At 52.7% G+C, this 122563-nt stretch overlaps 8 protein-coding genes and 2 pseudogenes across 21 annotated transcripts; 5 read left to right on the top strand and 5 right to left on the bottom strand.

Annotated features, from left to right (window-relative positions):
• The first annotated feature begins 3626 nt into the window (after positions 1–3626).
• Positions 3627–7579, top strand: LOC308605761 (cytochrome P450 2F2-like; annotated as a pseudogene). Its single transcript, XR_014017932.1, has 8 exons — positions 3627–3698; positions 4299–4424; positions 4619–4781; positions 5196–5345; positions 5487–5647; positions 5863–6217; positions 6311–6498; positions 6699–7579. The product of XR_014017932.1 is annotated as a cytochrome P450 2F2-like (transcript).
• Positions 7580–7596: 17 nt separating this feature from the next.
• On the bottom strand, positions 7597–14044 carry EGLN2 (egl-9 family hypoxia inducible factor 2). Its single transcript, XM_081215276.1, has 5 exons — positions 13216–14044; positions 8956–9075; positions 8378–8514; positions 8127–8194; positions 7597–7861 (listed from the first exon to the last, which is right to left on the bottom strand). Exons 1-5 carry the CDS (start codon positions 14041–14043, stop codon positions 7806–7808), a joined length of 1209 nt encoding a protein of 402 aa, XP_081071402.1. The 5' UTR covers position 14044; the 3' UTR covers positions 7597–7805.
• Positions 14045–14146: 102 nt separating this feature from the next.
• RAB4B (RAB4B, member RAS oncogene family) lies at positions 14147–25815 on the bottom strand. 3 transcript variants are annotated; one of them, XM_081215278.1, is made up of 8 exons: positions 25641–25815; positions 24431–24511; positions 24037–24151; positions 22402–22464; positions 22165–22319; positions 20459–20554; positions 20240–20370; positions 14147–14279 (listed from the first exon to the last, which is right to left on the bottom strand). In XM_081215278.1, exons 1-7 carry the CDS (start codon positions 25654–25656, stop codon positions 20255–20257), a joined length of 642 nt encoding a protein of 213 aa, XP_081071404.1. In that variant the 5' UTR covers positions 25657–25815; the 3' UTR covers positions 14147–14279; positions 20240–20254. The 3 variants fall into 3 exon arrangements, with proteins under 3 accessions (XP_081071404.1, XP_081071403.1, XP_081071405.1); XM_081215277.1 differs by lacking the exon at positions 14147–14279 and adding an exon at positions 16863–17244 and having other exon boundaries at positions 25641–25811; XM_081215279.1 differs by lacking the exon at positions 14147–14279 and adding an exon at positions 17253–19129.
• A 267-nt stretch (positions 25816–26082) lies between these two features.
• Positions 26083–28129, bottom strand: MIA (MIA SH3 domain containing). Of its 2 annotated transcripts, XM_081215281.1 has the most exons (4): positions 27730–28129; positions 27510–27643; positions 26939–27049; positions 26083–26626 (listed from the first exon to the last, which is right to left on the bottom strand). In XM_081215281.1, exons 1-4 carry the CDS (start codon positions 27851–27853, stop codon positions 26603–26605), a joined length of 393 nt encoding a protein of 130 aa, XP_081071407.1. In that variant the 5' UTR covers positions 27854–28129; the 3' UTR covers positions 26083–26602. The 2 variants fall into 2 exon arrangements, with proteins under 2 accessions (XP_081071407.1, XP_081071406.1); XM_081215280.1 differs by having other exon boundaries at positions 26083–27049.
• A 2481-nt stretch (positions 28130–30610) lies between these two features.
• Positions 30611–42913, bottom strand: SNRPA (small nuclear ribonucleoprotein polypeptide A). The gene is made up of 7 exons (XM_081215274.1): positions 42803–42913; positions 42254–42348; positions 37839–38011; positions 35441–35620; positions 33089–33262; positions 32546–32634; positions 30611–30989 (listed from the first exon to the last, which is right to left on the bottom strand). Exons 2-7 carry the CDS (start codon positions 42324–42326, stop codon positions 30830–30832), a joined length of 849 nt encoding a protein of 282 aa, XP_081071400.1. The 5' UTR covers positions 42327–42348; positions 42803–42913; the 3' UTR covers positions 30611–30829.
• On the top strand, positions 38018–40619 carry LOC308605352 (AP-3 complex subunit sigma-1-like; annotated as a pseudogene). Its single transcript has one exon. The product of its transcript is annotated as an AP-3 complex subunit sigma-1-like (transcript).
• Positions 42913–50263, top strand: ACTMAP (actin maturation protease). 2 transcript variants are annotated; one of them, XM_081215273.1, is made up of 6 exons: positions 42913–44244; positions 46833–46901; positions 47475–47599; positions 47955–48084; positions 48179–48249; positions 49213–50263. In XM_081215273.1, the coding sequence occupies exons 1-6, from the start codon at positions 43925–43927 to the stop codon at positions 49419–49421; spliced, it is 924 nt and encodes a 307-aa protein (XP_081071399.1). In that variant the 5' UTR covers positions 42913–43924; the 3' UTR covers positions 49422–50263. The 2 variants fall into 2 exon arrangements, with proteins under 2 accessions (XP_081071399.1, XP_081071398.1); XM_081215272.1 differs by having other exon boundaries at positions 43053–44244; positions 49058–50263.
• A 630-nt stretch (positions 50264–50893) lies between these two features.
• ITPKC (inositol-trisphosphate 3-kinase C) lies at positions 50894–67878 on the bottom strand. Its single transcript, XM_081217572.1, has 7 exons — positions 66639–67878; positions 62306–62405; positions 59506–59719; positions 57592–57796; positions 55315–55416; positions 54263–54334; positions 50894–52356 (listed from the first exon to the last, which is right to left on the bottom strand). The coding sequence occupies exons 1-7, from the start codon at positions 67797–67799 to the stop codon at positions 52153–52155; spliced, it is 2058 nt and encodes a 685-aa protein (XP_081073698.1). The 5' UTR covers positions 67800–67878; the 3' UTR covers positions 50894–52152.
• Positions 67878–90712, top strand: COQ8B (coenzyme Q8B). 4 transcript variants are annotated; one of them, XM_081217579.1, is made up of 15 exons: positions 67878–68092; positions 71718–71819; positions 71956–72075; positions 72217–72283; positions 74357–74434; positions 77912–78031; positions 78175–78260; positions 79532–79672; positions 79761–79842; positions 80846–80939; positions 82881–83022; positions 83170–83277; positions 86233–86298; positions 89470–89556; positions 90039–90712. In XM_081217579.1, the coding sequence occupies exons 2-15, from the start codon at positions 71721–71723 to the stop codon at positions 90318–90320; spliced, it is 1572 nt and encodes a 523-aa protein (XP_081073705.1). In that variant the 5' UTR covers positions 67878–68092; positions 71718–71720; the 3' UTR covers positions 90321–90712. The 4 variants fall into 4 exon arrangements, with proteins under 4 accessions (XP_081073705.1, XP_081073704.1, XP_081073706.1 ...); XM_081217578.1 differs by having other exon boundaries at positions 77909–78031; XM_081217580.1 differs by lacking the exon at positions 74357–74434 and having other exon boundaries at positions 77909–78031.
• An 820-nt stretch (positions 90713–91532) lies between these two features.
• On the top strand, positions 91533–116055 carry NUMBL (NUMB like endocytic adaptor protein). 5 transcript variants are annotated; one of them, XM_081217576.1, is made up of 10 exons: positions 91644–91801; positions 95423–95507; positions 97616–97755; positions 99095–99169; positions 99259–99333; positions 100285–100425; positions 104953–105142; positions 109413–109715; positions 113253–113375; positions 114365–116055. In XM_081217576.1, the coding sequence occupies exons 1-10, from the start codon at positions 91778–91780 to the stop codon at positions 114976–114978; spliced, it is 1770 nt and encodes a 589-aa protein (XP_081073702.1). In that variant the 5' UTR covers positions 91644–91777; the 3' UTR covers positions 114979–116055. The 5 variants fall into 5 exon arrangements, with proteins under 5 accessions (XP_081073703.1, XP_081073702.1, XP_081073700.1 ...); XM_081217574.1 differs by having other exon boundaries at positions 109410–109715; XM_081217575.1 differs by having other exon boundaries at positions 97613–97755.
• The last annotated feature ends 6508 nt before the right edge of the window (positions 116056–122563 follow it).

Below are 122563 nucleotides of genomic sequence, written 5' to 3'. Positions count from 1 at the left end.
GGGAGACACCTGGCTGTGATGAGTTCAACCCTCACCCTTAGGGCGGTTAAAAACTGGGAGAAATTGTTTCCTGGAGACAGGCTGGAAGGTAAAGGCTGTGAGGGCTCGAATGAAGACAGAGGCAGAGAAGCCAAGGCCGAGAAAAAGACAGCAGCCTAGAGAGATATGGAAAAGGTCTGCAAGAGATGCAGGGCACTGTACAAAGATGGAGATGTAAGCAGGGAGAAAGTGAGAGACCCGGAGAAATAAACAGACCCAGAGATTGAGAAATCACAATTACTAACACTTATCTAGTGCTTCCTATTCACACACTGGTCCAAATGCCTCATTTAAATATCCCTATGAAGCAAAGCAATTTTATTATACATTTTTACAGATGAGCAAACTGAGGTTGCTCAGAGAGGTGAAGTGACTTGCCCAAGATTACACAGCCAGAAACGGGCAGAGCTGGGTTTGGAACGCAGATCATCTGGCTCCAACACTGCTCTTCAAATCTTATGAGTCAGAGATACAGAGGAAAGCAGAGAGATACGGAGACTGAGATCTAGGGAGGCAAAGGGAATAGAGGACAGAGACAAAGAAAGAAACAAAAATGACCAGAGAAAGAGCGGAAGGGCAGTGAATGGGGAAGTGAGGCACTGGAAGACTGAAACTTTCCCCCATTTCTCATCCCTCTCATTGGACTGTTTCTTTGTCTTGCAATTCCTCCCTTTGGGGTGGGGATAGCGGTCCCCAGGCATGGGGCCTCCCAGCTTGGGACTGGACTTGACAAGCTGACATCTGCTGACAGTAGCTTTTCTCAAGGAGCAGGCATCTCAAGTTTCACTGAGCTGGAGTCAGACCGAATGAGGCTGGCCCCGCCAGCCATGGGCAGAGGTGACCTGGAAGGCCCTAGCCTGAATGGAGTCTCCCCAAGGTCACCCAGAAGCTGGGACATGCTCTGTTGAGTATGGGCCTGGCTGGAGGGAGGCTTATAGGTGGCCCCCACATGGGGTGGTGGCTCCCTAATCCCCACACTGTTCCCACCACAGGCCAAGCACAGAGTCTGCCCCAGGGCCCAGGCAGGGACGCAGAGGTGGAGGGGGGAAAGGAGAGATTCAGAGGTCCTGAGAAAGAAAGATGGAGAGATGCAAAAGAGAAACACATGACGAAGAGAAAGAGACAGAGATAGAGAGATACATAGAGAGAGATCCTGAAAACCAAAGACTGGGAGTGAGAGAGACAGAGAGACAGAGGAGGAGAAAGAGAGGAACTGAGAAAAGGGGAGAGATAGAGATGCCCAAAGAGAAGGAAGACAAGGAGATGCTAAAGTCAAGATGGAAATTAAGAGAGGCACAGAGCTGAAGAGAGACAGAGATCTGAAAGGACAAAAAGAGAACCAGAGAGAAGCCTCAAGAGAAGAAACAGAGACAGGCAGGAAGGGAGACAGTCACAAGGATTCAGCCAAAGATAGAGATCGAGAGAAACAGAGTCTGAATTATAGAGCAACAGAGAGAAACAGAGACAAGAATTTATATTGTCTAAGAGTAAATGACAAACTTTAGATTAGATTTGTAATGTGGAACCAAATGAATTAAAAGGGAAGTATAGGGCTTCCCTGGTGGCGCAGTGGTTGAGAGTCCGCCTGCCGATGCAGGGGACACGGGTTCGTGCCCCGCTCCAGGAAGATCCCACGTGCCGCGGAGCGGCTGGGCCCGTGAGCCATGGCCGCTGAGCCTGCGCGTCCGGAGCCTGTGCTCCGCAACGGGAGAGGCCACGACAGTGAGAGGCCCGCGTACCGCAAAAAAAAAAAAGAGGGAAGTATAATATTTTAACCATAAGCACCCCAATGTTCACTGCAGCACTGTTTACAATAGCCAGGTCATGGAAGCAACCTAAATGTCCATCAACAGAAGAACGGATAAAGAAGATGTGGTACATATATACAATGGAACATTACTCAGCCACAAAATTGGGTCATTTGTAGAGACATGGATGGACCTAGAGACTGTCATACAGAATGAAGTCAGTCAGAAAGGGAAAAACATCTTATATTAACACATATATGTAGAATCCAGAAAAATGGTACTGATGAACCTGTTTGCAAGGCAGAAGTAGAGACACAGATGTAGAGAACACACGTATGGACACCAAGGAGGGAAAGGCGGGTGGGATGAATTGGGAGATTGGGATTGACATATATACACGAATATGTATAAAATAGATAACTAATGAGAGCCTGCTGTATAGCACAGGGAACTCTACTCAATGCACTGTGGTGACCCAAATGGGAAGGAAATCCAAAAAAGAGGGGATATATGTACACACATAGCTGATTCACCTCACTGTACAGCAGAAACTAACACACATTGTAAAGCAACTATACTCCAATTAAAAAAGAGAGCGAGAGAGAGAAACAGAGACAGAAATAGGGATGAAGAAAGCCATGCATTTATTCAGCAAAATTTACTGAGTGCCAACTGTATGCTGAGCACTATTTTACGTGCTGGGGATACAGAAGTGAACAAGACAAAAAGCCTGCTCTTGAAAAGAGCCTGAGAAAGAGGATCCATCGGAGAGGCTGGGGTGGGAGTTGGGGGAGGGGGTGGCGAGGGCATGCTTGCTGCAGCCCTGCGGTCTGCAGAGTCAGTGCCTCTGAGCACTGCCCTGTCCCTCAGCCCCTGCCAGTCACCAGGCTCCCAGACAGACAAAGGCTGACAGGTAGGGAGACGTGCTACACAAACAGGCAGGAAGACGGGAAAGCAGAGACAGAGGGAGATTAAGGTAAAGACAAACTGGAAGAGGCAGGGAGAGAAAAAGACAGACATTGAAAAGAGAGCGCACGAGAGAGAAGACAAACGTGAACAGAGGTAGACACTGAGAGCGAAACAGATAGAGAGAGAGAAATGGGAAGAGAGAGAAAGAGAGAGAGATAACAGAGAAACACAGAGACTGGGAGTGAGAGAGACACTCCCAGAGACAAGCCCTGTCCCAGACTCTGCACAGCCCCCTCACCATCTCCCCAGGTCTGGGCCCTGTGCCAGGCACCTGGTGGAAGGCTAGATCCAGCCCGGCAGGGTGGGTGGCAGGGTGGGCCGCATTCCTGAACAGTCTGTTCCAAGTACAGACTCAGCCACAACCCCCGCCCCGGCCCATCGTGGCCTGGCATGGGGGGGGGTGCCCACTGAGGAGTCTGAGGGACTGGAGACCAGGGGTGTAGCAGCATAGGCATAGGACATTTGGGGCATCTGGGAGCCAGAGCATTGGGAATAGAGATGGTAGGAGTTCAGGGCAGGGCCTAAGTGTGGAAATACAAGGGTGTCAACCGTGGGAAGGCAGCCAGGAGTCATAGGATAGGCATGGAAGTGCCAAGCTGATGGGCACCAGGACGCTAGGGGACTTGAGTGAGCATCTGGGAGACATGTATGGCATACAGAGCTCCAAGAGCAATGGGTGTGGACGTGACAAGGGCTCAGGTGTGAGTCCCCAGGAATCACAGGCACAGGGCACAGGAGTGCCAGGCGAATGGACACATCACCAGGAGTGTTCTAAGAAGTGTATTTAGCAGTCAGGATGTTTTGAGTTATCAGAAGTACAAGGTACAGCATTCAGTGGTCATGGGCCCAGAGGTGTCCAGGGGATTAGGAATGCACAGCTACAGGCCAAGTGAGATGGACCCACAGGTGCTGGGGGTTCAGGAGGGTGCACCTGTTGACCAGGTATGCTGACATGAAAATGCTAGTGCATTAAGGCTACCAAATAGGACAGGCTGAGGCAGGCACACACAAAAAAAAGGCCAGGAGGAGCCAAGGTCAGCAGTGATAGGGCTGGGGGCAGGGGGCAGACTTTGGGTTGGGGAATTACAGAATGAGCATCCCAAAGGCGGCCACCCCTCCCACTTTCAGTCTCCATCCCTGCTCCACCCAAGACCCCAAGGGAATCAAAGAGAGGCGAAGAGGTGCAGGCAGCCAGGCGGGGTTGGGGTGCACCCGGCGCTCAGACGCAGGCGGCCCTATCCCTGGGCCCGTACCGCTCCCGCTTCTGTGGAACTTGCTGCAGCTCGAGTCTGGACACCTGGACCGTGCACTCACGGAGGTAGCCCCGACAGTGGGCTGGGTAACAGGATTCTGGATTCCTGGAGGTGGGGCTGGGGGCTAGAACTCCTGTTTCTCTGAATGAAGACAGAGCTGAGGGCTCGGACCCCGTGAGTCCTGACAGAGGGTGAGGGGCCTGGAGTCCTGCCTTCCGGGAAAGGAGACTGTGGGTGGGAAGTTAGATCTGGAGGGAAAAGGGGCAGTGGCCCTGAGCTCCTGGTTCAGGGCGGAGTCGCGCTGCCACCCCCGCCCCCCCACTCCTGGGTCCCAAGGGAGGAGGAGCCTGGGGCGGGCAGTCTGGTCCCAGGGGACGGGGAGCAGAGAGGTCTGTTCTGGCTCAAGGCTGGGGAGGTACTGAGGGCCCAGATACCTAGTTCTGAGGGTGCAGGGGGCTGGGGACCTGGACTTCTAGATTTTGAGGGAAGGCGGTGGGGCTGGACTCCTGGGTCTGAAGGAGAAGGGAGATGGGGGCCGGGCTCTGGGGTCTCGATGGCGGAGGGGTCAGGAGCCCAGACCCGGGCCCGCTGACCACCGGCTCCGTGTAGCTCCCTGGCCGCTGGGGTCCGGTGTTCACGGTGTGGCTGGGCCCGCGCCCTGCAGTGGTGCTATGCAGCTACGCAGCGCAGCGGGACGCATTAGTGCTGCAAGCGGATGCCGTCTCCGGCCGCGGGGCCGGGGCAGTCTTCGAACGCTTCACACGCGGAAACGGTGAGGCCTGGACGGCGGAAGTGCGGGCCGGGAACGTCCAGTTTGCGATACAGAGCGAGACCGGGGGAAATGGAGCGGGGCCTAATAGAGTCAAGGCTTCTGAGGAGAGGTTGGGGAGGAGCCACAGTGTAGGGGTCGAATGGGGGTGGGGGAGGCTGGATCCTTGTGCAGCCAGTAGAAGAGAAGAGCCTAAGAGTCAAGGCCAAAGAGAGCAAGCACGGGGATCAGGAATCGGGACCAGCAGAGGTGCGGCCAATGTGTGGATAGGGCCGAGAAGGCCGGGGTAGCAACCAAAAGACCTGGAAATGAAGCAGAGCGAAGACTGGCGAGGAAGTCGACTCCACTACGGGATGCTTCCGGGATGGGGCGTGGCTAACTCCCCGGCCCGTCCCCTTCTTTGTTCCACTCCCCCAGGCATCGTGGTTTCTAACGGGCAGCGCTGGCGGACGCTGCGCAATTTTGCACTTGGAGCACTTAGGGAGTTCGGCTTGGCTACGCGGACCATCGAGGACCGTGTCCTGGAAGAGGCGCCATGTCTGCTTTGCGAATTTCAAGACAGCGTTGGTACGGCCTGGTCGGAAAAGGATAGGAACCTGTTGTGGGTGTGGCCTAGGGAAGGCGTTTGGGTGGAATGAAGCCAGTAAACCCAAGAGTTGAGTGGGGGCCGAGCCCCAGCGTATGACCTTGTCATGTCCCCACTCCCAGGAGCTCCGTTCGACCCCCGGCGGCTACTAGATAATGCTGTACCTAACGTTATGTGTTCCGTGGTCTTTGAGAACCGCTATGGCTACGAGGACCCGGAGTTCCCGAGGCTCCTGGACCTCTTCAATGACAACTTCTGCATCATGAGTTCCAGATGGGGTGAGGTGAGAGGGTCGGCTCCCATCCCTCCCTCGTGTGCCCAATCTATGCCAAATTTCGAGTACATGGACCTACCTACATTGGATCATTAGAATGGGGCAGTCTTAGAATCTTGGAATGGAAGAGTTTTAGAACCGACAACATCAAAGTCCTGGTCCAGTCTCCCCATAGGGAAACTAATGGTCTTGTTCAAGGTCCTATTGATTTCCTGTCCCCCCAGATGTACATTTTCCCCTCCCTCCTAAAATGGCTCCCAGGCCCACACCACGGAATCTTCCGAAACTTAGCAGAGCTTAGAGTTTTCACCTCTCAGCAAACCCAGCAGCAACCAGCAGCCCAGGGAACCCTGCAATTTCATCGATTGCTTCCTGGATCAAACGGGTAAGGTACAGGGCCCTGCTGCCCACCAGCAGACGCCTGGCTCCTCTACCCACAGGAATAGAAGGGCCCGGAGAGCCATTTCCAGGAGACACTGGTGATGACGACGCATAACCGCTTCCTTGGCAGTACTGAAACCACAAGCACCACTCTGCGCTGTGGACTCCTCATTCTGCTCAAATACCCAGAGGTGGCAGGCTTGTGAGCTGGACAGCTAGGGATTAAGCGGCTAGGGTTTTGGGTTGGCTGGAGGCTGGGGTACGCATAGTTCACATCTCTGCCGGCCCCAGCCAAAGCGCAGGCGGAGCTGGATCCCGTGGTAGGTCGAATGTGTGCCCCAAGCCTGGAAGACCAAGAACGCCTGCCCTACACCAACACCACGCTGCAGGAGATCCAGAGCGTCGTCAGCGTGCTACTGCTGGAGCTGCCGTGTGCCCTCACCTGTGATGCCCACCTGCGCAGCCACTCCCTGCCCAAGGTGCCCACCAAGACGGGATCCTGTGCAGGGGCTGGGGAGGGCCTATTAACAGATCAGCCGGCCTAAGCGTCCAGAGCGCTGACTCTGGGAGCAAGAAAGTAGGCGGCCTTCCTTGCCGCTGGCTTCGAAATGGGGTCTTGGATGGATGTTTGGAAGAGTCGCTTGCCAATTTTTCAAGTAACCCTTGCACATCTCCCCAGGGCACCTTCATGATTCCTCTCCTTGTGTCTGCACACCAGAATCTCACCTGATTTTAAGGACCCAGGCTGTTTCAGTCCCACCAACTTCCTGAATGACAAGGGTGAGTTCCAGAGCAACAACTCCCTCATGCCCTTTGCCCCAGGTCTGGGCTGGGCAGGGAGGGGACCAGCCTGGACGTGCCGTGGGGTGCATGGGTTTCTCATTCCACACCCCCAGGTCCCCAGGAAAGCAGTGGGCCTGGGTGCAGGCCTTGCCCGATCCGAGATCTCCCTCACCTCCATTCTACAGCAGTTCTGCCTGAGAACTGTGGGGAGCCCCGCCAACATCGACCTCACCCCACAGTGCACTGGCCTGGGCAACGTGCCCCCAGCCTTCCAACTCTGTCTGGTGGCCCGCTGAAGTCAGGTTCAGCCACCCTCCGCTCACTGGCTCTCAGACCTCCTTACCCTCTTTGGTCAATAAAGGCCCTGAATTGCAGATGGAGGAGTCTTCTTACCAACAAGGAGTGAGTCAGTCAGTCAGATGTGTGCAGCTCTGAGGTAAACTTTTATTTCTTGGCTGACAGGACCTGCAGACCCATGCTCCTCCCGGCACCTTTTATGCTGCCCAAGTGGCGGCAGCCTAGTCCAAAAGGTGCCATGGCCAAAGGGGTTGGGGAATCACTTCACATTCCAGGCTGGAGGAGTGGGGGGCTTCGGGATACTCCCCCACAAACCTTTGCCAGCAAGAGGCCATGACTCACCCCAACCCCAAATCCTGCATTCTGGTGGGAGGTGGCAACGCCTCCTTCCAGCTCTCCAAACCTGAGAGGGACATGCATGACCAGACAGGGCAGGACACAGGCCCCCAGCTCCAGTAATGGCAGCCCCAACACCGGCCTCTGCCCAGGTCACAACCCCAGCCCCCATCCCAGGGCAGCAGAGGTCTCTCCTCCTCCTTGGTCCTCAGCGATGGATGGAGCCCTCCACACCAGGCAGAAGAGAGGCAAAGTCAGAAGCAGCGGCAGTGGCGGGGAAGGAGCAGGCACCGTGACGGGCAGCACCGGGGCCCAGGGCTCTCCCGAAGTCAGGGCAAGCTGTCTGTCCGTGCAGCTCTGGGGCTAGCCCCTAGGTGGGCGTAGTCGGCTGTGATACAGGTACTTGGACACCTTTCTGTCCTGATGCTGGGGGTGAAGGGGGACAGGAGACTGAGTCATCAGGGACAGAACTAAGAGACCAAGGAAACCTGGGAAGATGGGGAGATGACCAGAAGGGATGGGGCTCATGCTGGGGATACCAGGAGAGTGAACTGTCTAGAGAAGGTAGGCAAAGATGGGGAAAAATGAGTGACAGGATTCAGTGAGAGACTGATGAGGTGGCTCGAGGCCTAGGGAGGTACATGGACTAGGAAGGACTTGAGGGAGGGGACACTGTTTGGGAAGCCGGTACCTAGCTGATACTTGTCTTTGGCTGCTGCTCGCTCCTTGGCATCAAAATACCAGACAGTGATGGCGTACCTGGAGACCAGAGCAGCCCCAGAGGGTGGTTAGAGATCACTTTTCTTCAATTCCGGCCACTATATCCACCCCGAGCCGCCCCCTCTTGGCACTCCATCACTTCCTAGTCACTTCAGGGGTCTGACAAGACTTTGCTGGCACAGGGGGAGCACCTGGGCACATTCCCGGAAGTATGGACCATACCTGGTGGCATAGGCTGGTTTCACCTCATGGGGGTTCCGCCGATCAGACCAGAAAATGAGCAGCCGGTCAAAGAGTGGCTCAATGTTGGCTACCACGGGACGGCCCTCAGGGAATATCTGCAGCAGGCCGCCATGCACCTGAAGGCAGGCCAGAGGATGAGGCAGGAGGCTGGGAGTCCTGCCTAGAGCCCCCGCCTTGCACTGCCGGCCCCCAGGAGCCCACCAGGGGGCATAATAACTGCACCCATCACTCCCTCCCGCCACTCAGGCTCTCAAAATGAATGACAACCCAGAGTCTGCATCACCATGGAGATGGGCAGGAAGCTACTTAAGAAGACAGGAAATGGGGCGGGGGAAGTGCTCGTTAGGCTGGGGGCTGGGCAGACAGCACCATTCCCCAAAGGGGGGGAACTGCCGCCACACAGTCAGCTGAAGAGGAGGTCCCATTTCCCAGAAAGAGCCATTGGGCACATTCCACCGCCCCCCAGTGGGTTGGGAAGAGGAAGGGGACAATGCTAGAAGCTGAGCTGGGAAAGGAAAATGCAATGGATGCACGCCACCCCACCCCCAACATCCTACCTTGACGTCCCAGTTCTGATTCAGGTAATAGATGCAGGTGATGCAGCGCCCATCGCCATGGGGATTGTCAACGTGTCTCACGTACCCCAGGCCGTTACCTGGGTAACATGCCACCATGGCCTGGCAGAGACAGACGGAGAGGGTTTACTGAGGCTAGCTGGCAGGGACCTTTGAGGAAGCAGCCATCACCTCCTCTTTCTCACCCCTCTCAGCCCTTCATCTTTCCTCAGGTGTCCTGGGCTCCAAGGGTTGCAGCACCCAGACTTTCTCCTTTTCTCCTTTTTCAACCAAGCCTCCATCCACAGGAAACCTCAGCTCCTGGGCCCCAATAGCCCAAAACACAAACACACACACACAGCTCAGGCCCCTACCCCCACCCCCACCCCCCGCGTCTGGCACCGACATGCAGCTCAATTACCAACTGAGGGCTTCGTTTTTTAAAGATAACCTGACCCCACGTCAGACATTTCACTAGGATAAAAGCAATTTAAACATTTCCTGGTGCGCAGGGATGTGGCCTCACAGCCCCACACCAGGAGTTCTCTCCTTGAGCAGTAGAGCTGGCATGACCTGGGACACTGATACCCAGGCCCACCTCAGAGGTTCTGATGTACTTGGTCTCAGGTGGAGCCTGGAATTTTCAAAGGTTCCCCAGGTAATTCTATGTGCAGCGATGTTGAGAACCACTGACCTTAACTATAAAGAATACCCGCTAAATAATCTGTCTCCTACACAACTGAACAGGTACCAAAACCTAGAATGTGACCAGAACCTGAGATCTAATCCCAACTCCAAGGATAACCTGCCAAGTAGCCTTGGACAGTCTCATCACCTGAATGGGCCTCAGAACACCTCATCTGTAAAATGGGGCTAATAAACACCTTCGGTTTACAGCAGCAGCATGAACCCCTCCAAGAACATGACTTTGGAGGCTCCTGAACCCCACAGATCTGAGTCAGACCTTGTCCCAGGTCTTGGCTTCTGTGTGTACAGGTCTAGCCACAGGGTTCTCACCTCCTCTCCTGGATAGCCGCCACTGCCCTAGGCAGCCCTGGCCATTCTGAGTCCTGGGCCTAGCCACTCCGGGCCTGTTTCTCATCAGGTACCCAGCAAAATGATGGATGTGATGTGAGGAAAAGGGCCCAGGTGTTCCTGCAGACCTATCTCCTGGGTTCAAGTCTCAGTGCTGCCACATAAGCTGTGATGCTGGGCAGATGACTGAGCTTCCCCGTCTCCAGTTCCTCATCCACGAAGTGGAGCTAACGACTACTCTTTTGGAGATTTTGCCGGTTTTGCTCGAGGAGGGGGTGGGGAAAGGGGTCCAGTGCTGCAACCTCTTCCTGCACAACCCACCCCCACAGCAGCCAGAGGCCCTTTACTCCAGCTCACCACTGCTCAAACCCCTTCAAGCTCCTCGCTGCATCCCAAGAGAACACAAATTCCTGACCACAGCCTCCAAGGCCACTAGCCTCATACACTATCTCCAGCCTCGAAATCCTCCTCAGTCTCCTCTGACCAGGCCAAGCTCATCCTCAAGGCCTCTAGACCTGCCTGAACACTCTTCCACTGGCCCCCCGTTATTCAGGTCTCAGGACCAGGAGCACCTCGAGTCCTCTAGCTGAAGGCACCTGGGCTCATTTCCCATTCCATCCCTCTCAGTGCAAAATCAGCACAGGTACCTGTTTACCTAGTACCGGCCCCTAGGGCCAGGCCTGTCCCCCTAGTGCCAAGGAGGGAGCTGCTAATTAAAAGCACTCCCCTGGGTCTCAGGGCCTCCAATCCGTCCTTCCCGTGCACCCTCACAGGGTCTCCCACCAGGCAGGCAGGGACACACTCTGTAGTCTGCCAGGGAATGGGACTCCTGTGGGTGTCAAGGTAGGCACAGGAACAGGCCCTTTAAGGCCCCCCTCCCCCCACATATACTCACCTGGGAGTGGGGCTGGGGGTGGCATCCTCCGGCCCCAGAGAAGCATCTACTTCCTGCCCCCACAAGGGAAGGGACAACAACCCGAGTAACACGGAAACTTGCTCCTCACACTTCCATCTCCAGGAAGGGGCAGCTAGGATCACTGTGCATGCACACCCCGCCCCCCCCAATCAGAATCCCAGGTCTCAGCCAACAGCAGCAGGCCCCACCTCCAAACTGCTCTTACAGGGGCCTCCCGGGGTCACCTATGGTAGTCCTTGATGCCAATGGAGTCAATTCCCTCCCACCTGCAGGTCAACTGAGCAGAGGAACTAGGGAGAGGAGGAAGGCAGAAGAGCACAGGAGCGGCACTCAGGGACCACCGAGAGGCAGGCTGTTACCAGCCGAAACCACACTGGTGATCTGAGCCCCCCCTCACCGTGACCACCCCACACTGTCTTACTCCAGAGCCTGGGGAGGGAGCCCAGATGTTGCCCTCTGAAGGCGAGGAAGCCTGCAGTTGCTGTCTCCCTGGGACAGGGAAGGGTCTGAGAGGAACTCCAGTGGCTGGGTTGGCTCTTCCCCTCCCTTCTTAGTCCAGCCAGGCTTGTCCTTACCTCCCAGGGTTAAGTCTCAACACCCACCCCACCACCCCTCCAGGGCCTGCTCCCAACCACATCCAAGGCACCAAAGGAAAAGAGATCTGCACCTTCTCCCCTCCCCTCCCCTCCTGAAATGGCCACAGCCTAGCTGGGGAGTTAACCTGGTTTTCCTATCCTGTGGATGAGCAAACGGAGGCTCAGAGAAGCATCCTGCCCTTGGCCACTCAACTCTTGTGGTCTCCCCACCAACTTTCCTCCTGTGAGGATGGGTAACCCTGGGGAGAAGGTGCTGAACACCTTGTGGCTACGGAGATTCCCACTGATCTCTCCCGCCCCTGGGAGGGGCCGCCTCTGGCCCTCCAGCTACCAAAGTAACAGGAGGGAGAGGGAAGCAGGACAAGTTCCAGCTGGGATGGGGAAGCCAGTATGGCTTCGGCCCGAGGGAGCCCTAGTCCCCGAGCCAGCTCCAGCCTGAGACGAAAGCTGCAGAGACAGAACCCAAGATGGGATCTGAGGGAGGAGGGAGAGGACATCAGGAGCACAGCCTCATGCCTGCAGGGCAAAACACAGTCTGTGCCATCAGCCAGGCATCACTGGTGCTGTGCAGTGGGCACTCCCTACGGGGCCTTGTCCTAACACCACCAAACCTTGGACTCAAGGCCAGGATCCTCACACCCCTCCATGAGGAGAATTACCATGTCAGCAGGCCAAAAGGCCCTACGGACTACTGTCTTGTGCAGGGCTCCTAACCCCAGGTTCTTGAATGGGCAGCTGCAGGCCCAGAAGGCCCTGATCACTGACCATAAACTCCAATCTATGAGCATTTTTCTTAAGACAGGGTCTGGGGTTTTTGGCAGATTCTTAAAAAGGCCCAGGTTCCAAAAGAAAAAGATTAATAACTGCTACTCTAAAACAAGAGAAAGGGACCAAGAAAAGATACAAGGGCAGAGGATCAAGGAAACAGACCAGGGCCAGACAAGGATAAAGTGATGGAGAGACAGAACAGACAGGATGGAGGACAGGGTCTAGGATGGGGAGGGATGGGAAAGATGGGGACATAACCTCCACCTGGGCCAGCACACAGCCACCCCCAGAGAGCCGTCCGTGATGCAAATGCCATAGTATGGCATACAATGCACAATATAGCCCAGCACCAAGCACAGTGGGCAGTGCCTCCTCCCTCAGCCCGGCATCGGCCTCACCACTGCCCCCCTCCCCCCTCCCCCTTCTGGTTCTCCTACCCGGGAGACAGAACAAACAGACCAAAGACAGACAATGGACAGGATGGACTAGACATACACGAGTAGATGAGAAAATAAGGGAACAGGGAAGAACAAAGGGGCAGACAGACAGGTACAGACGGCAGAGGCAGAAACCTGTGCCTGTCTACACTGAACATTCTCGGTCTAGGATCCATGAGCAGACATCAGGCGGCTGTGAACCCCACCATGGCCCATGCACAGATGTGGGACTATGACAGTCAGCACCTCTCCTCAGGTTCTTCAGGAAGATCCCTGGCAAGGTCAAGAACCATGGTGACTACGGGCCAAACCCATGGTTTACAGGTACACAAACTAAGGCCACAGGGAGTGAGAGCCCGAAGTGAGCTCCAACAGTCCCTGCGCCAGAGCTGCCTAAACTCTTCTGTGACCCCAGAAGCCTATCTCCAAACCCACTGGTGCTCAGAGCACTAGGCATCCAACAAGTGCCGGGCAGCCCCCCACCCCACCAACCCGGTCCCTGCAGCCTCACCTTGGTGCGCCCATTGATGACGTAGCTGCCCAGCCTCCCAGCACAGTGGCGGATTACAGCATCCACGTGGGCCATGAGGGCACCGATGCTTCGGCAGCCTGGCTCATGGCCTTCCACCCAGGCAATCTGGTCCCCACGGATGCTGCGTGGCGGGATAGCCCGCTGGCTCACTAGCTGCCCATCACGCAGGCGCCCGCCCCGCTTCAGGGCCTCCACCTCTGCCAGCACTCGGCCACCCAGTGCCGCCCCCAGGAAGCTGTCCTTGACGCAGATGCCATAGTACCGCATGCAGGGCACAATATAGTCCAGGGCCAGGCGCTCAGGTGCAGCGGGCAGCACCTCCTCCCTCAGCCCGGAGCTGGCCTCACCACTGCCACTGCTGCAGCCCTCCCCCTCTGCCTCCGCCTCCTGGTTCTCCTGCCTGGCCCAGGGCCGCTTGCTGGGGGCGGGGGCATCCCCACCATCCTCTGCCCATTTCCGTTTGGGGGCCTCGGGCCGGGCGCCCTGGGCTGCCAGTCGCTGGCACCCCTTGGTGACCAGTGCCGCAGCACCCTCACTCTGCAGCGGCCGCAGCTCGCCGCCATCCTGCCCACCGAAGCCCTCCCGCAGGGGGCTGGCTGTGGTGGAAGTAGCTGTAGCTCTGGGGGTCCCACTCCCCGCCGAGGCCTCACCAGGCCCTCCTGGACGGTGGTAGGAGGACAGCAGGGGACAGGGCAGGTAACTCTCCACCCCCATCCTGGCCCTGCTAGGCTCCAAGGGCTCTGACACCGAACCCGGCAACTGAGGGAGAGCCTGACTCAGGGGCTGCGGCTGGCACGGGCTGTCCATGGCAGCAGTGTCTTCATCCCCCGGGCATGGAGGGCACGGCCCAGGCCCATGGTGCCACCCTCCTCCACCTCCTCCTCCTCCACTTGATGCAGCCGGGGGCCGGGGCGGCTGGGCCTGGCGTGGGGCAGGATGAGGCAGGGCAGATGGCAGAGGCTTTTCTCGTGCCCTGGGGGTGCTTGCTGGTCCCCAAGTCCTCTGCTGTCCCTAGGGGCTTGGGAAGGGACCTGTCACGGTGGCTGGAGAGAGAAACAGAGAGAGAGAGAGAAAAAGGAATGTGAGAAGAGCTACAGGGAAGAGGGCTGGGCGGGGGTGGGGAGTGGCAGGGGCAGTAGATAGTTAGACAGACTTAGCTACAAAGACCCCAAAACCTGAGGCCACGTGGGGAAAAAGACTCTGGGACTTGGGTGGAATCACTAAGAGACAAGGGGCAATAAGGGGGCAGCTGGAGGGATGAGACTGGGTAGATGACCCACAGGCAGAGGACTGCAGTGGGAGCTGTGGGCGAGAGACATCCTCAGACACAGACCCACGGACAGAAAAGGAGGGGACTTGAAGTAGAAAAGGATGGCGGAGTGGGAAGTAGGAGAGTTAGAAACAAACAGACCGGGGCTGGGGCGCGTGGGGGCGGGAGGGGGAATCTGCCTGGAAGACACAGAGGGAATGTGGGGACCTACAGACCGTGGCAACGGGGGGGTCCAGAGACAGAAACACACACCGGAGAAGAGCAGGGAGGGTGGGCCTGAGACAGCCGGGCAGAACCCGGCCCAACAGGAGGAAGCCCGTTAGGGGCTGACACACACCCAGACGGAAGGGAGGTCCTGAGACAGACAGACGGAAGGGACCCGTGGGAGCGGGGTCCACAGCGACAGAGGGAAGGGTGGAGGAGGGCTCATGCACTCGCGGAAAGGACGACGGAAAAAGCGCCCCCCTCCCAAGTCCCTTCAGTGCGGGTCCTGGGGCCCCTCGGGGCACAGCAGGAGACGAAGACAAGGCCTAAGGACCGCTGGAACCCCGTGTCCCCACCCCTCCCCTCCCCCTCCGCCCGCTCCCTGCTCCCCCCCAACCCCCCCAACGGCCAGCGTTTAACATGCCCGGCGCGCGTTCCCTCCCCCACGCCCCACCCCCACCCTCCCCTCCCCAGGGTCGCCAGGCTTCGCCACAAGAGTGCTGGGCGCGCTCCCCCGCACCCGGCCCGGCTCGCGCCGGCGCCCGGCCTCAACCGCCTTCTCCGCCCCGCTCCATGCCCTCCCCGCGGTCTCCTCACCGAGGTTTTTCCTCCGGCCCCGGCGCCGCCGTTTGTGCCAGCCGCCCTGCGCCGCACAGCGCGCCATACCCCGCCCCCACCACCCGCGACGCTCCGCCCCCGCCTCGCCCGGTGGGCACGTGACCGCATCCGGGCGGAGGAGACCAGGACTTGCGCAGGCGCGAGCCGCGAAAGGCGGGGCGAGGAAATTCAGAACACCGTGTCCCTCGAGAAAGGGGAAGCGGACCAGTCGCCGACGCAAGGTTTTTATGCATTCTCCGCTCCGCCCCTTCTGCGCGAGAGGCGGAACGCAGTTAGGAAGGGCCGGATCCGGTGGGGGAGTTTCGGCACATATTATGCCAAGCGAGTGGGAGGGGTATGCAAATAAGTCTATTTACATAGACAGGCCCGCCCCCTTGGAGCCGAGAACGCGGCGGAACGATGAGTAGCCGGGTAGGGGAGCGGCATACAGATCATCGGTATTATTTACATGGACAGCTCCGCCTTCTCACAGCCCAAGAATAGGAATATTGAGAAACTTCTGGGCAATTAGTTGGGAAATGTATGTAAATTTGCACGACAGTAAGTAATTTACATGAGGACTTCTCATAACGGAGGAAAAAAAGAGCGGAACGTCCTTGAGAGAAGGGAAAAAGAACCAGAAGGGACGTGCAAACATTCTGACCCGCTCCACCCTGCCCCATCGGGACAACTGTGTGGCGCCCGAATAAAACAACCTAGGAAAGCTACTCAGAGAAGACATTTGCATGACAGCCTCGAGTCTCTGGACGACCTACCTGACCTGGGAGGACTATACAGATGAGGTCATTTAAATGCCCCACCCCCTCTGCCAGCACCCAGGCTGAGCAGGGACTCAGGCCTCCCTTGAGGGTGGTTTAAGGCCAAACTGGGGATGGGAGAGCAGTTGGGAGTGTCCTCAGTGGGCTGCACCTGTCCCTGGCAGGGCATGTGCGGGTGTCAGAGGTTCACCTGGACACAGGAGGCAACACACTGATCTCAAATATGCACAGGAGTCCCGGTGGCACAAAAGCCCACACAGTCTTCAGGGGCACACACATGGTTCATGGTCACACACAAGTGTATCAAAGGAGTCAAATTCACAGCAAAACACACACAGACCTCAGGGGCACACAAACACAGTCACACACCAAATAGACACTGCCTCAGACTTTCAGGCATCAGACATGCATAGCTATCACCCACGGGGCCCAGACCCAGGGCTCAACTACAGGCCTGAATTCTCATTCCCTAGCTTTGGTGTCCCAAACAACGCCAGCCTCACAATCACCAAGGACACAGAGTAGTCATAAGCAACAGTGTCACACACACAAACAGCACACATTCCTACAGATCCCATCACACCCTTCACAAACAGAGGGACATTAGGGTTATGTATTTGGGCAAACTCCCTCTACAACAGACACCTGAGTCATGGCGTCATGGTGGACCCCCGTACCATGTCCAACCCAAAAACATAGACCCCAAACACCGTCGGTGACCTCTTTTGCCCCCCCTCCCTCCCCACCACCCCAAAATGACGGAGGCTATGACACAGGTGTAAACAATGCTTTATGGGGGTGGGGTGGGGACGGGACAGGCCTCCAGGTAAGGTAATAAATAACACGTACTCGCAGTGGCAGGGCCAGGGGAGCTGAGGCCAAATGGCCCTGGTCTCGGGCTTTGGAAACTCTTTGAGTATGGTTAGGGGTTCAGGGGGAAGAGGGGTTAGCCAAGACAGAGGAAGCAGCAGCAGGTACGGATTCCCCCTTCCCCCGTGGCTCAGTCTTGCCCCTCAGCCAGGCCCCACCAGGCCAGGGAAGGGGGACAGGTGGCGGGGCAGCTTCTCTGGGGCCAGGGCAGGTAAGGGGCTCAGTCTCCCAGGGCCTGGGTCTGGGCCCCAGCCAGAAGGACAGGGCTGGTCCTGGAGAACGGGAGAGCTGAAAGAAAAGTGTGCCGTGAACTGGAGGGATCTTGGGTCTGTTGGCTGGTGTCTCTGTCTCATTTCTGGGTATCTTCCTGCCCGACTAACTGTGCCTGTCTGTCCATACTTTTCTCTTTCTCCCAAAGTTTCTACATTGTCTGACTTTCTGTTTCTTGTCTGCAGGGACTTTGGGGCTCTAGAGCTGAGGGCACGTGCACCTCCCTGTTTACTTGCCTCAGAGAGCTGTCTCCTTGAGTCTGTAGAGGGGCATCTCAGTGTCTACATTCTGTGTCCCCACCTTTGCACCTCTGTGTTCCTCTGTGTTCCTGGATCATCCAGGCTGTAGGTCTCATTCCCGTGTTTTCCAAACCGAGGAGACACATCAGTTCCTCTTTTGTAGTTATCTGCAGATAGCATTACCTGGGAGCTTCTAGAAATCCCCAGATCGCTTCAGAATCTCTGAGGTAAGGCCCGGGCATCAGTATCTTTTAAAGCTCTCCAGGTGATTCCAATGTGTACAACTGCATTAGTGGGTTGGGAAATCAGTTTGGTGAGCCTTGAGCAATTGTTGTGACAGAATAAAATAGAAAATACCATAAAAATTAAAATGTTAACATATTAAAAAAAAAAGAAATTTCAGAGTGCTTCATATGTTGGTCCATAGAGACAGAAAGCAGATGGGTGGGGGCCAGAGGCTGGGGAGAATGGAGAATGAATGCTTAAAGGGTGTAGGGTTTCCTTTTAAGGGTGATGAAAATGCTTTGAAACTAGACAGAGGTGGTGGTTGCATAATCTTGCGAATGTACTAAATGCCACTGAATTGTATGCTTTAAAATGGCTAAATTTGTTATGTGAATTTCACCTCAATTTTAAGAGAAAGAATATTAATACGAGAAGGCGTGTTTTAGTTTTATACGTGTGTGACTGTATTAGATCAACAGATAAAGTATAGTTCCTCCTGTAGAGTGCAATCAACAAAGTTTGAAAATGCAGTCTTACTACATTTGATTCACCGAGGGAACACCCTGAAACGGACTCAAAACTAAGCTCTGAGGCGAAGAGTACACACCCATCTGATTCTACATAGCCCAGAGTCTTTAAAATAGATAAGAAGAAGAAAAATAATAAACAGCCCTCGTTTATCAAGTCTTTTTAGTTTACTGACTGTCAGGCCCTGTTCTAAGCACTTTACGTGAATTACCTTAATTCTCTCCACACTTACATTGACGTGGGTACTATCATTAGCCCCATTTACAGATGAGGAAACCAAGGCCCAGAGAGGTTACAGAATCTGCCCAGAGCTATGAAGTGACAGAGTTGGAATATAAGCGCAGGCAGCCCAGCTCTGGAGTCTGTGATCTATCACCTTCTCAGATGGGTTAGACAAACACCATACAGATAACAATGATCAACTCTGTCAGTTGAACGCTTTGAAAAGGAGGGGCAGTTGTGAGACGGCCCATCTAGAGGGAGTGACCCCATTTGGGAAGCCTATCAAGGTTCCCTGCAGGAAGAGGCATTTTAGCAGAGACCTGATGATGAATGGGAGTTGGTGCCAGAAGGGAACACAGGCACAGCAGACGCAAAATCCTGGAAGGAAAAGAGCCCTGCCCAAAGAGCTCATCCTTGACTCCTCTCTCACATTCCACATCCATTCATCAGGAAGTTATGTTGGCTCGGCTCTCTAAGTACATATATCCAAAGACTAAACGCTTTGCTCCACAACCATCCTGGAGCTGCCAGTGGCTGTGGGGTGGAGGGTTGGGTGGGCATGAAGCACAGAGACAAGAATTGTCAAGACATACACACCCGCAGAGAGGTGGGGATAGGACCAAATCCTGTAGGAACTTTCAAGCCTGTCAAGGACTTTGGACCAAGCACAGGGGAACAAGCACGGCTTCCTGGAGGAGGGGGAGAGGTTACCAGAAAAGAGAGGGAAGGAATCAGATTTGTGCTTTAGGAAGACCCAGTGACTACATGAGGAGGGGACAAGCCTGGAGACACAGACCAGGGAGGGTACAAACCTATTCACTTCGCAACCCCTCCTCCGCCCCCACCTTGATCCTGTCCACCATCGCCTCTTACCTTCTCACCTTGACTTTGGAGTGGCCTACTCACTGGTCTCCAGGCAACCACCCCTGCCCCCTTCAGTGTCTCCTCTATATGCAGCCAGAGGGGCCCTGTGAACACCTGAATCAATCAGACCTTGTCCCTTCTCTGCTCGGAGCCCTCCTACAGCTCTCATCCCACCCAGCTTATAAGCCAGGGTCCTTCCCGTGGCCCACAAGGCCCTAACTCACCTGCTTCCTCCCACCCCAACCTCATCTCCAGCGCACCTACTCCCCAGCACGCACGCGCGCGCACGCACGCACACACACTCCACTCCAGCCACGCTGGCCTCCTTGGACTTCCTTACCCAGGGGAGGAGGCAGGACCCTACCTCAGGGCTTTGTACTGGCCGTTCTCTCTGCTTAGAACACTCTTCCCCCAGGTCCCCACATGACCCCTCCCTCAGCTCCTTCAGGCCTTTGCTCAAATGTCACCTTCTCAGTGAGGCCTCCCCTCATCATCCTATTTAACACTCCACTCCTCCACCTCCCCTCCCTCCTTGATTCTTCTCCATAGCTCTTATCGCCCTACCTACTATACAATTTGCTTGTGTATCTTGTTTATTAACCATCTCCTCCATGAAGGCAGGGATTTTTGTCTGTTTTCCCCACTGTTATAGCCCCAGTGCCGGGAACAGGGCCTGGCGCAGAGGAGGCACTCAACAAACATGTGATGAATTATGAATGGGAGGGTCAGAGATGCAGGGCAGGGAGCTGGCGGTGGGGTGGGAAGGACGGGTGGTTTCCCAGGGCCGGGAAGATGGCCCCTTTAACTCAAGTGTTCTCGTGTCTTTCTTCCTCACTCTGTTTCTCATCGTCTCTCCTTTTCTGTGTCTCTGTCTCGGCTCCGTACCCCCCTTTGTCAGGAGACCAGCCCTGCAGCCCGAGTCCCCAGTATCCCACCTGGCTCCGCAGGTCTCAGCAGCCGCAGGGCTGAGGGGCCACGGCCTGGGCGCTCCGAGGCTGCCGCAGCTGGCGAAGGGAGGCGTCGCCATATTGAATGCCGGAGCCCATCCTCTCGGGGTCAAGCTCACCTGGGGGAAGCAGAGAGGTGAGAACTGGTCCCTTGGAGGCCTCTGGACCTTGCCTTCCACTCCCACTCCGGGCAGTTGGGGGCCTCACCTGAGTCGATCTTGTTCAGAATGGTGCGGGCACACTTCAGGAAGGCCTCCTCCACGTTCTCACCCGTGAGAGCACTAGTTTCCAGGAACATCAGCTCTGGGGGCGCAGACACTCGGAAGGTCAGGCCCTCAGTCAGTCCCCATCCTCCACTCCGACTCTGACCTGCTGCCTCTTGTTCTGTTCCTCAAACGTCCCACCTTTGCCTTCACTGTGGGCCTCCGTACATGCTGTTCCCCTGCCATGAAGGCCCCCTTCCCCAGGTACCCACCGAGCTCTTCCTTTAGAGCTCAGCTCACATCTCCTCCTCCAGGAAGTCCTCCTGACCTCCCAGGATGAGTTAGGTGCCTCCTCTGGGCTCCCACAGACCCCTGTGCCTCCCCGCTCCCAGCCCTGACCTCTTTGGGCTGTCACTGTCTGGAAATGGTCCTCCCCCTGCCCCCCGGACTGTGAGGCCATGAGCGCTGGGTCCAGGGCTGTCTTCATCACTGTGTCCCCAGCACCATCTAGCACAGGCCCATCACAGTCCACCCACCGGCCATATGACAGCCATCTCACAGTAAGTAAGAGCCAGGATTCAAATCCACATCTTTCTAATGGCAAATCCTCTAAACCTGCAGGTTACAAACTAGAGGAACATGGACAGACCCTAGGCCAGCAGATTGTGGCCAACATGATGTTTTCAAATGAGTTGAGACCTGCTTACCTTTTGTTGGTGTTGTTATCTTCACTAGTTTATTTTTTAGATTCCACATATAAGTGATACCAAACAGTATTTGTCTTTCTCTGTCTGACTTATTTCACCTAGCATAATGCCCTCCAAGTCCATCTATGTTGCTGCAAATGGCATTATCTCATTCTTTTTTACAGCTGAGTAGTATTCCACTGTATATATATTTTATATATATATATATATATATATATATATATATTATATATATATACCACATCTTCTTTATCCATTCCTCTGTTGATAGACACTTAGGTTGCTTCCATATCTTGGCAATTGTAAATAATGCTGCTATGAACATTGGGGTACATGTATCTTTTCGAATTAGTGTTTTTGTTTTTTTCAGATCTATACCCAGGAGTGGGATTGCTGGGTCACATGGTAGTTCAATTTTAGTTTTTTGAGAAACCTCCATACTGTTCTCCATAGTGGCTGCACCAATTTACATTCCCACCAACAGTGTAGGAGGGTTCCCTTTTCTCCACATCCTTGCCAACATTTGTTATTTGTGGTCTTTTTGGTGATAGTATACTTGCATACCTTTTGATGTGGCTGTCAGTCTTATCTACTCCCCTAGTGCCAGTGCCTGCTAACCTGGCGTCTACCCTGTCCCCTCTCCCTTGCTCGTAAAATGTACCTGTCCCCTAGGGCCATCAGAGTTTGCAGTCTCCACCTTATACCAATACCCTGTGCTACCTCCCCACAGTGGTCGAAACCTTCTTAGCAGCCACCGTGAGTCAAGCACCCATCCATCCAGGCAGTGCTGAGAAGCCCCCATGGACCACATCCCTTAACCGTCATGCACTATGTGAAGCAGAAACGCTGTGATCCCAGCTTTCCAGATGAGGAAACTGAGGACCAGAGTGCTCACACAGCTCGCAATGCGGCAACACCCAGATTTGAACCCAGACCTCTAAATCTCCACATTCCCCTGCAGGCCCATGGGCCCCACTGTATAGCCCCCCCGCCCAGCCCTCACCGTTCTCCTGGGCAAAGCGGGAGGCCTCCAGGAAAGTGACCTCACGCTCCAGGTCCAGGTCCTTCTTGTTGCCACAGAGAATGACCACGATATTGGGGCTGGCCAGCGTGCGGGCGTCCGTCAGCCAGGCGGCCAGCGAGTTGTAGGTCTCCCGGCTGTGGAGAAGGGAGCCAGGAGGGAGGCGGACGCGGGTCGGGGGCAGCCCAGGCCCCACCCCGCCCCACTCCGTGCACCCACCTGGTGATGTCATACACCAGCAGGGCTCCAGCCGCCCCTCGGTAGTAACTCCGTGTCACCGACCTGTGGGGCCAGGGGGACCCAGTCACCCCCGAGGCTGGGGTGTGCCCCAGGACTGCCCCCCTCTGCGGAGAGAGACTGGTGGTTCGGAAGCCCCCCTTCACTGCTGGCCCATCCCCCTAAACCCGGCCGTGGTCTACAGTTTCTCCCACTTGCAGTCTCTCTGTTTCCCTCAATCTCTATCGCACTTAGCTGCCTGCCTCCGCCTCAGTCTCCCTACCTTTTTTTTCATTTTTTAAAAGTTTTTGGCCATGCCATTTGGCCTGTGGGATCTTAGTTCCCTGACCAGGGATTAAACCTGGGGCCGCGGCAGTGAAAGCACTGAGTCCTAACTACTGGACGGCCAGGGAATTCTCTCTTCTTACCTTTGACTCTCTCTGTGTCCCTGTCTTTCTGCATCTCTTCATTGGTCCGTGCCTTTCTGTCTCTTGTGTGCATGTGTATCTTTAATTCTCTATTTCTCTCCATCTCTGTTGCTCTGGCTCTGTCGTCCTCACCCTTTCCCATTCATTCATTCATTCATTCATTCAACATTTTCTGTCATCCCCCCTTTGCCCAGTCCTAGCCAAGCACTACACAACTACATCCGCTTGGCCTTCTCCTGCTCTGGTTGGGGGAGGCCCCCTTCCCAGAGTGGCCGACTGTCTGCTTCTCCCTGGAACAGGCTGGGTCCCTCTGGAACTCATGCAATCATGCCGCATTTATGGAGCACTTACAGCCAGCCCGGTGCACGTCGTACACCTATCTCCCCTCCACCCTCTCAGTCTCTATCTCTGTGCACCTCACGCAGAGAACTCACACACAAATATTAACTCAGAAGCTACTCAGTGCTGCCCAGGGACCACGCTTCCCCATGGACTGGATTCCCTTGCTTCTCTCTCCCTGCTGTCTGTTTCCCAGACTCAGGGTTTCCATGTGTCTGTCACCTTTTCTGCAGAGATGTCCTGAAGACATACTGTGTGCTGAGTCCTACACATTTCCCTCTCCCCACAAAACATCCATTTCTCCATCTCTCTGGCCACCCCTGTCCCACTCTCCCTGTCTCTCACCTCTGTTTCTCTTTGAGTCTCCTTATCTCCCTTCTCTTTCTCTTCTCTCTTAGTCTGTCTCTTTCTCTCTCTCTTCCTGAGTGTTTGTATCTCTCCTTCAAGTTTCCTTTTCTATTTTAGTCATTCTCTGTCATTCTCTACCCCTCGCCCCACCTCAAGCATCTCCTTGTCTCCAGGCCTCTTTTCTCCCTGGGGACAAGTCTCCGTCCCTCCAGCCACATGGGTCTATCCCACAGAGTCTCGCTAGGGTCTGCAGTCCCTCCCTGGCCCTCTCACTCTTCATTATGCTTCCTTCTCAATCTCTTTTTCTCATTGTCTCTGCCGTCCTCTCTCCAAGATGCCTTCTTTCTTTGACTACATGGACCTGCTCATCAGTCTCTTTCTCTCTCTCTTCCTCTACCTTGCCTGCCCTCTCAGCGTCTCCTTGCTCCTGTCATTATGTTTCCAGGTAACTCTGCACACCTCTATCCCTCCTCTCTCCTCCCCTCTCCCCTACCTTCTCTCCATGGGGGCCCAGCCCACCTACCGAAACCGCTCCTGGCCGGCTGTGTCCCAAATCTGTAGCTTCACGGTCTTCCCACCCACGTTGACCACCCGAGATCCAAACTCCACGCCGATTGTGTGGTTGGAGTCCTGTTTGACTGGGAGTGGGAGGGGGAGAAGAGGCAGTGCGGGGGCTCAGAGGATTCCCTGTCCTCCAAGGCCTCCTCAGCTGGTACAAACCCATTCTCATTTCTGGGGTGACTGAGGCTCAAGGAGGGCCTAGCAAAGAGCATATACCAAGGTAAGGACCAGGCAGCCAGCACTGGAGTTGTACCTCTGGCCAGCCCTGCCCCTGCCCACCCCGGCAGCTGCCTACTTGCCCACACCATGGCCATGCCCACAGTTTAGTGCTCCCAGGACCACTGTCAGAAACTCACACTTATTCTCAATGAACTGATGAAGGAGACATGATTTGCCCGTTCCTGCACTGCCAATCACCAGGAATTTGAAGAGGAAGTCTGAGCAGATGGAGCCAAATTCAAGGAAACCCATGCAGAGAGAAAGATAGACATGAAAAGACGGAATCCAAAGAACATCACAATTATGGGGAGAGAACAGACACAGACAGATACAGAACAGTGGGTAACAACTGTAACGGATAATTCTTACATAGTGCTTACCACATACCAGGCACAGTTCTAAAGGTCTTTACTTACATCAACAACTCAACCCTCAGGAAAACTCTGTGAGGGAGATATACTAATAATTATCCCCATTTTCCAGATGAGGAAACTGAGACCAGAAAGGTTAACTGACTTGTCCAAGATCCCACTCCTAGGTAGAGCTGGGATTCACCATTTTATCAAGGACTACAATCTTGCCCTTGCCTCCCACAACTCAGTTCCTACCACTTTCTGATTCATTCACTCCACTCCAGCCTCTGGCCTTTAGTCTACTCCCTAAAGATGACAAGCTGGTTCCTACCTCAGGGTCTTTGCATAGTTCCCTCTGCTTTTCTCTGTTTGTCGAATGAATGCAGCTCCCTCTGACCCCTAAACCAGTGCTCCTTTTACCGCACCCTGTTCTCCTACTTCCTATCTATCCATCCATCCATATTTTCCAATTCTCAGTCCCTCCATCCCTCCCTCAGCCCAAGGCCCTACCCCTATTCTCAAGCTTAAGCCCCACCCCTTGCCATTAGCCCCACCGCGTAAAGGACGACTCACCCCCAACCGCATTCCAGACCTCTCTGAGAGTAATCCTAGGGCCCAGAGCATCCCTTCAGCGTCCCCCCAGCCCATCAAGGTTGATCCCTGCCATTCACACAATCAGCCCCGCCCCATCCACTCAGGCTCCGCCCAGACACATTAAGGCTCACCCTTTCCCTCAAGACCTACCATGATCCATCAGGACTGTTGCCCTCAAATCCCGCCCCAGATCTATTTCGCCTAGACACCAGACCCTCAGGCTCCGCCCAAACTGATTAAGCCCAGCCTCAGACCCACTAAGCCCCTCCCAGCATCAACTAGGCCCTGCCCCATATTACCTGACCCCGCCCCCTGACATATAAAGCCCCGCCCCATACCCACAGGCCGCATCCTTTCTGGGCCCAGACCCCAGACCCCAGCTTCCGCCCACCACCCTCACCGTAGGTCTCAGCCATGACTCGGTCGCGGCCGCTTAGGGCCGCAATATGGCGACGCGGCCGCGCCTGCTCCTCGGCTGGCAGCCGCTCCACTCGGGCTGCAGCCCCGGCTCCTTCCTACTCCCCAGGCCGGCGCCGCCACTTCCGCCTCCACCCCCCTCCGGCGCGACCCGCTAATGCTGCGGGACACCAGGCCACGCTTTCCAAGACAAGGATTGGCGGACTTTGCAGGCAGGGGGCGGGACAAAAGCGCAGATTGGTGGGGAGAGAGGGGCAGGGCCTAAAGGGGCGGGACCAATACGAGCGATTGGCGGTGCCAGAGACGCTTCGCCGAGCAGAGAAACGGATTTGGCCGGGTGTCCGTGGGCAGAGTCGAGATTCCAGATTGGGTAGAAGAGGACTTGGGGGCGGGGATACGAATGCAAAGAAGGGAGCAGGGGTAGGAGCTGATCCAGAGCTGGGGCGTACTGATCTCTAAGAAAAGGAGGATGAAAGCTGGGATGGTACGCATGATACGCACAAATTAACCTCCTACCTCCCTTTGCGGATAATCTTCCAAGAAATCCTAGAAAACCTCTGCTCTGTGATTTATGTCTTCCTCATGGTCCAATTGGCTCATTCCCAATAGTTCAATAGTTCTCTTATTGGTCTAGAGAAGACACCATAACCCCCCAGTTTGGCTGTTTAGTTGTTCCATCTTCTCATCTGTTTGTAATATCTAAGTTTACGAGCCCACCTCTGGTACCCAGCTTGGAGCAAAGAGCTTTTAGTCCGTGAAATTCTGCCTAGCAACCACTGACGTTACCACAGTCAGTGGGTTGATTGGCTAGATTAAGAAGCCTGGGGAAACACTTCCTTTCTAGAGACCCACCACAAAGACCACCGAGGCCCATAGTTTGCACTTGGCTGATGTATTTGCATAAAGTCAGGGAGAAACAACAGCCGAGACAGCGGTAGACTGAGCTCACTGGCAGTAGAAATCCCATTTCTGAAAAAGAGAAAGGGGAAACAGTGGGGAGAAAACTAGCAGTCACACCACAAAGGATCTAGTGGTTTTACCAAATGCTGCAGCCATAGGCGCCAGGTTTGGCTGCACAAGTGCTATGCAAATTAGCCTAGAGCCCTCTACCCTTTGCACCTCTCAATCGGACTAGGATTTAGAAATCACTCATTTTTCAGATAAGAAAAGGCAGGGGATTTGTTCCAGCGCATACAGCTAGGATGCCAGGGAGCCAAGGGTAGGAGCATCTTTGCCCAAGGGCCCTCCCTCCAAGTCCCTGCCAGCCCCCAAGACACTCACATCTGTCTTCACATCAGTTTTGCCAGGCTTCAGGGTCTGGTCTTCGCGAACAATGCTACTGGGGAAATAGCCCAGGCGAGCAGCTACGTCTCCATAGTAATCTCCCTGAACCTGGGGAAGAGGAGTTAAAAGCCGGGGTCTGGGAAGATGGCAAGCTCACTCCTTCTGAAGATCTTTGCACTCTCTTCTCCCTGATCTCGACTTGGCTTGCTCCATCCTTGTCATTCCAATCCCAGCTTAAAGTCACACGCTCGGCTCGAAGGTCCTCCCTGACCACCCCATGTGAATTAGTCACCCAGTCACTTTATATTAATTCTCAAAGCAGCACATACTTGCTGATATTTTTGATGGCTTGTCTCCCTCCATTAGAATAAAAGGGGTCGTTCTTTATTGTACCCACCATAGTAGGTGCCCTAATAATTGCTAAACAAAGTAAAGTAGACCACAATAGCCTCCCCTCCAAAACTATATTTCAGTTCACTCCCTCAGATTTTCCCTTCAGGTGAAAAATCAGGGTGCACGCCCACCCCAGCCACCCTACCCTTTCCTCCTCTGTTCTCCCAAGACTCACGCTGCCTCCCCAGAAGAGCCGCCCTCGGCCCTTCAGCTTGGAGAAGACATACACGACTTGGCCCTGGCGTATGGTCAGGAAACGGCAGTCGGGGGCCACGTAGTCCTGAAGGGCCACGACCATGGAGATGGGGTCTGGGGAAGGAACAGAAGGGAGTAACAGCACCCTCCCCACAGGCTAGCAATCCAAGCCCCCAACGCCCCCAACCCCCAACTCTTACGGCTGCATTCCTCGTCAGCACACAGCTTCCAGTCAGCCAGCTTGGGCATCGGGTAGCCCCTGGCACTAGGACCTGGGAAGGCAGACAGCAAGACAACACCAAGAAACACCGAGGACCAAGCCATCGTGGACTGTGAGCAAGAGTGCCTAAGGGAGGAACGGGGTCTCCAGTTCCCTCCTGCCCTCCCTCTCCAGCAGCACAAGGAAGCCTATGTTCGGGTCTTGTCCCCGCCTTAAACCAGTCCCAAATTTCACCCACACCACCTAGAGTCTGCTACCCAGCCAGAACCATTTCAAGGACAGGGTGAGGGCTGCCAGCATAAGGAAATACCCAGTTAGGCTCAAGGCAGCCCAGGCCACTCCAAGTAAGAGCCACCCCCTCAACAGAGACGGGGTTAAGACAGGCAAGTTGATATTCAATTCCATCTTTTAGGAGTTGGCTTGGGGACCTGGGCCCCTCTGCTCTCCCCCGCAGGGACAGAACCAGAGAAGCCAGTATGGAAAAACCACCTTGGAATTTCCTGTGCTGAGGGGCAGCAGAACAAGGCAGCCCTTTGATTGCCAGGAATAGCCCCAGCTCCCAAGTATGGAGTGAATATTATATGTTGGACCTTAGGCTAGGCGATGCCCTACGATGATCACTATTTATCCTCATAAGCCACTTCCTGACTGGGTGACCTGGGCTAAGCTATTCCTCCTCCCAGAGCCTCACCTTTCTCATCTGAAATAGAAATAATAAAAACTAGTAGTTATTTATAGAGCATTCACCATGCATATTTTTATTAACTCAAATGTATACTCTGCACCCCCTTTAAGAGGAGCGATCATAACCCCATTTTACGTAGAAATGGAAGCACAGAGCCTTAAAGAACTTGTCCAAGGTTACAGAGTTGGGAAGTGGAGGGGCTAGATCTGGCTCCAGGCCCACACCCATCACTACTGATCTTGGAGCTCAGTCAGTTGCCCAGGGTCAGAATGAGAAAGTGGCAGAGGATTTGAACTCAAGACTCATTTCTAAAACTGTGCTTCAAACAGAGATCTACATGCCTGAAGACCCACCTCTTTCCTCAGGTATTCTCACCCCTGGTCAGCAAGTCCGAACTTTAGTTTTTGGAGAAGCGGATGGACACACACAGGCTTGGGGTGGGGAAGAATTCATCAGAGGCAAAGACTGGGCCTAAGCCATCTCCACATACCCAACACCCAGCACCAAGTACCATGAGAGCATCAAACAGCTCTACTCAAATATCACCTACTCAGAGGGGCTTCCCTTGATCACCTGTTACTGCTCCCCAGCTCCACCAACACATCACCCCATTATGTCAGTTCTGTTTCTATCAGAACCCAGCATTTGAAATTAGCTTGTCTATTTGCCACCGCACAACCTGTGCCAAGAACAGTACTTAGTGTGTAATAGGTACTCGACAAGTTATTTGCTGAATTTATTCAGTGCTTGCTACGTGCCTGGCGGGGCAGCAGTGGGTGGGGGGGAGAGGGGGGCAGGCGGTACACCACAGAAAGAGTCCTCTTTGCACAGGAAGAAAATGAAGCTCAGAGTGCAGACATCAACTGCCCATGGAGGAAACAGCCAGGGAGCCCCCCAGCAGGCGGACAGTAGAAACCAGGATCCACGGACCACAGACCCCGCGTTCCCACGAGCCATCTGCAATAACACTGTGCCATTTAGTGAAGACGGCAATCGCCTTTCCCTTTTCATCTTTCAGATCCTACAAGGTGAAAGTGTGCATCTGGTGCCACAAACCCTGATGTTCAAACGCTTCAGACACTGATGTTCCTCTTTAATGGAGGGAGTGCAGCAGGAGGAGGCTGGGGCTGAGCCTTGACAGGACAAAAATATCCAGGGAGAATTTAGCACTATTCTTATTGTATTTATATTGTGGTTAATTCTCTACTCTGGCAAGTGATTGCACTTTCCCATCTACATGGTGTGAGAAAAGGTTTTAAGCGATATATATATATATATATATATATATATATATATATATAGAAAGAATATACTTTAGTCGATTTAAAAATTGCCAGGTCAGGTGTATGACAGACTGTGAAGGAAGGTCCCCCATTCAATCTCCCCTTCTTATCCACAGCTTCAGCTGGGTGCGTGACTGTCCAGCCAGGAACCACATTTCCTAGCCTCCCCTGCAGTCGGGGCACTGGAGGGGAGATTGGTTTAGCCATCTGCCCGAAGCTCCTGGCTGGCATCTGGCCAGCGGGGGAAGCAGCTGTGTGTGAACTGGCCACGCTCCTGGTACCAGCATCTGATCAGGAGCTTCCCATGTGTGAAGTTTAGGCACTCCCAACAGCAGCATTGACATCTTCCTGAACTCTAGAGACTGCAGCTCAATCGAGGGCTGCAAATTTGAATTCAAATGTCTCCAACCCAGACTGCCATCACTAACATCCTCCCGACGATTTCATGAATACCCAATTCCCTTCCCTTTCTTCCTGAAGTACCTAGAATGGTTTCTGTGGGACTCTTGCTATGACAGAAGGCATTTTTGTCTAGAAAAAGATGAAGAAAAACCTCTTTCTTAACACTCCATCACATTAGAAAATTATTGGAATCAACACACAAGTCTACGAAGTGAATGGTGTGCCATTAAAAGTGGCATCCTTGCACAGTACAGAACCTGCCCAACTGTACCTGGCAGCATGGGTTTTAATTTCCTGCCCTGAATGCTGACTGAGACAAAATAAAAATCTACCAAAGTGGTAAAAGGGGCTTTAGCTTGGACAATGTTGCTACACTATTCTGGGTTTTCCCAAGGTTGCAATCCCCAACATGCTGAGGCCCAAACGCTCAGAATATTCTGATGTGCAGGGAAGGGAAACACACAGGACAAGAAAATAAAAACAACAAATGGTTGTGGAAAAAACAAACCTCAAAAAAACACTTTAATTCCAGCCTAACAGCGCCAGGTGCAATGTCTGGGGACAGACTCTGGGTACAATGCTGTGTGGCGACCATTCACTCACACACGGCTCCAAGAAGGCCCCCGAGGGGGACTTACCTTCAGGGGGGCTGAGCCAAGGGGGGGAGGGGGTGGCCCCAGAACAGGGGACAGAGACATGGGGAAAGGGTGCTACTTCTTGGCAAAGGAGATCTTCATGGCGTTGTTCTGGGTGATCTTGAAACCCTGCAGGGCGTCGCGTGCGGCCCCTGCCTGCACCTCATTGTCAAACTCCACGAAGGCGATGTCGTGCCGCCCTGGGACCAGCCGGACCTCCTTGAAGCCAGGGAACCTGAGAGATGGTCAGAGACCTTAGGAATCCAGACTCAGCACTTCCCCCTAACATGCTGGCATCCTGGGGTAGGGGCCAGGAATGTTGCTAAACATCCCACAATGCAGAGGACAGCCCCAATAACAAAGAATTATCCAGCCCCAAATGAGTATGACGCTAAGTTGATAAACCCTAATATAAAAAAGTGTGCACAAAGGAAACATACCATTTAAAGAAAACTGTTAACATGAACACCCGTGCAACCATAACCTCCGTCAAGACAAAGAACACTGCCTCCTCCCCACCCTCCACGTCCTCTCTCAATCTAAGGAATCGTAGAAATAACCACTCCAGAAATAACCACCATCCCGACTTTCATGGTCTGCTGTTTCTTTCATTTCCCTCTTCTCATTCCTTACTTCCTTCCCCATTAGGCAACCATCCTCAGGTTTACTGGTTATCCTTTTCTCCATAAGTATCCTTAGAAAATATGCATTTTTCTGTGGAGATGGTATATGAATGCATGGCATTCTTTTCCTGTTTTATTCAGCTTCTCAAAATTGCCCCTCGGCATTAGCATAAGGAACGAGGTACACTGCTCTTCCTGTTCCCTCTAGCTGCCACGTGGGGTGCAGTCGCGAGCACCTGCACTTGACCTCTCCCTTCTCCCAGGCTGCCTCCGGCTCCCTGCCACACTGTGAGGAATGCCCTACCCACAGCCCCTGAGGCCTCATGTTAGAATTTCTGTAGGATATTAGAAACAGGTACAGGGCTGGAAGAGAAACGCAGACGTAGAGAACAGACATGTGAACACGGGGGGGTCAGGGGAGGGTGGGATGAATTGGCGATTAGGTTTGACATGAATACACTACCATGTGTAAAATAGACAGCTAGTGGGAACCTGCTGTATAGCACCGGGAGCTCAGCTCGGTGCTCTGTGATGACCTAGATGGGTGGGATGGCGGGGGGGTAGGGAGGTCCAAGAGGGATGGGATATATATACACATACAGCTGATTCACTTCATTGTACAGCAGAAACTAACACAACATTGTAAAGTAATTATACTCCAATAAAAAAAAAATGCTGGGGGGGGGGAAAGCAGCAAAGCCACCAGGTGAGCATGACTAAACAGTGGCCAGTTACCCTACACAACGCCCGCAGTGGCCTGCATCCCATCTGCAGGGCACGCAAGGTCAAGCATCCCCGCCTCCCATACTTGCAGTCTAAACAGGCTGACTCCCACGAGTCTAGCCAGTGTTCAGCCACATCTCACTGTTGTTTAACTTGCCTATGTCCAATTTAGAGACTCCAAAGATGAGACCCAGGGCCTGGATCCCCACCGCAGCCCCATGAAGGCAGAGGACGGCCCACCCGCCCTGGCCACTGCTGCCCTCCACACCCCGCCGCTGCAGGCCCGACTTCAGCCTCCTCCTTTTAACCTCTAGTCGTTGTCCCGCCTGTACAGCCTAAGCAGGCTTGGGACTCCACCAGCAGAATTGTGAAGCTCGTCCATCCCCATGGTGCCACCTCCTGGCCATCACCCTCTGGCCCCCGGTCAGCCACAGGTCCCACTTACTGGTTGAAAAGCATGGAAAGCATGAGCTCGTTGGTCTCTTCAGGCAGGTTGGTGAGGAACAAGATGTGATTTGGTGGATTTTCTGAAAGCTGCAGGAGAGCGACGGGAGCCCACTGAGTCTGGTTGGGGGTCTACAGCCCTCCTGCTCTCCAGCCCCTGCCCCACCCCACCCCCACCCCTTCCTGAATTCTTTCTAGTCCTTCACCTGACATACCCTGTGTTGTTGCCTGCCTTGCCCCCACTAGACTGTAAGCCACAAGAGAGCACTGCTGTGCCCATAAGCAGGTGCTCAGAAGTTCACTGAATGAACCTAGGTGCAGCCTACCCCCACTCCAGCCTCACCGTGACCTTCCAAAGCTGCTCCAACGAACACACCAATTTCTCTGTCCCCAGGGCCTGACACCATTGCTACATCCTCATCCTCCAGTATCATCTTCTCAGGGAGGCCTGCCCAGACCACCCAACCTAAAACAGTGCTCCCACCGGCCCCTTGCCATTCCTGTCTTCTGCCTATAGCAGACCCCAGGAGGACCAGACACTTACAGGCTGTGCAGGCGGCATCTGTCCCGGCATAAGCTGCTGTGGAGGCATGGCCCCTGGTGGGATCTGGCCGGGTGCGAGGCCCGGAGGCGGGATCATGCCGGGGGGCGGCATGTAGGGAGGCTGGCCCGGCATGTGGTGCATGATGCGGGGCGCCTGAGTCATCGGCGGCATGCCCTGCAGGGAGAGAAGGGCAGGACTGAGAGGGGCGCCAGCAGGTGGGAGGAGACGTGCTTTCAGTGTCCGCAGGAAACAGAGAGAAGAAAAGGTTGTTACAGGAAACCCAGGGTGTGAGAGACACAGAGAGAAAGATCCAGTCTTGGAAAAGGCAAAAAAGGCACCCAAAGAGGGATGGATGGAGCAAAACAGACCCAAGGTCACAGCAGACATTAAATCAAAGAGTTTCAAAAAACCTTTTTTTTAACATATAAAAATTGGTCAGGGGGGGCTTCCCTGGTGGCGCAGTTGTTGAGAGTCCGCCTGCCGATACAGGGGACACGGGTTTGTGCCCCGGTCCAGGAAAATCCCACATGCCATGAAGTGGCTGGGCCCGTGACCATGGCCGCTGAGCCTGCGCGTCCGGAGCCTGTGCTCTGCAACGGGAGAGGCCACAACAGTGAGAGGTCCGCGTACCGAAGGAAAAAAAAAAAAATTGGTCAGGGGGACTTCCCTGGTGGTCTAGTGGTTAGGACTCTGAGCTTCCACTGCAGGGGGCACGGATTCAATCCCTGGTCAGGGAGCTAAGATCCCACGTGCCATGTGGCGTGGCCAAAAAAAAAAAAAAAAAAAAAAAAAAAAAATCGCCAGAAGGGCCTAACTTTGTTTAGAGACATATGAGTAGAAAAATAGCCTAGGAAAAAAAATAAAAACATTATCAACTAAAAGGGGTGGAAATAAACACTGTAAGCAGCATGCTGTACTCCTGCTTCTAAAAATAAACTTCATGGAGAAAGAAACAGACCCAGAGGACAGTGGAAGGCAGAGGTAGCTAGGAATGGTTAAGGCAGGTGCATGAAGAAGTGGGAGGGCTGGTGGCAAGGGGAAGGGAGACAGCCTGGAGGCCAAGAGCGTGTGCACCCAGGGGAGACAGGAGCTGGAATCACATCTAAGAGTCAAAGGTGGAGAGAAAGCTGGGCACAGAAGAGTGGAGAGGGTAAGAGTGGCGAAGCTTGATGGTAAGCCAGACACCATCACCGACACAAGACACAATAGAGTGCAACCCATCAGAAAAGCTGACGTGGACGTTCGGAGACCTGAGTGGGTCCAATTCGTCCATCTTTTCTTTAATACTCTGTGCTTTCTGCATCCTGTTTAGAAAACAGGATGTTTCCACTCTTCATGCCCTCACCAAGGTCGTAGACATTTTCCTGTTTTCTTCTAGAACATTTATTGTTGTAGCTGTCACGTTCAGGTCTATGATTCACCTCAAAGTAACTTATACATTGTTAAGGCAGGGCTAACTTTTCCCCTTACAGATATCCAATTGGCCCAGTATCATTTACTAGGGGAAAAAGTCCTTTTACCACTGGACTGCAAGTGGTACCTTGACATACATGGAGTGACTACATACACGTGTGGATGTTTCAGGACTCTACTCTGCCCCACTAGGCCATCTTTCTACCCTTATGCCAATACCATACCATCTTGATTACTATATAGCAGGCCCCCAGCTTTGTTCTCGTCTGCCTTGCTTTGCCTTTCCAGACATTTACAGACAGCCTGTCTGTCCCCACAAGTCCCTGCTGGGATTTTGATTGGAATTGTGTTGAATTTTAAATTAATTTGCAGAGAACTGAAGTCTTAATAGCAGTGAGTCTTCCTATCCATTTGATGAGGTCATCTCCAGTTTCGCTCAGCCATGTTCTATAGTTTCAGTGGGTGGCCTTGCACACTTTTTGTTGAATTTACTCCTTGGAGCTATTTTTCAATTTGAAGTCTACTTGTTTGTGGCCAACGTGTAGAAATAAAACTGACTTTTTCCATACTGACTTATATCTGGTGACCTTGTTAAATTAAATTCTTTTTAATCCTAACAGCTGATTAGTAGTTTTCTCTGGATTTTCTACACAGACAGCAAAATCAAGGTCAAGGAGAAAGAGAAAACAAAACAGTGAGGCACAGAGAAAGAAAGATCCTGAGAAACAGGCGGGCAGGCACAGACATTTCCAAGTGGAGATATCGTCACTCACATGCTCAACCCCTCCCTAGAGAGAGGCACACAATCTAAGAAAAATGGAAGGGGGGGTGTGTCTGAATCCACAAGGGGAGACCCCTCCCCACCCCACCCCCAAGCCAGCCCACGTGGCTGAGGAAGACCTGGTGGTGAGAAGGCCGCGTCTCTGGGCCCCAGCTTACCGGGACAGGCCCCTGGACAGCGCCCACCACAGGGGCGGCCGCCCCACCCTGCACGGCCTTCTTGGCCGCCGGGGTCTCCTGGCTCTTGGGCTTCCTCTTCTCCCGCTTGCGGTCCCGCTCCACAAAGGTGCCCTTCATCTTGGCAATGATATCCGAGTCAGTCTTGGCGTACTGGATGCGCTGCCAAACCGAGAGCAGAAGGGTTAAGGAGACTGGTCTGGGGCCAGACCACCCGGATGCCAAATCAGACCTTGCCAGGAGCTTGGTGAGTAATGTCACAGAAATCACTTGGCCTCAACGTCCTCATCTGTCAAATAGGGACTGCGGTATTTCCCAGTTCAAAGAACAATCGTGAGGACCATGAGTTAAAGTGCTCCCAAAGGTGCCTGGCACACAGCATGTGCTCAGTCAGTGGTTGCTGAGATTTTGAAGGGAAGACGGGACAGCCCCAGGCAACAGGCCCAAGGCAGAAAGAAGGAAACAAGGTCAGGACAGGAGCACTGTGCAGGGGGGTTTCCATCACACAGGAAGAGAACTGAGTCTCCAGGCTAAACCTCATTCATTCAGTGGTTTATGAAGCACCTATATTTGCTCTGGCGGTACAGCAATGAGCAAATCACACAAAAGCCCCCGCTCTCATGGAGTCTGTTCGCTGGGAAAGATATGACAGAGATTAAAAAGTGAACTGGAGAAGGGTATGTGAGGAGTTGAGAAGAACTGAAACTTTCAGAGTGTGGCCAGGAAAGACCTCAGTGAGAAAACACTGGTGTAAAGACAGAGGGAGGGAGGGAGCCACACAGACATCTAGGGAAAAGAGCATCCTGGCAAAGGAACAGCCATCAAAGAGCTAAGGAGTGCAGGGTGTGTTCAAGGAAAAGCAAGGAGGCCAACACAGATGAGGAGGGAGAAAGCCAGGAGCGATGGAGTGTTATAAGCAGGGGAGTGACGAGCTCTCACTTGTGACCCCCAAGGAGCGCTGTGGCCACGGGACGGAGAGTGGCCTGTGAGGACCAGGTGTCAGACCAGGGAGAAGGGTGGCAGTGGGGGGGAGTGAGAAGAACGGGTGGAGGGTTTTGTTTGTTTGGTTTGGGGGCTTTTTGGTTTTTTTCTTTTATTTTTTTGGTAGAGGTTTTGAAGGTAGAGTTGACGGGACTCACTGACAGAACTCACAGTGGCTCAGTGCTTCATATGGTCCAAGCAATGATTTCAGAGAAAAGCAGGAGAGGAGGGTCTACACAAAACGATTTACTGGTTTTAGTCCTCAAAAGTGAATTCCTGGCAGCTCCAGAGAAGCGACGGAAGATGTGGCAACTGTGGGCTCGCATAGCCAGAGGCAATGACAAGCGGCCCACTCCGGAAGGAGGTGAGGGCTCCAGGCGGCCCCGCTAAACCCGGGGCCAGTGTCTTCCACATGAAGTGGACTGCCTGGGACCTGCAGGCACTGACACTTCTCTCACCTCCCCAAGGGAACTGGTTCAGGGAAGCATATTACAATCAGGTGAAACTGGAAAACTGACTGAGGAACAAAGAGAAAAGCCCGAAGAACCAAAAACATCTCCCACTGATAACGGCAGGAATTCTAGTTCAGGGCAGGGACTTTTAGCCACTCCTCACCTCCTGGACAGCAGTCCCCATGGCCACCCACCTGGCCTCCTGAACATCTGTAACCCATTTCTTCCCATCCCACGGCCCCTGCCCTGGTCCCGGCCCAACCCCACCACCTGGGAGCCAACCCAGCCTCACCTTCACAACGGAACCCCATCTCCCTCCTAACCCCCCTACCCAACAGCCACAGGCAGCCCCCAAACCCTCCCTTGCTTCCCCAGCACACTCGGAATCAAGTCCACTTTCAGGACCAACTCCAGCTCCTTAGCCTGACTTCTGACTGGCTCTCCAGGCCAGGCCCTCCCACCACGTCCCACCCTTCACTCCAGCTAAGGGAACTTGACTCACTTCCTCAACTACACATGCTCTTGGTTATCTCCAGGCCTTAGTCCACTGTCTTTCTCCCTCTCCTCCCCCAGCTACTCTTCTCCAAGCCTTACTCATCCAGAAAGGCTTCCCAGCGCTCCCAGAATGGGTGAGAGGCCGCGCCTAAGCTCCCCCAGTTCTGTGCACTTGCCCGGTTGGTCCCAGCCCTGACCCCTCCGGGTCATCGCCATCTGGAGGCAGGCGTGTCTCTCCAACTACACTGTGGGGCCGAGAGGGCAGAGCTGGGCCTTCCCTTGATCACGGTGTTTCCACAGCCCCAGTGCAGTGAACAGTGGATGCTGAGGACTAGCAAGAGAAACTCCCGTCCTCAGTGGTCTGGACTACAGGCGACAGGAAGTCCAGACCCATCCAGCCTGCAAGAGCCTTGCACAGGCATACACCCATACCCTCCACACCCAGTGCTCACCATGGGCTTGTCGTAGAAGGGGAAACCCTGCATGGAGCGCAGGGCATTGGTGGCGCTGCTGACCTCCTTGAAGATGACAAAGGCCTGGCCCCTCATCTTCAGGCTTCGTGATACCAGGATATCCAGGATCTGGCCAAACTGGGAGAAGATAGCGTACAGGGACTTCTTCAGCTCTGCGGTGGGAGGAGGAAAGACCCATAGGTGACTGGAGGCCTTGGTATCATGTCCTGCGTCTTGAGCTCCCCTTCGCAGAGAAGACGCAGCCCAGGAGGGAAACCATCAGTCCACTGACAACGAGTACAGAGCAATACCAGCAGCAGCCTAGAACCCCTCAAGTGGTCGTGTGCACTCCTCTGTGAGAGATCGACAGTAACAGTATCTACCCCACAATGTCGCTGTACGAGGAACATGAGTCACACATACAAAGGACACACAGTAAATGCTTGATAAATGCGAGCACTTCTTCTCATTGTCTCCAGCACCTTGACACACGCCCCTCTGATGGGGCCCTGGCTGACTTCTACCACCTCATCTCTCCCCACACTCCACCTTCACTCCTATAGCTCCAGCCACACTGGCTTTCCTGCCCTTTCTCAGGCCCGTCACAGCTACTCTGCCTCAGGACCTTTGCGTTGGCTGCTCCCTCTACTAGGAGCATCCTTCTGATGTGTACATGGCTTCCTTCCATTCAACCAGGGCTCAGCAGATATGTTGCCACCTGAGGCATTCCCTGACCACCCTGTGTGAATAGGTGCCCTCTCATGTCACTCTCCCCCACTCCTGGGACCCTACCTGCTCTTCCTTCATGGCATTTCCCACCTCTTGACATCATGTTTGTTTACTTGTTGTTTAGCTCTCCTTCTGAAGAGCTACAAGCTTTCTTATTTATCACCTTATCCCCATGAGCAGTACGGTCACCAGCACACAAACCTCCAAAAGCATTTGCATGAATAAAGGTATCATTAAATGATTTATGGAAATAACCACTAAATTCTTACAACTACTCCATGAAGCAGCAGTTATAACTGTCTCAATTTTACTAACATGGATAGAAGCTCTCAGAGGATCTGTCACTGGCCCAGGAGGAGTGTCCCAAGGGTGTTGGGAAGACCCTGAAGAGCCAGGACCAGGACAAGGACTAGGGGCCAAGTCCATCCGAACCCAGTACCGCCATACCTCACTAGCAAACTGCCACAGCTGACAGCAAGAAAAGGGTACCAGTCTTATGCAAAGAAGGTATCTGAGCTTAAGATGTTTGGTCAAAGAGATACAGGAGAGGAAAGAAAAGGCGGGGCAGGGTAATGAGGGAAGCAAATAGCCAAAAATTCTGATGACATTTCTGGGCTTTGTCTCCACTCCCCACCCCCACGAATCCAGTTTGGGCTTTAGTCATTCTGCTGGACTCTGGGCCTCTTCCCAGTTTCCTTTCTTGCCCACTCAAGTTCACCCTCCACAGCTGGAAAGATCTTTCACAATTAATTGCATCCCTTGCCTGGCTCCCCAAAGCCCTCAGGACAAAGTCCAACACCTTACCCAGCCCACAAGGCCCCATGAGCCAGAGTGCACCGTTCTCCATGAGTCATAGGCCTCTAAGTCTCAGACACACAAAACTACAGTACATGTAGTTCCCAGAATGCCCTGGGCTCTCTTTTGCCCCTGGATATTTGCACGTGCTGGTCCAGGTTAAGAACTTTCTTCCCGGCATGTGCGGGAGGGGGCAGGTGGGGAAGGATCCCCAGCGAGATTCCGAAGCGAGGCTCGCGTGCTGGCGCCCGACCCGCCCTGGCCCCCAGCTCCCACCCGGTAGGCCCGGCTCAGCCATGATCAAGGCGATCCTCATCTTTAACAACCACGGGAAGCCGCGGCTCTCCAAGTCCTACCAGCCCTTCAGTGAAGATACACAACAGCAAATCATCAGGGAGACATTCCATTTGGTATCTAAGAGAGATGAAAATGTTTGTAATGTCCTAGAAGGAGGATTATTAACTGGAGGATCTGACAACGGACTGATTTATAGACATTATGCAAAACGTTATATCTTGTCGTCTGGGTGGATCCTTCAGAAAGTGAACTTGGCATTTTAGATCTAATTCAAGTATTTGTGGAAACATTAGACAAGTGTTTTGAAAACGTCTGTGAACTGGATTTAATTTTCCATGTAGACAAGGTTCACAATATTCTCGCAGAAATGGTGATGGGGGGATGGTATTGGAGACCAACATGAATGAGACTGTTACACAAACTGATGCACAAAATAAACTGGAGAAATCTGAGGCTGCCTTAGCGGGCGCTCCAGCCCGTGCTGTATCAGCTGTAAAGAATATGAATCTTCCCGAGATCCCAAGAAATATTAACATTGGTGACATCAGTATAAAAGTGCCAAACCTGCCCTCTTTTAAATAAAAAATTTAAAAGGTCACCCCCAGGTAAAATCCGGGGGAAATGTCATCTAAGTTTACCATACAGTTATTTACCAAAAATAGAGGAGAGTCTTAACTTTTGCTCTTGGATTTAAGTCAAGGTACTGTATAGAAGTTATGTAAAATCAGTATGGAAGTTCATTGTTGCTTTTCTTGCTCAGTGATTTTGAAGAAATTGAGTAGTTACAGTGTGATTTTTTTCTTTATTTTCTAAACTGCATTCCTATGGCCACCTAAGGCATGCCTCTATGTATTGGCTACTACAGTATTTTGAAAAGTGTTTGGGACATTTCTTTAAATTATGTATAACCCAAAATGTTGGTGTTTTGTATGGATCACAAATACAGCATTCCTTAATTCTTTCTGTTATTTGTCAGAATTGTTATTTAAAGAACGAAGTATGTATTGCATGAAAACATTATGACCTTTTTCTCTTAGTTTAAATAAACTCCAAGGTAACTGGAAAAAAAAATTAAAAAAGAACTCTCTTTCCCCACATCATAACATAAATAACATAAATACTGCTTCTTCTACCTGTTAGGCTTTTCCAAAATGTCTCCTTTTCTATGAAACTGAATGAATACGTCTTTCTAGGTGCCCCATCTCAACCCTGACAACTCTGCCTGTGCTTCCCCAATCATGGCCTTGGCTGCTCTGGGATATCACTGTCTGGTAGCAGGTCTGTCATCCCTATTGGACTGTGGCTCCATGAAGCTAGGACCAGGACTGTCTCAGTCACCAGTGTGTCCCCAGCTCCACAAAGCACTGGCTGGGCACAACGTTCTAAAAGTATATGAGGGATTTACGTGGCTCGTTTTATTATCTTCAACCGCAACTTTATTGGTAACGTCAAACTTAATCCCAGTGAGCTCCTTTGGTTCCCCTAATAATTTTCTTGAGGCAATAAATAATAAGAGCTAACACTTATCCAACACTTACTAACCGCTGAGCACCATAAAAAGAAGCTGAATGGCTGAATGGAAGTTTATCTAATATAATCCCCATAACACCCACACAGAGAAGATATGACTTTGCCCAGTCTTCCTATATAGAAAATGAGTGTCAACAAAAAGTGGTAACTTGCTCAAGAAAATGGAAAAATATGTCTGATGTCAAGGATTGAGTTCTTGGGGCTTCCCTGGTGGCGCAGTGGTTGAGAGTCTGCCTGCCGATGTGGGGGACACGGGTTCGTGCCCCGGTCCGGGAAGATCCCATGTGCCACGGAGCGGCTGGGCCCATGAGCCGTGGCCGCTGAGCCTGCGCGTCTGGAGCCTGTGCTCCGCAACGGGAGAGGCCACGGCAGTGAGAGGCCCACGTACCGCAAAAATAAAAAAAAAAAAAAGAATTGAGTTCTTAAGCAGAATTCCATACTGGTGGCGTCAACCACTTTTCAGTGCTGTGTGACCCTGGGCAAATCATATCACCCTGAGTCTTAGTTTCCTAATCCGAGAAATGGGAATAGGTCCTTCCTGCAGGGTTGCTGTGAAAGTTAAAAGTAACCATGATTTATATTTACGTCAGCACCTGGTACCGAGTGTTAGCCATCAGTGTTGTTCATTTCATTTTCATTTTGAAATGAAACATTTCATTGTGGGCTAATCACTGACCAAGACAGTTGCAGTTCTTACCCTCCTGGAACTCACAGGCCAGGAAAGAAACAGCCGCATGACAGCCCAGGGCTTGAAGGGGGATGTCCAGGGTTATGGGAAGTCAGAGGCAGGCACGTGGGTGGAAAAGGGAGGGGGAAGGCATCCTGGAGGAGGGGTCCTGTGAGCTGAAACCTTGAAGCATGAGTAAGTGACCAGGTTAATGGGCAGAGCGTAAGATGAACTGAGGAAATGTTAAAGGCAGAGGAAGCAGCATGTGCAAAGGCCGAGGGGTTAACTCTAACAATTTGAGTGGACAAGGCTAAGGAAGAGACATGGATGCTGGGGACAGAAGAGGGGGCCGGCTCTTGCGGGATAGCCTGGAGTCCGGACTATCCCGAGAACTCACCATCCTTCTTGATCTTCTCGTTGAGATTGTTGATATAAATAGTGTGGTTGGGGCGGGTCTCGGGAACTGCCATGGAGTGAGTTGCTGAGGTAGGGCTGAAAGAATGAAAAAGTCCCACTCAGCCTTGGGTATCTGCAAATCCTTCGTCCCAACGCGGGCTGTTTAGGGATCTTCCTTTCAAGAGGAAGTCAGGTAAAGCAGAGAGAAGGAAAGAGGGAAGAACAGCTCGGAAAACAAAGCAAACCCAGGACACCGCTTCTCCCCGCGTGGTGAGGGAAATCTCGTGAGGTTTACTACGAGTCCCAGGATGCTCTACGCGACTCAGTAGGCGAGTGTCCTAGGTGGCGATTCCCACTGGCCCACGACCTCAAAGGCGGTCCAGGAGAAAAAGCCCGGATGTAGAGGCACTTAAGGAGGGAGGACGACTTTGCAGAGCCCTGGTCTCGAGCAGCAGGAAAAGAATTCCCCAACACGAGGCGCGGGAAGACCCGGGCGCCAAGCCCTCCACCCGCCAGGCACCCATGGCCGCCTGCGCCCAAGGATACTCACCGAAAGGGTCGAATCTCCCGCAAGTGCCTTCTGCTATGAGCGCCGACCACAAAACTTCCTCTCCTGGTCCCGCCTTTGTCTTTCTACAAGCCAATCCCTGCGCGGAAACCTGGAGCTTGGCCAATCAGAATCCGGATCCAGATTTTTTGCCAATCAAAACGACACTTGGGTTCCCGCCTCGGCAGGAAAACTCCGCCCACCGCCTGCAAGCCCTCCTCCTTCTGCGGCACTCGGGGCTACGGACCAATCAGTGAAGGCCGCGCCCCCTCTCGCGCTTCTTGCCAATCGGAACGCGGTTCTCGCGGCCGTCTCTTCGGAGGCCTTTCTTTGGAAGCCCCACCTCTCCCCAGCGGCTACACGTTCTCTGTCACGTGATTGTTAAAGGGGCGGACACGAGTTGCGAGTTTTACCTCCGGGTTTGGGAGCGGTTGTGCGCTGCGGCCGCCATTTTGCTGGAAGGGGAGGCGCGTCTTACTTCCCGACTCCGTACCCTATCCCAGCGGTATCGCGGCTCCCCACGACCTCCAATCTATGAGTCTTCCCCTACCCACAAGACTCTTCCTGTTGCGCTCTGATTTCAGGACTTTCTCCACAACTAGGCTGTTTTCTCTGCCAGGTGTCCTTTTGACCTCTTGACCTCTGACTCAAAGGTCAGCTCTAAGGTTCCAAACTCGGGTCTGGGATGCGAAGGGGCGATCTATTCTAAATTCTCCAAGTCTTTAGCACTGGGGCCGTAAATCCCGCGCTTTAGGTGCCTCGTCCCAGGTCTGAGCTTTCATGTCCTGCAATTGAACACCAGGTTTCCAAATCTAGCCAGGGATAAGAAGTTAACTCCTACTAAGTGTCAGTCTTTGAGCCCTGCATCCCAACTTATACCACAAATCTGGTTCCACATTAAAGGACCCCGTTAACCCTCAGATTCCTTGTGGTTTAAGTCAGCCTCAATCCCAGCTCCCAAGGTTCCAGATTTTAGCCCTGGTGTTTTCAGTCCCACTGCTCCGGCCCCAAAATCTGGAACGCAGTTCTAAAACCTTCAAAATCTCCATCCCTGCAACCAGCACATTTTGGAAGATCCTTCCCTCTCTCATTCTCGATCTTACAACCCAAGTCACAGATCCTAAAATGATTTCTCCATGCTCTCCTTCTTTAGAGCCACCAATTCCTCCTCCCCAAACCCCTGCATCCCAGGCCCCCATAATTCCACCTCCTCCCCTACCCCCAAATCTCCCGGAATTAGCTTTTCCACCTTCTCCCTCAAGTCTCCAGACACCTATTCCCCCACCACCCCCACTGCCGCCTCCACCCCCTACCACCAGGTTTTCTCCCCCTCACGTCTTCGGCTTGGAGAAGAGCCAGCTCCTGAAGGAGGCCTTGGAGAGGGCTGGCCCAGTCCCCAGGAGCAGAGAGGACGTGAAGAGGCTCCTGAAGCTGCACAAGAGCCGGTAGGGTCCCCATGCCCCTTCCCACCCACCCACCCAGGGTCTCACCCAACCACTTGTCCCCAGGTCACTGCTGCCATCTCCTCTTGGGGTTTCCCATTTCCTCAAGGTCAAACAGTCTGACTGCTTCAGCCCCCTTCCTTAGACCCCTTCAGTGGCGGTGTGTCTTCAGCAATGAGGAAAGCTGCCCTCACAAGAGCACCTCGTCCAGTGGGAGAGACAGATCCCTCCCTCCACCGGTGACAGCCCAGAGTGGTCAGAGCCGTGAGGAGGGAGCCCAGAGGGAGTGCCCGACCGAGGCTGGGGGGTCAGTGGGGCCTGCCTGAGGAGGGGATCCCTGAGTGCTGTCGAGCAAGTTATGCCAGGGTACGTGACGAGGAGAGTAAACAGCTTGTGCCCAGGCCCAGCGTGACATGAAAAGATGTTCTTTTCAAGGACCTGCAAATATTTCTTTATTGGGACAGAGGTGGCACATGTGGGGTTTCCCAGGTGGGCAGGAGCAGACCACACAGGGCATGGGGGGGCAGGCGTGTGAAGGAAGGTGGACTGTCCTGAGGGCACTGGGGAGCTGTGGAATGGATCTGTGCCCTTCCAGGGAGGGAGAGAGACTGCCTTCGAGGAGTGGAGTGGTGAGATTGGAGTCTAGGGGCCCAGGAGGAAGCTGGAGCACCAGGAGATCAGGCAGGAGGGGAGGGGGCTAGACTTGGGCTGGGGCTGAAGGGAAGAGAGACAAGTGACCTGCCCAGACTCACCGAAGAAACTTCCAGCTCTCTAGACAAGTTTATAATCTGCACTAGACGCCCCAACCATAGTGAGGCACATTTTTTGTTTGTTTTTTGTTTTGGCTGTGCTGCACAGCTTGCAGGATCTTAATTCCCTGACCAGAGATCGAACCTGTGCCCCTTGCAATGGAAGTGCAGAGTCCTAACCACTGGACCGCTGGGGAATTCCCCCATAATGAGGCAAATTTAACGCAAGTAACAACTACCTGTTGTATGCCAGATGCTGTTCTAAATGTTTTTACTTATTAATTTAACCTCAGCAATTCCATGAGACAGGAACTGTTTTTTTTTAATTGAAGTATAATTGATTTACAAGGTCGTGTTAGTTTCACGTGTACAGCACAGTGATTCAGATATATATATATATATGTAAAAACATACATGTATACGTCTGTATATATTCTTTTTCAGGTTCTTTTCCCTCATAGGTTATTACAAAATATTGACTATATAGTTCCCTGTGCTATACAGTAGATCCTTGTTGTCCAGTAGGTCTTATTTTATAGATAGTAGTGTGCACCTGTTAATTCCAAACTCCTAATTTATCCCTCCCCCTGCAAGGTAGGAACTATTATTATCCCATTTTCCACATGAGGAAACTGAGGCTCATAGAGGTGAAGTCACTTAGCCACAGTGCTTAGGAGAGGAAGGGCATGGCACTAGGGCTCCCTGCTTTGAACCACTGTGCTGATAATCATCTCCTTTCATCAGTAAGGTGCCTCCCTCAGCCTTACTCTTGCACTGGCTTTGGGATAGAAGTATAAGCACATTGCCCGGCACCTCCTGAGACCTGGTGGGGGAGAGGGGGGAGGGGTTGGGATCACCAGAATATTCTGAGTGGCCTCCCCAAGAATGGGGCTGGTGAAGCCTGTGAGGAGTCTATCAAGGCGATCTCTTAGGCCTGGAGCAGTTGTTACCTGGTTTTGCTCAAGGCTGAGTGGAAGGGATTCCCACCTCATCTAACTGCCTGAAAAACAGGTTTGAGAGGGGAAAAACATTCAGAGTTTGGGTATTCATACTTTATGGCAAGACGAGAGAATTTTAAACATGAAATTTTTCTTTGCCCACTGGGGCCTCCTCCCTCCCATTTAGCGTGTATTGTGCATTTGCATTCACCAAACCTCCTTAGGGGATAACATTTCTTCTTGATCTCATCAAGGGTCACAACTCCTTAGGAGACAGCTTTCCTTCTTAATTTTGTTAAGGGATCGCAATGACCCATGACCCATAACTTGCTTTGTACTTGTAGATCTGGATTGAGTAAGCTGTCAGTAATATGTCATTTGGCATATAACCAACCCTTTGTCTCAAAAACGTATATATAACTGTGTTTTGATCTCTCACAGGCGGAACAGTCCTCAGGGCTTTCTGAGAGACTGTCTCCCAGGTTATAATCCTCAGGTTGGCTCGAATAAAATTTTCTCTTTCTTCCTTAGATTGACTATTGATTAATTTTTCCATCCATGGTGTAGAGACACCCCTTCTAATAATTTAATCCCTCTGGCTCCTAGTTGCAAAGCTTTTGCACATCTGCTCTTTGCCCCTTCAGTAACTGAGAGAAAGAGCAGGGAGCAGCAGGCAGAAGGATGATTCCCACTGAGCAGATGAGGAAACCGAGGCTGGGGAGGGGAGGAGTCTCAACAGGAATGAAGGAAGTCTGACCCAGCCAAGAGCGGCCCTCGGGCCTCAGGACAGCTGGGCCCATGCTCCTCCCCTTCACCATCCCTGACACCCCATTCCCAGCCAGCCCTCGATGGGGGGGTCCCTAGGAGCTGGTTCCCACATGACCTGAATGCGACTGTGATTCAGTTTCAGAAGTGACCTGCAGTGGATCCTCTTCTGTGCTGACCTGCCCTCCCTCATCCAAGAAGGCCCTCAGTACGTGCCCTAATCCGGGACCCCAACCCCTTGGCCGGCCGTGCGTTCTGAGCCTCTGCCCTCGCCAGGCTTTGTGAGGATTGACCCAGGAGTGTGGGAAGAGTGGGTTCATGCCAGGCAGCCTGGGGAGAAGGAGGAGGCCGAGGAGGGAGGGAGACGGGGAACCTACCAGGTGAGGGTCCTGGGTGCATGCGCAGTAAACAGTTGGAACGAATAAGCAAGTGAACAAACGAACCTGGTCCATTATCTCTGACTCCACCTTGGCACCTGCTCCTCCTAGAAGCCCAGGTGACATCTCTCCCTACCCTCCCACCCACACCCCCAGCCCTCCAGCCCTGGTTCAGGCCTTGGCCAGCCTCTGTCCCAGGAGGGGGAGGCAGGTCTCCTCTCCACTTGGCCTGGGAGAGGAGAAGGGAATTCCCCCAGGGCGGCAAACCTGTTCCCCACACTCCAGTTTCCAGGCGAGAGGGGGCCCAGGAAAGACACGAGTTAGGGGTTGGGGGGCTGGGCCTGTGTCTCCCCAGGTGCGGGCTGGTGGTTAGGGGTTGGGGGGCTGGGCCTGTGTCTCCCCAGGTGCGGGCTGGTGGCCTTGTGGATGGCAGGCACTCTCCTGGCGCCCCTCAGCAGCAGCCCCCTGGAGAGACTGGTGCAGGTGGCCATGGAGAGAGGTTACACGGCCCAGGGGGAGATGTTCTCAGGTAGGTTGGGTGTGGAAGGGATTCAAGCCAGGTGTTCTGCAGGAGGGGACTGGAGAGCTTGGCTAGGACACACCGGGCACATAAGGGGGCTTTGTTCCATTCTTTGGGCCCTTGTCCCCCCCCCAGTAGAGCAGAGTGTCACAGGGTGGACTCTGGAGCCAGGCCACCTGGGGTTTCCATCCCAGCTCTGCCATTTCCTACTGTGTGTCCATGGACAAGCAGCTAACCCTCTCTGCCCCTCATCTTCGGCATTTGCTCGAAGAGGTGATACTCAAGGCGAGAGTTATAGGCGTTGATTCCCGATGGTGCCAGGCACACAGCGATCGCTCTTTCTGTGTCTGCTCTGTCCTTGCAGTGACCGACATGGGCAGGCTGGCCCAAGAGGCACTGGGCTGCCAGGCAGAGGTGCTCTACGGCGGCCTGGGTGGTCCCAACAGAGACCACATCCTGCAGCACCTTGTCGCCGGACATCCCCTGCTTATCCCGTATCCCAGGGCCTGGAAGGGAGCAGCAGGGCAGGGGTGGAGACGGGTGGGTCCCAGAGCCACACCACAGCTTTGGCCTTAACCCCAGTGCCAGCTATGACGAGGACTTCAACCACGAGCCGTGTCAGAGGAAGGGCCACAAGGCCCACTGGGCAGTGAGTGCAGGTGGGTCCCCCCTCCCATGCCCTGTGCCCTCACCCTGGGTCTCCCCAGCCCCGTCTCCCCTCCTCACATTCTTACCCTCGCACTGGCACCTCCCCACTACCCAAGGCAGGAACCAGGGTTGGGCTGTCCCTGTCCCTACAGGGTACTTAGCAGGGACCTGGCCAGCAACAGGTACTTCAGTGTCCGCCAATCAGGGTTTTCCACACACAGAAACTCAGAGCGCAGACAAGGATCAGACAGTCTGGGCTGCAGACTTGGTCCAGCCACTTCCAGGCTCTGTGACTCTGGGCCTCCATTGCCCTATATCTAGAGATCAAGGCAACAGTAGCACCCACGTCATAGGCAGAGGACGTAAAACTCTTGGAATGGTGCCTGGTATGTTACATGTCTCAGTAAGTGTTAGCTACAGTCAGCATCCTCATCTTTCCACCTGCCTGAGAGAAGGCCAGAGCTGCACGTCAGGTGGCCTGGATGGAGGCCCCCTTGTGTGCATGCCTCTCTGAGCGTTGCTCTTCTGGACAGCTGGTGACAACGAGCTGACGATGTTTGCACTGTTCAGTGCCGCCTTGGCACCTCCCTGTGCTGACAGGCTGTTGCAGGCCGGACTTAAAATGCCTGCAGCTCTAGAGCCCAACACCATGGGTCTAGATCCCGGCCCAGCTGTCTGCCTGCTGGCCCGTGCTGGCCTCTCTGTGACAGTGTGGGGATGGAGGCAGCACCTACCCTGGAGGGCTGTGGTGGGACTCAGGGAGGCCCAGCCCCTCGTCAGGGCTCAGCTCCCACTCACAGCCTCCCTCTCTCCTCCCAGGGGTCCTGCTGGGTGTGCAGGGTATGCCCAGCCTCGGCTACGAGGAGGACCCTGAGCTGCCAGGCCTGTTCCACCCAGCACCCGGCACGCCCCGCCAGCCACCATCCCTGCCAGAGGAAGGCTCCCCAGGAGCCGTCTACCTTCTCGCCAAGCAGGGCAAGAGTTGGAACTACCAGCTGTGGGACTACGACCGAGTCCGGGACAGCAACCTGCAGCTGACGGACTTCTCGCCCGCCCGGGCCGCCGATGGCCGGGCGTACGTGGTACCTGTCGGCGGGGTGCGGGCCGGCCTCTGCGGCCAGGCCCTGCTCCTCCGACCACAGGACTCCGGCCACTAGCCTGCTGCAGCCCCGAGCCGGGGTGACGGGGCGCAGCCACAGCTCAGCTGTGTCACCATTCGCAGAGTGCCCCATCTTCTCCTCTGTACGACAGCCTGGGGGCTTGGGCTGGATCTCTGAGGACCTCCAACCAGAGATCCTTCATGCAGGGTCCCCCGCCCCGAATCTATCCCATCCCAATCCTGGGCCTCGGCTCCCCCAAGCCCGTCCCCCAGTATTAAGCACCTACTCTGGGCTGGGGTTATAGCCAGGAGCCCCACAGACAAGCTCCCTCTCTGCAAGAGAGAGACTGACAACCGCTCAGACCCCAGGGCTTGTCCACCCCACCTCAGGGTTGCAGCCACCCGTTTCTGGCTGCTGTCCGCCCTCTCTCTGGACCCCTTGCTGCTTCCCAGCGTCTGTCCATGTGGAGCCAGGGAAGCCTTTTGAAACGCAAACCAGGGACTTCCCTGGCGGTCCAGTGTTTAGGACTGTGCGCTTGCACTGCAGGGGGTACAGTTCGATCCCTGGTGGGGGGAACTTGAGACCCTGCATGCCACGCAGCGCAGCCAAAAAACAAAACGCAAACCAGGTCTCAGCACTCCCCTGCCAGCATCTCCTCCAGCCTTCCTCTTGCAGGGCAGAGACTAAACTCACCCCGCCCCAGGTCACCTCCCTTACCCCAGGCTGTTCTTCCTCACGCTTTCTGCCACCAGCCAGGCATAGTGGCCTCTCAGGTGCCTAGGGTGTCCTGTCTTCCCCACCCCCCAGCCCTGTGTTACAGACAATTCTGGAACTGCTCTACCCTGGCTCCTTGTCACTTCTGGGAAGACTCCCTCTGGCTGAGCACCTCCTCCACCTGTGTGTTCTCCTGATTTAAAAACAAAAGCAAAAGCCTCTAAGACTAGTTATTTGTGCCAACCCCTTTACCCCCATTAACTCATCAAATCCTCCAACCCTGTAAGGAAGGTACTAGATCCTCCCTGTTTGACAGATGGAGAGACTGAGGCCTGAAGAAGTGCAGTCACTGGCCTAAGGTCACATGGCTGGCAAGCGGCAGGGCCGGGATTCAAACCAGGCAGAGTGTGTACCTGTACAGGTGGGGGAGGGGGGACAGGGAAAGAGAGAGAGCATTTAACGAATACCTATTGCATCCGTTCCGAAAGGGGAGGAACAGCTCTGTCTTGGTCACTGCCGTGTCCCCCATGCCCAACAAAGGGTTTTATTAGAAACTACAGTGTAGTGTTTGTTACCTACCCCCGCCCTGACACCCTGGTTGGCACTGTATCTGGTGCACTGTCCTGGGAGCCCTGGAGGACAGGGCTTGGAGTTGTCTTGGTCACCCCTGTGTCCCCTGCACAGAGCCAGGCACAAGAGTAGCAACTCAGTGAAGCGGATGAATGAACCCGTCCACCCTGAGCCTGCCTCTACCCCAGACCATTATCCCATCACCCCACCCGACACTAATGCTCCAATTACGAGCCTTGAGCCCACAAACCCCAGATGCAAAAGACAAAGGTGACTGTAAATGTGCTGTTTATTGGGGTGTCGTCATGGGAAGGCAGTGAAGCAGTTTTGCCTCCTGTTCCCCAGCGCTGCCCCGTCTTAACAACTACCTCTCATATAAATAAGTATAAAGATGGTCAGTAGAAAAGGAACGCACGTCTGCTGGAAGACCACGTTAGAGCTTTGGCTAAGGGGGGCGGGGGGCGCCTGTCCTCCCCAAGCCCAGCCTTGTGGGCCAGGAACCCAAAGTTAGGTGCAGGAGGAGGACAGAGGGGCTCTACCCACACCTCAGAGTGCTGGGGTCTTTGGTTTGGACCAGGTTGCAGGCCTACCAACCCTGCACAGCAGGCCCAAGCGGGGCCTCTTCACAGCAGAGGCCAGGGATGGGGCCCCTCCCGAGGAAGGCAGCTGCTTCCCAAGCCTGCTTTTCCCTTTTCCTTCTGAACGCCCTTCCTGCCGCCACAGTCTGCTAGGAGGAAGGAGACAGAAGAGGGTAAAGGGCAGGAGGAGGAAGTCCCGAGGCTGAGGCTGATGCCTGAGGAACGAGCTTGTGCTGGTCACAGTGCTGGCACGGGACGTGGCTGTGGTTTCAGTCGGCAGGGGGGTCAGCAGAGTTCTCCCAGGCACAGGGCAGGAGCCCATGGGGCCGAGGGCAGGTAGGACAGGGTGAACTGGGCCCTGCCCAGCAGTGGCAGCTCTCAAGTCAGTCCCAGGGTGCCACACCCTCAGAGCCCCTGTCAGCACTTGGAGGGACCCCAGATGAAGAGACTGGGCTGTAACTCTCCCGGGTGGGCCGACCAAGGGCTGCTACATTTGCTCACAAATGAGGTCTGGTTCTCGGGCCTGCGAGGGGCCAGCTCGTAGAGGGCGGGGCTGACGAGGAGGCCGAGGTTACATTCATCCATGTGACAGGCCTGAGGTCACACCTGTGCCCTGCAGTACGTGCACTGTGTTCTCTCAGGGCGTGTGGTTTAGTTGTGGCCTCTGCAGCCCCTCAGAAGCCTTCCTGGCTGGTCAGGGGACCCAGTCTGGTTCTGACTCACCGTGGGACCCAGCCTTTGCACGCGCCTCTCAGGCTCTTAACGACCTCCCTACCCCAGAGAGGGTGCGGTGCCACCTGACCGCCAAGGCCCTCTGCATCGTCTGCACTGGTCCTGCGTGGTGTGCAGTGCAACCTTTCCCATCCCTGGACTTCAGGCCCCCGTGCATCTCAGGGCCCCTCCAGCCACACGAGCACCATCCAATAAATAAACGTGATGGTGGGCGAGCAGGTCAGCTATGGGCCAGGCCCTGGAGGAGGCGAATCACGTTGTCCAGGCCCCAGAGGTAACCGTCCTCGCGGTTGCCCTCAGCCCAGGGCAGCCGGTGGCTGAGTGTCTGATGGTCAGGCAGGGCCACTGTCTTGCCAAAGTCGATCATCCAGACCTTGGCCAGGCCGGTGTTGTCATGCACAAAGAGGAGGGAGCTGCCTACCACCTGCAGAGGGAGAGGCAGGAGGTTAGAGGGAGGGGCAGGCACTGGCCAAGGTCCCGGCCCCACAGACTGCTGGGCAGGGTGGCTGACGGCATGAACTTTGGAGCCAGGCTGCCTGGGTTCAAACCCTAGTTCTGCCACTTATGGCTGTGTGGCCTTGGGCAGGGGACTTAACTTCTCCTTATCTCTGTGTCCTCATATACAAAGTGGGAATAACGGAATAAGAGTACCATTTACCTCAAAGGTTGCTGTGCATATTATATGTGTGAATTAATCCACAGAAAGCTCTTAGAAGAGTTGCCCATATAAACAAATGCAAAACACTGTTAACTGTTATCCTTTTTCAAGCTGGGGTACAAACTCAAATGCCTGCAGGATCCTGAAGCCGTCAGGGGGCCTGGCGAGGACTGAGGGAGTGGATAATGCCTCCCCGCGGGAAGGGGCAGCAACCACTCAGCCCCAGCTGATTGCTGCTGGTGACGCCAGGCAAGTGGCTTCCTTTGTCCGGCTCAGTTTCCTCATCTGTAGAATGGGGGTGATGGTAACTGCCCCGCCTCCTAGGGTCACTGCGGTATTCCACGTTCCACAGCTCACAAGCTGCCTCGTGGAGCTGGCCACACAGCCCTCCGGAGATACTGTTTTTTTTCTTTTTTAGTTAGAAATATATTCCTTCCCTTCATCTAACGCCAGGTTTGCAAGCCTCTCCCTTTTTCTAGTCGGGTTTCAGACACCAGTGCTCCCAGAGAACCCGGATGACGGGGCAGGCGAGCAGGTGGCTGTCAGAAGAGGCAGACGCTGCCCAGCTCTGGATGGCTGTTGGCATGTGGCGAGCTGCCCAGGGTTACGACGTCTCTCTTGGTGTCAAGAGAAACTGGAAATCCCGATTTTAGTGTGAACTCTCATGTTTTCAATGTTGGCAACTAATTTTTTTTAAATGTTTAGTCACCGGGCAGGTGAAACCAAACCTGAGGACATAAGAGGTGGGGTCCCCAGGCCTTCTCTTTGTGACTTGTGTGTAAAGCTCAAAGGCAGTAACAAGGGTGATAAGGGTGATGTTTGGTGATAACAAACATGACCATAAAAGCTGGCACATACTGCAGGGTTCCTATGGGCTGGGCTTTAACTATATTAAGCCACTTAACCTTCGTTACACCCATGCGGCAGGTGCTACTGTTACCCTGTCCTACAGGTCAGGAGACAGGCCTGCAGAGCTGCTGCCCAGGCTCAGGTGGCTGGGATTCGAACACAGGCTGGCCTGACGCCCAGATCGGTGCTCTTTCAGAAGTCAGTGATACCAGGAAAGAGAGGACAGAGGGGCTTGAGGGGGGAGGCGGAAGAACTTGGAGACAGACACAGTGACGTCACCACGGACTTTCTGAGACAGCCCCAGAGAGATGAATGTTTCCAAAGAGACACAGGCTGCGGAAAGGAGAGAGAGGAAAGGGGAGTGGGGAGAGCCACCAAATGAGGAAGGCAGGTAACAATAATTGTAAATAATCATGGGTATAAAATAATCACAAGAGCTAGGAGTCAAGAGCACTTCTGCGCTCCTCATGGCGCTCTGCATTTGCTCATCTCCCGCCTCAGCAGCTCTGTAAGGAAGGTACTATTGTTCCTCCCCACATTAGGAGGAAACTGAGGCCTGAGAGGGTAGGTCATGTGCCCAGGGTCACCCAGCAGAGCCAGCCTTCATCCCAAGGCCACCTGGCTGGGGTCCATGCTCCTAACTGTCCCACCTCCCTGAAATCCCTCGTGCTGCCTACCCTAAAGAAGCAAACCCCCAAACTCGGGGCTTCCTTTTATAGCTTTGGCCTGTGACCCTGTTAGTGGTTTCTGCTGGGTACCACCTGGACCCCGATACTCCCCCTCACACAGGGCCCTCGGTTCCCATGGGGGCCGGGGCTCGCACCTCGTGGGTCTTGAAGAAGGGGGAGTTCTCCAGAGCTTCACGAAGTTCTTCTAGGCGTGCCACATACTGCTTCTGTGCATGAGAGGATTTCTTGGTTAGCTTATGGACTTTGTGGGTCCTTACCCACCCTGAGATCTGACCTCATCCCATACCCACAAAGGAGTAGGCATACCCCAGCCAGAATGGGATAAAGGGGGCCATGGGGAAATGGGAGGTGGAGGGGGGGCAGGGGTTGGATGCATCAGGGTGGCACAGACAAGAGTGTGGTTGGGGACTTCCCTGGTGGCACAGTGGTTAAGAATCCGCCGGCCAATGTAGGAGACACGGGTTCGAGCCCTGGTCCGGGAAGATCCCACATGCCACGGAGCAACTAAGCCCGTGCACCACAACTACTGAGCCTGTGCTCTAGAGCCCATGAGCCACAACTACTGAGCCCGTGTGCCGCCACAACTACTGAGCCCGTGTGCCACCACAAGAGAAGCCACCGCAGTGAGAAGCCCACACACCGCAACGAAGAGTAGCCCCTGCTCACTGCAACTAGAGAAAGCCCATGTGCAGCAACGAAGAGCCAATGCATCCAAAAATAAATAAATGAACACAATAAATAAAAATTAAAAAAAAAAGAGTGTGGTTGGTAGATTACATGAATACCCACAATTCCTAGCAGCTCCTCCCACCAAGAGGTGGAGTCTTTCCCTTGTAATCTAGTCTTGGTCAATGACTTGCTTTGGCCAATAGAACATGGCGAGAATCATGGTGGCCATTCTGAGCCTAGCCATCGAGAGGCTTTGCTTTTTCACTTGTTTTCTTGGCCCGCTGCTTCCACCGTGAGAACAAGCCCAGGCTGGTCTGCTGGATGGAGCCAGGAGCCGAGACAGTGAGGCAGCCACCAGACATGAGAGCAGGGCCCTCCCACCAGCTGGCCTGATGGTGAGCAATGCCAGCCAGTGTCAGCCAACCTCGGCCCAAGGCAAAAGACTGTTGACGTGGGAGGAACAATGATGGTGGTGGTCCTAAGCTGCTAAATTTGGGGGCATAGGTGTCCCGCTCACCAGGATTGCGCGGTTCCCATCCACAAAGTCCTCCAACATCTTTGTCACCTCCTCCAGCTTCCGCATCTTCTTGAAGTTAGTGTTGCAGGTCCCATCGGCTTTCTACAGGATGAGGGGTGTCATACCTTTTCCTTCCCACGCCCAACACCAAGCAGCCTCAGGCATTTCCAGGGGCCACCTACCCGCATCCAGGCTCACTCGCTGTTCAGGGGAAGCTAGCCCACCTGCCTAGCCCCAAGTCATATTCCTGAGCAACCAGTCCTTCAAGTCTAACCTTGAACCCCCTGGTTGAGCCAGTCTAGCCAAGTGGGCTTTGGAGCCGGATGGATCTGGCTTTGAATCATGGCTCTGCTAACTCCTAGCTAGGTGGTGTTAAGCAAGTCGCTTCACCTGCCTCAGCCTTGATTTCCTCCTCTGGAAAATGGGAATTGTGTTAGTATCTACCTCCTAAAGCTGGTATAAGAAGGAGGAGAGATTGGGTGTGTAGGATACACCGCACAGTGCCTGGCACATAGTAAGTAAGCACTCAGTAAAAGAGACTAATGTTATTTTTTGTCTGAGAGGGGCACAGAGAGCCCCCTGAGTCATTCTGCCATGCTGTGCCAGGTGCCCTGTAGGCAATGGTAACATGGAGGTAACAGCACAGGTAACAGCATAGATGAGGGATGCGAATACTGAATAAGATCATCACAAAGGGAGATAAGAATAATGGAGCATAGGGAGTTATAAGGAGGTAAAGAGAGGGCCCTGAACTAGTCGAATGGAACTCAAGGAGGGCTTCCCAGAGGAAGTGAAATTTGGAAGGAGTCAGGAAAATGACTGGGAGTCAGTCAACCAGGGGAACAGGGGGAAAGTACTCCTGGCACAGGAAACAGCATGTGCAGAGGGCCTGTGGCAGGAGAGAACAAGACCCTTTCAAAGAAATGAAAGTGCTTCACTGTGCCATCTATAGGGGACTGTGGCACATCCACAAAGAGCTATTATAGAAGGAATAGGAAGGAAGAGAAGGAAGGAGGGAAGGATGGAGGAAGAGGATCTCCTATCTCTCTACGAAATGATATGGGAAACTCTCCAGGACTATGCCACCTTTCGTAAAAACGAAAAAGGGAGGAGGGACTTCCCCGGTGGTCCAGCGGCTAAGACTCCATGCTCCCAATGCAGGGGGCCCAGATTCAATCCCGGGTCAGGGAACTAGATCCCACATGCCGCAACTAAGAGTTCACATGCCGCAACTAAAAAGATCCTGCATACTGCAACTAAGACCCAGCGCAGCCAAATAAATAAATTAAAAAATGGGAGGAAAAGGTAGTATATACAACTGTATTTGTCTGTATATACAGGAAGAAATATAAGAAACTGATAAAGTGGCTCCCCATGAGGAGGGGGTGGTGGAGGGACAGAATGGGAAGGACGGCAACAGGGTTGGGAGAGAGATTCCTCCTCTACACCCTTCTATAATATTGTTTTGACTTTCAAGCTGTGTGAATAGCTATTCAAACAGTTAGATTTAATTTACAAAAAAAAGGAAGAAAGGGGCTACCCTAGTGGCACAGTGGTTAAGAATCTGCCTGCCAATGCAGGGGACACAGGTTCGAACCCTGGTCCGGGAAGATCCCACATGCCACAGAGCAACTAAGGCCGTGCGCCACAACTACTGAGCCTGCGTTCTAGAGCCCGCGAGCTACAACTACTGAGCCTGCGTTCTAGAGCCCATGCTCCACAAGAGAAGCCACCGTAATGAGAATCCCGCACACCGCAATGAAGAGTAGCCCCTGCTCTCCGCAACTAGAGAAAGCCCGCGCACAGCAACGAAGACCCAACGCAGCCAAAAATAAATAAATAAAATAAACAACTTTTGAAAAAAGAAATAAAGAAGAAAAGAGAACATTTTTCTCCATAAGGAAGAAAAAGCCCCTCCAGCTGCTGTGCTGGATGATGGATCAGAGGAGGTGAGACCAGCATCTGGGAGGCCAGGGAGGCTGAGTCAGGAGAAGATGCGGCTGGACTAGGACAGGGTCTTGGTCTTGGGGAGGGGAAAGAAGATGGAATCAAGAGACCTTCAGGCAGATGGATAAACAAAACTTGGTCTGTGATAGACACAGGGGTAAGAGAAGCAGGAGCCCTCCTAGTGCATCTTTCCATCCTCTGCAGTCTCCCGCTCTCTCTCCAGATCTTGCTTCTTTCCTGCTTTCTCTGACACCCTGGTTCCTCGGGAAGCCCTGCCTCAGATCTAGCTCTTAGCTCTCTACAAACAGGCTAGTAGCTCCTGGCCCTCACCCTGATGCCCTCGATCCGGAAACCCAGGGTGGAGGTCGAGCTCACGGTCTCCCTCCACTGCATGTAGCGAGGCTTGGTGACTGCACCCTGGGCATGTTCCTCGGGGGTGGGGGCCCCAGGGTCCACAGCCACCATCTTCTCATACATGTCCTTCCGGGGCCGGGGCCGTTCTCGCGCCTTCACCAGCTCCTCCTCCAGGTAGGTCCTGGGACACAGAGGATATAACAAGGGAAATTATGAAGAACAAAGCTGGAGGACTTACACTCCCTGATATCAAGGCATGTTACAAAACTACAGCGTGGCACAAGAATAGACAAATAGATCAATGGACCAGAACAGAGTCCACAAACACACACACGTACGTTCACCCAACTTACGATAAAGAAGGCACCACAATTCAGTGGGGAAAGGGCAGTCTTTTCAATAAATGGTGCTAGGTCAATAGGATATCCATATGGCGGTGGGGAGAGGGGAATGAATCTCGATCCCTACCGCAGACCATATACAAAAATTAAATCTAGGTGGATTGCAGATCTAAATGTGATAATTAAAACAAAGCTTGTAGAAGAAAACATAGGAGAAGATCTTTGTGACCTTAGAGTAGGCAGATTTCTTAAACACAAAGCTACTAACCATAATGAAAAAAATTGACAACCTGTACTAAATTAAAAGTCCTTCTCGGGACTTCCCTGGTGGCACAGTGGTTAAGAATCCGCCTGCCAGTGCAGGGGACACGGGTTCAATCCCTGGTCCAGGAGGATCCCACATGCCATGGAGCAACTAATCCTGTGCACCACAACTACTGAGCCTGCGCTGTAGAGCCTGCGAGCCACAACTACTGAAGCCCGCATGCCTAGAGCCCATGCTCCGCAGCAAAAGAAGCCACCGCGATGAGAGGCCCGTGCACTGCAACTGCAACAAAGAGTAGCCCCAGCTCGCCGCAACTAGAGAAAGCCCACGCGCAGCAACAAAGACCCAACGCAGCCAAAACTAAATAAATAAATAATTAATTTTAAAAAAAACTGTTTATTAAAAGACGTTAAGAGAGTGAAATGAGAGAGTTGAAGTGTGTGTGTGTGTGTGTGTGTGTGTGTGTATCTCCAGCAAAGGACTTGTATCCAGAATATATAAAGAATTATAAATCTTTATAATAAAAAGAAAAAGAGAGGCCAGTAGAAAAATGGGCACTTTTCAAAAGAGGATATCCAGGGCTTCCCTGGTGGCGCAGTGGTTGAGAGTCCGCCTGCCGATGCAGGGGACACGGGTTCGTGCCCCGGTCTGGGAAGATCCCACATGCCGCGGAGCAGCTGGGCCCGTGAGCCATGGCCGCTGAGCCTGCGCATCCGGAGCCTGTGCTCTGCAACGGGAGAGGCCACAACAGTGAGAGGCTCGCGTACCGCAAAAAAAAAAAAAAAGAGGATATCCAAATGGCCAATCAATGCTCAAGTTGTTTGGTCATCAGATAAATCGAAATTAAAACCATAACTATTCACCAGAATAGTTAAAAGTAATAAAACAGGTAATACAAAGTGTTGACGAGAAGACAGAACAGAACTCTCATACACTGATGCTCATACACTGATGGCGGGAAAGGATGCTGGTATAACCGCTTTGAAGATTGGCTTGGCGCTATCTTCAAAAATGTCCCCCCCTAGGGCTTCCCTGGTGGCGCAGTGGTTGAGAGTCCGCCTGCCGATGCAGGGGACATGGGTTTGTGCCCCGGTCCGGGAAGATCCCACATGCCGCGGAGCGGCTGGGCCCGTGAGCCATGGCCGCTGAGCCTGCACGTCCGGAGCCTGTGCTCCGCAACGGGAGAGGCCACCGCAGTGAGAGGCCCACGTACCGCAAAAAAAAAAAAAAAAAAAAAGGCCCCCCGACCCTTCACCTCTGCCCCATGGCTGCCCCTGAACCTACCTGCTGCCCATCTTGCAGTCCATGATGGAGGGGTTCTCAAAGTCTGCCAGGAGATCTTCCATCTGGTTGAAGGCCTGGCCATCCTGCTGCACCATGCCATAGTAGGCTGGCACGAAAGGTCTCAGGGGGTCGCACATCAGCTGCTCCAGGCTGCGCTGCTCATACTGACAGAAACGCTTTAGAATCCAACCATCCTCTCCTGCCTGGAAGTTCCCTATGAGCAGCAGTCAATGAGAGGGTCAGAAACTGAATGAGCAAGAGAATCCCCCCACCTCCTGTAGGTATCAGGTCCTGGCCACCATCATCTTGCCTGACCCTTCCGCAAGACTTTCTCTCCCTACCAGCAATTCTCAAAATCTTGGCCAGAGGTGGTGAAGGAAGGACCTAGTTCTGCATTTTGTTTAAACAGAGTCCTGTTCACAGCACACTGTGTCCTCATTTGTTCTGTAATTTTGGATTATGAGCTCTCGATCAGCAATGGGAAGTTTTGTGAGATCTGAGTCAAGACCATGACTCTCCAAAGCAGATTTGCATTTGCTTCTGCCTGGAGTCCAGGAGTGCTAACAATCAGGGCCTTGTTCATTTACAAATCTGGCATTTTGTGGGCCATGCAGATAGTGTAGATTAGAATTACAAATTCTTATTGAGGCAGATAGTATTTTCAGATTATGTTTTCCAAAGATGGCTGCAACAGTAGCTCATGTCCCACATGCTCTTCTAGAATTTTGCCACTCCCATCAAGAAGTGGAATCTAGGGCTTCCCTGGTGGCGCAGTGGTTGAGGGTCCGCCTGCCGATGCAGGGGACGCGGGTTCGTGCCCCGGTCCGGGAAGATCCCACATTCCGCGGAGCGGCTGGGCCCGTGAGCCATGGCCGCTGAGCCTGTGCGTCCGGAGCCTGTGCTCCGCAACGGGAGAGGCCACAGCAGTGAGAGGCCCGCGTACCGCAAAAAAAAAAAAAAAGAAGTGGAATCTAGGGCTTCCCTGGTGGCGCAGTGGTTGAGAGTCCACCTGTCGATGCAGGGGACGTGGGTTCGCGCCCCGGTCCAGGAAGATCCCACATGCCGCGGAGCGGATGGGCCCGTGAGCCATGGCTGCTGAGCCTGCGCGTCCGGAGCCTGTGCTCCGCAACGGGAGAGGCCACAGCAGTGAGAGGCCCGCATACCACAAAAAAAAAGAAAAAAGAAGTGGAATCTAATTCTTTTCCTCTTGAATCTGAGAGGGCTTATGGCAGAAGCAATACTGTGACTTCAGATCTAAGTCATAAAAGGAGATGCAGCTTCCACTTTGTTGGCAGACACACTTGCCTTTCAGTCCTGAGCTACCATGTAAGAAATCTGATTATTCTGAGGCTACCATACTGTGAGGAAGCCAAGCAGCTACACATAGACATCACATATAGGCTTTCCAGCTGGCAGCCCCAACTGAGAACCAGCCAACAACCAGCATCAACTGCCAGGTGTGTGAATGAATGAACCTCCAAAGGCCTCCAGCTTGCAGCCTTCGAGTTATTCTAGCTGAATTCCCAGATATCACGGCGCAGCAACAAGCCAGCCCTGCCATGCTCTGTCTGAATTCCTGACCCAAAACTTATGAGTGTAATCAAATGGTTGTTTTATTCCACTAAGTTATTTGTTTGTTTTTTTAAACCACCACTAAGTTTTTTTTTTTTTTTTTTTTTTTTTTTTTTTTCTTTTTGTGGTATGCGGGCCTCTCACTGTTGTGGCCTCTCCCGTTGCGGAGCACAGGCTCCGAACGCGCAGGCCCAGCGGCCACGGCTCACGGGCCCAGCCGCTCCGCGGCATATGGGATCCTCCCAGACCGGGGCACGAACCCGTATCCCCTGCATCGGCAGGCGGACTCTCAACCACTGCGCCACCAGGGAGGCCCCACCACTAAGTTTTGAGTTTTTCATTTTTGGTATTTTTTAAACTCAGCAATAGTAACTAGCATACATACAGATGGCAGGCCTGTGTTTACAGTTTTAGGGGGGCCTTGCCTTTCTCTGACTCAGTTCTAAGGATGAACAGGCAGATAAGTTCCCTTCCTGCCTCCCTTTGCTGGTGGGTACAGTTGGTCTAGTCCAGCCCACAGCCTGTTTTTGTAAAAAAAGCTATTGGAACACAAACACACTCACAAATTTATATATTAACTATGGAGGCTTTTGTGCTGCAACAACAGAGTTGAGTAGTTTATAATTATTATCTAGCCCTTTACCAAAAACGCTAGATTCTAGGCCTTGTGCTATTATGTGCTAAAGAGATTGTGCTAGGTCCTGGGGAGAAAACATTATAGCTGTTGTTTATTGGGGGCCTACTCTGCTCTGGCCACAGGGTGAGGACAGGCACTGGTAATTGCCATTTATGAGGGGTCTGTCTCTCAATCTCAATATACATTTTGATTTTAACCCTTTAGTTTACCCTGCAAGGGAGGTACGATTATCTCACACTACAGATGAGGACACTGAGCCCAGTGAGGGAAAGTGACTTGCCCAGGGTCATCCACAAACAGAGAGCGGAACTCGGATTTGAGGCCAGGCCCATCTGTCCCCATGGTCGAAGATTTGCCCCCTGCCACCGGGGTAACAGGAAACAGCCCTCCATCCTGATGTATGAATGGCCCAGCCCAGGCCTAAGCACTTCCCATAAAAGGCCCACGAGCTGGAGACTGTCACCAAGCCCATTTTACAGATGGGGGAACTAAAGTACAAACGGCAGTTCCTTCCCCGCCCAGGGGTCTCTGCCCAGCCCTCTCTGCCCAGCCCTGCCTGTCGCCCACCCACCCTTCTCCCGCCGCGCTCACCAGAGTGTCCAGACAGCTGGACCCAAGGGTAGTGTTTTCGGAAGGAGACCATGAAGGGCGAATACTTCAGCACTGTCTTCAGCTTCTTCCATGGTTTGTTCTGTGTGGGGCAGAAAGGGTGGGGTCAGGGCTAAGGACGGGGATGGAGGGGGATGGCGCTGCTGCCATGAGAGGGAACCAAGGTGGACCTGGGGTCCTTAGAGGGGCTTCCTGGGATCCCTGGGCCCAAGCTTGTTGCGGTGAGCAAAGCTCACTGACTTAAGCAATCACAAACTCCCAAGAGGCCTCAGAAAGGCAGAGAAGAGTCTCTGGCCATTTGTCTCGGTGTCATCACTTTGTATCTGTGTCTCTCTGTCTTTCTCGAAGGAGTAGAGATAGGCTAGGTTGTGTTGCAGTCACCAGCAACTCCCAAATCGTCCCCCGACATATATACACCAAAAAGGTGGAAGCCTGCTGTCCCTGAATTAAGTCAGACCTTCCAGGGAAAATGATAAAGGCAGGAGTTGATGAATGGAGGCCAAACCACAGAGAGAGACAGAAACAGAGACAGATGACAAAGTGATGACAAAGACAGACAGGGACAAAGATGGAGACTGCAGCAGTCATGACAGCTGCTTACCAAATAGCTCCAGCCTGTCCCCCTACCAGGGATATCCTTGCCCTCTTGAACTTAGCTTTGGCCAATGAAATGTGAGCAGAAGTGTCACTTTTGGGTGGAAGCCTTAAAGCCAACGAGTGACTCTCCATGTTCTTTTCCCTAGTGTAGAAAGGGGTGGGGGACTGTAGGAAGAGAAACAGAGGCTGAGTGAAAACAGCATGGAGCAGGGCCGCCTCACCCACCACTGACCCATGGTCAATGTGAAGTAGGAACGAAAATAATCCTTTGTTGGGAATTCCCTGGTGGTCCAGTGGTTAGGACTCCGTGCTTTCACTGCCAAGTGCCTTGGTTCAATCCCTGGTTGGGGAACTAAGATGCAGCAAGCCTCGGGGCCAAAAAAAAAAAATCCTTTGTTGTTCCAAGTCACTGAGTTTGGGGGCTGTTTGTCACTATAGCAAATCCTGACCTCTTCCAACTGACACAGAGATAGGCACAGAGTTACTAGAAGAGAAAGAAATATAGAAAGACAGAATGGGAGACACAAAGTAATGACAGAGAAAGAAAAAGAAACATAGATGCAGAGAAAAACAGAGAGAGAGCAACAAAAAAACGGAGAAGCAAACAGAAAACAAGGATTTAGTTGTATCATGTGGACTCAAGCAAGAGCTTCTTGAGACCTGGTTACTGCCTGATTCATTGCATTTGCATATGCATGCACACGCACGTGTGCACACGCGCACACACACAAATATCTTCTCTGATCCAAACACACAGCAGGCCCTTAGCAAGGATCGGGAGAATGAGTCCTCTCCAGAGAAAAAAGCTATGTGGCTCATCTCCCCCCACCCCGGGGTCAAGGCCATGTTCTCTCCTACCCCCCAGAGCCCAGCTACCTAGCAGACATCTAATGGATGGTGGGAAGGTCAAACACAGGCAGGGGTTGGACTGAAGGATTCAGGAAGGGCTATTCCCTCCCCTCTCCAGCTGCCAGCCATGGAGAGGAGGTGATGAATAAAGGTTCCTGTTTACTAAGCACCTGGAACATTCCAGGCACAATGACAAAGGCTCAGTGTGCCATAACCTACTTAATCCTAAAAACACAACCCCAGGAGGACTGCTGACTGTGTTACAGAGGCGGAAACAGAGACTCAGACGGGTGAAGTCACCTGCTTAAATCACACAGCATAGTGCTGGGGTTCTACCTCTGGTCTGACTCCACTGCCCTGGGCTTATCCATTACAGCCCTGCTAGATTACAAGCCTTGAGGGCAGGGACTGGGGTTGTCATGGTTACAACTGTGTCCCCTGCCATGGTCTGACACACAATAGGTGCTCCAAAAATGTAGCTTGGGTTGAAAGAGGTTGATTAAATGTCTTTTTTTTTTTTTTTATCATAAGCAGGTTCATTATCTTCTCTCTCTTCTTTCTTAGATCTGATGGTTAATCTGGGCTTTCTCAGGTGGCTTCATCATGGCCTCAGCTCACATCTCCTCCTCCTCCAGGAAGCCCTCTCTGATACCCCAGGTCTGGCCAGTCACCTTCTTTAGACTCCCACAACCCTCTGGGCTTCCCCCATCCCAGCCCTGAGCACTCTGAGCTGTCACTGCCTGGCGATGGGTCTGTCTCCTCCACCGGCCTGGGAGCTCCATGCGGGCAGTGTCTGGGTCACTATGTTCCCAGCAAAGCCAACATGGGGCCGAAAACAAATTCGGGACCCTGGGACTGTCTGTTGTCTGATTAGGAGGACAGGATGGATGTGAGAAGGAAGGCAGGTGGGGGAGGGGGGAGAAAGTAGCTGGCCCTTTAAGGTCAGATGGGATTTCAAAATGAAGCAAAAAGGAAGCGAGGGGTATCCTGGGTGGTGGGAACAGCTTGAGCAATGAGCGGAGGCAGGACGGCTGCAACATGTTCAGGGAACAGTGTGTACTTCGGCTCCCTTGCAGCAGCAGAAGGGATCAGGAGGGGAGAAGGGAAGCTGAACGTAGAAAGGAGCCTGGAGACAGGAAGCTGTGACACAGGACTGAACTCCGATGGCTATCAGGCAGGCCCTGGGGAGCCATGGAAGACTCCGGAGCCGGGAACGTTCAAAAGTTAGTCAGAGCTGGGTCTTGGAGGCAGATTCTAGGGGATGAGGAAACACTGGAGACAGGGAGGCCTGGGAGGAAGGCAAGTTAGGGACGGATCCACAAACTGCAGGGGTGAAAATGACTGGGTTTTCAACTAAGCCAGCACTGAGTTCGAATCCAAGCTCTGACCAGACGTGGCCAACTCTAAGCAAGTGACCTCACTTCTCTAGGCCTATCTCTGTAAAATACAGATAATAATAATCCCAATCTTATAGTGCTTTTATAAGGATTCAAAGAGTTAACACACATATAGCACTTGGAAAAGTGTCTGGTATTCAGTAAGGGTTTGAATCTCAGCTCTGTGTCTTCCAAGGTCTGTGACCTTGGTGAGTCTCTGTACCTCAGTTTCCTCGTCTGTAAAATGGGGATCATAGTATCTACCACATAGGGCTGCTGTGAAGATTAAGATGAGTTAATATAAGCAAAGAGCTTAGCACAGGGAATTCCCCGGCGGTCCAGTGGTTAGGACTCTGTGCTCCCAATGCAGGGGGCGTGGGTTCGATCCCTGGTCGGGGAGCTAAGATCCTGCATGCCTCGGAGTGTGGCGGAAAAACATAAAATAAAAAAGAAAGCTTAGCACAGGGCTGGGCATGAGCGAGTGATAGCTGTTATTTTTGTTTCTTCATTCACTCCAGCTCAGCTGCTCTGAGATGCCAAGGAGATGAGGGAGCAGGCAGAGGGAACAGCAATGGCAGAGAGCCCCAGAGGGTCAGCGCCTCGGCTCCGGCACAGGCAGGCTGGGGCAGGTCTATCTCTTACATCTGTGGCCACATGTGTGAGCACGTTCCTAAAGGGAAGCATGTGGGCTGAGGGGGGCTCAGGGCAGATTCCAGCCAGGGGCCCCAGGACAATGGGAGGACCCAGCAGGCAGACCCACCAGAGGCTCTCACACCTGCCTATGCTCTGACCCTCCCTCCCTGAACCTGCCCTGACAGCCTTCCTGATCCACCGGAGAACCGCACCCAAGCTGCGGATGAGGGTGGAGGATGTAAACAAGAGTGTGCAGGAGCACCCTGGGGAGCTGGGGGGCAACGCAATGGGGAGATGGGAGAGTCCCTGGCCAGGCTGGGGGGGTCCCTTAGCATTTTGGGTTCACACAGCTCTTTGAGAATCTGATAAAAGCTGGGAGCTCACTCCCTACAAAAGTGAATGAGCTAAGGGGTGGTGAAGGCTGATGACCCTTTAAGGCAGCTACAGGCCCCAGACTTAGAAAAGTGGGGTAGAAAGTACACCCTTTCTGTCTGCCTAAACTAGTGTTCTTTAGAGTTTGGGGTCACAGACTGTGATCCAACAGAAGTCACAGACCCTTGCTGCAAAAACATGTGTATACACACACAGATTCACACAATTTCAGGGATTCCTGGGTACCATGAAGTTGGCCAGGGGCCATCCATTTTAGACCCCAGGACTGGAGGCAGTGGGTGAGGGGAAATGAAGAGAATTAGCAAGAGGCTGCCTGGAGAGGGTTAGTAACCCTGCTGTCGGATGGAAGAGGTGCCTGGAGATGAAATTGCTGGTGGAGTTCTAAAGAACTTCTCAAAGGAAAGGCGGGGGCGGGGGATACGGGATCTGTGGGGATGTGGCTCAAGGGCAGGATGGGTCCCACTCACCCCAGACCTGTCCTCGGGGTCGCTGGAACCTCCACCCCCGGCCACCACGTCATCCTCAGACTCGTCGAAAGAGGAGGCAGAGGAGAAGCCTCCACTACCCCCTTCAATCTGGGAGTGGGGTCCCACTGGCTGAGCCTCAGGCTCGGGGGTTTCAGGAGTGATGATGAGGCGGGGCACAGGGGTCAGGGGGCAACACTCCTGGTGAGAGTACAGGTGAGTCACCAACTCCCCGTGTTCTGGTTCCTCTAATGAGCCATCTTGGTTGGGCTCCCCCAAAAGGCAGTCTGTCCCAGGCTCTGTCTGGGGTCCATGAGTATCTTGTGTCTGGGGTCCATCAGTGCCAGGCTGTGGCCAGAAGCCATCAGTATCTTGTTGTGTTGGGAAACCATCGATGTCAAGCTGTTTCCAGGTTGTTTCCGTATCCTGTTGTATCTGGGAGCCGTCAATGTGCTGCTCTGTCCAGAGGTCTTTGGTATCCTGTTGTGTCCTGGAGCCATCAGTGTACAATTCTTTCCAAGAGCCATCAGCATTTTGCTCTGTTGAGAGAGAGGCCCCTTCTGGCTGAGTCCGGACGCTGGACCTGTTCTGGTGGGTCCAGAGGTTATCAGCCCTGGGCTTGGCCCTCTCTGGCTGGGTCTGTGACCCATGTATTTCTAGCTCTGCCCAGGGCCCATCAACCCCTTGCTGTGCCCAGAGGTTAGCCCTCTCTGGCTGACACTGGAGGTCAGACCTGTGTGGATCAGTCCAAAAGCCATCTGTCCTAGTCTCCGTCCAGTCATCGGCTGTCTCCAGTTCTGACCAGTGGCTGCTTCTTTCTGGATGTGTCCGGAGGATGGACCTGCCTGGCTCCGTCTTTTGGCTGGGCCGCTCCGTCCCCGCCCCGGAGCCAGCTGCTTCAGGCTCAGCCTGTCCGTCGGTCCCCGACTCAGGCCCAAGGCCGGCCCTCTCGGGCTCGGTGTGGAGGTTGGACTCCTCGGTCCGGGCCCGGGGACCGCCCCTCTCCGGCTGCCCCGCCGGGCCCCCTGCGCCGGGCCCAGGTCGTTGCTGCCCCGGCTGCCGCCGCCGCCCCCCTCGCGTCGCCGCCAGTCCCATGCGGGCTGTCCCCGGCAGCTCCCCAGCCTCCGCCTCGCTCAGGTTTCCCCGGCACGGGCAGCGCCTCATGCCCGCTCCCTAGGTTCGGGATTCGACCGGGCCCAGCCCCTCCTGCCCCTTTAAATCCCGCGAGGGGTGTGGCTGGGGAGCCCCGACTCGCGGGTTCCGGCCAGCGGAGCTCCAGCCCGCCCAGCCAAGCAGGGGTTAACCGATACTTTCCCCAGCCCCCCCCCCGCCCACAACTCCCGGGGAAGGCCCCGAAGCCCCGCCTCGCCGGACGTGACGTAAAGGGGTATGGGCCTTGTCTGGCCCCTCCCGTCTCCATTCGCGCGGTGAACCGCGAGCGCCTGGAGCTGGTCCAGGTATGGTGTGGGGCGCCGGGATCCTGGTCCCGGATCAGTGGGGCCCCTCGCAGCACCCTCGCAATTAACCCTACCTCCCCACGCCCTCGAGTGACTAGGTTAGTCTCCCTATAACCCCCGGCGACGAGTCCAGCAGCGCGCCCATTCTTCACGCAGCACCGGGAAGGACTGTCGAAGAGTTGGGAATTCCACTTGCGTGAGTTCGAGACCCGCCTCTGCTAGTTCCTAGCTGTGTTACCTTGAACGAGTGACTTCCTCTCCCAACCCCCTGCCCCAGCCCCAGACTCAGTTTCTCACCTGTAAAATGAGGATACATTATACTACTTTATTGTTTTGAAAAATGTGTGTTCAATGCCACAAGAGCCAGTCACTTTTACCAACTGGGAAACTGAGGCCCAGAGCAGTAAAAGAATTTGCCTAGGGTTAAATGACGGGCAAAACCAGGGGGTCTTAATCTCTGAAGCTAGAACGCCTGGTTTCAAATCTTGGCTCCAGCACTTACAGACTTGTCTCTTCAGAGACAACAGCATTTACATTTGTATACGTGCTTGTATAATGCCAGGAGCTGTACTTACCTCTTTACACCCAAAATCTTGTTAGGTAGGGATGATCATCATCCCCATTGCACCGTCAAGGAAACAGAGGCACAGAAAGGCAAAGCGGTGAGTGAAGATCACACATCTAGGGAATTCTGACAGTCCAATGGTTAGGACTCTGTGCTTCCACTGCAGGGGGCCTGGGTTCGATCCCTTGTCGGGGAACTAAGATCCTGCAAGCCGCCTGGAGAGGCCAAAAAAAGGGAAAAAAAAAATCTAAAAGTAGATTTTAACTTTGGCCCATCTAATCCAAAATTTGCGTCTTTGGTCACTATTTTTTAAAAATATTTATTTACTATTTTATTTATTTTGGCCAAGCCAGGTCTTAGTTGCAGCATGCATGCGGGATCTATTTCCCTGACCAGGGATCAAACCCCGGCCCTCTGCATTGGGAGTGCAGAGTCTTACCCACTGGACCACCAGGGAAGTCCCTTTGGTCACTATCGAGTGATACAACTTGATTTTGAGGCTGGGGGTGTTGGAAGAAGAGCCGGAAGTAAGAATATTTTCTGTAAATCAGTCCTGCCTCTGCTCAGAATCCTCAGTGGTTGCCATTCTACTCAGGAAAAAAAATCACAGTCTTCACCGTACCTGAGCTGGCTCTGCTTACCTCCCAGACCTCATCTAATCCTTGTCCCCTCACTCACTCTGCCCATTGGCATCTTTGCTATTTCTCTGAGATATCTTCCAGCACAGGGACTTTACACTGGTTGTTCCCTCTGCCTGGAACATTGTTTCCTCAGCTATTTCAATCGCTCCTTCCGGTATTTACTCAAACGATGTCTCCTCAATGAGGCCTTTCCTGACGACCCTATTTAAACGTACACTCTTCCCTCTTCTCCCTGCCCTTCCCTGGTTTGTTTTTCTCTTTAACAAGTGTCACCTTATTACATATACTTACGTATTTCATTGTGCCTCTCATCAGAAGCCAGCACCAAGAGGGCAAAGATTTTTGCCTGTATTGTTCCGTGCTGTGTCCCCAGTGCCTAGAAAAGCATATGGTAAGCGCTCAATAGAAATTTTGAAAAGAATAGTTTTTCTATAAGAAATTTCTCTCATGTATAGAACTCTTGTTCTGTACCAGCTCCGTGCCAACCTCTCTAGAGACACTATTTCACTGCATCCCTTTCTCACACTGAGCAAGAGGGGATGCCATGGCCCCACTTTATAAATGGGGACACTGAGGCTCAGAGCTCTGCCAACCTGTAGTCTTTGCTTGTAGCCACCAGGCTATTTGATATGATCTCATGTATCTGATACCAGGCTTGGTACCATGAGTCAGCCCTGTAGGATAAGTTATTGTCATAGGTGCTTTTTATATATTTTGCCCCCAAGAGTGAGCTGCCACCTAGCTCCTGAGTCAGACCCTTGTGTCTGGAAGAGTACAGGGGGTGGTTTCTGTTTTGAAACAGTCACCTGGAAAGGGGCGGTGGGCACAGACCCAGGGCTCTAAAATGAGTCATCTCTTTACAGACCAATGGGAAGTCATAGCAGGTCCCCCTAATGCATCATACATGCTGGGAAGCTGAGATCCAGAAAGTGTTGAGGCTCTTCTGAGGTCACGTAGCACAGGGACAGAGACAGGGAGGTCTGATTCCTGACAAAGGGGGTTAGACAGGGTTTGGGGGAGGAAGTTCTGTGTGGGGAGTGTCATATCCTCTCTCCCAATGGTGGGAGAGATGTCCCAGCCAGCTGCTTCTATTCCAGACTGAGAAGAGGGGTGAGTCAGTTTATTGGGGGGGGGGGGAAGCAGGCTTTAAGCCTGTCCTCCCTTCCCCATCAACAACACACACACCCAGATGGGCTGGGAGCTGGTTTTCTGGGATGCCAAGGCTCCTGAGTCAGCACTGGGAATCTTGGCTGAGTGTGTTCTGGAAAATGTCAGGCCTACAGGAAACAAAGGGCTCCCACTCACACCATCCTGCAGGTGGGCGGGGAGCTGAGAGAGCAGGGTGTAGGAGGGAACAGGGGCCCAGTGTGCAAAGGGCTGGGTGTGAGGGGGTTTATGCACACCGAGGGAAACAGTTGGTGAGCAGGGCAGGGGGGTTGTATGTGCAAGGGAGGAGGTTGGGTACCAGGATATGGGTATTTGAAGCTGAGGGTGAGTGTGCAAAGTGGAGGGGCTCCATGTGAAAGGGAAATGTTTGCTGGGAAGATGTGTGTTCAAAGGAGAGATGTTGAGCCTACTAGGGGTACAAATAAGGAAAACGGAGGCTGACAAAATGTTCGCGCAAAGTTGAGGTGTGGAGTTTGTAAAGGAGAGCAATGTTTGTAAAATAGACGTGTAGGAAACTAAAAGATCCGCCGCGGACAAGGCACTTTGAAGTGAGTGGAAGGGCACAAAGTGGCACGTGAGCGCTTCGGGGGGCCGTGGCCCAGCCCACCCTACCCTACCCTACCCTTAGGCCGTGGCCCAGCCCACCCTGAGGCCCTTCCTCTGGCCCCGCCCCCTCACATACAGCGTTGCTTATTTTGTGCCAGTCAGCGATCTGCTCCTCCGTCATTCGCTAGATGACCGGAGGGGGCGGGCATGAGAAGAAGACTGGAAATGCAGGAGCCGCCCCCCCCCCCCGCCCCCACCCGCACGCGTAGCTGACCCAGAGCCGGGGAGTGGGTGCTTAGCAACCGGGGGAAGTACCCAGTAACGGGGTTGGTAGGGGGGAACGCCGGAAGAGTTGTGGGCGCCTAGCAACCGAGGGGAAGGCGGTGCCTAGCAACGACGGGGGTGCTCAGAGGAGTGGAGAGGTAGCCCTGGAGGATCTGTGGGTGTCTAGCAACAGGGGAGGACCCTAGCAACGGCGCGGAGTGGGACCAGGGGGAAGTGGTTTGGAGAGGTGTTTGGGAAGAGCTATGGGTTCTTAGCAACGAGAGAGGGAACCAGGCGAAACTGGGGGCCTGTTAACAAGGGAGGAAGTCTTTGGTGGTGGGAGTCTTAGGGTGGACACGGAGGAATGTGAGGCAAAGACGGGCAAAGCAGGGAGGTCAGTCCCACAATTCCTACCCGAATAATCCCTCCTCTTCTCCCCCAGACAATGTGGCTGGAGGTGGGGGGCCTACTACGGGGGACCTGTGGACAGTGGGGCCGGACTACTGGTCTGCCTTGGGCCCTGGGGCCTGGGCCCCTCTGCTGGGTAAGAGGCTGGGGAGGGGTCTCCAAGAGGAGGAGGCTGAGGGAGGCTTCAGGGAGTCAAAGGACAGGGAGGGGTCTAAAAGGGCCAGGCCGATGGTACGTCCTCCAATCGTTACTGGTGTTCACGTCTCTTGCAGGGGCCATGTGGGGGTCCTTGGACCCAAAAACTTCACCAGGATGGGCCTGGCAGGGGCCTGGGTGAGGAGGATATTCGCAAGGCACGGGAGGCCCGGATCAGGAAGACACCCCGGCCCCAGGTATCATTGCCCCACACCCAGCAACACCCCATGAAGGCAGCTGGCCTCCCGAGCTTGGGGAACGGTGCGGTGGCAGGTTGGTTGGACTTCCTGGGTGCTGTGTCCACCTTTTCCCACTCAAACCTTCTCCCCGTTTCCCAGCTGAGTGACCGTTCTCGAGAACGCAAGGTGCCCACCTCCCGCGTCAGCCGCTTGGCCAACTTTGGGGGTAGGTATGACTGTGGGAGATTGTGACCTAGATCAGAGGAGGTGACATTTACACAATGAAACAAGGGAGAGAGTGGATCAGAGACAGAGAGAGGAGGGAGATATGAAAAAAGAATGAAGGCAAAGTCCTGTAGAACCAAGAGAAATAGAGAGGAATGTTGTGTTTATTGAGAACTTGGAATGTGCAGGGCCCCATACACATGTGGTCTCTGCACTGAATCAATGAGTGTTTGTTTCTGTTCTATAGATGAGGAAGTGGAGGCTAAGGGAAGTGAAGTGACTTGACCCCGGGTCATGCAGCAGGATTATTCAAACCTCAGGTCACAACTTGCATGAAATAATTTTCTTTTAATTATTTATTTACTTATTTATTTATTTTTGGCTGTGTTGGGTCTTTGTTGCTGCGCGCAGGCTTTCTCTAGTTGCGGCAAGTGGGGGCTACTCTTCGTTGCAGTGCGTGGGCTTCTCACTGCAGTGGCGTCTCTTGTTGTGGAGCACGGCTCTAGGCATGCGAGCTTCAGTAATTGTGGCACGTGGGCTCAGTAGTTGTGGTGCACGGGCTTAGTTGCTCCGCAGCATGTGGGATCTTCCCAGACCAGGGCTTGAACCCATGTCTGCTGCATTGGCAGGTGGATTCTTAACCACTGCACCACCAGGGAAGCCCTGCATGAAATAATTTAGCAGGTTGCAATCAGCATTAAAAAGAAGAATGGAGGACTTCCCTGGTGGTGCAGTGGTTAAGAGTCCGCCTGCCAGTGCAGCGGATACAGGTTCAAGCCCTGGTCCAGAAAGATCCCACATGCCGTGGAGAAACTAAGCCCGTGTGCCACAACTACTGAGCCCACGTGCCACAACTACTGAAGCCCGCGCACCTAAAGCTCGCGCTCCCCAACAAGAGAAGACATCGCAATGAGAAGCCCACGCACTGCAACGAAGAGCATCCCCAGCTCGCCGCAACTAGAGAAAGCCCGCACACAGCAACGAAGACCCAACACAGCCAAAAAAAAAAGAAGAAGAAGAATGGAAAATATGTGTACATGTAGAGTAAGGGAGAGTCTTGTTTCATGAAGCATTATATATACATCGGTCTCTACCAGTTATAATGCAAATGTCTTCTTTACTGTGGATCACGGTTCAGGTTTTAAAGATACCAATTGAAGGAGTCAAATACACTGGTTAGAGCTTTGGCACCAGGCTGCGCGGGGTTCAACAGGTGATTCTGCCGCATCCTCACTTTGTGACTCTGGATAAGTTACTTAACTTCTCTGAGCCTCGATTTCCTTTTCTGTAAAATGGAAGTTTTTCTGTAAAATTTCTCTCATGAGGGTGTGAGGACAAAATGAGTCAATGCATAAAAGGCACTGGGAATGGTTCCTGGCGTGGAGAAAAGTGCTCAGAAAGTGCCAACTATGATTATTTACAGAGATGGTGACAGTGAAAGAGGCAGAGTGACTCGAGATGTCTTTAAGGACAAGGAGACAGAGGAGGCAGAGGAAATCAGAGCCTAGACAGACATGCCGGGTGAACGGAAGGGCAGAGATGGAGAAATAACTGACTTAGAAAAGGAGAGGTGAGCATGAAGAAGAGGAGATGTGGACAGAGAAACAGCAGTCATAGGAAGACAGAGAGTCCTGGGGGGATCATTTCGGGGCCTTCTTACCCATGGCTGCACACTAGAATCATCCGGGATGCTTAAAAGAAAAAGAATTCTGAGGCCTCATCTCAGGCCAGTTCAACCAGAACCTCAGTGGTAGGGCCTGGGCATCGTATTTACAAAACCTCCTCACATGACTCCGTGTGCAGCCAGGGGTGAAAACCATTAACCCGGGAGACAGAGACAAGGAGAGAGGGATGGAGAAAGAGGTAGTCTCACCTCCAAGGGAACCTCAAGCAGGGAGAGTGTGAGTAAGAGACTGATTGGTAGACAGAGGGATGCAAAGAGCTGACTACAAAGAGTTGGGAGACAGGTGTACATAAAGAGAGAGAGGAGAGAGGGTCAGCAGGGTGGGGAGGGGGTGGGGGAGGAGATCTCCCCAGGGCAGACGGGCACTCAGGCTCCTCTCTCACTCCCCAGGACTGGCTGTGAGCTTGGGGCTGGGAGCGCTAGCTGAGGTGGCCAAGAAGTCCCTGCCCAGAGGACGTGTACAATCAGGTACGTGAGCCACGCTGTCTGGGGTCCACACCCTGGCTTTGCTGTGTGACCTGGGGTAAGTGGCTTCACCTCTCTGAGCCCCAGTTTCCTCAACTGGAGAATGGAGCCGATGATAACGTAGCCACCTCTTAGGGTCGTGGTGGAGTGCTCAGAACAGGGTGAAGCTGCTGTCAGGACGGTGTTGAGTAGAAGCAGGTCATGAGGGAAAAATATGTAAGCCATCCAGAGTTGAGTTCTTAACTGTGACCAGGAGAGGAAGCGTGAAAACAGGAGTGCCGGTGAGGGTCTGTGGACAACAGAGACGGACTGGGCTGTGTAGAGATCAGCATTGTGGGTACGATTCCGCAACATGTCGATGTTTTGAAACAAAAACGGGTGGATATTCTAGATGAAAAAGAGACTAGAGAGATAATAACTGACAAATGAAATGTGTGAGCCATGGTTGGATGTTTGAAAAGAAAATAACTATAAAAGACTTCTGGGTGGGCTTCTCTGGTGGCGCAGTGGTTGAGAATCTGCCTGCCAGTGCAGGGGACACGGGTTCGAGCCCTGGTCTGGGAAGATCCCACATGTCGCGGAGCAACTAAGCCCGTGAGCCACAACTACTGAGCCTGCGCATCTGGAGCCTGTGCTCCGCAACGGGAGAGGCCGCGACAGTGAGAGGCCTGCGCACCACGATGAGGAGTGGCCCCCGCTCGCCGCAACTGGAGAAAGCCCTCGCACAGAAACGGAGACCCAACACAGCCAAAAATAAATAAATAATAAATAAATTTTAAAAAAGAGAGAGAGAGAGAAATCTAAACACTTTAAAAAAAAAAAAGACAAGACTTCTGGGGACGATTGGAAAGATCTGAATATGACTGAGTAGTAGGTATTCAAGAATTAGTGTTAATTTTCCTGGGTGTGGTGTTGGCATGGTGATCGTGTAGGGGATTATTCTTATTCACACAAGTTGAGTGCAAATCAGTCAGCAAAACTATTGGTCAGTGTCTGGGTACACATGCACAGATAAAGTGGGTGAGGCAGCACGTTAAAACATTGAATCAGGTGTGCAGGTATTCACGGTGCTGTGAATCCGGTCTTTCTGTCTATTTGGATCTTTTTCAAAATAAAAAGTTGCGAGTAGGGCTTCCCTGGTGGCGCAGTGGTTGAGAGTCCGCCTGCGGATGCAGGGGACACGGGTTCATGCCCCGGTCCGGGAAGATCCCACATGCCACGGAGCGGCTGGGCCCGTGAGCCATGGCCGCTGAGCCTGCGCGTCCGGAGCCTGTGCTCCGCAATGGGAGAGGCCACAGCAGTGAGAGGCCCGCGTACCGCAAAAAAAAAAAAAAAGTTGCGGGTAGGTGGAGGAACAGGCTTTAGGGTGAGGCCAGACTGAATCCACACCCTGCTCTGCCACTGCTGCGCTGTGTGCCCCGAGGGCCAGGCACAGTACCTCTCTGAATCTCTTGCTTCCTCATGTTGAAAATTAAGGCATTGGTAGTTCTTACTTCCTGGGGTGTGTGGAGGTTCAGCCAGAGAATCCACAGAGACACTTAGAATTCTGCCTGGCACAGGCCTTCAGTAAAGAACTCAATAAGTGTTTTATGAAATAAGTAAAAATAAACACTTTATTGAATAATATAATTTGTATATAGAACCGTGCACATATCATAAGTGTATAGCGTGGTTCATTTTCACAGAGTGGATGCATCTGTGCACCCAGATCAAAAAACCCTAGACCAGTAATTCTCAAACTTTTTGGTCTCAGGATCCCTCTACACCCTTAAAACTGAGGAATGGATAAACAAGATGTATTATATCCATACAATGGGATTTCATTCGGACATAAAAAGGAATGAAGGGGCTTCCCTGGTGGCGCAGTGGTTGAGAATCTGCCTGCCAATGAACGGGACACGGGTTCGAGACCTGGTCTGGGATGATTCCACGTGCCATGGGGCAACTGGGCCCGTGAGCGACAACTACTGAGCCTGCGCGTCTGGAGCCTGTGCTCCGCAACAAGAGAGGCCGCGACAGTGAGAGGCCCACACACCGCGATGAAGAGTGGCCCCCGCTCGCCGCAACTAGAGAAAGCCCTCGCACAGAAACGAAGACCCAACACAGCCAAAAATAAATAAAAATAAATAAATAAATTTATTTTTTTAAAAAAGGAATGAAGGACTGATCCATGCTATCGTGTGGTTGAATCTTGAAACACTATCCTAAGTGAAAGAAGGCAGAGACAAAAGGCCACTTTTTTTTTTTTTAAGGCCACATATCGTATGATTCCATTTATCTGAAATGTACAGAAGAGGGAAGTCTACAGAGACAGAAAGTAGATTAATGGTTTCCAGGGACTCAAGGGGAGGCGGATGCGGAAAATGGGAGCAGGTAACTGCTAACAGGTTAGCAGTGATGAAAATGTTCTGAAATTGATTGTGGTAATAGTTGCACAACTGAATATACTAGAAGCCATTGAACTGTGCACCTTAAAATGGGTGAATTATATCATATGAATTATATCTCAGTAAAGCTATTAAAAAATAGAATGAGAACCCCAAGAACTTGTTTATGTGGGGTTGTATTTATGGATATTTGCTATATTAGAGATTAAAACTGAAAAAAATTTTAAACACAAGAATACACACACACACACACACACTCTCTCTCTCTCTCTCCGTCGGCCGTCAGAGCAATGACAGCATTACAGGTCGCAGCTTCTAGAAAACTCTACTGAACAGTTGCGGGTGAATGAGAGTAAAAAAGCGCAAATAACATATGAATATTATTATGAAAATAGTTCTGATCTCACAGACCCTCCTAAAGGGTCTCAGGGCGCCCCCAGAGCACACTTGGAGAATTGCTGCCCTTGTTCTCCAGAAGCTCTTCTCGTGCTGCATTCTGGTACCTCCCCCCTCATTAAGGGTCACCACTGTCTTGGCTTCTGACCCCCTGCGATTAGTTTTGTCTGTTTCTGCTCGTTTATACACATGTAATCAGACAGTGTATTCTCGTACGTGTCTGGTTTGTTTTGCTCAGCATTCTATTTGAGAGATGCATCCATGTTGCTGTGAGCAGTTGTAGGTTGTTTATTCAACACTGTAATAGTCACCCTGTGACTATTCCACAATTCCTTTGTTCGTTCTCCTGATGGTCATTTGGGTTGTTTCCAGTTTGGGACTGTTATGAATAACACTACCGTGAGCCTTCTTGGAGTATCTGTTGGTGGACACATATATGCCTTTCTCTTGGGGATATACCTAGGAGGCAAATTGCATCATGTATAGGTGTGTGCTTTACTGGAAACTTCCCAGCTGCTTTCCAAAGGGCTTGGGCCATGGCACTCTCATAGGCAGTGTTGGCGTTCAGGTGCTCCACATCTTTGTCAACACTTGGTATTGTCTTTTTTGTTTTAGCCATTCTAGTAGGTGTGCAGTGGTGTCATACTGATTATTTTTGTGGTTGCCATACTAATGATTATTCTCTCCACCCCAGAAGGAGGCTCCTGGCCGGGCTCCAGCCTTTTCCTTTCGGAGGCCAACGCCGAGCGGATTGTGCAGACCTTGTGTACAGTTCGGGGGGCTGCCCTCAAGGTTGGCCAAATGCTCAGCATCCAGGGTACAGCATGATCCTTGGCTCCTGACCCCTGACCTCAGTTCCACCCTACCCCACCTACCACCAAGCCCCAACTTCAGAGACTCCCACAGGGGCCCCTCCTGGCCTCTCCCCTCACTGCTTCCCTCTTCGCGATGTCTCCCTAGACAACAGCTTCATCAGCCCCCAGCTGCAGCGCATCTTCGAGCGGGTTCGCCAGAGCGCCGACTTCATGCCCCGCTGGCAGATGCTGGTGAGTGCCCAGAGGGGGAAAGGCTGGTGAGGGAGGCATGCCCCACCTGCCTGGCCCTCCTGTCTTCATGGCTGTGCTCCCTGTCTCACTCTGAGCCTGTGTCCCCATCTGTTAAATGGGGACCACTACAGCACACATCTCAGGATTGTTGTGATGAGTCTATGAGAGAACGGTGTAGAACACTTAGTCGAGTTCCTGGCAGGCTCAGGGCTCTGTCAGGGCTGTTAGAGAGGCGGTGAATGGGCTTCCCTGGTGGCGCAGTGGTTGAGAGTCCGCCTGCTGATGCAGGGGACGCGGGTTCGTGCCCCGGTCCAGGAAGATCCCACATGCCGCGGAGTGGCTGGGCCCGTGAGCCGTGGCCGCTGAGCCTGCGCGTCTGGAGCCTGTGCTCCACAACGGGAGAGGCCACAACAGTGAGAGGCCCACATACTGAAAAAAAAAAAAAAAACGGTGAAGTGCTGTGGTCAGGGACCAGACTTCAGGAGTTCAAACCCTGGCTCTGCCACTTACTACCTGTGCGGTTAGACATGTGGCCTGCCCTCCTGTGCTTCAGTTACCTCATCTGTGATTGCTGGTAGTGATAGCAACGGCCACATCATGGGGCTATGGAAATCAGTGTATGTGTAAAGCACTTTGAAAGGTCCCTGACACCCCGTGAGTGACATGCAGGTGTTAGCTCTTCTTATTACCGGTCTTTTAATTAAAGGAGGGAGTTGTCTGTAAGTAGTTTGGCACAGTGCCAGGCACTGAGTAAATGCCTGGGTGAGGGTGTGGAATCCAGAATCCAGCTGCCTGCCTTCTGAGCTCTCTTTGGCTCCCTTGCCATGTGACCCTGGGCAATTACTGCCCTTCTCTGAGCCACTCTATACAGGGTTCAGCCCACAGGAAGCTCTCTGTAAATTTTAGCTCTCCTTTATCACATTAACTTTTGAGTTAATAATATACGGGTATATACAATATACGGGTATAATGAAGGATTATTATCAATCTTAACCCTACATAATAGCAATCCACACATCAGCCCACACAGCCTCGGGAGTATGGGCTCAGGCTGGGCCTCCCAGTCTGCCAGTGCCTGGCTCATCACCTTGGTCAAGAGATCTCTCTCTGAGCCTCAGTTTCCTCATCTGTAAAGTGGGGTGGCAGCCAAGAGCTTGGCCCAGGGCCCCGTGTGTGGTGAGCGGGCTTATTAACGGGCAAAGCGCTCAGCACAGAACATGAACCCGGCTGCCTGAAACCATGATGATGATTGTCTCGACCACTATCCCCAGAGAGTTCTGGAAGAGGAGCTCGGCAGGGACTGGCAGACCAAGGTGGCCTCTCTGGAGGAGGTGCCCTTTGCCGCTGCCTCCATCGGGCAGGTGCACCAGGGCGTGCTGAGGGATGGGACAGAGGTGGCCGTGAAGATCCAGGTGAGAGCGGAGGTGGGGCGGGGGTGGGCTGGGCACCCGGCCGCCCCAGAGGGGTGACTCCCATCCTCCTCCCCTCCTCCCCTCCCAGTACCCAGGCGTCGCCCAGAGCATCCAGAGCGACATCCAGAACCTGCTGGCGGTGCTCAAGATGAGCGTGGCCGTGCCGGAGGGTGAGGCGCCCAGTCCACCCTGACTGTGGGAGGGTCGCCCTGAAGAGGGAAAGCGGGGCTGGATGGGGGGGGCGGGGGGAGGTGGAGGGCCAGCTCGGGGCAGGGTGTGCCCGTGTGTGTGTGAGCCTGAGTGAACGCCTCAGTCTGCGTGTTTGAGACAGAACAAAGGGACACCAAGGTGGGGAAAGCCCAGAGTAGTATGGGCGTGTGAGAAAAAGACAAACTCAGAGATGCCAACAGAAGCCCAGACAGAAATCCAGAAACAGACACACAGTGGGTGTGTGGAGAGGGACTGGAGGCCTGAGAAAGAACCGCAGAAACAGGAAGGGAGCGTAAGTGGGACCTCGCGTGTGTGTTACAGCATGTGAGACAGCGCCTGGGGGAGATGGAGCAGAGGGGTGTGTGTGTGTGTGTGTGTGTGCGTGCGCGCGCACACACGGAAGAGCGAGCGAGGGAGAGAGAGAGGAGAGAGTGAGAGAGTCAGGCCCAGAAGTAAGCTTCAGAGACACTGAGAGCAGTGTGAGAGAGTATGAAAAAAGGACAGAGAGGGACTTCCCTGGCAGTCCAGTGGTTAGGGCTCCACGCTGCCACTGCAGGGAGCCCAGGTTCAATCCCTGGTCAGGGAACTAAGATGGGAACTAAGATCCCACGTGCCACGAGGTGCGGCCAAAATATTTTTTAAAAAGAAAAATGGACAGAGAATAGGCGGCAGATGTGACTATGATAGGGGCCTAAGGACAGCTGTGTGTGCCTGAGAAAGAGACCCGAGCAGAGAGGCTTCCGCGGAGCCCGCAGTTGTGTGAAGGATGGGGAGGGGGGGTGCGTGGCCAGACAGTGCGGGGAAAAGGCATGGAGCGGACGGGGTGAGGGACGGTGAGACAGGGACAGGGTGAGAGGCACGACTGGCAAGAGAAGACATCCCTGAGCGGGAGCCTGAGGGGCCGGGCAGGGGGCGAGGGGCAGGCTGTGGCCTTCCCTGCCTGACACAGCTGCCACCCCTCAGGCCTGTTTGCAGAGCAGAGCCTGCAGGCCTTGCAGCGGGAGCTGGCTTTGGAATGTGACTACCGTCGTGAGGCGGCTTGTGCCCAGAACTTCAGGTAAGCTGAGGCCCCTACAGGCCCCTGGAGGCCCCCTTCCTCCCTCCAGCTTCCCTCCCGGGCTGAGAGGGAGGTGGATGCCCTCACAGCCTCCGGCAGCTGGAGCCCTGGGGTAGGGCTGGCAGACTCTCTCTTCATTTGTTCATCCATCCATGCCTTCACTCATTACTTCGTTCACACCCTGTGTCCTCTGTGAGCTCAAGCAGGTCACTTCCTCTCTCTAAATGTCTCTACTTTCTCATCTGTCCAATGGGACGCAGAACCACTGCGGTCTGATGGGGGAGACAGACTTGTCAACAGGCACTCCGTCACACGAGATACCGTTACACCCACCGGACTAACAGAGATGAAGCAGTCTGTCTGTCAAGAGTTGGCGAGAACGGGGCTCCAGGGCATCTTTTGTACACTGTGGACAGAGGGAGAAATTGATACAAGCATTTTGGAGAATGGTTGGGCATCATCAAGCCTCAGTGTTCACATCCAACCCAACAGTTGCCCCCCTGGCTAAATACTCTAGTGACCCTTAATGCCAGTACACACCATCAGACTTTTCCAGAATACTCAGAGCAGCAATAGCCCCAAACTGGAAACAACCCAAATCTATCAAATTCATCCAACAGGGTGGATAAATAAGTTATGGTATGTTCATCAGCATAATTCGTACAGCATCAAGAATGAATGAACTACAGCTACATGGAACAGTGGTTGTATCTTAGAGGCATCATGATAAGTGGCAATTAATTATACCTCAGTGAGACCTTCCACAGCGTGGAGCATGGCCCACACGTTTACGGAGCCCGGCTCTGTAGATACGAAGCCAGAGAAAGGACAGTAGAAGGCAATGGTTAGGGGCATGGGCTCAGATGTGGGATCCAGTCAGGATCCAGTCCTGGGTCAGCTCTTAACAGGCTGGGTGGCCTTAATCCGCCCAGTGGCCTTAGGAGAACGTCCTCCTCAGGGGGAGTGAGAATAAAAGAGAATTGTGCTGACTGAACGTTCAGCAGAGTCCTGCCCTATGAGGAGCGGATCAAACGTCAGAGATTTGACAAACAAGGACAAAAATACAAGCCCCCAAAGCAGGACCTGGAGATGGAGAGTGTCAGGTGGGCTGGGCCAGAGCGCTCCAGTGTGGGATCTGGGGAGACCACCACCTCACGGGGGGACCTCCCAGTGCTCTTAGGATAAAACGCACATCATTTCTCATTTCCCCGGCTCCTCCCCATCTCCCTGTCCCCCTACCCGCTAACTCCAGCCATCCCACAGGTCCCCAACCAGAGGCCTCGCTCATATTCTTTGCCTCCCAAACCTTGCATCGACACACCTATCTCAATCTATTACTGGTCTGTTTGTTTGTTAGGGTGTGGTCTCTGCTGTGTGTGGGGGGGTCACGCCTGGGGCTCATCTACTGCTCTGTCACCCAGCATCGTCCAGCACAGGGATGGGCACCGAGCGAGGTTCTTTCCCTTGATTAGCCAGTGTTTAGAATAATGACTCTAAGGAGTGGCCAGTTGAGTATCACTGTGGACTCGGAGATTTGTATATGAGTGACTATTTTTTGGATGGATTAATTGATAAGTTCATGAGAAAGTAATGCTTAATTAATACACTGAGTTCATCCTGGGGCGACCAACAGAGAAGTGTTTCCAGAAGGGAGGTGGTAATTGGGTCTCCAGCGGCACCCAGCTTAGGGGCAGACACAGAGTGGGTGCCATGGAGATATTTGTTGAATGAGTAAATGCGTGAATGAATGAAATGTCTGAATGAATGTCAATCCAACCAGGTACGGGCCATCACTCCAGACAGACAGGAAAGAGGAGGGCAGGAGGAAAGGCAAGACAAAGGCTGTTCATGGAAGACTCCTCAGAGGAGGGGGAGGCCTCAAGCAGGACCACAGGGGCCTGAAGTGTTAAGTCCCATCCCCACCCCTCCCATCTGCCCCAGGCAGCTGTTGGCAGACGATCCCTTCTTTCGGGTGCCAGCCGTTATTCAGGAGCTGTGCACGACGCGGGTGCTGGGCATGGAGCTGGCTGGAGGGCTCCCGCTGGACCAGTGCCAGGGCTTGAGCCAGGACATCCGGAACCAGGTACATGGGGCTCCTGGGGCAGTAGGGAGGGTGCTGCTCTGGGGCACAGCTGACAGGGCAACCCAGACCCATGGTCCCTCTCCAGGCCTCAGAGGGCTTTACAGGGGCACATGGCTCTGAGATGTCTGTTACTCCTTCCCACCCCAGATCTGCTTCCAGCTCCTGAGGCTTTGTCTTCGGGAGCTGTTTGAGTTCCGATTCATGCAGACGGACCCCAACTGGGCCAACTTCCTGTATGATGCCTCCAGCCACCAGGTTGGTTCCTTGTGTTGTGTGTCAGGGTACATTAGCTGCTGTAACAGATATTTCCCAATATGGCAGCAGCTCAACACAGTAGTAGTTGATTCCCCATGTAACAGGCTGGAGTGGCCCTCCTCCGTGCAGTGCGTCAGGGACCCAGGCTCCTTCCCTTTTGTGAGTGTGCCATCCCCTCGGACTTGAAAGGCTCTCCTTCCAGTGCAAGGGCAAAGAGAGATTGAGAGGGTAACCCACTGTCTAACTGCTTCGGCCGGAAGTGACCCATCATTCCCTTCACCATTCCACTGATAAGAACTGGTCATGGGGCTAGTCTAGATGCAGGGGATGCTGGGAAATGGAGTCCCTGGCTAGGCAGTGGCTTCCTAGTGGCAGTGGAGAAGAGGGAGCACCACTTTTGCAAGACAGTCATCATTACCACACCCATCACTCATGTAGAACACACCAAGCACCTACTGCCTCTTGAAAGTGATGCCAAGGCAACCCTGATCCTTGCCTTCCCAGAGTTCCCAGTCCAATGCAGGGACCCATCACCAGACAGTGTGACCTGTAGTTAATACCTTGATGAGGAAGCACAGGCGAGGGGCCAGTGATGGGAGAGGCACAGGGGACAGTGGGAAGCCAGGAAAAGTGGCTGACCCTGCCTGGAGTGGGTGGGGTCAAGGAAGGTGAAACCAGAAAGATGAGAGAAGGACAGCCATCTAAGGAGCAGGGAAGAGCATACTTGGCAAAGGACACAGGCTGTCCAAAGGCCTGGGGGTGACAGTTTGGACTGAAAAACTCTCAGCGTGCATGGTTGCTAAGTGGCTCTCCAAAGTGGTCTGTGCCATTCTGTCCCCAGAGGGGTCTTTCTAAAACACAAATCTGGCCAAGCTGTCCCTTCTACAGCTTCCAACACCCTCAGGATCAAGTGAGCCCTGTGCTGAGTGTGACATGGCCCCACTTAGTCCAGCCTCAGTCCCTTGACACCCTCTTCCCCCACAAGTGCACAGACAACCTGCATCCCTCCAAGGCTCGCACCCCAGCGGGGGTGTTTTCCTTCCTCCGGTGTGGTGATAAGAGGCCTGGCGTCGATTTACTGGGTCTCAACAGCAGTTCTTGTTTTAAAAGGATAGAATGTGTTGCAGATGGGAGGGATGCATATTACTTCAGGACACTTTTGTTTTATGTTTATGTGTGCATGTGCACTGGTGCCCAGGATAATCTACATTTCTTTTTTTTTTTATATAACTTTATTTATTTTATTTATTTATTTTTGGCCGCATTGGGTCTTTATTGCTGCGCGCGGGGTTTCTCTAGTTGTGGCGAGTGGGGGCTACTCTTCGTTGCGGTGGGTGGGCTTCTCACTGCGGTGGCTTCTCTTCTTGCAGAGCATGGACACTAGGCACGTGGGCTTCAGTAGTTGCAGCACGTGGGCTCAGTAGTTGTGGCGCGTGGGCTCTAGAGCACAGGCTCAGTAGTTGTGGCACACGGGCTTAGTTGCTCCGCAGCATGTAGGATCTTCCTGGCCCAGGGCTTGAACCCATGTCCTCTGCATTGGTAGGCGGATCCTTAACCACTGCACCACCAGGGAAGCCCCTAATCTTCATTTCTTACCGTGGGTTATGATAAACAGTTTGAACTCCACTGTCATAGAGAAACTTACACACATGTTCATGGGGTACTGCTTTTTTTTTTTTTTTGCCGTTTTTTAAACATTTCAACTTTATTTGGTTCATTTTATCTACATTCTTTATTTTATTTACTTTTTTAAAAATTTATTTATTTATTTATTTATTTATTTATTTTTGGGTGCGTTGGGTCTTCGTTGTGGTGCGTGGGCTTCTCCTGTTGCAGAGCACGGGTTCTAGGCGCATGGGCTTCAGTAGTTGTGGTGCATGGGCTCAGTAGTTGTGTCTCGCAGGCTCTAGACCGCAGGCTCAGTAGTTGTGGCACATGGGCTTAGTTGCTCCGCGGCATGTGGGATCTTCCCGGACCAGGGATCGAACCCGTGTCCCCTGCATTGGCAGGCGGATTCTTAACCACTGCGCCACCAAGGAAGTCCCTTTTTTTTGAATTTTTGAATTTTATGTTATTTATTTTTTTATACAGCAGGTTCTTATTAGTTATCTGTTGTATACATATTAGTGTATAGATGTCAATCCCAATCTCCCAGTTCATCCCACCACCACCTCCCCACCCCACCCCACCCCGCCCCTTTCCCCCCTTGGTATCCATACGTTTGTTCTCTACATCTGCGAGCACTGCTTCTAATAGCAAAACCTAGAAATAACCACAGTGCCCATCAAGCAGATAAATACGATATATTCATGCAACAAAATCTTACATGGCAGTGAAAAAATGAATGAATGAGCTAGAGCAATGGGGATGAATTGCAAAACCATGTCGAACACAAAGAATTTGCAGAATATTATAAATACCATTTATATGACGTTTTAAAATATGCAGAACATTAGTATGTTTTGTTCATGGATCCACATATGTATAGAAAACATAGCAACACATGCATGGGAATTTCAGGAAACAATTTACTAATAAAAATAATTTCAGGAAAGTGGTGACCCTGGAAGAGAGGGTGGGGATGGGGGGAGGTAGGATCAGGCCCCACTTAGATTGGTAGTATTTTATATTTTAAACTGGGTGGTAGGATTTGTGGGTGTTGATTTTACTTTCCCATATATTTTATTATTCTCCAGATTTTTTTTTCTGAGCCTAAAACATGTTATTATAAAAACAACTAGGACCCCAAAAATAAAAACCAGGTCCCTTCAGCTTCATGTGGGGGTGGATTGATGTGTGGAGACCGGAAGCCAGGAGCCCAGGGGAGGCAGCTGGGCGGGGACTTGGGCAGGAGGGGCAGTGTGTGGGGAGAGAGGGACAGACCCTGGCCCCCCCATAGACAATGGGCAGCACTGGTGGATTCCCAGTGTCCCTTTCACCATCCTTCATTTCCAGGTGATCTTGCTGGACTTTGGTGCAAGCCGGGAATTTGGAACTGAATTCACAGACCATTATATCGAGGTGAGTTCCCCCAATCCTGGAGTCTCTGAAGGGTGGAGCCTCAAGCCAGATAGTAAGGCTTGTAGAGAAGGAGAAACACAATATCTGGAATGAAGAAATAAATAATAGTGATATCAGTAGCAGCTAACAAATACCAAGCACTTAATATTATGTCAGGCACCGTTTTAAGTGCTGTACATGTGGTAACTGATCTGAACCAGAAAGCAACTCTGTGAGGTGAGGACCATTTTTAACCCCATTTTACAGAGGAAGTAACTGGGGCTCTGAGAGGTTAAGTCACTTGCCCAAGGTCACAGCAGACCTGGGATTCAAACTCAGGGAGTCTGGTTACACAGCCCATGTTCCCAACCCCTCACTAGCTGCCTCCTAAGAGAAAGGCCCACGATGGCCAGCCTGTCACCTCCCCACACCCGATGCTGTCAAGGGCCTTGGTGTCCAGCCTTGTGCTCACATACCTCCCCTCCAGCTGCTCCCTATTGAGCAGTTCTCTCTTTGAGAAGTGTTTCCTCACTTTATGTTGCCCGTCCTTCCCACCCAGAGGTTGATTTGTCTCAGATCCCACAGAAAACACCATCTCATTAATTTGTTGAGATTCGACCTGGGTCTTCTTTTTTTTTTTTTGGTTGTGTTGAGTTCATTGCTGCATGAGGGCTTTCTCTAGTTGTGGCGAGCAGGGGCTACTCTTTGTTGCGGAGCACGGGCTCTAGGTGCACGGGCTTCAGTAGTTGTGGTGCACAGGCTCAGTAGTTGTGGCCCACGGGTTTAGCTGCTCCGTGGCATGTGGAATCTTCCCGGACCAGGGCTTGAACCCGTGTCCCCTGCATTGGCAGGCGGATTCTTAACCACTGCACCGCCAGGGCAGTCCCTCAACCTGGGTCTTCTAATCACTGGGTCATCAATTCAAACGTTCTCTGACCCCCCTCTGTGCCTAGTCCTATTCTAGGCAATACTGGGGACAACAGTGAGCAATGCAGTCTAGGTCTCTGCCTTCACAAAACTCACAGTCCAGTAGGGGGACAGACAGAAAGGACCAGAGTGATCAGGGCTGAGATGGGAGAATCACGGGGGACTGAGGGAGACCGGATGAAGAGCCTGGCCTGACCTAGGGGGTCAGGGAGGGCTTCCTGGAGGAGAAGACATCAGAGTTGAGACCTGAGGGATGAGGAGACCAATCAGGAAGAAGCTAAGGAGGGTACTCCAGACAGATAACATGGGCAAAGGCCAAGGGGTGAAAAAGGATATTCTGACTAGAGCAGCACTTCTCAAACTTTAATGCACATGAGAACCCCACCACCACCATGATCATGTTAAAATGCAGATTCTAGGGGCTTCCCTGGTGGCGCAGTGGTTGAGAGTCCGCCTGCCGATGCAGGGGACGCGGGTTCGTGCCCCAGTCCGGGAAGATCCCACATGCCGTGGAGCAGCTAGGCCCGTGAGCCATGGCCGCTGAGCCTGCGCGTCTGGAGCCTGTGCTCCGCAACGGGAGAGGCCACAACAGTGAGAGGCCCACGTACTGAAGAAAAAAAAAAAAATGCAGATTCTGGTCTGGAGTTAGGCTTAAGATGCTGCCTTTCTAACATGCTCCCAGGTGATGCCAAAGCTACTTGTACAGGGATCACACTCTGAGTAGTAAGATCCTAGAAGACCAAAGGGAAGTTCCCATTGGGACTGGGCAGGCAGGTGGGGACATAGCAGGAGCCAGCAGTGAGGCTGGCAGTCACTCTGGGTCTCTGAAGCCATGCTTTGCAGCTTGTACTTTATTCGGGTGCCCTGGGGAGCCGTGGAAGGGATTGGAGCAGGGGAGGGACATAGAATTTGGAAATTCCTGAATGATGAGTGGTCTTTTAAGACAGGCCTGGGAGCCTGGGCGGGTGGGGGTTGGAGGGGGTTCTGGCGTGAAGACTGGGGGATGGTGGGGCCACCCTTTAGGTGGAGACGAGAAGGAATTGGTAACCCCCCTCCCCCCCCCCCCACACACACATAGAGGCTCCTTGGGGCCCTTTCTGCAGGCCACTCGAGGCACAAAGCCGAGGCCTCTCTGGGTAGCTGGGACATCCCCTGCCCCTCCCCACCACAGGCCTGTTCCGCACGGCCCTCCTGCCTCCTCCCCAGCCTTTTCCAGTTTAAGAAAGGCCTGTCACACTGACCCCCCCAAGGACCACAGGCGTGACAGATGGCCAGACAGGCTGGGGCAGGGGGAGCTGGGACAGAACAGAACCGCCAGATTTAATCCTGTATTCCCCCTCCTCCCAAGGAGGGGCAACTCAGTGGTGAAGGGTTCGTCCCAGCTCCCCTCCTCTCCTTGCTGTTCCCCACTCTGAGCCTGTTTCCTCGTCTGTGAAGTAGGGACCCTCCTATTTACCTCTTAATAGTAATAGTAGCTCATAATATTTATGGCCTTTCCTACACGCGGGCACCGTGCGAAGCACTCCACAGATATACCTCCTTCATCCTCCAAGATCCTGGCCAGGAAGATGCTTTCATCATCCCCACTTCACAGATGAGAAAGCAGAGCCCCAAAAAGCAAAGCGACTTGCCCCAGGGTCAGCCAGCAAGTGGCAGAGCTGGGATGGAGCCCAAGCAGGCTGGCTCCCACTTCTGTCTGTCCATGTGCCCTCAACTCCTGCACATCCTGCGTGGCTGGGGAGCTGCTTAGCTCCAAACACTGATTTGCTAAACAAGGGGTTTTCACCAAGGGCCTCCTGAGTGAGCGCCACTTGGGACTAAACCCAGCTGGGATCCCTGCCTTCCTGGGGCTCCAAGTCCAGGGCAGGAACCAGGCATCAACAGACATCAACCAGGTGATCACAGGGATGGCAACCTCAGAGGCAGTTCCGGGTCATGATCACATACTTGCCCAATTAAGTGTTTGGACCCATGGGTACCACTTGACATCTGCTTTCCTCTGTGCTGTTTCCCTGTGGTAGTTTCCAGGCAGGCTCTGCCTTCCCAGCCAGGTGGGCAGAACACCTGACCACTGCAGCCCCCAGGCTCTGGAACAGTCTTGAGAGAGACACAGACAGGGGTAAGGTGGGGAAGGAGAGGCTTCTAGGTGAGACGGCTTAGGTAGATGAGAACAGAAGTGGTTACTGGCAGGGCCCAGCTTCCAGCTCCCACCTCCAGACCCCTCCTTGAACCCCTCTGACCCTGTGCCCACATCCATCTCCCCAGGTGGTGATGGCTGCAGCCAACGGAGATAGAGACCAGGTCCTGCAGAAATCACGAGACCTCAAATTTCTCACAGGCTTTGAGACCAAGGTTGGGAGAGATGGGGCTGGTGTCTCTTGTGGGGAGTGGGGAGCTGCTTCTCTCTACTGGGGAAACTGTGGATGAGTGAGGAACTCTAAGGGGGCTGCTTATCTGTTCTGGGGGTTCTGGGGAGCAGGGGGGAATGGGGGCTGCTTGGCTACTCAGGAATCCTGAGAAAATGGGCACCACTTACCTGTTCTAGAGGGAGGAATGGGGGACTGCTGGTGGATATGGGGGGGTCGGGGAACAGAGGCTGCTTCTCTGTTCTAGAGAGAGTGAGGGCTATTTGTCTACTGGAGGCCCTGAGAGGACAGGAAGGGCCCTTTCTTTTGGGAGGAGTAGGGGGCTGCTTGTCTCTTAGGGGCTCTGGAAGGGGTGGAGGCTGCCTATTACTCTTTGGGGAGTTGGGGGCTTGTGTTTATACTTGAGACTCTGGGGGAATGGAGGGCTATATGTCCACACTGGTTGCCTCTGGTTTCCCCGACCCCTAGGCATTCTCGGACGCCCACGTGGAGGCCGTGATGATCCTGGGGGAGCCCTTCGCCACCCAGGGCCCCTACGACTTTGGAGCGGGTGATACTGCCCGCCGTGTGCAGGGCCTCATCCCTGTGCTGCTGCAGCACCGGCTTCGCCCACCGCCTGAAGAGACCTATGCCCTGCACAGAAAGCTGGCAGGGGCTTTCCTGGCCTGTGCCCGCCTCCATGCCCACATCGCCTGCCGGGACCTCTTCCAGGACACCTACCACCGCTACTGGGCCAGTCGCCAGGCATAGCCACTGCCCGAAGCCTCCTAACCAGAGGGATGTCTGCTCCGACCCCTCAGAGACTCCATCTCGGGATTCCAGCCCCATAGCAGGCCATCCCCTGCTCTGAGGCCTCCTCCCCTCTCTGCTGCAGGTCTGGGGACCCACCTTGGGCTTGGGACTAGGGAACTCCAGCTTCATAGCACCGTATCCTGCTCTCCCCACTCCAAAGGGAGCATCCAGGAACTCCACCCAGCTATTAATTTATGTCTGTCAACATGTGAGAGAGCCTTAGGCCCCTCCGCACTGCCATTGTGGAGATCAGACTCACCTAGACGGGGAGCCCCTGACCTCTGCGTCAGGTCTCCCCCAGATGTGGCCGGTGTTTGAACCTTCGGTCCTAATAAAAGTGGCCCTCCCCTTCCCCCAGCTCTTTTCTCTGTGCTGAGGGAGGAGGGAGAGGAGCTGGCAGGCTGCCTCCAGGTGCAGATGGCCAGCCCCCCTCCTACCCTGTTGTCTGAAAGCCCCAGTCCTGCCTGGGCCATCTGTTGCGGGGACCCTCCTTCTCCCCTTTCCCTACCCCCCACCCTGCCCCTTCCGCACGTGCTGACCACCTGCTCCGAAGGCTGTGGCAGCTGAGAAGGCCTCCCATCCCCCCCCCCACCCCCGGCTCCGCCACAACACACACACCACCTCCCAGCCTCCTGGCTCCCTCCACTCGGCTCCCAGCAACCTCGCTTTTGCTAATGGGCCTTAATGCCCCTGCCAGCTGCTTTGCCAAACCCACAGGACTGGGCGGGTGCGGGGGCACTTGGGCGGCCAGAACCGCTCCCCGGTTCCAGCCTGGCGCCCCCGCCCCCAAAGCTGAACCGATCGCGCACCCGGACGCCGGGGTCTGTTCATTCCCCCTCCTTTCCTGGCAAAAGTGCCTCGTCACCGCTTCTGCCCGCCCCCGCTGGGCTGGGAGAACCGTGGGGTTAGCTGGAAGATTTGGGGATGAGGGACCGCGAGGCGCCTCCCGAAGCAAATCTTTCGGACGCGGAACTTAAGGGGATCTGAGGTCAGGGGTCACGGAGGGGAAGGGAGCCCACGCCTGGATGGACCTAGGGGAACGTGTCAGCGAGATTCACGTGCGTGCTCAGCCCAGGACTGGCCAGTGGGCGTGGCGGGGCGGTGGCCACACCGGAGGAGGCGGAGTCGTGGTTGCGTATAGGCGTGGCCTGCTGGTCAAGGGGCGGGGTCTCTTTGCATATCCAGCAGGCGGCGGGGCTGGGGCGGGGAGCCGAAGCGGGAGGGGCGTTCCCCCGCCCCTGGAACGGAATCCTCCCGGGAGCGGAGCAGGCTAGCGAGCTTGCATCCCGCACCATACCCCGGCCCCCGGCCCCGGCCCGCGTCAGACCGAGCTGCCGCCGCCGCCACAGCAGCAGCAGCACTCGGGGATCCGGGCCCAGCCGGGGCCGCGGGAGGCGGGGGCGCCGGAGCCCTGGATGTCCCGCAGCGCGGCGGCCAGCGTGAGAAGGGCGGGAGAAGGGGGCTCGGGTGGGGGGCGGCGCCGCTGCTGATGTGGCGGAGGGTGGGAGGCGGCCGCGGCGCCCGGATGGAGAGAGGGTGCCAAGGCTGGGGAGGGTGGTCCTGGGTGGGGGTCCAGGGATCGGCTCCCCTCCAAGCCAGATTTTGGGAGACAGGGGTCTCGGGCACAGGCCTTGTCTTGCCAAGGCTCTGGAGATACGGATCCCAGACAGAGACCTCCCACTCAAAAAAATCAAGGACAGGGCGACAGATTCTAGGTACAACTCCCTAAGCAAGATTTTGGGGATGGGGTCTGGGACGCAACCTCCTTATCAAGTCAAGGCCTCTAAGGGGATTCCAGACCAGACGCAATCCTTAACCCCTACCGGCCTGAGGGGCTCTCTGAGCACAGCAACCCTCTAGGCAAGGTCTTGAGAATGGGGTCCCCGGGCCCCCACAGCTTCCCCACCAAGCCAAGGCCCTGGGGGGGATTCCTGGCACAGTCCGTCCCCAGGCCTCAGAGGCGTCCGGGGCACAGCATCCCCCCATGCTCGGGCGGCGTCCCAGGAACAGACCCTTCTCAAAACAAGGTCTCTGTGCCTGGGACTCTATCCCCCCCAAGCCTGAATAAAATAAGGGGAATTTCAGGCAACCCCACACACAAAAAGGCTCGGTCAAGGGTCCCAGGGCACAGGTCTCCTGGGCCACCCTCTTTGTCCCTGGGGCCGCCCAGCTGTCTGGGAGGGGCCCCACGCACAGACAATGCACCGCCTCCCCCTCCGGTTCTGGCCCCCCAGGCTCCAGGATTCAGTCTGGGCCAGGGGGCGGCTCCCCAGGGACTTGGTGCAGCCCTGTCTGTCTGCAGCGTCTGCGGTGATGATGGCTTTGTGTGTGGTACCTGGGGGGAAGCGGGGAAGCAAGCGATAGGGAGGTGGCTAAGAGTGTGACCCTGTGTTTTTGTGACTGTGGCTGCCTGTGTGTGTATGTGTGTGAGCTGCAGCTGGTGACTCTGAGGAATCGTGTGTTTCGTGCTTGTGGTTGTGTCCGATAGCGTCTGTGATTGTTTCTCTGTATGTGACCCCAGCATTTGTGTGGCTGTGTATGTGTATATGACAGCTGCTCGCTCACTGTGCAGAGCCCTATACTTTTCAGTCTGTCTGTGTTTGAGTGTGTGCATGGTTGTGACTATGTGGTTGTGTCTTTGATTATGTCTTTTGTGACCCCATGTATGTACCTTGGTAACTCTAACTGGGTATGTGACAGTGTATCTGTTGAGTATGGGGTTGGGCATGTGTGTGGCTGACTGAAGATGTGGGTGGAGTTGTGACTATAAGTGGAGTTGTGTCTATGACTCTGCGTCCATGTGCGACTGTCCTAATGACCTCGAATGTTTGTGACTGTGTCTCTAACTGATTTTATATGTGTGTCACACATGTGCTTGTATGACACACAACTGTGCCTGCAACTTTAGGTGTATGACTGCCATTGTATACGAAGTCACATTGTGCTTATGTGACAGTCACATTGTGCTTATGTGACAGGTTGTGTGCTGGCACTGTGACTTGTATGTTTGTGGTTGTGTGTTCAAAGCCACATCTATGTGTGTGGCCGGGATTGTATAAATGACTACATCTAGATCTGTGTGTTGATACTGAGTGATTCTGTGCATTTATAGTGTGTACCTGTGATTTGGGTTATATATTTGACTTGGAATCTGAAACCCTGACAGACTATTAATAGTGGGTTATTTCATTGCATGTGACTCAAGCTATAGGTGTGTCTGTGTGTGGTGGCGCCAGTGATTGTGTATGTGGCGGGGGGGGATGTGTATGTGACTGTGGCTTCTGTATTTGTGTGTGACCTGCATGTCTGTGACGCTGGGTGACTCTATATACTTGTGTCTGTGTCATGGTCTGTAAGAGTGTGTGTCTGTAGCTGTGTGGCCGTTTGGGGTGGGTGGATGTGTGTCCCTGTATGCGTGCTGGGCAGCTTATGTTTGAATCTGTGTGATTTGGTGACAGAGTGACTGTCTCCTCACTCCACACATGACTCTATCCGGAACTGTGTCTTCTGTGTAAACACAGCTATAAATGCTCTGTCTGGGTCACTGTATTTCTAAGCACATACCTGACTGTTTGCTTGTGTGTGTGTAATGGAAATTGTATGCTGATGTCTCTGTCTGTGAGATGTTGTGTCTCTCCACATGGGGGCTGTGATCGTATGTGGCCCCATACTTGTCGGTGTGACTTACGTGTTTGCAGGAAGAGAGACCGCGTGTTTCTCTGTGATGGTCTGACATGGTACAGCTGGGGGTGGGATGGTAGGTGACTGTGAAACAGGTACCATGACCGTGATATATGGCTGGGTAACGTGGACACTCATGCTGTGGGACTTTGCATACATTACTGTTTCTGAAATGCGTATGGCTGTGACTCTGAGCCACTGAGTGTCTGGCTGTGTCTGAGTGTGGCCGTCCTTGGGGAGAACTGTCTCTGGATGGTTGTATGCATGTCCTGAGTTTGTGTGCCCATTTCTCTCTAATGCATGGGCCGTGGCCATCGGGGTCTGTGTGTGTGCTTGGGTATGGAGAGCCATCCATATACGTGTGGCTGATACCATGACCAAATGTGTGCCTCTACGACTGGGATGTATGGCTGTGTGACAGTGTGTGACCAAAAAGGTGTGTTGGTGTGACTGATACAGTTGGGGTTGAGTGTCCTTGTGCAGCTGTGTGCCGGTCGATGATTGAACACATGTGGCTGTGGCTGGGTGTGACTGGGTATGACCAAATGTGTGTCAGTGTGTCTGCATGCATCCCTGACCAGATGTCAACAGGCAGCAGGGGAGCTGTATGTGACAAGTGTGTGTGCCTCAGAGCTAATAGGTGACCTCCTGCGGGGTGTGATTCTACACAGGTGGGTCTGTAATGTGCGTATCTTGGTTGGGTGCCCGAGGAAACAACTGTCATTGGTTGGCCATGGGCTGCCCCAGTGGGTGTGCCTGGACCCAGCTCTTTGTATATGGCAGAGAAAAGAGAAGTGACAAGATATCAGTTACTGATATGACCAGACGTTTGTGGCAGTGCCTGGGCAGCCTGGGCCTCTACATACCTGTGGACAAGTGGTCTGTAGCAGAGACTGTATATCTGTGAACTTGGATATGTGGCCAGGTATTTACAGTGGCTGTGACTGTTGACGTGTTTCTGTGTGATCCAGTGTGTGTCGCTGTGGTTGTCTCTGTGTGTAATTGTGCAGAGCTGTGACCAGGTTCTAGGGACAATTGGGGATCAGAGTTGCATGTACACATGTGACTGTACGTGTGTGAGCAGCCCTGGACATGTGTCTAGAGGGCAGGCCACCCCCCTTCACACCATCCCCTTGGGTACAGACAGCCTCCTGAGGCCAGGACATCCCCAACAGATGCTCCCGAAACACACCTACTCATTCCTGGGCCCTTGCAACCAGGTGGCTGATTGCCTTAGTAACAGTTGCTATGACAACCAGGGCTCTCATCAGAGATCCTGAGATGAAGGGGGGTTGGCTGATGTCCAAAGAGGGGGTGAGGTAGGGGACTGCGCCCTATCCCAAGCCAGCTTCTCAACTTTTCCTCCCTCCCCTGGGCAGGGCGGACCCAGGAGGCCAGAGCAACATCTGCCCCCTGCCCCCTGTGGGGCCCTGGGGCCCCCTGAAACCTCCAGGACGGAGCCAGGTGAGTGGCCAGCTGGGGACAGGGCGAAGGCTGAGTGACTGGGGGGGTCTGCCTCGCATAGCCAAAGGAACTGTCCCTGCGGTCACACAGGCTTCATCTCACACACAAGTGGACACCCCCAAACGACTTCCTGGCACACTCAGTGACCTTGTTCACAGACACACCCACCTAGACTAGGTCTCTCTCTCTCATACACACACACACACACACACTTAGACACTCAGGCACACACCAGCATCCCCACACCCACAGGTTCATGGTCACACAAACATACAGACACAATCCTAGACAACAGCCAGACTCCCTCACAGGTGAGCACAGACACTCACCAGATACAGACTCAGGGACTCTCAAGGGATGCAGTCTTGTACAGTCTCCCCAGCAACACACACAGACCCACACTTTGCAGTCAACAGCCGCACTTTCACAAGCAGACACAGCCTCACAGACAGCACCTGTGTGCTCGTGCCTTCACAAACAGCTACACTTTTGCACACAGTCTCACAAATAACACTCAGCACTCTCATAGACAACAGCCACATTCCCACACCATCACACCCTCACAAATAACACTCACAAACACACTCTCAAAGATGACAACCTCATGTCCTCACACACCCTCACAGATGCACAGTTGCATACAGACACACCCCCAGAACAACACTCATGGACCCACATTCTCTGCAACAACACCCACCTTATCTGACCCAGACACACCCTCACAAACAACAGCCACAGACACAGCCTCACCACCAACAGCTGCACTCTTGGACAGATGTGGTATCTTGGGTAACTCTCACAGACACACACTGTCATGGGCAGTGGTCATCAAAGACAATAGCCACATCTTCACACAGACACACAGCTTCAAAGACAACAGTCACGGACACACCCTTTCAAAGACAACAGCTTCATGCTCAAACACAGACCCATCCTCACAGGCAACATTCTCTGACACACACTCACCACCACTTTCACACACAGCTACTCTTCAGCCACAAGCTTCAGGGACCTACACTCACAGACGACAGCCACACTCCTGGACACAGACATCCCCTCACAGACAGCATTCACAGACACATACTCTCATCAACAACCATTCTCAGACCTGCGTCCTTCCGTACAGCCTTCAGCTATATACACACTCACAGACAATAGGTGCATGCTCAGACCTAGGCACCCTCACACAGAACACTCAGGAACACACCAGGGAATTCCCTAGCGGTCCAGTGGTTGGGACTCCGCGCTTTCACTACTGAGGGCACGGGTTCGATCCCTGGTCGGGGAACTAAGATCCTGTGAGCCGCGCAGTGAGGCCCCCCAAAAAAGGAACACACCAGCTGCACACTTGCTTGCACACACAGGCGGAGCCTCATCTGCTGGTGCTCTGTCCTAGGTGTCCCCTCACACTCCTTCTGGGACTCAGTATGGCTTCTCAGTCAGCAAAGGCTGTCTTAGTGACTGGCCACCACCTCCATCCCTACCTCTGAAATCACAGGTGCACGCCTCCCCAGGGGCCTCTGCCTTAGACACATTTGTCAGAGGGGCTGTATCTCAGAGTGGCAGAGACCCACCCCTGTCCCCAACACCCTCTGGCCTGGGCTCTGAACCGCAATCCCTGGACCCTCTGAGTCCCCCACATCGGACCCATGCAAGTCTCAACTCCTGTGCCCTCTGACCACCTCATCCCCTGACCTCGTGACCCCGGACTGCTATGCCCTCTAACCCCAATGCCCTCCACTGCCTTAACTTCCCATTACTTTGGATCATCCCGCCTCTTGGCTGTCGCGTCCCGCATCTCCAGACCCCTAAAAGCTGTGACTCACGACGCACGCATCTCAGACCTCCCTGCCTCTTAGCCCCATGCCTTCTGAATCCCCACTGCCGACTCTCCCACTCCCCCGCCTTCCAGTTGCCCCCTTTGTCGGTATCCCCTAACTGCTGCTAGTCTATGTTCCCTGGATGTCATGTCCTCTGACCCAGTGACCCCCTAACCCTGTAGCCCTACTGCCATGTTATCTGACCCCTTGCTCCCTGAGCCCTATTTCCCCCCACCTTGAGCCCCATGCCTCTGACCCCTGACTCGCACCCCTGTCTTCTGTCAGCAGACGGGGCGGGCACCATGAACAAGCTACGCCAGAGCCTGCGGCGGCGGAAACCGGCCTACGTGCCTGAGGCCTCGCGCCCACACCAGTGGCAGGCGGACGAGGACGCGGTGCGCAAGGGCACGTGCAGCTTCCCGGTCAGGGTGAGTGGGCGGGGCTCGTGTGGGCGGGGCTGCGGCGGTGTGCGAGCTGTTCGCTGTGCGCGTGCGTGTCCAGTGTCTGTTGTCCATTGCCCGGTGAGGTGGCTGAGACCCAAGAGACTTCACAGCCCCGAAGAACTGCGCATCCTGCAGAATGCAGACCGCACCCAACAAGACCCATTCTCTTGTGCCAGGAAAATATTAGCTGGGGTGGGGTGGGGGGGCGTCCCGCCTGGAGTCACGCTATTCTGTGGGAGCTCACAGTTTCCAGGGGGGCACTGGGAGGTCACAAAAATTCTGTAGCATTTGCAAAGCCCTCTACTGTTAAGTGCGTTCTGGTTTAGACAACCACGACCCTTTACAACACACACGAAAATTTATAAGGGTAACAGCAGGATTCAGGTTCAACTCTCCACTCATTCCCTTCCTGGTTGGGTGACAACAGACACTGGTCACAGCGCCCCCCTCCCACCTTGTTTTCCCTTCCCCTAGAAACGGACCTTGCGAGGGAGGGGCTGCTGGGAGGTGCAGGAAATGCTGGTGAGAGTGAGGAAGGGAAGGCAGCCAGTAAAGGGTGTCTTACTAAACTATAGCTGTGAGCAACTGAGCTTGATGCCACTAGGGAACTGTGGGAAATCGAACCATCCCACCCACGGGGTGAGGGAGCTGGGACGTGTGTACCCCAGCTCCTATCAGTCATTGCCTGGGGCCAGTCCTGAGGCGCAGATGCAGACGCTGGCACTCAGAAGGACACCAGGGATGTGTTAAAGGCCAAGGATAGAGGCAGGGTGGGAATCATTACTCCACGTTGTGCTTCAGTTCTCTTACCTGTATATCTGGGATAAGAATGGGGTACCCAGACTTCCCTGGCAGTCCAGTGGTTAAGGCTTTGTGCTTCCACTGCAGGGGGGCATGGTTTCCATCCCTGGTGGGGGAACTAAGATCCCACAAGCCATGTGGCGCGGCCAAAACAAACAAAAAAGGGTCCCCACCTTGCAAAGTTGAGGTAAAGAGTAAATGAGTTGGGCTTCCCTGGCGGCGCAGTGGTTGAGAGTCCGCCTGCCGATGCAGGGGACACGGGTTCGTGCCCCGGTCCAGGAAGATCCCACATGCCGCGGAGTGGCTGGGCCCGTGAGCCATGGCCGCTGAGCCTGCGCGTCTGGAGCCTGTGCTCCTCAACGGGAGAGGCCACAAGAGTGAGAGGCCCGCGTACCGCAAAAAAAAAAAAAAAAAAAAAGAGTAAATGAGTTAATTCATATGATGCATCGCAGTGGCACAGGGAGCACTAGGAATGATTGATTACTGTGCTTGTTTCACGCTCTCCCATCCCCTTCGCACCAAGTACCTGGGCCACGTGGAGGTGGAGGAGTCCCGGGGGATGCACGTGTGTGAAGATGCTGTGAAGAAGTTGAAGGCGGTGAGTGAGAGGCCGGAGCAGGGAGGGGGCAAGGTTAGAGCAGAAGAGCCAGCCCTGACCACACCCTCTGCCCTCCTCCTCCGCTCCAGATGGGCCGGAAGTCTGTGAAGTCTGTCCTGTGGGTGTCAGCCGATGGGCTCCGGGTGGTGGATGACAAGACCAAGGTAGGGGGCCCGCGGGCCTGGGAGTGGGCACCAGTGGGACCCCCTCCTCACCCAGCTCGAATGGGGCTAGGGACGCCTTCTCACCCACCTCTAGGATGTCCCTCCCTTAGGGACCTTCTAGACTCCACCGTGTGTTCCTGTAACATGTTGGCACCTCTCACAGTCATAATTCAGGATTGAGTCCTGTGGCTATTTGTGAACTGGCATGGATAGTGTGTGAGAGCACAGACCATAGAGCAGCGACCTCAGCTCGCATCCCAGCTTACCCACTTACCAGCTGGGTGACCCTGGGCCTGAGGGGTATGAGATTTAACCCTTCCGTGCCTCCCTTGCCTGATCTGCAAAAATGGGGATAAAAATGGACCCAACCATTAAATGAGAAAGTATATGCAAATAGTTTAAAACTATGCTTGGTACAGCAGAAGTGTTCTGATCAACGAATGTTAGCTGTTATGTGCTTATTGTCCGTCTGCCTGGCCAGATGGGAGCACCGTGGGCCAGGATCGGGTATCTGTTTGCTCATCATTGAATTCCCTGCCCCTAGCACAGAGACTGCCCAAGGAGACATCCCGTGCATGGAGGCAGTTAGGTTAATGACTGAACAGGATTGCCACCCTCCAGCAAGCTTTGCCTGACTCCCGTCCAACTTACGTCAGGCACGTCTTCTTGCTCCCAAAAGGCCCTGAGGCTCCCCGATCCCAGCCCTGAGCCCTCTGCCTGTGCCTCCCTCATTACAGCGTGGCTGTGACTCTGGCCAGTCTCCATCTGATGATGAGTCTGATTCCTGCACTAAACTGGGAGCCCCATGTGAGCAGGGCCCACAGCTGTTTCAACAAGTGCAGGATCCCCACCCTGTTCAGGACAGGATATAGAGCAGACACAAAGGGAATATTAAGTGAATACATGAGAGACAGTACACATGCCTTTCCTGGCCTCCCTGGTGCCTCCCAGGACCTGCTGGTAGACCAGACCATCGAAAAGGTCTCCTTCTGTGCTCCTGACCGCAACCTGGACAAGGCTTTCTCCTATATCTGCCGTGATGGGACCACCCGCCGCTGGATCTGCCACTGTTTCCTGGCGCTCAAGGACTCCGTGAGTATCACCAAAACCCAAAGCCAGCTGACTGTCTCCCATGCCCTGGTGTCCCACGCCCAACCTCAGCCCGCTGTGTGGTGTCAGGCGAGTCACTCACCTTAACCTCTCCTCTCCGTGACCTCATCTGGAAAAGGGAGTGTATTCACAGCCCCTAACTTAGAGGATTATTGTGAGACTTGAGGGGGTTGATACAGAGTATTTGGAACAATGCCTGACATATAGGAAGCACTCGGGAAAACATTAGTTCTCATCCTCCTCCTTGTTATCAGTAGTTCTTCATGTTTCTCTAACTTTTCTCATTGAGGAGCATATACATACAGTAACAGGCGCAGATGGCCCAGGCACAGCTCCGTGAATTTTAGCTTATTTTTAAACCTCACCCAAGTCAAGCTGTAGTTTCCTGCCCCCAGCAGCCCCCTTGGGCCCTTCTGAAACAACACCCCCCAGGGTACCCACTCTTCCTTCAGAGTCGATTCATTTTGCCTGTGGTTCTTTATATTTTGCGGGGGAGGGGGCCGTCAACATCCCCTCTGAGAATCTGATGAAAGAGACAAATGGACTGTCTTCTGAGAAGCATTCTCACAGGATTCTGAGGCTTGTGACAGAAAACCCTCAGATACCAGTGATTTCGGTGAAATAGAAATTTGTGTTTCATGTGAAAGACATCCCTAGGCAGGCAGCACAGAGTTGGTGTCACTCCTCTCCACTCAAGGGACATGGCTGCTTTTATCTTGTTGCTATGCTGGAGTATGGCTTCCACTCCATGATCCAAGATGAATGTGCGTGCTCCAGCCTCCACATCTTCATCCCAACTACATAAAGGAGGGAGGCATGAAGAGGGGCACACCCTCTGCTTTTTGGGAGGTGTGTATTGGCCTTTTGTGACCTATTGGCCTTTTGTGACCAGCTTCTTTCACTTAGCATAATGTTTTCAAGGTTCATCCATGTCGTAGCATCATATCAGTACTTACTCCCTTTCTATGGCTGAATAATATTCGTATGGATATACCACATTTTGGATATACCATACTTTGCTTATTTATCCATCCATTGATGGACATTGGGTTGTTTCCACCTTTTGGCTATTACGAATAGTGCTTCTCTGGACATTTATATGCAAGTATTTGTTTGAATACCTGTTTTTAATTCTTCTGGGTATATACCTAGGAGTGGAATTGCTGGGTCATATAGTATGTTTAAGTTTTTTTGTTTTTTTGTTTTTTTTTGCGGTACGCGGGCCTCTCACTGTTGTGGCCTCTCCCATTGCGGAGCACAGTCTCCGGACGCGCAGGCTCAGCGGCCATGGCTCACGGGCCCAGCCGCTCCACGGCATGTGGTATCTTCCCTGACCGGGGCACGAACCCGTGTCCCCTGCATCGGCAGGCAGACTCTCAACCACTGCGCCACCAGGGAAGCCCCTATGTTTAAGTTTTTGAGTAATTGCCAAGTTGTTTTCCTTGGTGGCGACACCATTTTACATTCCCACTTGCAATGTATGAGGTTCCAATTTCTCCACATCCTTGCCAACACTTTTTTTTTATTCTAGCCATCCTGTAGGTGTGAGTGGTATCTCATTGTGGTTTTGACTTGTATGTCACTAATGACTAATGATGTTGAGCATCTTTTCCTGTGCTTATTGGCCATTTGTATATCTTTTCCAGGGAAATATCTATTCAAATCCTTTACCCATTTTTAATTGGGTTGTTTGTCTTTTTACTGTTAAGTTGTAAGAGCTCTTTATATATTCTGGATACTAGATGCTTATCAGTTACATGATTTGCAAAACTCTTCCCCCATTCTGTGGGTTGTCTTTTCACTTTCTTTTTTTTTTGGCTCCGTGGCATGTGGGATCCTAGCTCCCCGACCAGGGATTGAACATGCGCCCCCTGCTTTGCAAGCACAGACTCTTAACCACTGCAATGCCAGGGAAGCCCCATCTTTTCGTTTTCTCTTTTTTTTTTTTTTTTTTGCGGTACGTGGGCCTCCCAGCGCCGTGGCCTCTCCCATTGTGGAGCACAGGCTCCGGACGCGCAGGCTCAGCGGCCATGGCTCACGGGCCCAGCCGCTCTGCAGCATGTGGGATCTTCCCGGACTGGGGCACAAACCCGTGTCCCGTGCATCGGCAGGCGGACTCTCAACCACTGCGCCACCAGGGAAGCCCTCGCTTTCTTGATAGTGTCCTTTGATGTGCAAATGTACACATTTTGATGAAGTTCAACTTATCCATTTTTTTTTTGTTATTTCTGCTTTTGGTGTCATATCTAAGAATTCATTGCCAAATCCAAGGTTGCAGAGATTTACCTCATGTCTCATTCTAAGAGTTTTATAGTTTTAGCTCTTATATTTAGGTCTCTGATACATTTTGAGCTAATTTTTGTAAATGGTGTGAGGTAAGAGTCCACCTTCCTTTTTTCTCACGTGCATATACTGTAGCCAGTTGTTCTAGCACCATTTGATAAAGAGACTACTCTTCCTTCATTGAATGGTCTTGGCACCTTATTGAAAAGCAATTGACCATAGATGTGTGGGTCTATGTCTGAGCTCTCAGTTATATTTCGTTGGTCTATATGTCTCTCCTTATGCTAGTATCACACTGATTTTTTGTTTTATTTATTTATTTATTTGTTTTTGGCTGTGTTGGGTCTTCGTTGCTGCACGCGGGCTTTCTGTGGTTGCGGCGAGCAGGGGCTTCTCTTTGTTGCGGTGCGCAGGCTTCTCATTGTGGTGGCTTCTCTTGCTGCGGAGCATGGGCTCTAGGCACACGGGCTTCATTCAGTAGTTGTGGCACGCTGGCTCAGTAGTTGTGCCGTACAGGCTTAGTTGCTCCACGGCATGTGGGATCTTCCCAGACCAAGGCTTGAACCCATGTCCCCTGCACTGGCAGGCGGATTCTTAACCTGTGAGTTTTTCACAAATGTCCTTTATAAGGTTGAGGAAGTTCCCTTCTATTCCAAGTTTGTTGAGTGTTTTATCATGAAAGGGTGCTGGATTTTGTCAAATGCTTTTTCTGTGAGAATCGAGATGATCAAGTGGGGTTTTTTCTTCATTCTACTAATGTGGTTGATTGATTTTCATATGTTAAACCAACCTTGCATTCCTGGAATAAATTTCACTTGATTCTTTTAATATTCTGCTGGGTTCAGATTGCTAGCATTTTGTTGAGGATTTTTGTCCCCAAGTTTAACTTTAAGAGGTGGCTGAGCATCTTGTTTAGGGAACAGAAGTCAGACATACCTCATTAGAATCCCAACTCTGCCACTCACTTGTTATCATGGGCATGTTGACTGAACCTTAATTTCTTCATCTGTCAAATGGGTTCATAAGATTGTCCACCTCCTGGCACTGTTGTGAGGATTCCATAAAAGGATGCAAATCAGGGCTCAGCCCGGGGCTAGACAAGATTTCTGCTGACACATATGTGAGTTTCCCTGTGCCTGGCTTTGTGCTGCATGCCTTGCATATATTTGTTCACCTAATTCCTGCAACAACCCTGTGAAGTGGGTGCTATTAGAGCCCCCATTTTACAAATGAGGAGACTTGGGTACTGGGAAGTGATTTTCTTGAGATCACATAGCTGGGAAGTGGGAAGCCAGAATCAATCCCAGTCTCTCTGGCCTTGGCGTCTCTCAAGTAGGCACTCAAGAAACAGGGGTTGTTGTTTTTACCCCCAGTACTTTACTACAAAATAGTTTCAAGCATGTAGCAAAGTCGAAAGACTTGTACAGTCACCTGGACAGCCCCCACCCAGATCCTGCCATGAACATTTGTCTGGGCTTACTTTTATCACTTGTCTCCCCATCTTATTTTTTGATGCATTTCAAAGTCGCAGACATCAGAATACTTCCCCCAGACACTTCAGCATGCATACCATTAAGTAGAATTCATATTTGTTTCCAGCTGTTTTTCTTTTGAAGTGAAATACATGCTGACCACAAACCTTAAGTGTACATTTGTATACACGTGTATAACCCCCCTCCATCAAGATCTAGAACATTGCCACCACCCCAGACTGTCCCCTCATGCTCCTCCTCAGTCAGTCTCTATGCCCACCCCTAAGAAACAACCACTGTTCTGATGTTTTTCACCATAGATTAGTTTTGCCCATTCTGTAACTTCATATAAGTGGAGCCATCCAGGGACTTCCCTGGCAGTCCAGTGGTTAAGACTTCACCTTCCAATGCCGGGGAGTGTGGGTTTGATCCCTGGTTGGGGAGTTGGGATCCCGCAGGCCTTGCGGCCAAAAAACCAAAACATAAAACAGAGGCAATATTGTAGCAAATTCAATAAAGACTTTAAAAAAAATGGTCCATATCAAAAAAAATCTTAAAAAAAAAAATGGAGCCATACAGTATTACACTCTTGTCTCTGGCTTTTGTCCCTCATTTTGCAGATGTGCACTGAGGCCCAGAGAGGTGAAGGGACTCATCCGGAGTCACCCAGCATCCAGCTGCTGGACCCCGGGGCTCCTGGCGTCCGGTCTGCACTGCACAACGTCGCTAATCCTGCCCCAACCTCTTCCCACAGGGCGAGAGGCTGAGCCACGCAGTGGGGTGTGCGTTTGCGGCCTGCCTAGAGCGGAAACAGCGGCGGGAGAAGGAGTGCGGAGTCACGGCTGCCTTTGACGCCAGCCGCACCAGCTTCTCCCGGGAGGGCTCCTTCCGCCTGTCCGGGGGTGGGCGGCCGGCTGAGCGAGAGGCTGCCGACAAAAAGAAAGGTGGGCGCTGCCCGGAGGGCGAGGCGGGGCTGGGCACCGAATGGTCCCAGGGTGGGGCCAAGGGATCCAGATTGGGGAGAGAGCTGCAAAGGTACAGGGACTCTACAGTTTACAAAGCAAAAAGGAAACACACACACACACAAAACCCCAAACAACATTTTTTTAAATTAATTTATTTTATTTTTGGCTGTGTTGGGTCTTCATTGCTGTGCACCAGCTTTCGGAAAGCGGGGGCTACTCTTCGTTGTGGTGCACAGGCTTCTCATTGCAGTGGCTTCTCTTGTTGCGGAGCACAGGCTCTAGGTGCATGGGCTTCAGTAGTTGTGGCTCATGGGCTCTAGAGCGCAGTCTCAGTAGTTGTGGCGCATGGGCTCAGTAGTTGTGGCACATGGGCTCAGTAGTTGTGGCTTGCGGGCTCTAGAGCACAGGCTCAGTAGTTGCGGCGCATGGGCTCAGTAGTTGTGCCACATGGGCTCAGTAGTTGTGGCTCGTGGCTCTAGAGCACAGGCTCAGTAGTTGTGGTGCATGGGCTCAGTAGTTGTGGCACACAGGCTCAGTAGTTGTGGTGCATGGGCTTAGTTGCTCTGCGGCATGTGGGATCTTCCTGGACCAGGGCTTGAACCCGTGTCCCCTTATTGACAGGCGGATTCTTAACCACTGCACCACCAGGGAAGCCCCCCCAGATTTTTTTAAGTGAAAAATACAAAGCAAAGCACCAACCACAAAGTTCGGTTACAGTTTATAAAGCGTACTTCAGTTTAAGGAGTCCTCTGGGCAATATTCTGTTGGCCACAAATCCCAGCAAAGCTCACCGAGAGCTTTATTATCTGCTAACCCAGGGATGTTCCCAGGCTTTTCAAACTGTGTATCCACCCTGTTAATGGGTTGTGAAGTCAGCTTGCTGGGTTGTGGTTAGCATTTTAAGAAATGAAATGGAAAAGAATAGAAAATATCAGAGTAATTAAATGTAGTAAGGTTAAGTATAGTTCAATGATACTTTTATGTCAGTATATCTCTGTGTGTGTGTGTGTGTGTGTGTGTGTGTGTGTATGGAACGGGTTACCATGTTAACGGTATTTCTTATTCTGGGTTGCCATCATGAAAGTTTGAAAAATAACTGGTAAACTCTAACATTCTAGGTCAAAGGCAAATAGTTTATAAGTTCTCAAACTGTGGTTTTTAAATATACATGTATTGTGTACTGAGTCAAAATGTAATTTTTAATTTTATTTTACTTTTTTTTTACTGTTTGTAGTTTTTACATTTTTGGAAAACACTGCTTAGAATTTACAAAGAATCCTGAATTGGGATTCAGGACAAAGGAGACTGAAGAGATTTGACAAATATTAATAAATGTAATGTGTGATCCTGAATTGAATCCTGGATATTGTATATATAGATATATATTCAACATTCAATTCAATATACATATATTGAATATATGTATATAAAATATATACATTGAAAAATATATATATATATGAACATCCATAAAGGACATGAGTAGACCAGTTGGGGAAATTAGAATATAGACTGTAGACTAGCTAACAGTATCATATCCATGTTAAATTTCCCAAGTAAGAAGTTGTCCTGTGGTTCAGTAGGAGGCTGTCCTTGTTCTTAGGTACATGCTGAAGGTTTTAGGGTTGGGTAAGCTGTCTGCAGCTTACTCTTTTTTTTTTTTCCTTGTTGTTTATATATATTTATATTTATATTTTATATATAGTAGTGTGCATACGTTAGTCCCAAACTCCTAATTTATCCCCTCTCCCTTTTCCCCTTTGGTAACCATAAATTTGTTTTCTATGCCTGTGAGTCTATTTCTGTTTTGTGAATAAGTTCATTTGTATCTTTTTTTAGATTCCACATATAAGTGATATCACATGATATTTGTCTTTCTCTTTCTGACTTACTTCACTTAGTATGATAATCTCCACGTCCATCCATGTTGCTACAAATGGCATTATTTCATTCTTTTTTTATGGCTGGGTAATATTCTGTTGTATATATATTGCCACATCTTCTTCATCCATTCATCTATTGGTGTACATTTAGGTTGTTTCCATGCCTTGGCTATTGTATGCAACTCACTCTTAAATCATACTGAAAAAAGATTATGGAAGGAGAGACAGATCAAATACTGTAACAAGTTAACACTTGTTAAGAGTTAACAAGTATAACAAGTTAACACAGGAGAACATGTGTGCTCCTTGTTCCATTATTACATCTTTTCTGTAAGTTTAAAATATTTCTAGCTAAAAAGTTAGGAAAACAAGTTTTTATCACTTGCTAGAATATTAGAGTTTACAACATATGTTTTTCTTGGTAAACTATGTGACCATTTACAAACCTCTTGACAAAGTTAAGGAGTTCTTCACAGCTTACAAAATATTTTGCTGTTTACATCATCTGTTAGAATTTATAAAGAATTTTATCATTGGTAAAGCAGATTACAAAGTATAGTTAACAGAGGGCCTAAGTATGTATATTTTTTTAATGAAAACCTGTCTTTTATATATATTTATTTATTTATTTATTTTGTTGCACTGGGCCTTAGTTGCAGCAGGCGCGCTCCTTAGTTGTGGCATGTGACTCTTAGTTGCAGCATGCATGTGGGATCTCGTTCCCTGACCAGCGATCGAACCCAGGCACTCTACAGTAGGAGTGCAGAGTCTTAACCACTGCGCCACCAGGGAAGTCCCTATATGATATTTTATTGTTTGCAAAAGAACACACTGAGTACACTATTTATATGGGATATTCACATTTACAAAGAATGTCACATGCTTTAGAGTTTGCAAAGGATTATGCTGTTTCCAAAGGATATTATACGTTCCAGGTACTTTGCATTGTAGAAAGCACTTGAGAGCTTGCACCGCAAAAATGAGAGTTTACAAAGTGTGGTATATGATTTGCCGAACACATCACAGTGTTTTGCCGATGATGCACTCATTCACAGTCTCAAGGCACCGCACGTTCACAAAGAACTCTCTTCAGTTCAGGAGTTACGGAGCAGTGCACTTTCCACAAAGTTGTTTACCAAGCTTTTGTGGGATTCCAGAGCGTTGAACATTCGCTGCCTCAACTGACCCTCCCAGGAGACCTGGGAAGGCAGCAGAGGGATGTTTATCCCAGGTTTAGTTGGGGAAACTGGAGCCCGGAGAGGGGAGGAGACTTCCTGAAGCCCAAGGTGGTGGGGGGCAGAGGTGGTTTCCCAGTTCCAACCTGTCCCGGGCTGTTTCCACTGCCCCCAGCCTGGCCTGGGTGAGAGCCTCACCGCCCCTTCATGGAAGATGGGAGAAGCACTGGGCAACCTCCCTGCCCTCTTTGGGCCCGAGTTTAACCTCACTAGCGTTCAGGCTGCGGCTCAGGTGAGGCCTTGATGGGAGGATGGCTGTGTGTTTGTGTATTGGCAGGGGTGGGGAGACCCTGCCATCGAAGAGCCCGCTTCTTATGCTGAGTGGGGAGACCAGGTACCTGCAGAGGACTGAGAACAGCCCCAGAGGGGAGGGAGCCCAGGCTGAGGGGCTGAAACAATCTGGAAAACTCCTCAGAGGAAGAAGTATGCTAAGCTGGGTCTAGAACAATGGGTAGCAACTGGAGGAAGGGAGGAGGCACTTGAGGTGGGAAGACTGGTGGGAGGTGACAGAGAGCAGAGCAGATGGAATGATGGAGGAAGACAGCATGATGTGGAGAGACCAGGCCAGAGGGAGAGAAGGGTTAGCGCAGTCATCTGGAACTCAGACTCTGGAGTCAGACTGCCCCTTCCTTCACAGTATGGCTCAGGCAAGTCACTTGCCATTTCTGGGCCTCAGTTTCCACATCTGTAAAATGGGGATAATGACAATATCAACCTCACTGGGTGGTTGTGAGGACTGAATGAGTTAATACTTGCAAGGCACTTGCAACAATGCCTGATACATTGGTCATGCACCAAAAAAGTGTTTGTTAAATTAATTAGAAAGGGAGACAGGAGGTCTCAGAGGGAGAAATAGCAGAAGCAGCAGGGGAAGATGGATGGGGGACAGAAAGCTTGAGACACACAGAGGGTCAGGTTGGGTGATGACACCCCCACGGGCCTCCTGGGGAAAGTGGTCCTGGCTTGGGTGGGGATGAGCGACATTTGGGGGCTCTGACCGGCCTGTCTTGAGGGCAGGGCACATTGGGTGAGGAAGGCAGCATTGGAAAACAATCAAGGGGTCTGGGTAGGAGAGGCCTCCAATGCCAAGGTGAGCTATCTAACCACCTGTCTCACCCATGTCTCCAGCAGAGGCAGCAGCTGCCCCAACTGCGGCTCCTGGCCCTGCCCAGCCTGGGCACGTGTCCCCAACACCGGCCACCACATCCCCTGGCGAGAAGGGTGAGGCGGGCACCCCAGTGGCTGCAGGCACCACTGCGGCTGCCATCCCCCGGCGCCATGCCCCCTTGGAGCAGCTGGTTCGCCAGGGCTCCTTCCGTGGGTTCCCGGCGCTCAGCCAGAAGAACTCACCTTTCAAACGGCAGCTGAGCCTACGGCTGAATGAGCTGCCATCCACGCTGCAGCGCCGCACTGACTTCCAGGTGAAGGGCACAGGTGAGCCTGGGGCTCAGCAGGAGGGTACACCGGGATCAGTGCCACTGTCTGTTGTAAGCAAGAGATAGAGAAGAGGTGGTGCACACCATGATTTTTTTTTAACATCTTTATTGGAGTATAATTGCTTTACATTGTTGTGTTAGTTTCTGCTGTATAACAAAGTGAATCAGCTATATGTATACATATATCCCCACATCCCCTCCCTCTTGCATCTCCCTCCCACCCTCCCTATCCCACCCCTCTAGGTGGTCACAAAGCACCAAGCTGATCTCCCTGTGCTATGCAGCTGCTTCCCACTAGCTATCTATCTTACATTTGGTAGTGTATATAAGTCCATGCCACTCTCCCACTTCGTCCCAGCTTAACCTTCCCCCTCCCCGTGTCCTCAAGTCCATTCTTTACGTCTGCGTCTCTATTCCTGTCCTGCCCCTAGGTTCTTCAGAACCTTTTTTTTTTTTTTTAGATTTCATATATATGTTAGCATATGGTATTTGTTTTTCTCTTTCTGATTTACTTCACTCTGTATGATAGACTCTGGGTCTATCCACCTCACTACAAATAACTCAATTTCGTTTCTTTTTATGGTTGAGTAATATTCCATTGTATATATGTGCCACATCTTCTTTATCCATTCATCTGTCGATGGACGCTTAGGTCACACCATGGTGAATTAGCACTGCCTGCCACAGGCAAAGGAGAGGAGCAACATGTGATCAATTAGCAATGTCTGCCATCAGTCTGGGAGAGGAGAGCGGTAGTGTAAGCTGTGATCGATTAGCAATGTCTGCTCCAGGCAAGGGATAGCAAAAAGGTGGCATAAGTCACGATCAGTTAGTACTGTCTGCTGTAGTTAGGGACATGAGAGCAGTGGCATATGTCATGATTGATTAGCAAGACTTCCATGGGCAAGGGAGAGGAGAGAAGCTGCCCAGATGCCATGTTTTTGCTCAAGAGGAGACTGAGGCACCATAAGCTAATGCTCCCTCCAAGCTTTTGGCCAGTAGAGCCATGAGATCTGGCCAGGTCAAGGATCCAGGCTCAGAGGAAAGAAGGATTGTGATTAACAATGTCTGCCTAGGGCAGGGAGAATAGAATGATGACAGACATCATGATCTCCTTACAGTGTCTGACTTGAGCAAGAGAAAAGAGCGAGGTGGCACACCACATGATTGATTAGCAAAGTTTGCCATGGGCAAGCGAGAAGAGAGAGCAGGAGTATTATGTTTTGCCCAAGAGATGACTCCCAGAATTTGGCTTATGGAAACATGTGAGCATGGGGATCATGGGGTCAGGGTGCATAGTGATGGATTCGTGATGTCGCTTCTGGGTAAAGGATTGTGCAGAGGCAGCACCCATCATCATCGATTAGCCATGTCGTCGAGGGAAGATGGAATTGCAAGGACCAGTCCTTTATTTCAGCATTTGGCCAGTAGAGCCACAAGGCTCTGCTGGTGAGGGGTAAGGTGAGCAAAGAGTTCAATGGGAGAAAAGCATCATGTTTGATTACTAATGTCTGCCATGGACCAGGAAAAGGAGAGAGATGGCGTATGTTGTGATTTTAAAATGTATGCTGTGGGAAAAAGGGAGGAGAGAGGTGGCATGGAACTATGTTTTGCCCGAGGGAGACAGGCAGGAGAGCTGCCTTTCCTCCCAGCTGTCAGTGAAGTCATGTGGTCTGGCCCGCTCTCCTGCTTCCATATGCCAAATCCAAGACACCTACCCCTTATGGCCCTGGGGACTGGTGTGGGAGGTGTTGATCTGTATCCAGGAGGCTGGGCTACTGCAAAAGGTGACTGCTGAGCAGATGCCAATGCTTGCTGAGAATGACGCACGCTCACTCCATGTTGTGCAGCATCCCATGTACTGCATGCACCCTCAGATTTGCTGTCCTCATTAAGTAACCTGCCATTAAGTACACCCCCAGGGCTGTCACACCTGCTCCCTGAGAGGTGGCAGGCACCCCAGACTTCATTTAGAAGCCTCGCGTGCCTGTAGCCAGTTGCCCACTTGCTTGGATGTAACTTGCCACACAAAAATTTCACGGACTCACACAGATGTCCCACTCCACTGCAGGTGTCACACACACTCAGAAGTCACACACTTAGTCATGGGCATTCAAAAATCACACACACTTGGAAGTTGCAGGACCAGGTGTTACCATTACGCACACTTAGAAAGCACATATCCAATACAAACTACTGTATATAAAATAGGTAAACAACAAGGCCCTACTGTATAGCAGGGAACTATATTCAATATCCTGTAATAAACCATAATGGAAAAGGATATGAAAAAGAATATATATGTATGTATATATGTATAACTGAATCACTTTGCTGTATACCTGAATCTAACACAACATTGTAAACCAACTATATTTCAATAAAAAAGAAAGAAAGAGAGCACATATCCAGATGTCCCATTCAGAAATCACACACACAGATTAACACACGCTCACGAACGACACACCTGGATTCACACAAACTTGTGTGAATCACAAGTCACATATGCTAATTCATGCCAAATTCCATACATCACGCAGGCAGATTGGCTCACGCTGGGGAATCACAATCGGATGCCACAACCTGGATTTCAGTCACACTCAGATGCCACCCCCCAGAAGCTGCACACCCATTTGGACTAACAGGCATAGTCATCATAGAAATGACCTGGAAGCCACCTACTGTCCCACCTGGGCAGCCCCACGTCACATCTGCTGACTCCTACAGCTAGTTTCTTTCTGATGCTCACAGGAGCATCACACACACTCCCTTGGAGATAGCCACTCGCTGAGCTGTCACAGGCACTTGTCACACGCCACACTTGACGGTCCTCTTGTTTATTTGGATGGTGCCTTTTCTCATCCTAAGTCCTCACGAGGCCACCACACCTGCTCAGCGTGTCCTGTCTTGCAGGCACAGGTGCATCTCTGCCCTCATGACATATGTTATGGGCCAGGCCTGGTGGGGCCCCACTTCTGCACTCAAAGCAAGACAGGTGATCCCCAGCCAGTGACCAGCAGCGTGGCCAATATCCATTCTGACTAGTCAATACTCTTGCCATACATGGGGTTGAACATTTTTTATTTATTTTTTTGGCCGTGCCACGTGGCTTGTGGAATCTTAGTGCCCTGACCAGAGATTGAACCCGGGCTCTGGCAGTGAAAGCACCAAGTCCTAACCACTGGACCACCCAGGGAATTCCCTGAACATATTTTAAAATTAATATATATTGTTAAGCATTTAAAATATTTCTTCTGGTTTGCGGCTACATACAGCTCTTGAGGTCCTCCTTGGTTTGGGATCCCTGTGACTGTCTGCCATCAGATGTCACACACTACTTGGCTGTTGTACCACTCAGATGTCACACACACACACACACACATGTGCGCAGTTACCATTTTTGTGGCCATGGCCACTTAGTTACTGCAGAGTGGACCCACCAACCCACACACCTTGTGAGGGCCACCTGCGGGGATGGGGTCAAGGGCAGAGCCTGGGCCTGTTCGCTGACCTCTGCCCTTCCCTGACTTGCCAGTGCCTGAGATGGAGCCTCCCAATGCCAGTGACAGCGACAGCATCAGTGCCCTGTGTACACAGATCAGCTCATCTTTTGCCAGTGCTGGAGCACCAGCACCAGGGCCACCGCCAGCCTCAACAGGTAAACTGAGCCCTTCTCTTGGGGTAGATGCCCTGCAGCGCCCCTCCTGCATCTCTCTGCTCCTTTCAGGGCTACTGCAGAGACTCTGGGAATCTTGGAATCGCACAGGCTTAGAACCATGGATCATCTAAGAGCCACGGGATTACCATAGAACCATGGATCATTTAAGAGCTATGGGGTCATCCTAGAATCATGGAATCAATCACTTTAGAACCATGGATCATCTTAGAACCACGGGGTCATCTCAGAGCCGTGGGTTCATCCTAGAACCATGAGATAACATAAGAATTATGGGGTCACCTTAGAACCATGGGATCAGTTTTTAAACCTTGCTGTCTTAGAACCATAAAATCTAGAAACCTACAGCCTTTGAATCACAAGATATTAGAACCTAACAGATTTGGAGCCAGGAAACCTTGGAATCTTACAGCCTTAAAAGAGTGCTCTCTGAGAAAATAGTGCCAAGGAACCACCTTAGAGCCACGTGCTTATCCTAAAACCGTGGAAGCACCTTGGAATTACAAACAATGTAAATTTAGAACTCTAGAATCTTAGAAAACACAAACTTAAAAACACTGAAACTTACCCACTATGTTAGAATAGTACACTCTGAGAAAGATCCATGCAATCCTAGAATCTTAGCCTCCTAAGACAATACAGTGTCAAAATATTAGAGCCAAGGGTGATATTAAAAAATATTTAATAACAGGTTTGCTACTGACCAGTCAGAAGGGAAGCCGGCCGGCCTGGGTGATTGTCAGTCGGGCCTGTACTTTTTCATCTTAGGACCTTAGAATCTCAGAAATGCATTATTGTAGCACTGCATGACCTGAGGTCCAGGATGGTCAAGCCATTTGCCCAAAGCTCACGCAGCTAATGAGGAGCAGGGCTGGATGCAAGGCAGGCGGCCTGGTCCAGAGTCTGATTCCCAGCCTGGGGTTCTCTCTGCTGCAGCCCATGCCCCCTAACTGCCCCTCTCCTCTCTCCAGGGACTTCTGCCTGGGGTGAGCCCTCCGTGCCCCCTGCAGCTGCCTTCCAGCCTGGGCACAAGCGGACCCCTTCGGAGGCCGAGAGGTGGCTGGAGGAGGTGTCCCAGGTGGCAAAAGCGCAGCAGCAGCAGGCAGCCTCGGTGCCTGCCGTGCCCCCCGGCCTGCAGCCCTTCCCCGCCCCCGTGGGGCCCTTCGACGCCGCACCTGCCCAGGTGGCCGTGTTCCTGCCGCCTCCACACATGCAGCCCCCTTTTGTGCCCGCCTACCCGGGCTTGGGCTACCCGCCCATGCCCCGCGTGCCCGTGGTGGGCATCACACCCTCACAGATGGTGGCCAACGCCTTCTGCTCAGCCGCCCAGCTCCAGCCCCAGCCTGCCACCCTGATTGGGAAAGCTGGGGCCTTCCCACCCCCTGCAGCACCCAGCGCCCCTGGGGCCCAGGCCCGTCCTCGCCCCAATGGGGCGCCCTGGCCCCCAGAGCCAGCACCCGCCCCAGCCCCTGAGTTGGACCCCTTTGAGGCCCAGTGGGCAGCGTTAGAAGGCAAACCTGCTGTAGAGAAGCCTTCCAACCCCTTCTCGGGCGACCTGCAGAAGACCTTCGAGATTGAACTGTAGCCCGAGTCACCCCATCATCTCCAGGAGCCCCACACCTGGGAGTGGAGGCCCCTCCTCTCCCCAGTCCTGCTCCCTGGGGCTGCACCCTCCTGACACCTCTCTAACCCTTCTCTCGACCACCTCCCACAACCAGTACAGAACCGACATTGTGACGCCCAGGTTGCGATGGGATGGAATTCAGGGACGGACCCAGCCTGGCTAAGGGACCCATTTCTCTGCCAGACTTAGGCTGGCATGGCCCCCTCTCCCCGGAACCCAGACACAGGGGGATGGCCCCAATCTCACCGAGTGCCCTCGGTTCAAGCTGTATTTCCCAATTTCTGTTGTTGACCTTCTACCTTCCGGTATTCGGTAGGATGGAGGAGGGATGCCCACCTGGGGGCCCTCCTCGGCCCCAAACGAGTGCCCACCCCAGTTTGGTCATTCCCCCGCCCCCATACACAGCACAAACAAAGGGCTTCCTTCTGCCCACCTGCTGCGTTCACTGCCAGTGCTGTGCTCACCCCTACCACCCCTCCCCTCCCCTTGGGGGCCCACATGTTCTTTGGGCCAGGGTCTCATGGGGGTAGGGGGCCAAGTTGGGGGCCCAGGAGGCAGGTAGGGGGAAGGGGAAGGGGAATAAGATGCTCAGTTACCTCACGTCGGTGCCCGCTGGGGAGGGGTCCGGGAAGAAGGCAGGGGGTGCCTGGCGGGTACTTTTCTATCTTTTATTTCCAGATTTTTTTGTATCTAAACTTGCAGATTTGTATTATACAAGGACAGCCAATAAAGGAAGAATATAATGGTGCCCCTCTAGAAGGCAGGGTGTGTGTGCAGGGGGGATGGTGTGGAGACAGAGCCTTTCCCCCTGAGTCATCTCCTAAAACCAGAGGGAGTAAAGAGGGTCTCCCTGCATATTCACCTCTGAGTCGTAGCTTGGGAGCAGGCAACACTGACCCAGCACTCAAGAAGTGGGTTATTAATGAGTACTCCAAATTAATCACTCCATTTCTGATTCTTATAGATTTTGAAACAAGGAATTAAAAAAAACATATAATCTGCTGCTAATAACTTCAGTATTAAAATTTTAAATAATTACGTTTGGAGTAGCGTATCTTCGAGCTGGCGAATTCACGTTTCAGCAACTGCATTTTCCGTAACTTAGGCCAAAGTGTCATCTGACGGGCAGCACGTTTTTAAGGCTCTCTGTTGTTTCTTGGGTTCCTTGATACAATCTACAAAGTTATATATTTTAAAATATATAATATATAAATTATATGTTTAATTCTTTATAGCTCTCTAAAACGATGAGATTGGTTTCGTGAACCCCAATATTATATCCCCATTTGACAGATCAGGAAGTTGAGTCACTTACCCAAGGTCACACATCTGATTAGTGGGGGAGCTGGGATTCAAGCCCAGCTTCTGGTCGACCTCAAGGCCAGTCACTGAACCACCAGGCCATGAGGGAACAAGCCTAGGGTCTGCCCTCAAGGGTTTACATTACAGCCCATCAACTGGCTGGATCCTGGACTAGGGGACCTGTGACAGATGGCTCACCAGGGCAGCAAGAGGGTCCCCAGGGAGCAAGCAAAGGACTCTGCTTGAAAAGAGCCACGCTTTCTTCATCCAAGCCTTTGCAGATGTCATTTCCTCTGCCTGAAACACCCATTCCTGACACTGCACCTTCTCCCAGAAGAATGCTACTCATTCCTTTTTTTTTTTGGATTGCAGTTTGCTTTATTTTCCCCCAATAATAGAATGTCCTGGATGCCATTTCATACAGATGAGTCACATATAGATCTGTGTCACCTCTCTTTTAACACTTCATAGGATGCTACTCATTCTTCAGGCCTCAGCTCAAATATCTCCCCTTCTTAGAAGTGGAGCCTCTTCCAAGGCCCCGCCCCCATCCAATCCTTTCAAAGCTCTATGACCCATCAGGCTGAGTCAGGAGCCCTCCGCTCCGCTTGGATCCTACAGGGCCCTGTGCTTCCCGCATCCTGGCCCTAACTCCTCTGTTTCCCCCAGCCCAGGCCTGACCCATTCTGGGCTGTCACTATCTGGCCCCCCACTGGACTGTCAGTGAGGGGTGGGTCTGGGGCTGTCTCGGTCACTTTGTGTTCAGGCACAAGGCCAGAGAAGAGGCAATCTCAGCAATTCACCGCTACAAACCGCTGGCGAGTGAGAGGGGCAGAAAAGGCCTAGGACTTGGATATGATTCGCACTACTGGTCTCATGGAGAAACAGGCCACGCAGCACACAGAACATAAGGGACAGAGTCAAGACCATCTTCCATGCCAGAGGCTGATCTTTACACAAAACCATTCTTCGCTGTGCTCAGAGCAGTCTTTCTCAGACACCCCTCCGTGACCACCCCCCCTACACACGCACACCAATCTCCGTAGAAGCAGATGTTTTGGGCCCGCGGAGCTCCACGGATCCCTTATCTCCCGAGGACCTCCCACGGACTCCTCTTAGCCAGTTTCCCCATTTTCCCTCCCACGCCCGATGGAAACTCTCGCTCTTCACGGCGCTTCCCTCTCCACAGAGACCATGGATCTGGGATTAACCTCCCACTCTCACTTCCCCCAAGCTTCGGCTCTCTTAGAATAGACCCGAGGACGCGGAGTTAACGCACCAGCCCAACCCAGTGGCCTCGTCCCACCTAACACCACGTGATGCACGCCCCCCCACCCCCCCAGAGAGCTTGCTTAGGGCGACGTCCAGCTCAGGCGGCTGCAGCGCCCCCTTCCTGGTTCACTTTGGAAAGCTCCGCCCCCCAGGCGCCTCCTCTCCAGGAACCACCCCGGGCGGCGAGGACTGTTTCGGAACCTTCCACGCCAGACTGCGCTTAGCGCCCCGCCCTTTTCCGGAGCTCTTTGGAAAGCTCCGCGCTGCGGCCTCCTGGGGACCAAGAACAGACGCCGCCCCACTGGCGATCTGCTGCTCCCCGGGGGTGCTTCCGCCACCCTACGAAGGGCCACTCGCCGCCCTTGTTGCCTCTTGTCTCTCCGGAAACATTCCGCCGACAAACAACCCCCCGCCCTCAAGGCGCCGCTCGGACCTCGGGCTCCTGCAAGACCAAAAGGATCACGGTAGAGTCTCCCCGAGCGCAGTAGAACAGCGCCCCCGTGTGGCCCTGTCCTCCAGAACCCGCGGAATGGCCGGATTCGTGGGCTGCAGCAGAGACCCGCCAGACTTATGCTAAGGTAGAAAAAGTGTTTGAAAAACAAACAAACAAACAAAAAACTAGGCCTTCCCTGGTGGCGCAGTGGTTGAGAGTCCGCCTGCCGATGCAGGGGACGGAGGTTCGTGCCCCGGTCCGGGAAGATCCCACATGCCGCGGAGCGGCTGGGCCCGTGAGCCATGGCCGCTGAGCCTGCGCGTCCGGAGCCTGTGCTCCGCAACGGGAGAGGCCACAACAGTGAGAGGCCCGCGTACCGCAAAAGAAAAAAAAAAGAACTAGCGTCACAGTCATGGGCAACATCATCCTTCAGGGTCTGGCTCAGGCGTTCACTCCGCTAGGAAGTGCTCCCTGATTCCTCCCATCTGGATCTCCGCTGTCCCCCCTGTGCTTCCCCTATCCTGGCCCTGACCCCTGTGCCTGTGTCTCCTCCATCCATTCTGGCCCTGACCCTCTGGGCTGTCACTGGGCCTGTGAAGCCAGGGACAAGAGCTGTCTTAGTCACCACTGTGTCCCCAGCATCGCCCAGGGCAGCACAGAGTAAGGTTCAGACGACCTGCAGGGCACCTCCTGGGGAGAATTCATTTAGTCCCTCACACATATTTTGCTTAGTTTTGTTTAACAGTTTTGTTGAGGTGTATTCTACATATCATAAAATTCACCTGTTTTAAGTGATGTAATGATGCTGAGTGATTGTTTCTGCAGGGTTGTACAGCCATCATCACAATCCCATTTTTTTAAATTTATTTTTTACAATCCAATTTTAGAACATTAACGTCACCCTAAAAAGACCTCTTGTGCCCACTTGCAGTCAATTCCCATTCCCATTCCCAGCCTCAGCCCCAGGCAATCACTGATTACTTCCCTTCATTATGTATTCCTTTCTTCATTTTACAAGCATTTTCGGAATACTTGCTTCTATCAGGTGCTGAGTGCTGAGGATACACAATGACACACACAGGCCCTGCCCTCGGGGACCACAGAGTCTGGTTGGGGCGATGGCTAATGGGAAGATACATTTGCTCGCTCATTCCTTCATTCAAAAATATGTATTGGGGCTTCCCTGGTGGTGCAGTGGTTGAGAGTCCGCCTGCCGATGCAGGAGACACGGGTTCGTGCCCCGGTCCGGGAAGATCCCACATGCCGCGGAGCGGCTGAGCCCGTGAGCCATGGCCGCTGAGCCTGCGCGTCCGGAGCCTGTGCTCCGCAACGGGAGAGGCCACAACAGTGAGAGGCCCGCGTACCACCAAAAAAAAAAAAAATGTATTGAACACCTGTGCCAGCTACTGTTCTAGGCCCTAGGGATATAGCAGTGGGGGGAAAAAGAAAACATCTCTCTTTGTTGGAGTTGATATTCTAATGAGAGGATTAAAAAAAAGAAATAAGCAAGTAGATATGTGATTTAATGGTTGGAAGCCATGGCAAGAGTTTGCCTTCTGGTCTAAGAAGGACGGGAACCCATTGGAAATTTTCAGCAGGGGGGTGACATGATCTGATTTACATTGTGTAAAGGTTCACTCTGACTGCCACGAGGAGAATGGATTATGTGGTGGCCAGCAAGGGTGAGGGTCAGGGTCGGGGAGTGATGATGACCTAGTCTAGGGCAGGAGCAATGGGAAGGGGAGAGAGTGATTAGGAGATAAAATCAAGATATCAAGTCAAGGACCTTAGTGGGTCAGTTAGGGTAATTTGCATATGGACTATAGTATTATATTAATCTTAAAGTTTCCTGGTGTGATAATGGTATTGTGCTTGTGAAGGAGAATGTCCTTGCTCTTACGAGATGTCTGCTGAAATAGTAAGGGTGAAATGTCACAAAATGACTGCAAGCAATTCTCCAATAGACCTTTTTCTATTTACAACTCTCTACCTATAGATATCTATATACGTAGCTATCGATATATAGTCACCAGTTTTTAACAATTAGTCATCTCACTCTCACTTTCTATCAATATCTGTAACTATATCTATGTATCTATGTATCTAGAAAGAGAGAGAGAGAGCTAATTGTTAAAACTGGTGAATCTGTATCAAGAATATGTGGATATCCCTTATACTTTTCCTGCAATTTTTTTTTTTTAAACAAACGACGTGGGGCTTCCCTGGGGGCGCAGTGGTTGAGAGTCCACCTGCCGATGCAGGGGATGCGGGTTCGTGCCCCGCTCCGGGAAGATCCCACATGCCGCGGAGCGGCTGGGCCCGTGAGCCATGGCCGCTGAGCTTGCGCGTCCGGAGCCTGTGCTCCGCAACGGGAGAGGCCACGGCAGTGAGAGGCCCGCGTACCGCAAAAAAAAAAAAAAAAAGAAAGAAAGACAGAGATTCACTTTTGAGGAGCCGCAGGGTTTTGGAACAATCTTTGAAAAAGCCTTCATTCACATTTTGTGGCTGCCCCATAACTAGTGTGATTGATCCGTGGTTGTGGGAGTTTGAGCATGATTTGCTGCTATAAACAGTGCTATGGTGGACGTCCTTACTGCTAAATTCTTCCGTGCACATGTGCACACAATAAAACCATATTTTATTGACCCCTTCCTCCCCTACTTGTTAACACCTCTGAAATCAGAATGCAGCTTACAACGCTTGTGGGTCATAGTTTAACTGGCAGTTTTTTTTTTTCTCTCCTGGTGATTTGAAGTAACAACGCATCTTACCATCGATGGCCTCTTGGATGTGAATGGTCACTGGAGTAACAATAATACTCAGAGAAGACACTCTTGTAACACTTACTATGAGCCAAGGTAACTCATAATAACCCTTGGGAGGTGGATACTGTTATTGTCTCCATTTTCCTGATTGAGCCACAGAGTGGTTAAGGAACTTGCCCAGAGTTGCACAGCAAGGAAGTGATGGAGTGGGAATTAGAACCCAGGCAGTAGCTCCAGAGTCTCTTTGTATGTCTGAGTTTTGCAATATTTATTTATTTATTTATTTGGCTGCACCGCATGGCTTGCGAGATCTCAGTTTCCCAACCAGGGATTGAACCCGGGCCCCACGGTGAAACCCTAGAATTCTAACCGGTAGGCCACCAGGGAACTCCCAGTTTCCAGCATTTAGTACCAAGTTGAACATTGTAGTTGAGATGCCTCCCCCACCACACACACCCCAACCCTGTTTATACGCAAGAGACCCTGCTCCAGGTCCCAGATAACTGGATCAAAGAGATACCAATCCATCCAAAGGGGCCCTTTGGACATTTGAGGCTGCATTGTCCTGTACACTGCAGCACGTTTTGAATGTCTAGCCATCCCAGGCTTATACATGCCTTTAGAACAGGTCTCAAAGTTTGGTCCAGGGTACCCTGGGAGTTCCCAAGACCTTTTGTGCACAAAGTTAAAATTATTTTCATAATATTACCAGGACGTTTTTCGCCTAGTTCACTGTCATTTTCTCATGAGAAGGGGGATTTGCCTGCCCTCTTTTTGGATCTGAGCAGGCTTGTGAGTTGCTTATAACCAGTAGCATATTGCAGAAGTGATGCTGCATGACTCCCAAGGCTAGATCAGAAGAGGTGAGGCTCTTTCTGCCTCTTTCGTTAAACAGAGACACTGAAGACCAGAGCTGCCATGCAAGAACTTTGACTGCCCTGAGGCCACCATGATTAGAGGAAGCCCAAACCAGCCCACACGGAGAGACCACATGGAGAAGCCCTGTGAGTACAAGGAGAGAGAGAGAGCTGCCCACACACCCCCAGCTGGTACCTCAACTGGGACACCGCACTGTCCCAGCTTCAGCCACCAACTAATTACATCCATATGGGATCCCAAGGCAGAACTGCCCAGCTGGACCCTTCCCAAATATCTGACCACAGACATGGTGAGAGATAAAAGGCTTACTGTTGTTTCTTTAAGCCACCGTGTTTTGGAGAGATTTGTTATCTAGCAGTGGTAACTAGAAAGAGGGTGGAGTACAGAAAATAAGGAACTTGCAGAGAATTGCAGCCTGGAGAGCTGAGAATAAGCATCTGTTGACAATAACAGCAGCTAATACGTAAGTGCTTTCTGTGTATGAGCACCATTCTAAGTGCTTGGCATTAATGAACTCATTTAATCCTCACAGCAACCCTAGGAAGTGAATGTCATTACTATCTCCGTTTTACGGGAAGCAAGGCAGGGAGGACATCGGGAATTGGATAAAAACGGAACTTGAACCTCAGTTGTGGCTTCAAGCAAAGGGCATTACTGTCGAGGAACATGTGACTTGGCTCAGCCAGTCTGGGCATTTGGGTCCACCCCAGGCCACAGTGATTGGCTCTGGCACGGCCGTGTGACCTCAGCTGGACAGTCAGAGTCAGCCTTATTACTTTGCTGGGGAAATCTGAGACAAAGGTGCTCCCCTTTACCTGGGGGATATGAATGAGGGTCCCTCTGGCCCAAAGGCTGCTGGCAGCTATCTTGGGAACTGCCGCTGGAAAAGGTGGGG

Source organism: Mesoplodon bidens, assembly GCF_964165515.1.
Source record: "Mesoplodon bidens genome assembly, chromosome: 18".
In the NCBI taxonomy this organism is placed as follows: Eukaryota; Metazoa; Chordata; class Mammalia; order Artiodactyla; family Ziphiidae; genus Mesoplodon; species Mesoplodon bidens.
Note: the sequence above shows the minus strand (reverse complement) of the source record. Positions and strands in the feature narration are given on the sequence as shown.

Coding starts and splice junctions, on each gene's coding strand:
- RAB4B (XM_081215278.1), bottom strand. Junction 22,320..22,401: donor CTGGTGTATGACATCACCAG/GTGGGTGCACGG, acceptor CCTTCTCCACAG/CCGGGAGACCTACAACTCGC. Junction 20,555..22,164: donor CCGCTTTGCCCAGGAGAACG/GTGAGGGCTGGG, acceptor CTGCGCCCCCAG/AGCTGATGTTCCTGGAAACT.
- SNRPA (XM_081215274.1), bottom strand. CDS start 42,326: ATGGCAGTTCCCGAGACCCGCCCCAACCACACTATTTATATCAACAAT. Junction 38,012..42,253: donor CGAGAAGATCAAGAAGGATG/GTGAGTTCTCGG, acceptor CTCCCACCGCAG/AGCTGAAGAAGTCCCTGTAC. Junction 32,635..33,088: donor AGATGCCGCCTGCACAGCCT/GTAAGTGTCTGG, acceptor GCTCTCCTGCAG/CTTTCAGAAAATCCACCAAA.
- MIA (XM_081215280.1), bottom strand. CDS start 27,853: ATGGCTTGGTCCTCGGTGTTTCTTGGTGTTGTCTTGCTGTCTGCCTTC. Junction 27,644..27,729: donor TGCTGACGAGGAATGCAGCC/GTAAGAGTTGGG, acceptor TTCCTTCCCCAG/ACCCCATCTCCATGGTCGTG. Junction 27,050..27,509: donor GGCTCTTCTGGGGAGGCAGC/GTGAGTCTTGGG, acceptor CCTCTTCCCCAG/GTTCAGGGAGATTACTATGG.
- ACTMAP (XM_081215272.1), top strand. CDS start 43,925: ATGATTTCTCCATGCTCTCCTTCTTTAGAGCCACCAATTCCTCCTCCC. Junction 46,902..47,474: donor CTCATCCAAGAAGGCCCTCA/GTACGTGCCCTA, acceptor GTGTCTCCCCAG/GTGCGGGCTGGTGGCCTTGT. Junction 47,600..47,954: donor CCAGGGGGAGATGTTCTCAG/GTAGGTTGGGTG, acceptor CTGTCCTTGCAG/TGACCGACATGGGCAGGCTG.
- EGLN2 (XM_081215276.1), bottom strand. CDS start 14,043: ATGGACAGCCCGTGCCAGCCGCAGCCCCTGAGTCAGGCTCTCCCTCAG. Junction 9,076..13,215: donor TCATCAATGGGCGCACCAAG/GTGAGGCTGCAG, acceptor TGTCTCTGCCAG/GCCATGGTGGCATGTTACCC. Junction 7,862..8,126: donor CAAAGACAAGTATCAGCTAG/GTACCGGCTTCC, acceptor CTTCACCCCCAG/CATCAGGACAGAAAGGTGTC.
- ITPKC (XM_081217572.1), bottom strand. CDS start 67,799: ATGAGGCGCTGCCCGTGCCGGGGAAACCTGAGCGAGGCGGAGGCTGGG. Junction 62,406..66,638: donor ACCCCGAGGACAGGTCTGGG/GTGAGTGGGACC, acceptor TGCCCCACACAG/AACAAACCATGGAAGAAGCT. Junction 59,720..62,305: donor CCAGCTGTCTGGACACTCTG/GTGAGCGCGGCG, acceptor TGCTGCTCATAG/GGAACTTCCAGGCAGGAGAG.
- COQ8B (XM_081217578.1), top strand. CDS start 71,721: ATGTGGCTGGAGGTGGGGGGCCTACTACGGGGGACCTGTGGACAGTGG. Junction 74,435..77,908: donor CAGAGGACGTGTACAATCAG/GTACGTGAGCCA, acceptor TCTCCACCCCAG/AAGGAGGCTCCTGGCCGGGC. Junction 79,673..79,760: donor AGGTGGCCGTGAAGATCCAG/GTGAGAGCGGAG, acceptor CTCCCCTCCCAG/TACCCAGGCGTCGCCCAGAG.
- NUMBL (XM_081217573.1), top strand. CDS start 91,778: ATGTCCCGCAGCGCGGCGGCCAGC. Junction 91,802..95,422: donor CCCGCAGCGCGGCGGCCAGC/GTGAGAAGGGCG, acceptor TCCCCTGGGCAG/GGCGGACCCAGGAGGCCAGA. Junction 109,716..113,252: donor CTTCCAGGTGAAGGGCACAG/GTGAGCCTGGGG, acceptor CTGACTTGCCAG/TGCCTGAGATGGAGCCTCCC.